This window comes from Bufo gargarizans, chromosome 11 (assembly GCF_014858855.1).
Source record: "Bufo gargarizans isolate SCDJY-AF-19 chromosome 11, ASM1485885v1, whole genome shotgun sequence".
Lineage (NCBI taxonomy): Eukaryota > Metazoa > Chordata > Amphibia > Anura > Bufonidae > Bufo > Bufo gargarizans.
Window position 1 is genome coordinate 75,285,118 of NC_058090.1, and position 144,179 is coordinate 75,429,296.

The 144,179-nt window shown below is 46.6% G+C and overlaps 3 protein-coding genes across 4 annotated transcripts; 1 reads left to right on the top strand and 2 right to left on the bottom strand.

Annotated features, from left to right (window-relative positions):
• Positions 1-7,470: 7,470 nt before the first annotated feature.
• On the bottom strand, positions 7,471-22,873 carry LOC122921667 (eukaryotic translation initiation factor 2 subunit 1). The gene is made up of 8 exons (XM_044271820.1): positions 22,730-22,873; positions 15,634-15,875; positions 13,401-13,480; positions 12,417-12,568; positions 11,914-12,020; positions 11,615-11,712; positions 11,369-11,512; positions 7,471-9,005 (listed from the first exon to the last, which is right to left on the bottom strand). The coding sequence occupies exons 2-8, from the start codon at positions 15,872-15,874 to the stop codon at positions 8,880-8,882; spliced, it is 948 nt and encodes a 315-aa protein (XP_044127755.1). The 5' UTR covers position 15,875; positions 22,730-22,873; the 3' UTR covers positions 7,471-8,879.
• A 369-nt stretch (positions 22,874-23,242) lies between these two features.
• LOC122922096 (V-type proton ATPase subunit D-like) lies at positions 23,243-46,652 on the top strand. Its single transcript, XM_044272568.1, has 9 exons — positions 23,243-23,384; positions 27,915-28,032; positions 29,648-29,727; positions 30,303-30,370; positions 31,303-31,347; positions 31,440-31,543; positions 34,820-34,886; positions 36,243-36,321; positions 46,265-46,652. The coding sequence occupies exons 1-9, from the start codon at positions 23,344-23,346 to the stop codon at positions 46,401-46,403; spliced, it is 741 nt and encodes a 246-aa protein (XP_044128503.1). The 5' UTR covers positions 23,243-23,343; the 3' UTR covers positions 46,404-46,652.
• Positions 46,653-53,472: 6,820 nt separating this feature from the next.
• LOC122921727 (protein PALS1) lies at positions 53,473-101,650 on the bottom strand. 2 transcript variants are annotated; one of them, XM_044271919.1, is made up of 14 exons: positions 101,451-101,650; positions 84,623-85,106; positions 74,824-75,032; positions 73,909-73,986; positions 71,948-72,094; positions 71,653-71,814; positions 69,853-69,930; positions 68,372-68,555; positions 67,284-67,355; positions 63,310-63,381; positions 62,152-62,319; positions 57,526-57,728; positions 55,244-55,354; positions 53,473-54,398 (listed from the first exon to the last, which is right to left on the bottom strand). In XM_044271919.1, exons 2-14 carry the CDS (start codon positions 84,984-84,986, stop codon positions 54,222-54,224), a joined length of 2,025 nt encoding a protein of 674 aa, XP_044127854.1. In that variant the 5' UTR covers positions 84,987-85,106; positions 101,451-101,650; the 3' UTR covers positions 53,473-54,221. The 2 variants fall into 2 exon arrangements, with proteins under 2 accessions (XP_044127854.1, XP_044127855.1); XM_044271920.1 differs by lacking the exon at positions 101,451-101,650 and adding an exon at positions 100,734-100,805.
• Positions 101,651-144,179: the final 42,529 nt, after the last annotated feature.

Sequence of the window (144,179 nt, forward strand, 5' to 3'; positions counted from 1 at the left end):
CATACACACCGCCACCTCCTGATACACCTGATACATACACACACCGCTACCTCCTGATACATACACACACCGCCACCTCCTGATACATACACACACCGCTACCTCCTGATACATACACACACCGCCACCTGATACATACACACCGCCACTCCTGATACATACATACACCGCCACCTCCTGATACACACACCGCTACCTCCTGATACATACACACACCGCCACCTCCTGATACATACACACACCGCCACCTCCTGATACATACACACACCGCCACCTCCTGATACATACACACACGCTACCTCCTGATACATACATACACCGCTACCTCCTGATACATACACACACGCTACCTCCTGATACATACATACACCGCTACCTCCTGATACATACACACACCGCTACCTCCTGATACATACACACACCGCCACCTCCTGATACATACACACACCGCCACCTCCTGATACATACACACACCGCCACCTCCTGATACATACACACACCGCCACCTCCTGATACACACACTGCTACCTCCTGATACATACATACACCGCTACCTCCTGATACATACACACACCGCCACCTCCTGATACATACATACACCGAGAGCAGGGCTTAAAGGGGTGACAGGGCGGAGCTTAGAGGGGTGACAGGGCGGAGCTTAGAGGGGTGACAGGGCGGAGCTTAGAGGGGTGACAGGGCGGAGCTTAGAGGGGTGACAGGGCAGAGCTTAGGGGGGGTGACAGGGCAGAGCTTAGAGGGGGTGACAGGGCAGAGCTTAGAGGGGTGACAGGGCAGAGCTTAGAGTGGGTGACAGGGCAGAGCTTAGAGGGTGACAGGGCAGAGCTTAGAGGGGTGATAGGGCAGAGCTTAGAGGGGTGACAGGGCAAGCTTGAGAGGGGTGACCAGGGTGGAGCTTAGAGGGGTGACAGGGGCAGAGCTTAGGGGGGTGACAGGGCAGAGCTTAGAGGGGTGACAGGGCAGAGCTTAGAGAGGTGACAGGGCGGAGCTTAGAGGGGTGACAGGGCAGAGCTTAGAGAGGTGACAGGGCGGAGCTTAGAGGGGTGACAGGGCAGAGCTTAGAGAGGTGACAGGGCGGAGCTTAGAGGGGTGACAGGGCAGAGCTTAGAGAGGTGACAGGGCGGAGCTTAGGGGAGGTGACAGGGCAGAGCTTAGGGGGGGTGACAGGGCAGAGCTTAGAGGGGTGACAGGGCGGAGCTTAGGGGGTGACAGGCAGAGCTTAGGGGGGGGTGACAGGGCAGAGCTTAGGGGGGGTGACAGGGCAGAGCTTAGGGGGGTGACAGGGCAGAGCTTAGGGGGGGTGACAGGGCAGAGCTTAGGGGGGGTGACAGGGCAGAGCTTAGGGGGGTGACAGGGCAGAGCTTAGGGGGGTGACAGGGCAGAGCTTGGGGGGCGACAGGGCAGAGCTTAGGGGGGGTGACAGGGCAGAGCTTGGGGGGCGACAGGGCAGAGCTTAGAGGGGTGACAGGGCGGAGCTTAAAGGGGTGACAGAGCAGGGCTTAAAGGGGTGACAGGGCGGAGCTTAGAGGGGTGACAGGGCAGAGCTTAGGGGGGTGACAGGGGCAGAGCTTAGGGTGGTGACAGGGCAGAGCTTAGGGGGGTGACAGGGCAGAGCTTAGAGGGGGTGACAGGGCAGACTTAGGGGGGTGACAGGGCAGAGCTTAGGGGGGGTGACAGGGCAGAGCTTAGGGGGGTGACAGGGCAGAGCTTAGAGGGTGACAGGGCGGAGCTAAGAGGGGTGACAGGGCGGAGCTTAGAGGGTGACAGGGCGGAGCTTAGAGGGGTGACAGGGCGGAGCTTAGGGGGTTGACAGGGCAGAGCTTAGAGGGGTGACAGGGCGGAGCTTAGAGGGGTGACAGGGCAGAGCTTAGAGGGGTGACAGGGCGGAGCTTAGAGGGGTGACAGGGCAGAGCTTAGAGGGGTGACCAGGGCGGAGCTTAGAGGGGTGACAGGGCGGAGCTTAGAGGGGTGACAGGGCGGAGCTTAGAGGGGTGACAGGGCGGAGCTTAGAGGGGGTGACAGGGCGGGGTGACAGGGCGGAGCTTAGAGGGGTGACAGGGCAGAGCTTAGGGGGGTGACAGGGCAGAGCTTAGGGGGGTGACAGGGCAGAGCTTAGGGGGGTGACAGGGCAGAGCTTAGAGGGGTGACAGGGCAGAGCTTAGGGGGGTGACAGGGCAGAGCTTAGGGGGTGACAGGGCAGAGCTTAGGGGGGTGACAGGGCAGAGCTTAGAGGGGTGACAGGGCGGAGCTAAGAGGGGTGACAGGGCGGAGCTTAGAGGGGTGACAGGGCGGAGCTTAGAGGGGTGACAGGGCGGAGCTTAGGGGGTTGACAGGGCAGAGCTTAGAGGGGTGACAGGGCGGAGCTTAGAGGGGTGACAGGGCAGAGCTTAGAGGGGTGACAGGGCGGAGCTTAGAGGGGTGACAGGGCAGAGCTTAGAGGGGTGACAGGGCGGAGCTTAGAGGGGTGACAGGGCGGAGCTTAGAGGGGTGACAGGGCGGAGCTTAGAGGGGTGACAGGGCGGAGCTTAGAGGGGTGACAGGGCGGAGCTTAGAGGGTGTGACAGGGCGGGGTGACAGGGCGGAGCTTGAGGGGTGACAGGGCGGAGCTGAGAGGGGTGACAGGGCGGAGCTGAGAGGGGTGACAGGGCGGAGCTGAGAGGGGTGACAGGGAGGAGCTGAGAGGGGTGACAGGGCGGAGCTGAGAGGGGTGACAGGGCGGAGCTTAGAGGGGAGACAGGGCGGAGCTGAGAGGGGTGACAGGGCAGAGCTTAGAGGGGTGACAGGGCGGAGCTTAGAGGGTGACAGGGCGGAGCTTAGAGGGGTGACAGGGCGGAGCTTAGAGGGGTGACAGGGCGGAGCTTAGAGGGGTGATAGGGCGTGGCTTAGAGGGGTGACAGGGCTGAGCTTAGAGGGGTGATAGGGAGGGGCTTAGAGGGGTGACAGGGCGGAGCTTAGAGGGGTGACAGGGCAGAGCTTAGAGGGGTGACAGGGTGGAGCTTAGCGGGGTGATAGGGAGGGGCTTAGAGGGGTGACAGGGCAGAGCTTAGAGGGGTGACAGGGCGGAGCTTAGAGGGGTGACAGGGCGTAGCTTAGAGGGGTGACAGGGCGGAGCTTAGAGGGTGACAGGGCGGAGCTTAGAGGGGTGATAGGGCGTAGCTTAGAGGGGTGACAGGGCAAAGCTTAGAGGGGTGACAGGGCGGAGCTTAGGGGGGTGACAGGGCGGAGCTTAGAGGGGTGACAGGGCGGAGCTTAGGGGGTGACAGGGCGGAGCTTAGGGGTATATGACTGCACATAACTATGTAACTTGCCATCAGCACATAGGAAAGCTGGGTAAGGAGGTAAGTTCACAGTAGATCACACACAGTGACGCTGTATAGAAGTCTGCTACTTCAGATGTGGGTCCCTCGGCCGCCGACCCCTCACCTCAGCAGCTCTACGGCGCGACAGCTTCCCTTCAGCGACCAGTGCGCTCCATCATGGAACTCGTTTGCTGCCTCCGCTGTTGCTAGGTTACCGTGCGCCGCTATGGAGATCATGTGATCAGAGACAGTGGCCGGCGAGGCTCAAGATTCCGAAGCGCGTTTCCATCTAACAGGGCTCGTAAATGGCGTTTCCCGTGTGTAATATGCACCGCTCTGGGGCTGGACGTGATCTCATGGGATGGGATAGGCTTACAGAATGTATTCTATTACTCTAAGCCCCTGTTCTGGGGGTATCCTTATATCTGACATGGCTGCCCACCAAATAATTAAGGGTTCATCTAAAATATGTTTAATATAAAATAATAAATAATAAAAAACCATTGACAAACTAATAAATGCCTCCCAATATGCTCCGTCCCCTCTCATAGAGGTGATGTCTTCTAAATATTGTAATATTAGGGTCTATGTCACTTAAAGGGGTTGTCCAGGATTTAAAAAAAATTACTTTATAGAGAAATACAGAGACGTCTCGTGCACTGAAGGCAATGAATGTCATAACTGTTCCACAGGAGGGCTGGATCCGCTGGGTCGCTGGGCCTACAGGTGTTATCGACCTCACCCTTTAAGGGTCCATGTGCATTCCGTATTTTGCGGAACGGAACAGCTGGCCCCTAATAAGAACAGTCCTAGCCTTGTCCGTAATGCGGACAATAATAGAACATGTTCTATTTTTTTGCAGAAAGGAAATAAGGAATGTACACGGAGTACCTTCCGTTTTTTTTGCGGACCTATTGAAAAGAATGGTTCCGCATATGGTATGCAAAAAAAAACTTAACGGACACAAAGAAAATACGTTTGTGTGCATGAGCCCTAAGGCCTAGTTCACACTTCAGTTATTGTGCGCCAGAGCCAGTAGTGAAGCCTCCACAGAGATGAGGGATAATGGGCAGACCTGCCCCTGTTCTGTTTTTGACCCGCACCTGGTTTTGGCTAACAATAATAAGTGTGACCTTGGCCTAACCCCTGTACAGGGATCTGGTCTCCGCTGCAGGGGAACCACCAGGCTGCTACCTCCTGGAGTAGTCTCTGTTCAGTGACCGCTGAGACACCAAGGGGACAGACAAGGACGAAGTCAGTGGACAGGCCAAGGTCAGGGCAGGCAGTAGGTGGTCAGAATGTTAAACAGGACTTAAAAGCAATATTTTGGTCGGAGGAAGGATGACTATTAGGCCGGGCGAGATTTCTGCGCGGGTTCAACACGTGAAGTGAACGCATTGCACCCGCACTGAATCCGGACCTATTTATTTCTATGGGGCTGTGCACATGAGCGGTGTTTTTCACGCGTCACTTGTGCGTTGCGTGAAAAATCGCAGCATGCTCTATATTGTGCGTTTTTCACGCAACGCAGGCCCCATAGAAGTGAATGGGGCTGCGCGAAAATCGCAAGCAAGTGCGGAAGCGGTGCGATTTTCACGCACGGTTGCTAGGAGACGATCAGGATGGGGACCCGATCTTTATTATTTTCCCTTATAACATGGTTATAAATGGAAAATAATCGCATTCTGAATACAGAATGCATAGTACAATAGGGCTGGAGGGGTTAAAAAATAAAAAACAATTAATAAACTCACCTTAATCCACTTGAACGCTCAGCCCGGCTTCTCTTCTGTCTTTTTTGAAGAAAAGGACCTGTGGTGACGTCAACGAGCTCATCACATGGTCCATCACCATGTGATGAGCGCAGTGATGTCATCAAAGGTCCTTTAGCCAGGTCCTGAAGAAAGTAGAAAGAAGAGGAGATCCGCTAGGCGACCAAGTGGATGAGGCGAGTTAAATTTGTTTATTATTTTTAACCCCTCAATGGACATTTTACTATGGATTCTGTCTTACAAGTGCTATTATTTTCCCTTATAACCATGTTTCTATGGGAATAGCGGAGGCAGCCGAGCGCTGTACTTGCCAATAGAAATTAATGCAGCGGCTAAGCGCGTGAGCAAGCAGCTGCTCTATTCTTTTCAGAGGGGTACAGGGACCCCGTTCTCGTGATCAGTGGGGGTCCCAGAGGTAGACCCGACCCACCACCAATCTGATAGTTAGCCCCCATCCTGTAGATAAGAGATAATTTTAACCAACCAAAATACCCTTTTAGTTTAGGCATACAGTGCACTAAAAACTTATTTAGTTATAAAAATAACTTTATAAGTTTAGACGTCTGTTCATTCACAACTGCCAATCAGAGGAGACAGCAGCCGTCTGAACCAATGAAGAGGCAGGGGGCGTGTCTCAGACTACCCCTGAGCCCTTGCAGGCACTGGGGGCGTGTCTCAGCCTACCCCTGACCCCTTGCAGGCACTGGGGGCGTGTCTCAGCCTACCCCTGACCCCTTGCAGGCACTGGGGGCGTGTCTCAGCCTACCCCTGACCCCTTGCAGGCACTGGGGGCGTGTCTCAGCCTACCCCTGACCCCTTGCAGGCACTGGGGGCGTGTCTCAGCCTACCCCTGACCCCTTGCAGGCACTGGGGGCGTGTCTCAGCCTACCCCTGACCCCTTCCAGGCACTGGGGGCGTGTCTCAGCCTACCCCTGACCCCTTGCAGGCACTGGGGGCGTGTCTCAGCCTACCCCTGACCCCTTGCAGGCACTGGGGGCGTGTCTCGGACTACCCCTGACCCCTTGCAGGGACTGGGGACGTGTCTCGGACTACCTCTGACCCCTTGCAGGCACTGGGGGGGGGCGTGTCTGACTACCCCTGACCCCTTGCAGGCACTGGGGGCGTGTCTGACTACCTCTGACCCCTTGCAGGCACTGGGGGGCGTGTCTGAGACTACCTCTGACCCCTTGCAGGCACTGGGGGGGCATGTCTCAGCCTACCCCTGACCCCTTGCAGGCACTGGGGGCGTCTCAGCCTACCCCTGACCCCTTGCAGGCACTGGGGGCGTGTCTCAGCCTACCCCTGACCCCTTGCAGGCACTGGGGGAGTGTCTCAGCCTACCCCTGACCCCTTGCAGGCACTGGGGGCGTGTCTCAGCCTACCCCTGACCCCTTGCAGGCACTGGGGGCGTGTCTCAGCCTACCCCCGACCCCTTGCAGGCACTGGGGGCGTGTCTCTGCCTACCCCTGACCCCTTGCAGGCACTGGGGGCGTGTCTATGCCTACCCCTGACCCCTTGCAGGCACTGGGGGCGTGTCTATGCCTACCCCTGACCCCTTGCAGGCACTGGGGGCGTGTCTCAGCCTACCTCTGACCCCTTGCAGGCACTGAAGCTACACTGTAGTCACAGATCACTGCTCAGGCCTAATGGAGCAATATCAGAGAAAATAAATGACCGGGGACGATCCCCGGTAGGTACGGACTGGCATATAAGTTTTGAGTTCTTTACTGAACAGCCCCTTCAAGGCAGTGACCTGACCGGTGGCTATCTGATATATCCCCCTTACGTTCCCTTTAACCAATCTCACCCGTGTGCACTAAAAAGACCAGGGAGACGACGGAAGTAAATATCAGACTTTATTTGTGTCACCAATGTAAGTGAATGAACTGACAGTCGTTCGGCATGGTAATAAAAATAAACTGGGTTTTCCATTGGGATATTGTGCGATGGTTCCTTCACGGACCCAACACCAGCAGTTACTCGGGTAACGAGAGAGAAGTAGTCACAAGTGTCGCGGCGACTCGCTTCTGTTCACACAAGGCATTTCCTGGATACAAACAGCTGATATTGGGTTTCTTGCTCAATGTCTCCCCCTGCTGGTCGTCTTCTATATTTTACTATTCTATGCAGTGTGCCATCAGATCATTGTGATCTCTAAAGGCCACACATCCAAGGCTACTTTCACACTAGCGTTTTAGTTTTCCGGTATTGAGATCCGTCATAGGGGCTCAATACCGGAAAAAACGCTTCCGTTTTCTCCCCATTTATTGTCAATGGGAACAAAACTGAACTGAACGCTCCAAAATGCATTCCGTTCTCAGACCGGAGAGCAAACCGCAGCATGTTGTAGTTTTCTTTCCGTCCTGGGATGCGGAGCAAGACGGATCCGGCGTGACCCCCAATGCAAGTCAATGGGGACGGATCCTTTTTCTCGGACACAATAGAAAACGGATCCGTCCCCTATTGACTTTCCATGGAGTTCATGACGGATCCGTCTTTCCTATATTTCAGATAATACACCCGGATCCGTTCATATCGGATGCAGACGGTTGTATTATCAGTAACGGAAGCGTTTTTTGCTGATCCCTGGTGGAGCCAGTAAGATCGCTGGTGTGAAAGTAGCCTAAAGGTATCATAGGCCGTCCACAGGTGTCCTGGAGAAGAAGAACTGTCCACATGGCATAATGAAAGGATTGTCCCATCACAGGAACTTATCTCCTCAGGTGCTAAGCTCAGCAGTCGGACCCCCGCCGACACATACGCTCCATCCAACTCTATGGGACTTCCGGAGGCAGCAGAGTACAAGAGCTCAGCTACGTCTGGAAGCCCCACAGCGTGCATGCATGTCAGAGGAGCACGGATGACCAATCTCAGGATCATTGTGGACCGCTGCCAATCACTTATCTCCTATCCAATGCTTTAAAGGGGTTGCTCACCCTTGGGGACCTTTTCGGCAGAGCCCTCAGGATGTCCGGACCCGCAGTGGGAATCATTTACATCTCTCCCCCTTAGGAGCCATATGTCTCGGGTCTACCCACATCAACATCCAGTTTGGCTGCTGCAGCGATGACACGTCACCACTGCAGCCAGTCACTGGAAGCAGAAGGCTCCATACGCTGTGTGGTTTACTGCACCGGCGTACTGAAACTCACCTCCCATTCATGTAACGGGCGGTGAGCTGCTGCACCCTGGCACGGTCACGGCAGTGTACAAAGCCATCTGCCTCCAGCTCCGTACACTGACTGGTTGGGTAGATGGTTTACAGATTGATATTGATGACCTAGCCTTAGCGAAGGTCAGCAATATCTGTAGCCCGGAGAACCCCTTTAAACAGGTTTTCCCACATGTCAAAAGAAAGGAACTGCACATGCAAGACCTCTCCAGTGGTCCCGGACACCAAGCCCCAACCAACTTCAGCTCTGACATGTGAAAACCCCAGGGCTTAACTGTGACCAACTGTATGCAAGAAACCCAAGATCAGATCTTACTAGTGACAACAATGGTGGCTTCTTGCCATTAACCCAAAGGAGAGGTGTCCTACATGAGTTTGGATTGAGAGCATATAAAACCATGCCCTGATGCCTCGGAGAAGCTCTGAGAGGCCATCACAAGTCCTGTAGAGGCAGATAGAAGGGACGCTGTGGTGGAACTACAGGTTTCATAGTCTTCGGTGTAGACTGGAATGAAGAGTTAGATCAGGGGCGACTGCATAAAATGTTAGATTTGGGGAAATATACGGATACGTTGCGGCCAGATTGTGGAGCTGGTGTTTGGAATTGTATCTGTTTTTTTAATCTTCTGCTTTTGCTTCCATTTCATCTGCGTCGTCGTCTCCGTCCACCTCTGCGTTCTCCTTCTCCAGTCGCTCCAGTTGTCTGGCCAGTTCTGTTTCGTCTGTCTCTGTGACCACCTTGGGCTAAACAGAAAAGGAGACGGTTAACAGACCTCATTTATCAGTGGGCAAACACAGACCCAACCCATGAACAGAGGCTTAAAGGGGTTGTCCAGGAACAGAACAACATGGTCGCTGCAACGCCACACCCCTACATAAGTTTCCTTTAATGGAGCCGAGCTGCAATGCCACACACAACCTATGGACAGACGTAGCATTGGCAGCCATATTTATCTCATCCTGGACCATAAATGTCCCACCTCTGGGACCTGCTCCTGGAACTAGGCCTTGCTGTGGATGGAGTGCAAGGTGCACATTGGGCAGTCTAGATGGTTCTTATCTACTGACACATTCTAACCTAACCTACACATGACCAGCTTTCTCCATTCACCGCTATGAGACATCCGAAATTAGTGAGCACTCGCTTGGCTATTTTCGGAAGCCCCAGTGCATTGAATAGACAGGTGACCATGGACTTGCAGCCTGTTCTGCCCCAGCACAGGGAGATTCATTTCAGATGACGTCTATTTCATTCTGCTGTAGTTATTAGTTCGGTAATAGCGCCATCTAGCGGTCTTAACGATGTACTACACTTTGTTTGTCTGTTAGTAAAGATTATTGTATAGTTGGGAGGTGCAAAGCATTGTGTGAGTGTAGTACATTCTGGGAAAGAGAAGCCCGGTCTCAGTCATCAAGGACACACCAGCTGAGATCTTCTTAAACTCGGCCATCCTTTTGCAAGCATATCTGGCGAGACTTCTACCTTTGTTTCAGGTTTCTGTTATGTAGAGCAGTCCAGCTAGTTCTAATCGGTACTCAGGAGGTTGTCTTAACTGTTAGATGCTAGACATGAAATCCATGTATAGGCAGCCATTTTGGACATGTGCCCAGTGTTCATGTAATGTTATAATACATGCTGTTCAATGCTTTATACTTATACATGTTATTTGTATTCTTACAGTTTTACCACACAATGGATTGATCACATCAAATTACTCGCCAATAAACGAGTTAGACCACAGAGAACAGTCCTCTTATTTGGAAGACGGGAATGGTTTATGCTGAATGTCAGACTGCACACTGTGTGAACGTGTAGGACAAGTCCCATTCTTGAGAGAGGAGCAGGACCTGCGCCCAGCGGACATTTATAGCCTATCCTATTGACATGCCATACATGACACACAGATGGGACATCCCCTTTAATTGCTTTAATGTAACACTATAAGGTCATGCTCATACATCTCAGATGGTTGTGTCCACGTCATGAACGTGTCAGCACACCTCAACGATATGTAATCCCAGCAGCAACCCCATGTGCCTTACATTAAGGGGACGAGCCCTCGTAGCACCCTCTGCAGGCCAATCCATTAAGAGTTTCCATGGCATGGAGCAAAAGCCACTCCTTTATTCCAGTGCATGTGAATGGGGTACATACTAGGCCATCCATGGAGGGCAAGGTCGTGTAGGGACAGACGCTGATTTCTTTAGTCACTTGAAGTCATTATTGAGGACTAAGTAATAAGGAGAAACCTATCACTCAGCATCTGGAGGGTGAGGGGCGCCTGCATATCATTGGATTCCTGGCCGGCCGCACTATTTAACATGTAAGTACTCTATAACGCCTTCATATTAACCTCATATATGACACACAACCGAAATCAGCATGTCAGTCTCTACACTATGCTGCCCGTAGATCGGAGACCTGAAAGGCTCCAGTTTGGTGTGGATCTACCACAATTCATAGTCCAATACACATGGAGGAGGTCTCAAAAACCCAATCTAAAAAATCGTGAAAAACTCAGGGCATGGTCAGGATTCTCTACTCCTCCATAGGAGTCACCCTTTGTAACTGAATTTGCAAGCAACACGTGGATTTAGAGGTGGGCCTGCGGCTGCACGTCACTGGAGTCATATTGATGACTTCTCCTCAGGGTAGGTCATCTCACCATCTGACTGGTGGGGGTCTGACCCGTTGGAAGGGGTTGCAGCCACTTCCGCAGCCTGCGAGGTCATGTCCATCAATCACGTGGTCTTTCTGTAGCTCAGTTCTATGCAAGTGAATGGGGATGAGCTCCGCCACCATACAACGTATGACGGTGTGCTATGGGAAGACAGATGCTGGGAGTCGGCCTTCAAGGATCAGGTATTGATGACCTCTCTCTCGAGTATCACATCCTAAAGTCTGTGCAGTTTTCTTATGAAATTCATCAGTTTTTTAACAGACACTAAAAACTGATACAAAATGCAAAACGGCCGTTAAAAAAAAAATGGTAGATGGAAAATGAACACAAACATGAATGCAAAAAAGCCAGGAAAAACTGACAGCGTATTCGTTTTTTATGTTTTTTTTTTTCCCCCTGTGTTGTTAGCGGATGATAAAGCCTCACCTCCATTTGGACATTAAAAACGCCTCTTTTCTCCTCAATCCTCTCTTTGATGACGGACATTGCTTGATTCAGCACGGACAGGCCTTCCGTCCTCTCCAGGGTGGTGGTGGTCATCACATACCGAGGCGGCGCAATCAGATTTATCTGCACAGATCACATATCATTAGGGTGGATTCGGATGGGGAGAGCGCTGCAATGTACTCCATGACAGTAACACATTTTACATCGTTACATGCCCTGCTTTACCTTGATTGGCATATTTTCCGTTGAGCAGCCAAGTCCTGCCCTCAGGGCATCTTTGACGGCATCGATGCCTTCATATCCGTAGCACGCAACTTCAATATCTTACGAGGAAAAGAAAAAAAACGGAGACCATAAGCCTGGTAAGCAGTACATTCATACATCAGAACAGACTCATCGACCACGTTCACTGACATGAATGAGAGTTATGGACACCAGCTACAGTTCACGTCAAGTCGTGGTTTAAAAGGGGGTTTCCACCGAGGACCACCCTCCTCCAGCAACCATAGGCGGAGGCGCTTTACCTGCTCTGATCTTTACAGCTTGTGGAGTGAGACGCCTGTTAATATTGTCAATGAGAACTCGCATCTCCTCTTCTGTTAAATCCAATCCATCCAGAACTGAAGGGTCCCTGAAGGAATAAAAAATGTTTTAATAAAAACCTCGTTTAGGGAGGTCGGTATACACTTACTACTCTGCTTATGTATTCACCCCCTTTAACAGATGAGCGCTGCCTTACAGCATTTAGAATTGTATTACATCTACCTTCAGATGCCCTCTGCTGGACGGGTGTGAAAGCACACCCTGATAATCTGTATTACTTCTTTTCTATCCCCGTACAGTCCTAGAATCCACAGTCAGAATAGGAAAAGGGACGGATAATCGGTGTATAACGACTTAAAGCGGTTGTCCAACTCTTTACAAGTGATGGCCACCACTATCTGATCGGCGGGGGTCCAGTGCCAGAACAAATAGGTTGGACAACTCCAATGAAAAAAAAAAAAAAAAAAGACGAGAAGCTACTTACGAAACGGCTTGCTTGAAGGCATCATAGGCTCCGTAGCCCGGCCTCTTGTATCGTTCATCAAATACCCAGGCGGTCCGCTGAAACAGGCTCTCCAGCTGGTCATCCTTCCTGTACTCCAGCACCTCCGCTACGTGACGCAAAATGCTGTAAACCTGGAATTACAGGAGCGCGGCGGAAAACACAAAATCAGAAAATATTTCTGCTGCCGACATGAAGTCACTAGATGTCCGCTCTAGCACCTCGCTGATCGCTGCAACAAATTGATAGTCCCCATACCTGCATCGGGACATAAGATGACAACTGTCACTGATGGCAGCTTACGGAAAGCTTAAAGGGCTTGTCCAAGTTATTAAACAGGCAGCCATGGCGGCCTATATTTACCAATTCCTGCCGTCTTCCAGCACTGTAATAAGCGGTGAAGTGCCCGTATGCTCCAGACCCTGCTGCAGCCAATCACTGGCCTCAGTAGCACAGGGCTGTTAAGTGTGAATGCAGCTCTGGAGTATAACGCAGACTGTAACTTGTGATCACTACAAAAATCAATAATGCCACGTGTATACAAAGTCAGTCAATGTACAAAGTGGGAATTCCGGACATGAACATAAGGTGGACGCATGCGCCGCTGTATAGCCACACAGTGGCATGCGTTGCCCGTGGGCTACCAGGTTAATAAAAGTAAACTGTACGTCATACCAGCATATACCTACACTCTTTTGGCCTCCACTGGGTGAACGGGGGCCCTAAGGATACGTTTTAAGTATACACTGGGTGCTTTCTACATACATAGGTCAAATGTATAGAAAGCAGCCGACTATGTGTTATTATAGATCAAATGGCGCTGAATCGTGATTCACGTACCGCAGGGTTATACCCTGTTCATGTGTAATACTACTACACGCCCCCGGCCGCCATGCTTACCGCCGGACCCCCAGCAATCAATTCATCGTCCCACTAACTATCCCGCCAGCACAGGATCTTACTCACAGTTTTGGACTTGGTGAACTTATCTTCACATTTCAGCGCTTCTTCCGGCGAAACTCTTCTTTTAGACAGATCTATGTATCCTGGAGGAGGAGGCAAAATCAAAGAGAAAATTAACAGCCGCGAGAGTTGCCCGACAGACCCGGGGGTCTACCGACGTGTGTCTAGAGAGGGGACGGGCTGAGGCGAGTCTTAACGGGAATCTGTCCCTATTAAACTGTTTGTGTAGTCACATAGCGGTGGTAAAACGCTGGTTTTCTCTAGTTCATCCGACGCGTCGTTCCTATGCAAATGGCAACAATCGCCATTGATCCAGTTGAAGCCGAGCCGTTCCCTCACTGCTTAGAGACCGCCTGGCCCTGTCAAAGCAGTGAGGAAGGGGCAGAGCCAAGAAAGACGCGGGGCTTTGGTGCAACAAGAGCAATGGTGACGCCCACATTGCACCAAGAGTCCTAATTACATATTTGGAAAAAGTATCATAACTCAGGAATGGAGGCTCCGATCAACTAAAGAAAAACAGCAATTTAATCAGGCGAAGCACAGCTATATGTCTATGCAGACGGCTGGTACCTGGTGATAGATTCCCTTCAAAATGTCCCAAATATTGGTGAAAACAGAGCCAGATTTATCACACTGCCGGCAACACTGGTGATTTTGCTTTTTCTGCGGCAAAAGGAGATGGCCATGCACAATAAAACGCGGCAGCTGGAATTGGCGAATGTGGATCCTGTGAGGTGGGACCTGCACTATATTTGTAAGAGAATGATACTCCCTTAACCCCCCCTTAAGGACCAGGCCATTTTTTTATTTTGCATTTTTGTTTTTTACTCCCCGCCTCCCCATGGTCCTAACTTTTTTATTTTTCCATTCACATAGCCTTATGAGGGCTTATTTTTTGCGGGACAATTTGTACTTTCTAATGGCGCTATTTGCAGTTGCATACCATGTAGTGAGAAGCGGAAAAAAAAAAAATTCCAAATGGGGTAGAATTGGGGGGGAAAAAACGCAATTCTGATAAAGGTTTTTTTTTTTTTTTATTACACTGTACACTATGCGCTAAAATAGACCTGTTAACTTCATTCTCCAGGTCAGTACGGTTCCAACGATACCAAACTTAAATAATTTTTCTTGCGTTTTAATACTGAAAATAAATTAAATCCTTTGAGGGAAAAATAAAAAAATGTATAAACCATATTCTGACCCCTATAACTTTATTATAGTTATGTGTACGGGGCTGTGTGGGGGCTCATTTTTTGCGGGACAATCTGTTCTTTTCAGTGATACCAACTTGAAGTGTGTACGACTTTTTGATCACTTTTTATAAAAAAAAATATTGGGTAGTTGAAGTGACAAAAAAATTGGCAAATTGGCAGTTTTTATTTTTGGCGATGCCCATGATGTTTATTTTTTTATTGCTTAAGTATTTTTATTTTAAGGAAAGGGGGGTGATTTTAAACTTATGTTTTTTCATTTTTTTATATTTGTAAAAACTTTCTTTTTACTTTTTGGGTGACAATAACTGGCAATCATTGGATTGCCCATTGTGTTCACCGATGGGTAAACAGCCATCATTGTAGACTTCATTTGGAATACAACAATACAATGCTGCCACCTAGTGGCCTGAATTGGTATATTCCTAAAATAGGCGAAGTAACACGTTCCCCGATCTCAGCCGGGGAACGCCGTTACCAGACCGGAAGCGCGCTACTTCCGCTTCCAGACTGATCAGATGCCATGGTCACATTTGACCACAGCATCTGAAGGGTAAAATGTGCCGTGGGTCTCTGCTATTTAAAATCGCAGAAACCCCGCAGCTATGGCGCTCGTGCCATGTTTAAAGACATGTACGTAAATCGGTCCTTAAGGGGTTAAAGGGGATGTCCCCCAGAAAATATTCTACAGTTTTTAAACCAGCACCTGGATCTGAATACTTTTATATTTGCATGTAATTAAAAATTTAGCATAGCCTCTGAGCTATCCAATAAAATGTATCTGTATAGCGCCACCTATTTGTTTTTTTTTCTCATTTCTTTGACCTGTTCACTGAGATGGCCGCACATGCTCAGTTCCATCCTTCAACTGCCTCCTGAGCTGTGATAGGTGGAGTATGGACACGCCCCCTTAGCTGCAGCAGAAAAGACACGCCCCCGAGCTTTTAGCTTGATATAAATCTAGCAGAGCAATGAATGTGGAGATCTCACATACATAAAAAATATAATAAAAAATAATCACATACCTTTATCTTTATCGACTCTTATGACCACCACGCACTCGTTTCTGCCAATGCGGATGAGCTTGTTGATGGATCGGATACGCCTTCGGGAGAGCTCGCTGAGGAGGATCATGCCCTCAATGTTGTTATACTCCAAGAGGCTGACGTAGGCGCCCATCTCCGCAATGGAGCGGACGTTGACCATGACCACATCGTCTACTTCTGGAAACTTGTGCTGGTAAAACCGACAACTCAACGCAGGCATCCTGAAAGGCAGGGACCGTCATCATTAGTCACCGTCACCCACTATACAGTACAGCACCATAATATAAAACCCACAGACGTATTGTATTCCCCTGCAAAGGATTTGGTCAGGATTTAGGCACAGAATCTGCAATGTGTGAACGCGGTCAAAAGCTGGCTGGCATCCAGGGTTCTCGCCAATCCCGCCAATAGTGGGGGAGGCTCCCGAGTCACGGATGATACCTCTGCAAAGGTATGCAAGTCCTCTTTTACAGGACCACAGGATAGGCTATCAATATGAGATGGTCAGCCTCCATCACCCCCGCCGATCAGCTGGATATCCAGAGGTGGACAGTGCCAGAACACCACAGCGCCGTACATTGTGTAGTGGTCACCCTCGGGTACTGCAGCTCTGTACACTATTTAGACAACCTGTGGCTGCAACTAACTGCTGGTCAGACCCCCACTGATCGCATCAGGGCATACTATGGCCCTGAAAAAAACCTTTTAAGCTGATTTTCAAACCCCCTACCAAAGGTCCAGGAAGCTGAGATAGGGGAAGCTGTTTGTTGAGTCATCCCTGATTTTCACAGATTTCCTTCCCTGCCTTACAAACTACAGGACACTGGGGAAACAGAGCTCCTACAGGAATGGCCACCGGGCTCCCCCCCTTGTCTGAACAAGGCTCAATTCACTTCTATGAGAGTTCTGAGATGTCCAGAGAAAAGTATGCATGCTGGGAGTTGTAGTTACACAATAGCTGGAGTGCCGGAGGCTGCCTACCCCTGCCCTAGACATTACACTGGGGGTGGATGGTGGACTACCATACATGATTATCAAGCCTCAGCCGTCAGCGCACGCTGGGAGTTGTAGTTTCCTAACAGCTGGTGGGAGACTACTGCTCCATGGTGAACTGCCTGTGGGTATAGTAGACTGACCTGCAGAAAGTACAGGCCCCTGAAGTACTATATGTGCAATGTTCGGACATCAGGTAGAGGGAAGGAGATGATGTTGTGATGTGTAGTAGTCCCAGCGTCTTGGTGTCTACGCACACCACCACTGCTTGTCCATTCTCGTATTGTGCCCTCTTCTAAACAAGCAGTGTATATAGACACATATTCGGGTCCCATATCTCTGATACATTACTATGCAGAACATATCCCTGTCCTGGTATTGGATGGAGGCATACATGGTCACCCATTCATTCCAACCTGTGACGTAAGAGATCATTCCCCCAGCAAACAATGGTGTGGCCGTCCTCTACTTCAGTCTCACACAGGCCGCCTTTTATCCAATGTGGACGGGAAGCCTAAAAACTTCAACCCAAGAGAGGATCTGCCCCCCTCTCATACCCCATTATTGCTAATGTTCATCTCTGTGAGGGAGACCTAACAGGCTTCATAAATGGAACTAAAGGTGGCCAGCGCCTCTAGACAGGCATCTGCTGACAACTGTTCCACCCAACTTTCCCATACACTCTTGGCTTGACCGAGTGTTCATGTGTTCCCGAGAAGCCCCTACTAGACGCCTCTAGCGGTGCTTTATCTGCCCGAGGGACAGTTGGGTGTTTCAAGATCCAACAATCCTCCTTCTCCATGAAGGCAGACAGAAGGTTGGCTCCCACACACAAGACGAAAGGTGGGTCTGGTCAACTCACATCTATCCAAATATTAGATCGGTGGGGGTCTCAGCAGAAGACAAGAGTGGGGACCCTGTACCACCCCGGTGGAGTGGACATCTGCGCAGCCTCTCCATTTATTTCTACAGGAGCACCGGAGATATCAGAGAGCTCTACATGCCCGTCTCTAGAAAGGCAGTGCATACACATGCTCGACCCACAAACCCGATCCATTTGGGGAGGGGGGGGGGGGTTCTGAAGGGTATGGGGTGCCTGTTCTCACTGTGGGTTGTGCTCTGGGGGGTATGAAAATTTCTTAAAATCGCCTCGACGTGGCTAGTACCGCGCAAATCCCCAGCATCCCATGTGAATATGCGCTACACGGGATGTCTGACCAGAACATCTCATCACAGATCCACAGGGGAGGTGGTAAGGGTCTGATCGCTGGAGGGGTCCAGTGGTTTTATGAGAAGGATGGGGGTTCACGAGTCCCCCCCCCTCTACTGCTCTATTCACCGGGGACTGCAGAGTACAGTGCTCGGCTATCTCCAAATGACCACAACGATAAAACACTACCCTGTGGATGGGCGATGTTAAATACATAATATAAAGGAAAGACGGAACAGGCTCTGTAACATCCGGAATAGTAGAGAAGAAAGTGATTTATTCAAATGACACGATCACTATGGACCTATGCAATTAAAATGTACAAAATCATTATACGATTTAAAATCTAAAATGTAATACTGCAAAATATAACTATAAAAATAACTCAATAAAAACCAATAGATAAAGAAGAAAAATAGACTAAGCTGGCTGTGTTCTCGCACACGTCTCAGGAATGGTTGTTCATGCGGGATACCGCCGGATTGTGCTGGTAGAAGGACAATGGTGGTGGCATCCAATGCGGCAAAGTCCCTCAAAACCATATCACATTGAGCAGATATACAGGGTGGGCCATTTATATGGATACACCTTAATAAAATGGGAATGGTTGGTGATATTAACTTCCTGTTTGTGGCACATTAGTATATGTGAGAGGGGAAACTTTTCAAGATGGGTGGTGACCATGGCGGCCATTTTGAATCCAATTTTTGTTTTTTCAATAGGAAGAGGGTCATGTGACACATCAAACTTATTGGGAATTTCACAAGAAAAACAATGGTGTGCTTGGTTTTAACGTAACTTTATTCTTCCATTAGTTATTTACAGGCGTCCCACGTGATCGGATTAGAGGCCGGGTTTCAAAGGTTTTCCAGCGCGCTGGCGAGCAACCCAGGAGCTATAGAAACCTGAGGATCTCAAATTCTGCATTTAAGCCTTTTGGAATGAGGGTCTCGAATTAATAAATTCTTCTGGATTCAAGTCTAGACATTGCCGCTATATGGTCATCGTCGTCCCCTCCCCACTTCAGAGTCTCTCTACTTTTTCGATGGCTGTGACAATGAGTGATGTAGGATCTTGATTGTCTAAACATTACACAAATGTTCACAGAGTGTTGATCGAAGCCTTCCTTGATTTTATTAATATGTTCGGAGATCCTTTTTGCGACCGATATACTGGGCGTTTCAACATGTATATGACGTCTGTTGAATTGCACGTCAAATGATCCTTTATTTCTAAATTGAAGTAGTTTTTGGTAGTTCTTTTCGGAAATCTCGTTATTTTGCAATTATTGCAAGCGCCACATCGGAAGAATCCTTTTAAATGTAGCCAATCATTTGTCTCCTTTGTTTTCTATCACTGGTGTTCATTTCTTGTATAAAGCTATTGAGCCTCTTCAGATGGTTTCCAAATGAAAATGATATCATCAGTATTCCTTCGCCATGGCACCAGGCTCACCCCCAGTATGATCTCTTCCTCCCAATGTGCCATGAATAGGTTTGCATAACCGGGGGCGAACCTGGTGCCCATGGCAGTCCCTCTGATCTGTAAATAAAAATTAGAACTATAGTAAAAAAAAAAGTTGGGGTGAGCCTGGTGCCATGGCGAAGGAATACTGATGATATCATTTTCATTTGGAAACCATCTGAAGAGGCTCTCAATAGCTTTATACAAGAAACTAACACCAATGATCGGAACCTGCAATTTACTACCAATATCAGTAGGGAAACGGGCAATTTCCTGGACATAACAGTTACAAGACTTGTAACACTTACCAGAAGCCAACCACTAGAAATAGCCATGTACTCTTCTCGAGTTGCCACCTACCTAGGTGGCTAACAAATATACCGACTAGTCAATTTAGGCGGCTCAAAAGGAATTGTGCACACAATGATCAGTTCTAGATAGGGGCACAAAAAGTAAGCGATCAATTACAAAATAAACAATACTCGATTCATCACTTCAAAAAGTTAGATTACTGGAAAGGGCATCTTCCTATCTCGAACAAAATGCTAATACAGATGCCGACGAGACCCTACGGATTATTCTGCCTCAGTGGTGATTTCAGGAAAGTAGAAAAAAATAATAGGAAAATATTGGTACCGCTTACTGGAAGCCAAAATTATAGGTTCACAAGTGAGCAAGACCCCAAGAATTACATACACTAAAGCGCCAAATTCGGGCCTACAAATTGCACCTTCGTACAAAAGGAGACAAATGATTGGCTAAATTTAAAAAGGATTCTTCCGATGTGGCGCTTGCAATAATTGCAAAATAACGAAATTTCCGAAAAGAACTACCAATGTACGATCTACCAAAAACTCCTTCAATTTAGAAATAAAGGATCATTTGACGTGCAATTCAACAGACGTCATAGACATGTTGAAACGCCCATGTAATAGACAGTATATCGGTCGCAAAAAGGATCTCCGAACATACTAATAAAATCAAGGAAGGCTTCGATCAACTCTGTCTAAACATTACAAAGAATTTCACAATCAAGATCCTACACCACTCATTGTCACAGCCATCGGAAAAGTAAAGAGACCCTGGAAGGGAAGGGGGGACCATATAGCGGCAATGTCTAGACTCAAATCCAGAAGAATTCATGAATTCAAGACCCTTATTCCGAAGGCCTTAAATGAAGAATTGGAGATCTTCGGGTTTCTATAGCTCCTGGGTTGGTCACCCCCCCCCTTATGCGACAGTGTCTAGCTGTCAGCACCTCTACGTCTCCTCCAGGGTGGGCGCCCACCCCTAACCACCCGATCATCTCCTCTAATGGGCGCCCACCCCTAACCACCCGATCATCTCCTCTGATGAATCATTGCCAATCAGAAGGCCCACCAAGTGAAAGACTTATAAAAATGCAACGATGGCAAATGAAAACCACCAATGTGTTTTTTTGCCGACGATACCTATTGAACCCTTACTTAAGTAATAGGATATACATCAGAGTAGAATTACTGTTATATACATCTGGTATATAGGTACATGATGGGCCCGTCTTTATAATATTGTTGCACATTTGAACTGTGACGCGAACCCCTTTTGATAAACTGTGGACTCTTCATCAAGACCCCCTATGTTCACTACATGTGTAATTAAGGACCTTCGATAATCACAAATCCGGTCCGTCCCCCCTTTTCTACCCAGTCAGAACCACAGCCCCAGTGGGGATACATAAGGATATGACTATAGGGTTGAACACTGATGGCCACTGAAGAAGAAACTTCTTGTTTTGAAACGCGTTTGGCAGGCAATAGTGTTACCCTGAGGGAAATGTAACGCAACCATCGGATATGGAGTAAATACCAGCGCGCCGGAAGACCTTTGAAACCCGGCCTCTAATCCGATCACGTGGGACGCCAGGAAACCTGTACTGGGAGAGTCGAGTCTCCGGCTATACCGCGGTCTGCACCTGTTCGAGCGGGGAAATACATACCAGGAGGCGGTACATACTGCCGGCGAGGAGACGGTAACAACTATTTCCAATTGTTATCCCATCACCGCTGATTTGCCATTGGTTCGGCGGTGAATGAATAGGTCCTATAGACCCGTCACCGCTGATCCGCCAGTGAGGGACAGACAACGGCATCGCTTTTGAGACCAACCCCAGAGCACATCGACCAACTGACCTGGGCTCAGACAGTTCTATCACTGGAGCATCATCCATCAGAGGAGTCTATGCAGCTACAGCGTCACTGGGACACGTCTGGTAAAGGGATCCTTATGCAACTGTAGTTCTATCGACTGGTTTGAATACATGGAACTAGATCTGCTCAATGTGATATGGTTTTGAGGGACTTTGCCACATTGGATGCCACCACCGCTGTCCTTCTCCCGGCACAATCTGGCGGTATACCGTATGTACAACCATTCCTGAGAACACGGCCAGCTTACAGTCTGCGCTCACTTCTTTATCGGTTAGTTTTTATTGAGTTATTTTTATAGTTATATTTTGCAGTATTACATTTTAGATTTTAAATTGTATAGTGATTTTGTACATTTGAATTGCATAGGTCCATAGTGATCGTGTCATCTGAATAACTCAGTCTTCTCTACTATTCAAGAGCACCTTAGTCCACGACTCGATTGGGGTGGGTCGCTACACGGCTGCGCTGGGACGCTACACGGCTGCGCTGGGACGCTACACGGCTGCGCTGGGACGCTACACGGCTGCGCCGGGACGCTACACGGCTGCGCCGGGACGCTACACGGCTGCGCCGGGACGCTACATGGTTAGGCTGAGCCCACGTTGACTGTGTGATCTGACAACTGACGGAGATGCAGAACAGCAATCCTTATGATCACGCGAAACTGCGCCCACATTTCCCCCCGACACGCTGCACTATCCGGCACTTAGGGGGGGGGGGGGGGGACTGACTGCAATATTTACTAGTATCGCAGAAGCATGACATCACAGGTTACTCACGTGATGTCATCCGGTCCCACAGACTAACGCTACACGTAAGCGCGGCCCCCCAGTCTGACACCTCCTCTCGTTCCTATGGCCTCCATCGCTCTGTCCACAAATAGGCACTTGGGGCTCGTTGCCGTACCACCAAAGGAGTTCCTTCAGCTACGCGGGGGGAGGGGTGTCCCATTTTCTGGGTCATTTTAGCCCCCATTCACTTTGAGTATATGGGGGGGGGGGGGGGGATGAGGATAAAAAAGCCGCAAATAGACGCCTGTGTGAATTACGTCCGATGATACGTCTGCATATACAGTGCACAGCTGGAGGACACACCCCATAACTTATGTACAATTTATAGGGCAAGCAGGCCGGTGCCACCCTTGTAATACCAGCTTCAGGGAGGGTCAACTCCAAACCTGCAGCTACACAGGACGCCATGCCCTTGCCAGCCTACGTACTTGTCGTATCGGCCGTCTCCGTTGCTCCGCGATCAGATCGGTGACTGGGCCCCGGGTGCTTTCCTGTAGCACACGCCGCACTATTTCATCAGCATGCGTCCCGGCAAGACTTCCAAGCGCATGCGTCAACCACAAAGCGGAACCATCGAGACGGGGAAAGCGCCTAGAACGTACGTGCCGCGGCGCGTCAGTGTGACCGAGGCGGCCATCTTGCTTGTGGTAAACCGTTGCCCAAACGTTTGCGGCGTCAAAAAAAAGAGAATTTTTAACCCATTAGGACTGATAGTATCGACGCTGAGTTTGGGGGGGTGGCAAGAAAGCGGATAATGAGCATGAAGCAAGAGTTACGTTCTAAAGCCCAAAATTTAATACGGCGATAAAATGACGTCTTGAATAAAATATTTCAAAGCGGAACAATTTCGTCGTAATTTGAATTTTTTTTGTTATCGGGACTGAGGAGAAGTCACGTGATTATGCAGCGTCTGCGCTGAGGCGAAGTCAGGTGACTGGCTGGGGTTCCCGCCCCCTGGCACACCGCATCACGTGACCCTGCGCTAAAGCCCTGTGACTGCTCCAGTGACAACAGAGGCGGCTGAGGCTGAGCTGAAGACAAGATGTCGGGCAAGGACAGGATCGAGGTGTTCCCCTCCCGGATGTACGTATACATGGCTGCTGTGTGTACGGTGTGCTAGTCTGCCTGCGTCATGGTCACTGCTGGTGAATGAGGCTTAAAGGGGGGCTCCATGTTTCTTACTTATAATCACTTATATGGCGCTGACATCATTATCTGTCTCCACTGGAGCTTGCAATCTAAATTCCCTTGGTCAGATTCGAACGTAGGACCCCAGCGCTGCAAGGCGCCAGTGCTAACCACCGAGCTGCCCGTGTTAAAGGGGTTCTCCGGGCTTTAAATATTGATGACCTATCCTCAGGGTATCGGATCGGTGGAGGCCCGACGCCCAGCACCCTCACCGATATGACGGGAAGGTGCGCGCCGTGTGCTTGTGCCGTCTCTCTGCTGCTACGGTGAGAAGGGAGACAGCACACGGCGCGCACCTTCCCGTCATATAGCTGATTGGTGAGGGTGCGATACCCGATCCTGAATGTAGGGCGTCAATCTTAAAAGCCCGGAGAACCCCTTTAAGGAATGTAGGTATCCTGCCCATCATGTGACAGCCCTTTAAGGGCTCATCCAAGAAAAAAAAGATGGCTATGTTTTTTTCCCCACCACAATTCAAATGTCTACAGTGTGGGTCATCAACCTCGGACGTCCAGCTGTGGTGAAACTACAACTCCCAGCATGCACATGTCCTTGGAACTCCCACTGGGTGTTGTAGTTTCACCCCAGCTGGAGCGCCAGAGGTTGCTGACCCCCCGGTGTACAAGTTGTGTGCGGTATTGCAGCTCAGCCCCATTCTCTTCAGTGGATCCTGAGCTGCAGTACCAGGCACAACCTGCGGACAGGTGTGGCGCTGTTTTTCGAATCCTGGAGAATCCCTTTAATTGTAGACACGAGTTGGGTGCCCTGACCCTGGATCCTCCACCGGCTGTACATAACCCAGCCAATCAGATGTGGGGGCCTTCAAGAAACGAACCCCCACTGGCATTTCTTTTATTTGCTATATAGAATAGTGTGGGCCCCTCTTTAAGGAGTTCTCCGGGATTCTAATATTGGATAAGATATACATTTTTGGTGGGGGTCTGACCCCGGACCCCACTGATCAGCACAGTTGAAGGGCATTGTCCATATGATGATGCCTAAGGGCTTTGGTCCCTGCAGAACCCCTTTAATCCGGCTCTGGTTTCTGCTTCTCGAGTGCAGGTAAGATTACGCCTACAACCCCCTCGATATGGGTACGTTCTGGTTTTATAAGTAAATGGCATGCCACCCACCCTGTATATAGCGCCCTCACGTCATCCAGTTGTGTTATTTTACTGTATACAGTAGTTGTGTCCAGTGTCAACATCCTCCATTGTGGAGTTTGCTAAACTTTGGGGCGAGGTTGTTTCTCCAGACCTCATCCACCTTCAGGCCCCGGACCACCACCCTCTTAGCCAAAGCAGAGGGCTTTATGCTAGTAAGCTTTCTCACAGTGGACATCCAGCAGATTGTGGGGGTTCCTGGGGACCCACAATATATATTAGTAGAGATTTCATATACTACAGGTAGAGTCGGTAAAAGTCTCTTCAAACCTTTCTATTAAAGGGGTAAGCCCATGAAAATCGTGATCACTGGGGGTCCGACAACTCCTTCGTTGTTCCAATTTTGAAGCCCAAAACCTTCGGGGGAAAAAAATTCCTACCTCAGTGCAGCACTATATTTGTCATCTGTTACGTCTCCCACCTTAAAGGGGTCTTCTGACTATATATCTTGCTATGAGCCTTCATGCTCCATCATCTCTGCCCTGAACATAGAGTCTTGAACTGGAGGAAGTCTTTACCACCTCAATCCTGCGTCTTAGGGTCCATTCACACGTCCGTTTTTTCTTTCCTGATCTGTTCCGTCTTTTGCGGAACAGATCTGGACCAGTTCTGTACCCATTCATTTTCAATGGGTCCTGAAAAAAAATCAGACATTGAGCTGTCCGATTATTATTTTTTTTTTTCAGGACCCATTGAAAATGAATGGGTACAGAACTGGTCCAGATCTGTTCCGCAAAAGACGGAACAGATCAGGAAAGAAAAAACGGACGTGTGAATGGACCCTTAATGTTATGTCTCGTGATAACGTATTGCTTCGTGCGAATATTCAGTTTGGAGACTCCGCACATTAGGAAATTGTAATATAAGCGATTGCCTGCAAAAGTGTTCTTAAGGGATTTGCTCATTTTACAATTGTTGTCGGGTGGTGCTATGGACCCCTCATAAAGGCTGGCATGATATACATCAGTGGTCTGTTCACCGAATACAGACTACTGGAACCATCTGGGCCTGGAGATTTCCTCCAGCATGTATAGGAAGCAGTCCTAATCATGGCTTTATACTAGGGAATGTGCACCAAACCATGGGGGTCTTGGTACAAATAGACCCCCACCCCATGCCAGGAAGTTAAAAGGGTTGTCCAGTTACCTCCTGAAACCCCCTTTAAGTGGCACTGTGCCCTAATTTTGTCTGCCCCTTTATTTTTGCCGCGTTCACTTTGATTTTGACGTATATTATCCCGTGGACTCGGATTTCGCTCTATCCGTTAAAACAGCGGCCAGCAACCTCCAACGCTCCGGCTGTTGGGAAACTACAACTCCCAGCATGATCCATTCACTTTTATGGGAGCTTTAACAACAGCCAAACAAGTGCGTATGCTGGGAGTCGTATTTTTCCCACAGCTGATCCCAGCATTAAAAGGTTAAAATGTGTCTGTGTCTTTTCCGCAAGGTAATGATTCGGAAATAGTCTGTCTGTCAGCTCAGTACGGTTCTGTACGTTGTTGCAGATTCTGCCGTGGCTGAACGTGGCCTAATAATGTAGTGATCTGATTATGTCCCATCTGTATCTGCATTTAGCAGACATGGCCTCCTTGAAGGTGTGGCTGGAGCGAAGCATTGCTTCAGGGTAAACATAGGATGTGTTTAGAGTAAACGGACCTTCTAGATCCAGCCGGGCGCGGGGTGACGTTCTGGCCAGACCACGACAGTACAAGCCGGCGGAAAGCGGATATTCACGTTCTTATGTATCGCAGAGGAAAGCTGCGCACGGGACAGTGTGCCTCTGGGAGGGGGCGACTGAGGGCTGTGCAGGGGGATTAATGGAGCCCAGAAAAATCCCTGCCCCCTTGATCAGGATCTCAAGGTGACTGATATGAGAAGGACGACTCCTTAAAGGGCTTCTGTCATCAGGAACATGGTGATTGTCGCAAATGATGTCCCAATCTCAGCTGAAGGTCTCTGTCCCTTCTCTCTGTGGCTCCCCCTGCCTTCCGAGCGGGGCCCCCGCAGTGAAATCGCGGGGCTACGATCTGTTGCCATGGCAGAAGCACTCCGTGGAAATCTCCATACTGAGCTGCGCACGAGGCACAGCTCACCAAGGAGAGTGTAAAAATCCTATTCCCGAAAAAAATCTGAACTATTAAAATATTTTTTGAAAAATTCCTGCCGTAACGGAAAAAGAATGAAAAACATGCGATTCGCCATTTTTTGATCACTGTTTTTTGTATAAGCCATACGTACCACAAAAATGGTACCAATAAAAACTACAGTTCGTTACGCCAAAAACAAGCCCTCATACAGCTCTGTAGACCGAAATATAAAAAAAAACAGCGATGGCTGTCAAAAAATGGCAATGCATAGAAAAGTTAGATTTTTGCAAAGGTTTTTATTTTTTTTAAAGTAACATAGTTTATATAAGTAGTAAAACAAAATAAAAACCTATACAGGTTTGGTATCGCCGCATTCCTATTGAGCCGTTAGGTCATTTTTAGCGCCGTGATGTCAAACCCCCAAAAACCTAGAATTATGTTTTTTTTTCAATTTAACAACACACAGAATTTTTTTCTTGTTTTCTAATAAAAGACATGTTAAGGCTACATGCACACGAATGTTGTTTGTTTTACGTGTCCGTTCCGTTTTCTTTGTGGATAGGATGCGGATCCATTCATTTTAACGGATCCGCTGTCCGCATCCGTATGTCCGTTCCGTATCCCCGCAAAAAAAAAAATAGAACATGTCCTATTCTTGTCCGTTTTAGGCATTGTTACAATGGATCCGCAAAAAAAAACGGATGGCATATGTTTTCTTTTTTTTTTTGCGGATCCTCGGGTCGTGTGCATGTAGCCTAAGTTAAATGGTACCATTAAAAAAAAAATACATCTTGTCCCGCAAAAAATAAGCCCACATAAGGCTATGTGAACTGAAAAATAAAAAAGTTATGGCTATTAGAACGTGAGGACGAAAAAACTAAAATGCTAAACCAAAAATGGGCCCAGGACTTAAGGGGTTAAAGGTCCGACAGAGGGCCGGGGAGGGGGTTGTAGGTAAATCCACACAGGATGGGAATGGCAGTGGATTTGCACAGGTAAAATCTGTGACGGATTAGGGTTTGATCGCAGTCTGAAAATCGGAAGTGTATATTTTCGGTGCCGTCAAAGCCGGACCCTTGGTGGTGGTCGGCATGATCACATCCGGGATCCATGTTTTGCTGATTTATATTGTGCTCTGTAACCATTTCCGTTTTTTTTTTATTTCCCCCTAAGGGCTCAGACCATCATGAAAGCTCGTTTGAAAGGCGCCCAAACGGGACGCAACCTGCTGAAGAAAAAGTCTGATGCCTTAACCATGCGCTTCCGACAGATCCTCAAGAAAATTATAGAGGTGAGACCCGCCGTGTATTGGCCAGTCCACTTTTGAAAAGTGGGCGAGCTTAGCCCGTCACGCTGATGTAAGCTAAATTTACCAACTGCGACGTTTAAAAAAAAAAACGCAAAAAACGCCGCAATCCGACTCCAGGAAAAGGCAACGTAGACACAGACAGAAGTGCTAAACTTGAAGATGCACCAAATTTATCAAACATCATATGACATTTGATAAATTTGGTGCAAATTACATCAAAGCAGACGCCTGCAGAATTGACTTTCCAAAGTCCCCTCATGATAAATCCTCCCCGTTGAGTCACCGCCTGGTAAAGACTGTCTGAGCGCCAAATTCTTGAGTGGAAAATTTCAGCAGTGATGCATCATACCTATTTCCACTACCATTTTATATCTGGGCAAATACGGGCATGTGTGAGACATGGCCGTCATATCCTTCTTAGACCTCATGCACATGGCCCTATTTTCGGTCCGCATTTTTTACGGACCCGTTCATTTCAATGGGCCCGCAAAAGATGCAGACTGTACAACTTGTGCTGTCCTCCGTACGTCTGTGCCACTGCCCAGCCCCCAAAAAATTCCACATATCCTATTCTTGGCCGTTTTTGCGAGTTTAAAAAATAAATAAAAATGGCGGCAAGATCCACAATTTGTGGACCACAAAACCCATACGGTGGTGTGCATGAGGCCTAAGCTGAGAGCGGAGGGCTGTAATCCCTTTGCTGATCAAGATGTATGTGAGCGCCCTCTGGTGGCTACTAACGTGCAGCTTCCTTGTCAGAGAGATTGCATACAACACTGGCGCAGGGTCAGATACCATCAATAATGGGGGACTGTGCCTAGCTGGCAGCACTGGGAGACACTGAGGTTGGAACTGGTGTAGGGGGCAATGCATGACTAATATTCTGGTGTTCTTGAATCCCTGTGTCCTTCATGACCATCTCAGGCCTTGCATTTGTCACAAAAACCCTAAAAGCATCTGTTTCTAGCCAGACTATTCCTTTAACTTCTTAGGGTAGTCTCAGATGAGAGTGTTCCCTGTGGGAAACGCGCCCCAGGGGCATTGCTCATCTGGAGTGGAGGCCGGCACATAAGAAAAACAGACCAGCAGCTGAAAAGCTGTGGCCTCCAACTCCAACCACCATGACCACACTTTCTCAAATACAGCGTCTTATAGAGAGGGATGTACTTGTTCACCCAATGTACTAGAGCAGGAAAAGTCCTCTTTTGGGACTTAATTTGATCAGAAGAATGAGGTTCCCCAGACACTGCTCAGTACTCCAGAGGAGACAAGATGGAAAGGTGGTCATTTATGTGGACAACTGTAGTTTCTGCAGCACCCACAAACTACAACGGTGATAGCTGTGTGGACACCTTATCTTCTCCTCTCCGGTGTGCTGAACAGGGAACCCCCATTCTCTCACTAGGTGAGTGTTGCAACCCCCTCCATCACACATTTTATGGCATAGATGAGGATACCCTTTTAAGACTTACTGTGGCCTCCAAGCCAGGAAAGCTGTGCTCCTCTGGTGTAATGTTGTCTCTAGGAGGGTAAGTACAGATGATATGATTTCTGTCTTCAGAGGTAACTACGTTTCTCATTGACCTTTGTGTTGTAGACCAAGATGCTTATGGGGGAGGTGATGAGGGAAGCTGCCTTCTCGCTCGCTGAAGCCAAATTCACTGCAGGAGATTTCAGGTGAGCAGAACCTGTTCTAGATACACCTTGATCCCTCACGTCCTACTGTCCAAATATTAATGTCCCTGGATGTAGCAGGTACAGAGACGACCAGAATTCCTTATGTCATAGGAGTTTGTAAGTTTGATCTACTGTGTGACTGAAGCTGTCTCGCATGTATGGGGGTGTCCCCGCTCCCTCTGCTGATGGCAAATTTCGGGGGAAAAGGATTGGGGCGTTCAGCTAAAAGCTGTGTTAGGCTCAGTTCACACTATGTGTACGTTGGAGCAATATGTCTAGAGACTTGCCTGACACACATCTTTGACATATGGCAAGGTATAGCCATACAATGGTGTGTGTGTGTGTGTGTGTGTGTGTGTGTGTGTATATATATGTATATATATCACCCCTAGGTAGTTTAAAATTAAAAAAATAACAGCCTCTGTTGGGTGAATGGTGGTTGTATAGACACTGCGCATTTTCCTAGCACATACGGCGAGCAGAATGTGAATGTAGTGATACCCGGGCACCCTCCCTCTTATAATTCATGTTAGGTTCCATTGATCTCGGCCTAATGTAGTATTTTTCCTCAACAGTACAACGATTATCCAGAATGTGAATAAAGCCCAAGTTAAAGTGAGAGCCAAGAAGGACAACGTGGCAGGTAATGGACAGGGTGTAATGAGGGGTTCAGGTGCACCTCCCTCCCGTGATGTCTTCTCGTCACACCGGAGACGGTATCACAGGAGGCCTGGCTGTACAGAGACTGGCAAGGAAACCAACTCATATATAAAAAAAATATATATATATTTTGCAGGTAACTTTTAGGCTCCTGCCACGCTACATCTTTTCCTTGGCAAGTGGTTTTTCAGGTGGTGTTTACTAGGCTTGCAATTATTTTTTTTTCCAAGCTGGTTTTAACTATAGACAAGTCTGTGGGAAAACATCTGAAAAAAAACGCAGACTACAGTCAAAAAGGAATCTTTTTGAAAACACCACTAAACCAGTGCTTATAGAGCATTTTATCAGTTCCTTTTAGCCAGCATGTAACAACTGGCCATAGCTGTCAATAAGGGGTTGTCCAGGATTAGAAGAACATGGCTATGTCCACAGGTTGTGTGGTATTGCCCCTTGCCCCATTCACTTCAGTGGAGCTGACCGCAGTTGATGCTCCACAGCATCCACATGTAGTACTTCACAGTGATGAGTGGAGCTGCAATCTCTGACATAACCCATGTCTAGGTGTGCTGTGTTTTTAGAAGAAAGCAGCCATGGTCTTCTAATCATGGACAGGCCTTGAAATTTGCACTTATACTAATGAAGGTAGCTCAGCTGCTTCGAGTGTGTAGACCACACCTTGAAAAATACATCTACAATGTCCTTCATCTGTCTGCTGTTCATATTGACAGGTGGTTTCTGGGTTACTTTAGTCTTCTACATTGGTATAAGGTCATATATGGTGACCACTATGGCGGTGGCTACAGCACTGCTGTGGATTGAATGGTATAGAAATGTAGAGGGGAAGTTCTTGTCAGACATTCATGGACGCAAGATATGAAGGACGTGCCATACACTGACTGTTCTTCCTTCTCCCAGGTGTGACCTTACCTGTGTTTGAGCATTACCAAGAAGGAGGAGATAGTGAGTATGAGTGATTCTCTCCTATACCCTCCCAAGTCTCTCCTTGTACACATGCATCCTCTCTCCAACCTCCACTGTATTCGTACCCTCAGGTTATGAATTAACGGGTCTTGCGAGAGGTGGAGAACAGCTCGCTAAACTGAAGAGGAACTATGCAAAGGCTGTGGAGCTGCTGGTAGAACTGGCCTCCTTGCAGGTATAGCCTGATCTGTGTCCTTAGTCTTTATGTACATACAGTGGGGGAAATAATTATTTGACCCCTCACTGATTTTGTAAGTTTGTCCAATGACAAAGAAATGAAAAGTCTCAGAACAGTATCATTTCAATGGTAGGTTTATTGTAACAGTGGCAGATAGCACATCAAAAGGAAAATCGAAAAAATAACTTTAAATAAAAGATAGCAACTGATTTGCATTTCATTGAGTGAAATAAGTATTTGAACCCTCTAACAAAAAAAGACTTAATACTTGGTGGAAAAACCCTTGTTTGCAAGCACAGAGGTCAAACGTTTCTTGTAATTGATGACCAAGTTTGCGCACATTTTAGGAGGAATGTTGGTCCACTCCTCTTTGCAGATCATCTCTAAATCCCTAAGGTTTCGAGGCTGTCTCTGTGCAACTCTGAGCTTGAGCTCCCTCCATAGGTTTTCGATTGGATTAAGGTCCGGAGACTGACTAGGCCACTCCATGACCTTAATGTGCTTCTTCTTGAGCCACTCCTTTGTTGCCTTTGCTGTATGTTTTGGGTCATTGTCGTGCTGGAACACCCATCCACGACCCATTTTCAGTTTCCTGGCAGAGGGAAGGAGGTTGTCGCTCAGGATTTCACGATACATGGCTCCGTCCATTTTCCCGTTTATGCGAATAAGTTGTCCTGTGCCCTTAGCAGAAAAACACCCCCAAAGCAAAATGTTTCCACCCCCATGCTTGACGGTGGGGACGGTGTTTTGGGGGTCATAGGCAGCATTTTTCTTCCTCCAAACACAGCGAGTTGAGTTAATGCCAAAGAGCTCTATTTTGGTCTCATCAGACCACAGCACCTTCTCCCAGTCACTCTCTGAATCATTCAGGTGTTCATTGGCAAACTTCAGACGGGCCTGCACATGTGCCTTCCTGAGCAGGGGGACCTTGCGAGCCCTGCAGGATTTTAATCCATTGCGGTGTAATGTGTTTCCAATGGTTTTCTTGGTGACTGTGGTCCCTGCTAATTTGAGGTCATTAACTAACTCCTCCCGTGTAGTTCTAGGATGCTTTTTCACCTTTCTCAGAACCATTGACACCCCACGAGGTGAGATCTTGCGTGGAGCCCCAGAGCGAGGTCGATTGATGGTCATTTTGTGCTCCTTCCATTTTCGAACAATCGCACCAACAGTTGTCACCTTCTCTCCCAGCTTCTTGCTAATGGTTTTGTAGCCCATTCCAGCCTTGTGCAGGTCTACAATTTTGTCTCTGACATCCTTGGACAGCTCTTTGGTCTTTCCCATGTTGGAGAGTTTGGAGTCTGCTTGATTGATTGATTCTGTGGACAGGTGTCTTTTATACAGGTGACTAGTTAAGACAGGTGTCCTTAATGAGGGTGACTAATTGAGTAGAAGTGTCTAACCACTCTGTGGGAGCCAGAACTCTTAATGGTTGGTAGGGGTTCAAATACTTATTTCACTCAATGAAATGCAAATCAGTTGCTATCTTTTAAGTTATTTTTTCGATTTTCCTTTTGATGTGCTATCTGCCACTGTTACAATAAACCTACCATTGAAATGATACTGTTCTGAGACTTTTCATTTCTTTGTCATTGGACAAACTTACAAAATCAGTGAGGGGTCAAATAATTATTTCCTCCACTGTATATCTACATTCAGAGGTATACGGGACATTTACCAAACTGGAATTTCTGATATCGCTTCCATCGTAAAGTGGTGGAACACTTCTAGGTTATACCATTGCTGTACGTCTTGGAGTTTGAATCTCCCTGAGAAATAAGGGACCGCAGTGCTACCCAACCACTGATGTGCAGCAGTACTCATTTAGGTTAATGGGGCAATTGGATGGCTGGGGCGCCACTGGGCATGGATAACTTGGAAGAGGATGCAGCCCCATACTTCTTGATGACACCCACACTGATCATAAAGTGATGGCATAACCTAGGCCTTACTTTATAAGATAGGAATAGCCCTTTAACTTGGCAGATGTATTAAATATAACGTAACTTGTTCCCATTCAATACACTAGAAACCACAGCAACGCAATAATATTACAGCCATTTGACGTGATGTATAGTCCTTGTCAGGTACATTTTAAGTCTATATTCTATAAATAGTGGTTTATTAGCTATAATCACTGCCATGCTAAACCTTCATTTCAATATAAGCCATAGTAGGAGGAGACTTGAATTACTGCAGCCCTTTACTTCCTCCCTGCCAGTGTCAGCTGCACAAGCAGATATAGAGAGAGGTTAAGAAATGCAAGTTATTTCAGCCATAACAGGAAATTACAAGCCGTCCCTTGCATGCCTGGATAGAAAAGTAGCTAGTTAATAAAAACTTGTGTTTACAGCAGGCTCTGTGCGAGCCGTGTAGACAGTGCTTTGAGAGTAAAAAATTGACAAGGAGCATGGGGTTGTAGAAAAACGAAGAAAAAAAATTACTTTTTAAAATGTCCCGCAGCTCTGATCCTTGCTGGGCCTGCAGTTGTTCACATGTGCATGAACTTCATGTGACCGCTGAGGCCATTGATTGGCTACAGCGGTCATATGAAGTATAAACTGCATTTGACCACTGCAGTCCCAGTGAGGATCGGATGGACATTTTAAAAGGTAAGTTTTTATTTTTTATTTTACAGTCCCCGGTCTTCGCCGTTTAAAAAAAAAAAAACTTTGGAAAACCCCTTTAAGTACATTATCGGTAGCTTCACCCATCTGTCTGCTAGTCTGGAACAGGACATGTACACAGCTTCTGAATGCAAACCTGAGTGTTCTCATTCACTGACAGCAAACTAAGAGCTTGATAACGGCAAGAAAGTAAAACTGTAGAAAGTTGTAGAACTTTTAATTTATTCAGCAAATAATTTTTTTATATACTCTGAAACCGGTCACCTGCTAAAACTTTTACATCACTGAACCTCCCTTATTCGGCACAGCTCCACCGAGTCTTCCTCCCGTGGTTCCTGAAATGTGGTTTTGCATAGCCAAGGGGGTGGTCACCATTGCTCAAGGGGGAGTCCAATCAGCATGAACTGTCTGAACACTAAATTCACTCCCCCTTGGCTATACACGGCCACTTTTACTTATTGGCCACAGAAACTAATGGTCCCAGGTATTTTGGGAATGGGACGGGGGGAACGGCACAGAAGAATAAATTCCACCACAATATTCACTGGAGCCAAGTGAGGGAGGCACGAGGATTTAAAATTTCCAGCGGGTGACCGGTCCTCTTCAAGGCAACTAACCAACTCTTTTCTCTTGTACATTACTGCAGACTTCATTTGTCACTTTAGATGAAGCCATTAAAATCACAAACCGACGTGTTAACGCCATAGAACATGGTAAGGAAATTAAAAACTTATTTTTTTTCCTACCCCCTTTTTGCTTTTGTGTATATTGTATTACTCATTATTGAATATCTAGGAGGTTGCCGTAGAGCAGGGACACCCAGCTGGCATCGTACTGAGGCTGCCAATTGTCCAGACCTCTGCATATCCTGATTTCTACTGTATTTGTATCCTCAGGATGCAGATACAGTTGAGTCAAATGGTGAAGCAGGAAGCGGTTAGCTTCACCGATTCTCTGCCATTGGTGGTTAAAGGGTTTATCCAAAGTATAAAACATGACCCCCCCCAATGCCCGGGCCCCCTCATATACATTATACTTATCCCGCTCCCTGGCACTCGCATCGCTTCTGAACCGTGCGACGGAGGGGGGGGAGCCTCCCTAGCGTCACCCGCAATGCTAGGGAGGCTCGTCCCTGTTGTGGCCTGCTATTGGCTGTTCCCCCTGTCGTTAGATGTTTTGATCCACATGACGGGGAGATGCAGCGGCACCCGTGTGGGGATCGGGAGCGAGGTATGTATAATCTATATGGGGGGGCATGTTTTATACTTTTGATAACCCCCTTTAAACGCAGGAAGTCACAGACCTGCTCCACTCTGTTCATCAGAGGGAATGTGGGCTAGGTGAATATTCAAATAAATTGGATGCAGTAAGAAGTATCGCCCTGTGGTGGCTATTTTACCCTAAGTTCACACCTGAGCGTTTTACAGCGCGTTCAAACGCGCTGTAAAACGCTCAACACATGAAAACCAATGCTTCCCTATGGAAATGGTTCTCACCTGGGCGTTTTACAGCCCGACGCATAATCAAGTTCTTGAGCTTCTTTGGGGCGTTTTGACGCGCGTTTGTGGCCATAGGACACTGCAGTCAATCACACTAGCGCGTAAAACGCGCGTTTGAGAAACGCTCAGGTGTGAAAGCAGGGTCAGGGGACATCCTATTGGGAGGGAGGTGGCACTTAGAGGCATTATACTGTGTCGAGGGCACTAAGTATTGTTATTGTGAGGTGGCGCTAAGGGAGCATCCTCACTCTATAGGTGGTGTAAAGGGGATTAGGTGTGGCTTATTGTAAGAAAAATAAAATTGCTGCAGAGTGCCACCCGCCTTGCATTTTCTCCACTCATACCCTTGCCCAGCAGCAGACTCGGGTATGTAGACCTTTTAGTAGTATAGGATCTTTCACCATACCATGTGGGTGGATTATAAATGACCCCATTACTTGCATCGTCAGTGAATTTTGTTCTTGAGCTCAAAATATATGGACATGCCCTAGGAGAACATTCATAAAGTCAAAATCTTTGTTGACCAGGAAGCAAAGTCAATGACATTCTTTCTTTGTCTTCTCTCCCCAGTCATTATACCTAGGATTGAGCGTACCTTGTCCTATATCATTACTGAGCTCGATGAGCGTGAAAGAGAAGAGTTCTACAGGTAACCATGACTTCTTCTGCACATTATTGCTATCGATCTCACATGAAGACCCCTCTTAGGTCACAAGATGATGAATTTTGGACGACCATGTTAGGCTACTTTCACACTCGCGTTTTGGGCGGATCTGTTAGAATAATACAACCGCATGCATCCGTCATGAACTGATCCAATTGTATTATCTGCATCATAGTCAAGACGGATCCGTCATGAACTCCATTGAAAGTCAATGGGAGACGGATCAGTTTTCTACTGTGCCATTATCCGTCGCCATTGACTTACATTGTGTGCCAGGACGGATCTGTCTTACTCCGCACCACATGGCAGACAGCAAAACACTTCAGGCAGTGTTTTGGTGTCCACCTCCAGAGCGCAATGGTGACTGATCGGAGGTAAACTGATGCATTCTGAGCGGATCCTTTTCCATTCAGAATGCATTAGGGCAAAACTGATCCGTTTTGGACCGCGTGTGAGAGCCCTGAACGGATCTCACAAACGGAAAGCCAAAACGCCAGGCTTAGGCCCCTTTCACACGGGCGAGTTTTCCGTGCGGGTGCGATGCGTGCGGTGAACGTATTGCACCCGCACTGAATCCTGACTCATTCATTTCTATAGGGCTGTGCACATGAGCGGTGATTTTCACGCATCACTTGTACGTTGAGTGAAAATCGCAGCATGCTCTATATTGTCCGATTTTCACGTGACGCAGGCCCCATAGAAGTGAATGGGAAGCGTGAAAATCGCAAGCAAGTACGGATGCGGTGCGATTTTCCCTTTCGCCCATGACAGCACCCTTGAGAGACCGCCTCCATCCAGGACAGGAAACAGGAACTTTCGTGGAGAGCTCATAAGGAGGAGCATGGCCCCGAGACCACCAGTTCCTGTTTCCTGTCCTAGACAGAGGACGGTTCGTGGAGAGAAGAAAAGAAAAAGCTAGGCTGCAGGGCCCCGGAGGAATTGTGTTAAGAGTGGGGTTACCTGTTCCGGCATAAGTCTCCTCTTGGAGCCGCCGGCCGGAGTCTGGTGCTGCTGCTGGGGTCTGGCTTACGCTCCGCTGGCGATACTCTGCAGTCCCGGGCTCACCGAGAGGTGCGTTCGGCACGCCGGTCCTGCCCGACAGTGCTCAGGCGGGCCGGGGCCTTCTCCTTTGCCGCGCGCAGGGGGAACTAAAAATCTCGCGATGCGGCGAGATCCGGGTCTCGGTAGAGACTTCCGGTTTTTGGAACGCACGCAGCGTGCGTTCCGGAAGTAGGAAGAGCCTTCTCCTACTTAGGCCGCAGAAAGTTTCCAGCAGGACCCGACCGAGGACTTCGGACCCACAGGCGCACGGTCAGCAGCAGCCCAGCCAGCCAGCCTTACAGGAAGCCACATTTCCTTGGATCCGGGGAGTCACTCTCTATCCCACAGCAGTATGGAGGAGGAGAGTGCCTTACGCGCCGATCAACAGGAGGGTCATGAGATCAGACCGGTACTCCTGGTGGGGTAAGGGGGATCATTCCCCACCATTTATTTCATTTTTTTAAGCTAAATCTCCTTTCCCTCTTGTCTCTTCCTGCATTTAGACTACAAAAGAGGGCCCTAGAAAGGCAATTTCAAAGACCAGAGGGAAGGAGTGTGCCATCTGTAAAAAGAAACTGGCCCCCTCTTGGTTGAAAAAGTTATGCCAAAGTTGTATTGAGAAACTAGTGGAGGAGGAGTCCCCATCCCTTTTACACAGTATTAGGGAGATGGTAAAGACGGAGGTCTCGGACTCCCTGAAGGATTTCAAAAAGAGCTTTCCCGCTGTAGCCTCTACCTCCCTGGGAACCAGACCAAGCACGGCTAATAGATCTGACTCAGATCCCTTAGAGGAAAGCGATACGGGAGAAATCCTAGATAGCCCAGATTCGTCCCAGGATGAAGAATCCACGGGCAGGCCACTCTTTTCCCCCGATGATACGGAAGCTTTATTAAAAGCAGTTCGTGCGACTATGAAAGTAGACGAACCCAAAGACCCAAAATCCGTTCAGGATATTATGTTTGGTGATCTCGGGCAGAAAAAATCTAGGGTATTTCCCGTTAACGAGCCAGGACAAGATTCAGAGATTAATACAACAGGTTCAGTCCCTGATATCGGCAGAGAACCCTACTATCAGACAAGCAATGGCGGTCTTGGGCAGAATGACCTCAACTATACCAGCGGTCAGTTGGAGCCATCTTCACTCCAGACCCCTACAGTGGCAAATTCTGAAGGAGTGGCAGGGTTCCTTCCGCCCATTAGATACACCTTTCACACTCACCCCCCAAGTGATCCAGTCCCTTCACTGGTGGCTGAACCCCGTAAACCTGTCCCAGGGGCTCCCTTGGTTCCAACAAGACTTTGTTACCCTTACCACCGACGCAAGTCCTTCCGGGTGGGGGGCCTGTTGCCAAGGGGACTTAAGACAAGGTGTTTGGGAAAGAGAGCAGAGTCTAGACTCCCAAAACATGAGGGAACTGAGGGCGGTCTTTTTCGCCTTAAAAGAGTTCCTTCCTTTACTACAGGGAAAGTCTATAAAAGTTTTTTCAGACAACGCCACAGTGGTCTCCTATCTGAACAAACAAGGAGGAACCAGATCAGAAAATCTGATGCGGTTAACAACGGATATCTTTTCCCTTATAATTCCTTCTGTGCCGTCCCTTATGGCAATACATCTAAAAGGTTCAGAAAACAAAGTGGCAGATTTCTTAAGTCGAAATACACTAGACCAGGGGGAATGGTGTCTGAACCAAAGGGTGTTCGATCAAATAATTCGACTTTGGGGTCGTCCTCATCTGGACTTGTTCGCCACCAGAGAAAACAGAAAGTGTCATCGTTTCTTTTCCCTCAGCACGAGAGATTCACCAACAGGGATAGATGCCTTCTCCCTTCCCTGGCCGAACCAGCTCCTCTACGCCTTTCCTCCGTTAAGGCTTCTTCCAAGATGTTTACAGAAGCTGAGACAGGAAAGAACAACAGTGATCTTAATTGCTCCTTTCTGGCCCAGAAGAACCTGGTTCACCTGGTTGAGGAAGCTATCCTTGACGGACCCTTGGATTCTCCCGGAGTGGCAAGATCTTCTATCCCAAGGACCAGTCAATCATCCGAGTGTGAAGCAGCTACACCTAACAGCATGGCTCTTGAGGGGGAAATCCTAGAAAGTAGAGGACTCTCCAAGAGCGTAGTTTCCACTTTACTATCTTGCAGAAAGGATGTCACCTCCTCTATTTATCTCAGGATTTGGAACACCTTCCAGAAGTTTGCCAAGGATCCAGTGAATCCTTTGAATCCCCCACCTATGTGTAGGATTTTAGATTTTTTGCAAGCTGGACATGAAAAAAATTTGAGGCCAAGTACTCTGAAAGTACAGGTATCCGCTTTGAGTGCGTTCTTTGATTCTTCCATCGCTAGCCACCCGTGGGTCCGAAGATTCTTTAAAGCCATCAGCAGGCTTAGGCCTATACCTGGACCTTCAATTCCCCCCTGGGACCTCAACTTGGTCCTTACTAGCCTCACAGAACCTCCCTTTGAGCCACTTAAACAGTTACCTATAAAGATCTTGTCTTTCAAAATAGCGTTTCTTGTCGCAATTACCTCAGCAAGGAGGGTTGGTGAGATTTCGGCCTTCTCTACCTCGCCTCCGTACACTAACATCTTAGATGATAGGGTTCTCATTAAACCAGACCCTTCCTTCTTACCGAAAGTGGTTTCTATGTTTCATAGAACGCAGGACATTATCCTTCCTTCCCTGTGCCAAGATCCGAGAAATGAAAAAGAGGAAAAACTGCACTGTTTAGATGTAAAAAGATGCCTATCTCATTATCTGGAGGTTACTAGTCAGTGGAGGAAAACCTCAAAACTCTTCATTCAGTTTAGTGGGAAAAATAAGGGCCTCCCAGCCTCTTCTAAAACCCTTTCCAGATGGATCGTAAGAGCCATTAATTTGGCCTATTCTTCAGCTGGAAAGGCGCCCCCGGGGGGCTTTGGTGCTCATTCTACAAGATCAGTCTCCACCACTTGGGCAGAAAGGGCTGACGCTACCCTAGAACAAATTTGTAGAGCAGCCACATGGCAGTCGCCTAGCACCTTCTTCCGTCACTACAGATTGGACCTAGGCAATAGAGAACAGCTAGCCTTCGGTAGGAAAGTCCTCCAGGCGGTAGTCCCACCCTAAGAAATAAAGGGATTTCTATTCTAATCGTCTCTCAAGGGTGCTGTCATGGGCGAAAGGGAAATTTAAGATTACACTTACCGGTAATCACTTTTCCATAAGCCCATGACAGCACCCGGGTTTATTCCCACCCTGATATTCATATAAAAAAAAAAAAAAAAAAAGATATACAAAAAAAAAAAAAAAAAAAAAAATATATAAAAATATATATATACATATACAAAAAAAAAAAAAAAAAAAAAAAAAAAGGAGAAGAGTGTGGTCTAGGACAAGTTCTTGCGATTAACTGGTGGTCTCGGGGCCATGCTCCTCCTTATGAGCTCTCCACGAAAGTTCCTGTTTCCTGTCCTGGATGGAGGCGGTCTCTCAAGGGTGCTGTCATGGGCTTATGGAAAAGTGATTACCGGTAAGTGTAATCTTAAATTTCACGCACGGTTGCTAGGAGACAATCGGGATGGAGACCCGATCATTATTATTTTCCCTTATAACATGGTTATAAGGGAAAATAATAGCATTCTGAATACAGAATGCATAGTACAATAGCGCTGGAGTGGTTAAAAAATAATAATAATTTAACTCACCTTAGTCCACTTGATCGCGAAGCCGGCATCTTCTTGTGTCTCCTCTGCGCTGAACAGGACCTGGGGTGAGCTGCTCCATTAAATACCGGTTAAGGACCTTTGATGACGTCACTCCGGTCATCACATGGTCTTTTACCATGGTGAATCACCATGGTAAAAGATCATGTGACGTACCATGTGATGACCGGAGTGACGTCATCGAAGGTCCTTTACTGGTATTTAATGCAGCAGCTCACCCCAGGTCCTGTTCAGCGCAGAGGAGATGCCGGGTTTCGTGATCAAGTGGACTAAGGTGAGTTAAATTATTATTTATTTATTTTTTAACCCCTCCAGCACTATTGTACTATGCATTTTGTATTCAGAATGCTATTATTTTCCCTTATAACCATGTTACAAGTGAAAATAATACAATCTTCAGAACATCAAGCCCAAACTTCTGTGAAGAAGTTCGGGTTTGGGTACCAAACATGCGCGATTTTTCTCACGCGAGTGCAACGCATGACAATGTTTTGCACTCGCGCGGGAAAATCGCGCATTTTCCCGCAACGCACCCGGCTCTTATCCGGGCAAAAAAACTGACGCCCGTGTGAAAGAGGCCTTAGAGTGGTTGACAGCTAAACTAATCTGCCAAGATGGAAAATATTGTCTGAAACTACACGTGTAGTCGCTATCGTCGGTGGAATCATTCACTAATGACCCCACCGTGAACTGAAAGGCTACATTGCACCCTAGTTCTGCTTCTGTTTTCGCCTCTTAAAGGGTCTTTCTGTAATGAGAATAGCCCCTCATGTGGCAGTGTCTGTACCTGGTGATTCAGCTCTCTGCCACTCAAGTGAATCAGACAAAGCTACAATACCGGGCACAGCCAAGCAATGAAGGGGATGCACCATGGTCCGTTCAGCTAGCTAATCCATCTCATATTGATGGGCAATCAATTGCAACATCCCAGAAATCCACTTTAAAGACGCCTACAAAAAGTTACCTTGAGTGCGCTGGATAGAAAATGTACACCTTTTTTTCTGCATGTTAAATGGGGGCTTAAGGACTTAGCCATTTTTTTAAAATCTGACCAGTGTCACTTTAAAACGCTTTGACTTATCCAGGCCGTTCTGAGAAAGTTTTTTCATCACATATTGTACTTCATGACACTGGTAAAATGGAGTAAAAAGAAAATACCAATTTTGCCAAAAATTAGCAAAATTCAAAGTTTTAATTTCTCTACTTCTATAATACATAGTAATACCTACAAAATAGTTATTACTTTACATTCCCCATATGTCTACTTCATGTTTGGATCATTTTGGGACTGACATTTTATTTTTTTGGGGCTGTTACAAGGCTTAGAAGTTTAGAAGCAAATCTTAAAATTTTTCAAAAACCCACTTTTCAAGGATCAGTTCAGGTCTGAAGTCCCTTTGTAAGGCTTACATAATAGAAACCACCCATAAATGACCCCATTCTAGAAATTACACCCCCAAGGTATTCAAAACTGATTTACAAACTTTGTTAACCCTTTAGGTGTTCCACAAGAATTAATGGAAAATAGAGATACAATTTCAAAATTTCACTTTTTTGGCAGATTTTCCATTTTGATAATTTTTCGAGTTACAAAGCAAGGGTTAACAGCCAAACAAAACTCAATGTTTATGGCCCTGATTCTGTAGTTTACAGAAACACCCCATATGTGGTCCTAAACTGCTGTACGGGCACACGGCAGGGCGCAGAAGGAAAGGAATGCCATACGGTTTTTGGAAGGCAGATTTTGCTGGACTGGTTTTTTTGACACCATGTCCCATTTGAAGCCCCCCTGATGCACCCCTAGAGTAGAAACTCCATAAAAGTGACCCCATTTTAGAAACTACGGGATAGGGTGGAAGTTTTGTTGGTACACCTGTACCAACGTGTCAATTCAAACCTGGGGCTTTTCATGTTGCGGGCGGCGGTGCCATCGGGTCCCCGTTGGGCTGTAGGGGGGACCCGATGGCATGGAAGGCAGCACAATGCCTAAGGAAGGCATCGCGCTGCCTTCCGGTGACAAGCATGTGAGATCCAGCCCCCTGGATCTCACAAGCCGGAAGCTGTATAAGTAATACACACAGTATTACTCATACAGCCAATGCATTCCAATACAGAAGTATTGGAAAGTATTGTAAAGGATTAGACCCCCAAAAGTTGAAGTCCCAAAGTGGGACAAAAAATAAAGTTAAAAAAATACTTTCCCCAAAAAAAATTTAGTTTCAAGTAAAAATAAACAAAAACGTAATTTTCCCCAAATAAAGTTAAAGAAAAATTGGCAAAAAATAGGGGGGAGTATACATATTAGGTATTGCCGCGTCCGTATCGACCGGCTCTATAAACATATCACATGACCTAACCCCTCAGATAAACACCGTAAAAAATAAAAACTGCTAAATAAACTATTTTTTTTGTCGCCTTACATCACAAAAAAGAACAGCAAGCAATCAAAAAGGCGTACGCCCACCAAAATAGTACCAATCTAGCAGTCATCTCATCCCACAAAAAATGAGACCCTACCTAAGATAATTGCCCCAAAACTGAAAAAATTATGGCTCTCAGAATATGGAGACACTAAAACAAGATATTTTATTTTTGTTTCAAAAATGATAGTGTAAAACTTACATAATAAAATAAATAAAGTATACATATTAGGTATCGCCGCGTCCGTGATAAGTTGCTCTATAAAAATACAACATGATCTAACATGTCAGATGAATGTTGTAAATAACAAACAAAAAAAAAAACTGTGCCAACACAGCTATTTTTTGTTACCTTGCAACCAAAAATAATATGTACCCTAAAATAGTATCAACAATACTGCCACCCTATCCCGCAGTTTCTAAAATGGGGTCACTTTTTTGGAGTTTCTACTCTAGGGGTGCATCAGGGGGGCTTCAAATGGGACATGGTGTCAAAAAACCAGTCCAGCAAAATCTGCCTTCCAAAAACCGTATGGCATTCCTTTCCTTCTGCGCCCTGCCGTGCGCCTGTACAGCAGTTTATGACCACATATGGGGTGTTTCTGTAAACTACAGAATCAGGGCCATAAATATTGAGTTTTGTTTGGCTGTTAACCCTTGGTTTGTAACTGGGAAAAAAAAAAATATTAAAATGGAAAATCTGCTGAAAAAAAAAAAAAGTGGCATTTTGAAATTGTATCTTTTTCATTCATTCTTCTGGAACACCTAAAGGGTTAACTAAGTTTGTAAAACCAGTTGAATAGCTTGAGGGGTGTAGTTTCTAGAATGGGGTCATTTTTGGGTGGTTTCTATTATGTACGATAAGCCTCACAAAGTGACTTCAGACCTGAACTGGAAAGTTGGTTTTAGAAAATTTCTGAGAAATTTCAATATTTACTTCTAAGCCTTGAAATATCCCCAAAAAATAAAATATCATTCCCAAAATAATCTTAACATGAAGTAGACATATGGGGAATGTAAAGTAATAACTAATTTTGTAGGTATTACTATGTATTATAGAAGTAGAGAAATTGAAATTTGGTATTTTTTTGGTAAATTAAAGTGAATTTTTTTGACTATTTTACCAGTGTCATGAAGTACAATATGTGACGAAAAAACTGTCTCAGAATGGCCTAGATAAGTCAAAGCGTTTTAAAGTTACCACTTAAAGTGACGCTGGTCAGATTTGCAAAATAGGTGAAATATGTCCTAAAGGGGTTGTCAACTTTTTTTTTTTATACTGATTACCTATCCTCAGAATAGGTCATCAATATCAAAAATCGACAGGGGGCTGACTCCCAGCAATCAGCTGTTTGAAGAGAAGGCAGCACTCTCTTCACAGTTTACCTGCTCGCCATTGCAACTGCAGTGCTGAGCAGGTGTAATTAGATCTTAGGCTACTTTCACACTGGCGTTCGGTGCGGATCCGTCTTGTATCTGCACAGACGGATCCGCACTGATAATGCAAACACTTGTTCTTAAAGGGATTCTGTCACCAAGTTTTGGGCTATAGAGATACGGACATGCACGGCTAGATCGCCGCAATATATCTGTCCTATAGGGCTGTGTGATTTTCTTTAAAAAAGGATTTTAGAGATATGTAAATTATTCTTGTAGGTGCCCAAGGGGCTGTACGAACCTTCCTGGTGCCCAGCCACGCCTGCCTGTGAAGGAGCCCAGCACCGCCCATGTCCTCCGAATCTCCTCCTTTCATCAACGATAGATTGCCGCGAGCTCGCGCATGCACAGTTCCTTCCCTGAGGCTGATGCCAGCACAGAGAAGGAACACTGTACCGACACTGCGCATGCGCGAGCTCACGGCAATCTATCGTTGATGAAAGGAGGAGATTCGGAGGACATAGGCGGTGCTGGGCTCCTTCACAGGCGGGCACGGCTGGGCACCAGGAAGGTTCGTATAGCCCCTTCGGCACCTACAAGACTAATTTACATATCTCTAAAATCCTTTTTTAAAGAAAATAAAATCACACAGCCCTATAGGACAGATATATAGCGGCGATCTAGTCGTGCATGTCCGCATCGCTATAGCCCAAAACTTAGTGACAGACTTTTTTTTATTTTTTTATTAAGGGATTCTAAGTCAAAACGGAACCGTCCTGACCTACATTGAAAGTCAATTGCACCATATTGTGTCAGTGAAAACTGATCCGTCCCCACTGACTTACATTGTGTGTCAGGACGGCTCCGCATCGTCAGGCGGACACCAAAATGCTGCAAGCTGTGTTTTAGTGACCGCGTAAAAAACGCAACGGAGACCAAACGCAGCCAAATTGATCCATTCAGAATGCATTGGGGCTGAACTGATCCATTTTGGGACCCAGAAACACCAGTTTGAAAGTAAGTAACCTTAGCCGTCCCGTTCACTTCAATGGGACTGCTCCTTCTTATTAACTTGAACACGAAGTAGCCGTCCCATAGAAGTGAATGGGATGGCTGAGATGTAGTTGCGATGGTAAACGGTAGGAGCGCTGCAGTCTCTTTAGACAGCTGGTCGGCGAGGGAGCTGGGAGTCAGACCCCCACCGATCTAATGAAGAAAAAGCAGGCAACCCCTTTAAGAGGAAACGCCAGAAACGTCAAGTCTGGGAGCTAGTAACGGAACTGCCCGACATAGGAAGGCACACTGCGAGACGAGAATTGTATGTTCGTTAGGCAAAGTAATGTTCACATGAAATAATTAGAGATTTTCTATTTTGTTGTAGATTGAAAAAGATTCAAGAGAAGAAGAAAATTATCAAAGAAAAGGCAGAGAAGGAGCGTGCGAAGTGGGAGGACTCCAGGACCTCGGAGCCGGCCAACCTCCTGGCTGAAGATCGAGATGAAGACCTGCTGTTCGACTAGTGCGCTTGGAGCAGAACACACTGTATAATATGAATGACCTCAATCCCAGGGGTTGTAACCGTAAGAACATGCTTGGTGCCACCTTCATCCATGGCACTGGGAGCAGCCATGCCCTTCAGTACAATGTTAGTTAACCCAAGACACCATTCTCTCAGCCGTCCCTAAAACGTGGTGAAGCCTGCATGACCGTTAAGTTATTGTGCGTGATTGTCCCTGCGATGACAGTAAAAGAGCAGTCGTGTCCAGTAACCTGGTCTTATTGTATTCATTGCCTGGCAGATTCACTATACGGTCTCCATGATGGGACAAGGGACACAACCATGCAGTCTCCAGCAACCAGAGATTGGGTTATGCTCTGTGTGTAATGTTTTCCAAGTATTTCTTTAACAGTAGAGCTGGAGGAAGGCTACGTGCACCCCTGTGCCCACCTAACGCAGGCGTATGGCACGTTGTAAAAGAAATCTAACACTAACAAACCAGGCAGGAAGGACAAGAAGTTTTCAGCCCCAGCCCAGTGTCCAGAGCTGACTTCGGGTCTACTGGCCTGTACTCCGCCATCATAAATTCTTAGGATGCTGCGAGTTCGGATCAGTCCGCCTACACACTTGTTCGTAAAGTAAAATTTCTACTACAGAGATCTTGAAAATGGTAAAAAAATTTAAAACACAATGGTGGTCATTTATCAAACTAGCCAAAAGATATCCCCTGCGCTGAGAGTGCGCAGGACTCATCACAAATTAGATGCATCCTCCTCCGGCAGTCCGTGCGTCTAGATTGAAATCTATTTAGGGTCTTGCGACTTCTTCAGACAAAAAAAAATATGACATAAGCAATCCTGGTAAATGACCCCCAATGTAGATCAGAACTCTTGGTATACAATGATAATAATGTCTGAACTACAGATATTGATGACCTGTCCTCAGAATAGGGATGAGCGAATCGACTTCGGAGCTCTGTACAGTATTAGAATGTATTGGCTCCGATGAGCCGAAGTTATTCCTTTGCGAAGTCTTGTGAGACTTCGGGTAATAACTTCATAAATTAATTTGTACTGTAAAAAACCATTTCCTGAACCCAGATTCGGTTCCAAGTGGTAAAAGTTTTTTTTACAGTACAAATTAATTTATGAAGTTATTACCCAAAGCCTCGCAACACTTCTCCAAGCAATAACTTCGGCTCGTCTGAGCCAATACATTCTAATACTGTACGGAGCTCCTGCTCCGTACAGTATCAGAACGAAGTTTTATTTGAGTCGACTTTGGATGTTTCATCCGAAGTCGATTCGCTCTTCCCTAGTCATGAATAACAGATCAGCGGTGGTCTGACTTCCCTTTAATCCCATCACCGGGGTTCCTCTGACTATACCCATACCTTGAGTGGGTAAGCAGCACAGTATCCTCTGGAGCATAGTTCGGTATAACTAGTCCCACGAGGAAGTCCTTATTAACACAAACCTACAAGTAGAAAAGTCATCAGAATGCCTGGACAGAATTATGAAACAGGACTCTTGGTCCTTAGGGGGGCAAAAACGGATAAGGCGACTTTGCCAGGAATCCATCTTACATTTCTGGTTACGCCACTGGGTTCCACACAATCAGCGTTGCTCATTTCCGTTGAAATCAAGATTCAAAATTAGCTCACCTTTTATCAGAACTCTGCCTTGTGCTGTTCCTCTCTTACACCTCCTGGAAATGTATGAATACATTGCAACAGCAATCGGGCAGTATCAGGAGGCTAAGTGCTGTGCCCCACGTGAAAGAAGAACTCAGACGTACAACCATGATTTTATTCAGAATCTTACATTTATACAGAGCTGTGACATCTCATCCATACACAGTGCAGATACATGAGGGTTAGAAAATGGAGGATAAAATCGTTAAGGCATCACATTCTCCATCTTGTACCTGTTTACTTTCGAACGTATGACAAGGATCCAATGGGCCGTCCAGTCATTGAATATTACATCACGTGAAACGGAACAGTTCCTCAATGGGAATCGCTTATAAAACGCTTCCACACCATTGTTATGGCGCCCCCTGGTGTTCTTTTAATTCCCTCTTAGAACATCCTGCTTTTAGGGGCTTTTCTTATTGCTGCCCTATCCTCAGGATAGGTCATCAATACCGGACTCCCAGCACCCCGCTGATCAGCTGTTTTGAGGCCGCTACAGCCTCCTCCAAGGCCAGTGACATCACATTCATCAGTCACATGGTCTAGGCGCAGCTCACTTCTATTCAAGTGAATGGGCCTAGGCTGCAACATCAAGCACAGCGTATGTACAACGTATGGCATTGTATACGGTAAGCTGTGAGGAGGCCGCAGCACTCGCCAAAGCCTCTTCAAACTACTGATCCTCAGGATACGTCATCATTATCAGATCGGCGGGACCCCCGCGATTAGTGCAGGCAGTCTCACTTCTCACCACTGCTGTCTATGACAGAGACAGGACCCCCCGCCAATCTGATAGTGATGACCTACTCTAAAGATAGGCCATCAATAGTAAAAAGCCCGGACGACCCCTTTAAGAGGCACACGCCTCAATCTGAAATCCATGCCAGCTAGGAGCTAAGCCAGGGCTTGCACAAAATTTCCAACGATTTGTGCACCTATATCCTGGCACCGAGGGGTACATAAATCTTCCCTATTTTGAATAAAAAAAGTTTTTTGCCATTTTCACAGCGGGTTTTTAAAGTAAAATCTATACAGAAAAAAAAAAATAAGTCTTTAGCACACGAAATACACTACAGACAAAACGTTATTTTATTCTGCCATTTTTGGCATGCTGTAAGTTTTTCAGGGTTTTTTTTTTTTTTCCCATAGGTTCCTCTATACCAGTTGAAATGAACGCAATAATGAAAAAAAATAAGTTTAAGACTAAAATTTTTTAAAAAAAAAAACAGTTTTTCACCTTTAAAGAACAAGAGGAACTGAGAAGTTGGACTGAGCTACCAGACACCAGGGGGCGCCACAAGATGTAAAAGTAATACACGGGAGCTTTTTTTCAAATATAATATGTAATTTAGGAGTGCGCCTTTTTAACAAATATTCCCGGATAAACCCGACAATCGTGCTCAGCATAAAAAGAAACTCATTTTCTACATAAAAAAAAAAAAAAGAAGATTAATGTTCTCTAAGGAACTGGTTTTCATAACCCCCCCCCCCCCCCACTGTCTTCAGAGTCAATCGGTTGATAAATGACCCCCACAACTAGTATTCAGTGTAAGTACAAATTCTCAGTATCCAGTGTCTCCCTGCCCCAGAAAGCAGAAACAAGTAGGTTTGCAAAGAATACGACCCAGGAATTGTCCTAGGCATGGGAAGGTAATAGAGAGACTTCGGGGGTCATTCACTAAATGATATGCGCCAGTTTTCTGGCATATAACTGCCGCAAATTGTTGAGCAAAGGTTATTTGCGCTGCATTCTGTGACTTTTCCTCACTCATGCCAGGTCTAAAAAAAAGGGGTTGTAGCGTGGGCGGCAAGGTCTGTAGCGTAGGCTTAAACAATGGTCTAAATTTAAGCCAGCAAGGAAGCTGTATTACATATAGACTGGCGTTGGAATGCGCCAAAGTTATATAGAGGCGCCAGGCAGATCCACCACTAGTGTCTAAACTGCTGGTCTTAAAGGGGTATTCCCATCACATACAATGGGGGCATATCGCTAGGATATGCCCCCATTGTCTGATAGGTGCGGGTCCCACATCTGGGACCCGCACCTACAACCAGAACGGATCGGGGAGAGCTGTGGCTGGAGGACCCCAGGGTCTGTCCACCACCAAGCGCTGCTCCCATACAAGTGAATGGGAGCGCACCGCGCACGAGCGGCCCCTGCTCCCATTTCATTTCTATGGGGCAGACGGAAATAGCCAACCCAGCGCTCGGCTACCCCATTGAAATGAATAGAGGGCGCAGTGCACCCTCCATTCAATTTTTCCACCACTCATTTGCTATACGTTAATATGTCCACAATGCATATATACGGTTCTGCTCCAGTAAAAGGTTTTGTCCCACGAAACATAGTCAACATTTTTCAAACCAGCACCCGGAGCTGAACACTTTTGTAATTGCAAGTAGTTAAAATTCAAGTATAGCCAGCGAGTTATTCAATAAAATCTGTCTTGATAGCGCCACCTGCTGTTTGCTTCTTTTTTTATTTCTCCATCCACCTCACTGAGGAGGTCGCACATGCTCAGTATAAATTTTCAACTGCAACCAGCCATATCTCCTGCTAGAAGCTGTGACCGTTAAAGGAGAGAGCTGCAGAAGAAAGGATACCCCCCTCCCTGAGAAAGGGCACGTCCACTGAGCTGCCAGCTTGATATAAATCTAGCAGAGCAATGAATGGGGAGATCTCTGGATCCATGTGAGGTACAGGGCTGGTTCTAGCTCTGTTAGAAAGAGGTTGTCATGTCCTATATGATGTCTGGTTTTTATTAAAGAGGACCTTTCACTAGTTTAAAAACTAACTATATCTGTGGGCAGAGCGGCGCCCAGGGGTCCCCCTGCACTTACTAGTATGTCTGGGCGCCACTCCGTTCGCCTGGTATAGGCACCGGTGTCTGCAGCTCCCTCTGTTGTACTGGGCAGAGTTTTTGTATTAGGGTTGTCCCTTGCTGCAGCGCTGGCCAATCGCAGCGCACAGCTCATAGCCTGGGACTCCCAGGCTATGAGCTGTGCACTGCGATTGGCCAGCGCTGCAGCAAGGGACAACCCTAATACAAAAACTCCGCCCAGTACAATAGAAGGAGCTGCAGACACCGGTGCTTATACCAGGCGAACGGAGCGGCGCCCAGACATACTAGTAAGTGCAGGGGGACCCCTGGGCGCCGCTCTGCCCACAGATATAGTTAGTTTTTAAACTAGTGAAAGGTCCTCTTTAAATACCCCTTTAAATGATCACCACTGAATGCCATTTTAGAATGCACATATTTAACTGGTCTAAGCAGAGTAATTCTAGTGTTCTTTGTTGTGATCCTGATTTACAGTACGTATTATGCTCCAGAGCTGCATTCACAATTCAGCTGGTTAATTAGAAGCAATTTATGAGCTTGCGCCGAGCTCCCAAGATGCATGTTAAATCATTGTACAGTGCCTGGGGTATAGACTGCAAATGACCAGACATTGCTCTGTACAAAAACTGCTCCAGCAAGAATCCTGGGAGATTTCAGCTCTGCAGAATAGTGAATGCAACCTTGGAGTGTAATACAGTCTGTAACGTTATGTATTCAAGTAATCAAGCAGTCCAAGCCACCCCCTCCCCTAAATAATAAGATAAGTGATGACCTCCATATACACGTGCACACATATCCTTCATTATAATCTGCGCCTACCTAAGTCTATCAATGTATCCTACAGTAGCACAAACATATACAGTAGAGTCCACATCTTCTCCACAGTCCTCACCTTATAACTAGCTATTATATATATCTGTACAGTTAAAGGTGACTTCCAGGACTTAGATATCAGACCGGTAGGGGAGAGACTCACTGCATGCCCCCCAATGTGCTGGTCCGGCAACTATACAGTGGACAGAGCCAGAGGCATAAGGCGCCATCCACTGTGTAGTGGCCATACAGAGGTACTGCAGCGCAGCTCCCAGTGGATGGAGCTTTCTGGCATCTGCCGAAAACAGCAGATAGGTGGGGGTGCAGGGTGTCAGCCCCCCCACCGATCTGATATTAACTACCTAAATCCATTTACGTAACGACCAATTAGTTTAATACTGAACAATTTATAATACATACAGTCCGTCGGCGTCCATCCATTCATCATATCCCGAGTCTGAAGCGTAGATACACATTAGTAAATGTATTGACGAAAGAAAGGTCCCTCCCCCACATATAAACAGCGCCACTTTTGTCCATGGGCATGTCTGGTACTGCAGCTCTTCATACCTGTTTAAATGCACAGGTCTGAAGCAAGAATCCAGAAGAAAGCAGACCTTTTATGTCATATGACCCCTTTAATCCTCATCACCTACATGATAACAGCAATGTATTGTCCCCTTTAAGACTGGCTGATGCCGAGCGTTACACTCGTCAATCTGATTGGTGACCAGAAGTATGTCCCAATGATCATTTTTCCAAAAAATCTCAGATTTCTCTGGTTCTGGGAGCCTAATAGTCCATGAACTGGACACCATATTCAGTAAATGCCTTAAAGGGGTTGTCCTATCTCGCCGTTTCCATAGGCTCACGGAAACCGCTGAGAGGCCCAGTGATCCACCGTTTCCGTAACTCCTATTGTCGTGGATGGCAGCTATGCAAATAGAGTATCGGCACAAGCTACGCTGCTTCCGTCCTTTAAAAGGGGAGCCACGGAAACAGCGGAGCGTCGGTCAGCCTGGCTGTGTCCTTAAGCCCACCCAATTGGGATGAGACATCCCCTTTAACATCTACCATTCATAATTAACACGGCAGTCCCATCTTATGACGTGATGTCACTTTATGATCATGATCAGCACTGCAGCCCCATAACAGTTTTTCCCCGCACAGCAGGGCTCCTTTCAAGCGAATGGGGTGGGCCATTGTCCTGCTAAATCCTAAGGTACCCTTCCCAGGAGGTCGGACCCCCAGGTGACTAAAGTGATGGGAAACCCCTTTAAAACACATCTCTACAACTCCCCCTCCCCGATGATCAGTTCTCCAAAGAGAATCTTATCATCTAAGCAAAGCTGGAGTGTAAAGCATGGAACATGGCTTGGTGTGAACTGCTCAGACTACCTTAGGCTCCTATCAGAGAATGTCTAAGCTGGAGTCATGCCCTCAAAGCTGCCAAGGCTAAAGAGGAGAACTCGTTATTAAAAAGTCAAGCTCAGGATTTACGCTCGGAGGTGGACATTCCAATCATAGGAACTAGAAGTGGAGCAAACATGAAACTTCTCCAAAAACCCAAATTCACCCAGAGGGTTGGTATGTACGGCCAACGCAAAACCTAAAAAAAAATTGGATAAGTATGGGTGAAGTATGGCGTACCTCAGGCCGGATGGGGAGGACATGCAGTCCAGAGGCTACTGAACGGATGAACGCCTTCTGGATGAGAGGACAACATGGAAGGAGGAGGTCACTGGTGAAACTGTAGCCCAAGTTTATTTAGAGAAACGAACAGCTTTACATTCATTGCAACTTGTGAAACAGGAATCGCTGCTGGCAACGGGTGCGACTATAAAATGGAATGTGGCAAAGTCCTTGACCGTTAAAAACTAACTTCTCTTGGTTAAAAAAAACCAGCGCCGCAATCTGCGCCCTCCGGTGTGTGATGTGTGCTGGGGGGGGGGGAGGGTGTATGAAAGTATATTGCTAAAACACAATCTCTTATCTGTACATCCAGTTACGTAGGAGACTTTCTCAGTGATTCTTCTCTCTCTCGAGCATCCTTTATATATATAAGTGCCGCAGTGCTGCCACGCGTTACAGGAGCCACCGCCGACGGCTAATCTGTGGGTGGTAGGACAGCTGCCTAATGGTGAGAACGGAAAAGATTCCTGGTTAATTAAAAGGTTAACTCCGTCACTCTCTACCACAAGAAGGTTAATGAGGGTCTGTAAACATGTCCTCCTTTCCCGGGAGGGGTCAGGCCTACAAGGTTGCGCTCCATGCTGACATCACGCACTGTCCCGCATTACCCTGGCATGGACCGCCGAGCTGGTATGTCAGTCGGCGCGGTTTGCTCGGTCTAGACTAAACCTGAATGGGTGCTTCTACATTGGGCCACATCTTCTGGCCATCTTCTAGAATAACTCAAACATACGTTGCAAAAACAGAACTAAACTGGTTCTCCAACCATGACTGTCCGGGGCTGGTTGCTGTGCGCCTCCGTTCACCGCAACCAGGAGGAAGGGACCCACTGAGGCTCCGTGTCCAGCTTGTTGATTAGTCGGAGGAGTTCCTGATAGGCCTTGTCCAGGTCAGTGTTCACTATGGCCATATCAAAGTAGTGCCCGTTGTTTTGCTCCATTTCTCTGGCTTTCTCTATGATGTCTCGGAGCTCCTCAGGCTGCAAGGGAAACCAGAAAACATGTCACAGACCATAATCGTCAGGTCACACGCATCGGCTGACCGCAAGAACATATGTAGGTCCCTTTTCAGGCCAACATTATGGGACTATCGTCATTGTGGGAGTCGTAAAGTAGTGGTCGTTTCAGCAACTCAAAGTACAATGGAATAAATTACACTTGCTGGAGTGTGAACAGGGGAGAAGGAGACAGGAGTCCTGGAGGTGGAACTGAAACCTATCAGACATTTATGACCTATACTTTCATCATAAATGTATCAGATGATGATCTCCCTTAAAGGGGTTGTCTAGATTCTAAGTACAGAAGAACTATCCTTAGGATGGGCACCCCCTACCGATCAGCTCTTCTCAGCGGGCACCAGAAATAACACAGAATGGAGCGGGAAGCAGAAGGCTCTGTCCACTGTGTGGTGGTCGCGCTGGCGTACTGCAGCTCATCAACCGTTGACTTGAGTGCGGACTCCTCACTGACCTAATATAGATTACCTATCCTAAGGATACATCGATATCTAGAACCTTGACCTTAAATGCCATGTATGTCTGAGAAGTGTGGTTCCCAACCTACGGGACCTCGCTCTAAAACGAGGATCCCCCCCAATCGTGTCCTGCTGGATGTGGTGGCTAGAGAGGGTCAGGGCTATGGAAATATGCCATTTCCATAACTCCCAATCACTTCCAGTACATATTGAATGTACAGAGAGCCAGAAGACATCAGAATCTCTGCAAGGAACTTACCAGTAGTTCTTGGTAAAACACACACATGTGCGGTTTCCTTGTCACCATGCGGTCACTACACACAGTCATACATACCACGGACGACTACTTACCTTTGGATTTCTACCTTCTTTTGCCAGCAGTGCACGCAGCCTCTCTTGAGAAGGTGGAGCGATGAATATAATGTACGGCTTTAAATCTGAGTTGCGCAGCGTTTTAAGAGCCTGAAATGGGGAGAACAAGAAAAATCACATATGTTAGAACATACTGCCAACAAGTCACGTGTGGTGGTCTTCACTATACTATACATATAAAACAGGCAACCCCCAAATAAGTTAAAGGAGCTTACTCTAGAAACAGCACCACTCATGTCCCTAGGCGCAGTGAGGTATTGCAGCTTGGTTTTATTCAAGTTAACCGCTGAGCTGCAATACCAGACACAGCCTGTGGAGAAGAGTGGCGCTGTTTTTAGAGTAAGTGTAGACCCCTAGATCTGCTCATCGAGACATTATTATAGTCATTTTTAAGACAACCAGAGGGGACAGACTGAATCAACGTGGGAATTTACAAAGAAATTAATCTACGGCTAAGGACGAATGTAAGGGGCAAGTGGTTTCTGCTATCACACAGCATTACTCATCTGTATATCCCCCCACACGTAGAGCAGGACCCGGCCGCAGTCTCTGGCGGCAGCTCCCACTCATTCCACCACAGCCTTCAGGTCGGCTGTTTATATCTGGGGCGGCCGCAGCTGTTCTACTAGAAGCACAGGAGTCTTCAAGAATTTCACAAGAAACACATTGCTGGTGGTATTACTGTCCCTGAACCTCCGTGTGGGCTGACAAAGCGCAGTGATAATGACTGCACTGCACATACCGGCAACGTGACATTTAACCTCTTATGTTTATGGTAGAAAACTACAAGAGTCACCATCCTAGCCCCTGCGTCATCATCCGCCTGCCGCCCCTGCGTCATCATCCGCCTGCCGCCCCTGCGTCAGTGTCTTTTTTAGATTGTTTTCCATTGTTAATGTCTCTACCTACTAGAGTAAGGCTACATGCACGAGACCGTATGTGTTCTGCGGTCCACAATTTGCTAAGCCACAAAATAAAACTAATGCCATCTGTTTTATTTCTTTTGCGGATCCATTGTAACAATGCCTAAAACGGAAAATAGGACATGTTCTATTTTTTTGTGGGGCTACGGAACGGACATACTGATACGGACAGCACACGGAGTGCTGTCCTCATTTTATGCAGACCCATTGAAATGAATGGGTCTGCATCCTATCCGCAAAAAAAAAACAAAAAAAAAAACAACTGAACGGACACGGAAACCAACAACGTTCGTGTGCATGTAGCCTAAGGCCTCATGCACACGACCGTTATTTTGGTTCGCAATTTCGGCTGCAGACCCATTCACTTCAATGGGGCTGCAAAAGATGCGGCCAGCACTCCGTGTGCTGTCCGCATCTGTTGCTCCGTTCCGTGGCCCCACAAAAAAAACATGTCCTATTCTTGTCCACGCTTTGCGGACAAGAATAGGCAGTTATATTAAAGGCCATCCATGTTTTGCGGATCCGCGATTTGCGGACCGCAAAACACACCACGGTCGTGTGCATGTAGCCCAAGTCAAACATTATTAACACACTGGCTGTAGAGTTAAACTTTGAGAAAAGACAATCTCCCTAGTCACTGATGTGCAGGTTTGAACGTGTTATGTCAATTTATTTGGGACTGCGATGTGAAAAAAATGGATGCCCCACTTGTGATTTGCACTAAAGAAGAGTAGCGGGTCTAAGGCTGTGTCTGGTGCCGGTATTCATCAAAGAATTTGTGCACAGTATTCAGAAAGCGTGAAAGCAGCATATCGCTAGTGGCTTTGGATCCTGAGATATGAGGGGTTAAACCAGCCTTCCCGCTTACCCTGCTCGGGCTGAACTGCGAATTTGTTTTCTCAAAGCTCGAGCAAATCTGTTAGGGGGTTAAATTAGTACAAAACATAGAGGATACATTCCCTTTAAGCTTTGTATCACCCTTCTGCCTTCCTATCTGCTCCTGCACTAACCACAGCAGGGAGGAAGTAAAGTGCTGCAGTGATTCAAGCTTGCCATGCAGGTGAATCCAATCTATTGTTTCCAGCCCTTCTTCAATGTGATTATTCTCATGAAGTCCTGACGAATCCCTATCCCCCATGAGCACGGCCACCATATATCTCCATGTTTGAAAAACTCCTGAAAAATGTACATTCTTAAGGGTGGATGATCTCAGCAGAGATAGGCTTCGGACTCCACATACGAAATATAACAATAAAGCCTTAATATTATAGGATTTGCCTGTCCAGAATGTAAAGGCAGTGTAGTGGTTCTGATCCAGAGACGTGACGGCGACCTCACCTGCGTGTGCAGCGTTAAAAGGCAAATCTTGCCAGAATTAATGACTTGTCGCACGGAGTCCACGCTGGTGCCGTAGAGGTTCTTCTCGTGCTCCCCGTATTCAATGAACTTGCCAGAAGCGATGTCTGCTTCAAACGTCTGTCTGGAGACAAAGTGATAGTCTCGGCCCGCCACTTCATTGTCTCGCCTATTCCGAGTCGTATCTGGACAGAAAAGGACAAAACGGATATCAGAGTCTGGCTCCAACCGTACAGGAACCATGAATGGTTTCATCTCTAATAAATCATACAGTCATTTGCTTTTTAGGATTATAAATCCTGGTAGGTTAAGGCGAGGGCAGAAAAGAAAAATCACCAAATGTTGCTTCTCGAGGACACGGACGCTTTTACAAGGCAGACTGGGAAAGCCGACTACCATTAGACAAATCCCACTATGTCTGGAATTACAAATCACGTCCATTCAGAGACAGGAGGCTGAATGACCCCCTGCCCCACTCATCGTCACTCCCACCAGCTCTATCATTTACTGTCCTGGGACCCCCTACAAACCCACGCCTGCACTCATACAGGGAGGTATATATGAGGGCGTCATGGTGGGAGAGCGTCCTCCTGACTGATAAATGCAGAGCCAGTGGGAGTTTGAATCCAGTATGCCCAGCTCCTCCTGCGCTATACACAACAGTAACCACATTCCAGCTGCACAGAATACTGCAAGAAGGAGCCAAGACACCTCCTCAAGGAGGCAATACCCTTAGGCCTCATGCACACCACCGTTGTGTGTTTTGCGGTCCGCAAATCGCGGATCGCGTCCGTTGCGCAATTTTCAGAACGGCACGGACAACCATTGATATAAACTGCCTATTCTTGTACACTAAATGCAGACAAGAATAGGTCAGGTTATATATATATTCTTTTGCAGACCACGGAACGGAGCAACGGATGCGGACAGTACACCTCTTGCGGCCCCATTGAAGTGAATGGGTCCGCATCCGAGCCGCCAAAACTGCGGCTCGGATGCGGACCAAAAAAACGGCCATGTGTATGAGGCCTTACAGGGGATGTTCAGTTTCAACGTGACATCACCGCTACAGCCGGGAAAACAGAGCCCTGCTGAAGAACCAGAGCGGGTAAATAATCATTATTCTTCATTACTGGTCAATCCCTTAAGTTGTTCTCTTGAAACTGGACAACCCCTTTAAAATCCCCACCATTGCTGCAACCTTCAGACTACTAGACTCAAGCATATTGGGGGTCATTTATCAAACTGGTGTAACGTAGACTTGGCTTAGTTGCCCATAGCAACCAGATTCCAACTTTAACAGCTCCGTTGGCAAATGAAAGGTGGAATCTGATTGGTTGCTATGGGCAACTAAGCCAGTTGATAAATGACCCCCATTGTTTTCAGAACATGGGCAGAAAACACTACATAGTTTACCTTCGTGAAAGTGACATTTATCATGTAGAGAAAGTTACTACAAGGCACTTCTTGTATTGTTATTACCCATATTGCTGGCTTGAGTCATTTTTCCATCACACTATACACTGCTTGTATCCAGGGGTTACGACTAGGGATCGACCGATTATCGGATTTACCGATATTATCGGCCGATATTCAGGATTTTGAACACTATCGGTATCGGCATCTATTTTGCCGATATTCTGATAGCGTATAGGGAACACAGATCGCGCTGCTGACAGTGCTCTCCGTGTTCCCCTTAGCAGCACAGGGGAGAAGGAGCAGTGTCTCCCTCCCCCTGTGCTGCTGCTGCTGCAGCCAATGTAAGGACAGGGGACAGGAGGAGGGGAGGAGCTATGGCCACTGCTCCACCAATGAAGATTAATCTATCATTCATTCATATACAGGAGGCGGGAGCTGCAGGATCACATAGCCGGCTCCCGGCCTCTATGAGCTGTAGCTGCGATCTGCGGTAGTTAACTCCTCAGGTGCCGCGGATCGCAGCTACTGCTCATAGAGGTCGGGAGCCGGCTATGTGATCCTGCAGCCAGCTCCCGCCTCCTGTATATGAATAAATGTGAGATTAAGCTTCATTGGTGGCGCAGTGCGCCCCCCCCCCAAGCCCCCCAGTATCAGACATTGGTGGCACAGTGCGCCCCCCCTCCCCCCCAGTATTAAGCAGTGGTGGCGCATAGGGCCCCCCCCCCACCCCAGTCGCAGTGCGCCCCTCCACAGGATCCCCTCTCCCCTGCTCCTCCGATCGGAGCCCCAGCAGTGTAATGCTGGGGCTCCGATCGGTTACCATGGCAGCCAGGACGCTATTGAAGCCCTGGCTGCCATGATAAGCTCCATGCTGCTGTGTGCACAAAGCACACAGCAGCAGGGACAGTGTGAGCTCCTATTCACCCTGATAGATCTCTATCAGGGTGAATAGGACAAGGGTTCTAGTCCCTAAGGGGGCTAAAAGTTAGTTAAAAAAAAAAAAGTTACAAAAAAATTATAAAAACACCAAAATATTAAATATAAATGAAAAAGAAAGATTTACAAAAAAAAAAATAATACACATTAACAATAAACATTAATTTTCAGCAGATTTGTGGGAATTTTTTATTTTTTTATCAAAAATGAAAATTCCCAGAATATCGGTATAAATTATCGGCTATCGGCCTGAAAGTTCACAAATTATCGGTATCGGCTCTAAAAAATCAATATCGGTCGATCCCTAGTTACGACCACCCTGCAATCCAGCAGTTATGGTCGTGCTTGCACTCTATAGGACAAGGAGCTGGCTTCTGCGTACTCCTAAGTTCTCGGCCACCAGAGAGGCCTGCGCTTTATCCTATAGTGTGCTAGCACGGCCACCACTGCTGGATTGCAGGGCGGTCGTAACCATGGAAAGGAGCAGAGTATAGTAGGAGGTAAAACCGCGGCGGATCAGTGGCAAAGTCTGCATTTTGCCGTGGATCTATCAGGTTTCACCCTCTGCGCTGCAATAGAAATTGACACACTGGAGTTTCCAAAATCTCACCCCATTTTCTGCTACTGTAAACAACGTGGATTTTCAGCATGCAATCCCACTGCAGAAAATCCACACATATAGTGGTACCACAAGGGTCAACTGGCATTGTCCTGACAACTCCCATCAAACTGCAGGAGCAAAGTCAGATAAGCTGTGGGCTGACAAAATGTGTGAAGGGGGAGCGTCGCCCTTCAGGAACCACCATCATGTAATCAGTCATCAATGTCGTAATAGAAACTGGGATAACGAGTTCACAAATCAGCACTCATCACTGAAATGCAGCCATACCATCAGGAACTCCGTGAACCTTCTACCACGAGTGCCTTATGTAACGGCATAACAGCTCATTAACCCCTGACAAGGCCTCAAAGACCAGAAACTTTTCACGTTTTCGCCTGCCTTTCTGCATTACAGACGCAGTACGTTTTTTAAATTTTTCCACTCTGGCGGCTGGCTGAGGCCTTGTTTTATAAGAGAGAAATGTGATTATTTGGAGTTGTTCAGGAATACATACAATTTACAGTCTCGTTTGTCGAATTTTTTCTCGATTTTTTGAGTCTTTTTACGCCACATTTCACACTACATAACCCGTTAATCAAATTCAGGTTATCACAGTTACGTGGGTACATAACAGGTTTAAATTTGTATTTAATGTGTGCACAATAAAATGTATTTTACAGTGAATAAAGGCAATATTTTTAGGGAGGGTTGTGATTTTTATTTTATTTTTACTTTTTAAACCCCATTATGGGATTCCTGTTTTAGAACTTTATGTCACATTTATAATGTGTTAGCATACTTCTGTATGCTAATATATTATGTTCTGTGTCTGTATTACTGGGTAACACTAGTGCGCCCCAACAGCAGGCTTAAGTCTCCTGCACACAAACGTGTGCGCTCCATGGCCGTATTGCGGACCGCATTTGCCACAGCACGACCACTGGGCGCACACGTTCATGTGCAGGAGGTATTACAGCAAGGACAGCCCGAGGGTCCTTCATAGGTCCCCAGGGCTGACTGAGTATCACTACTCCAGCTACAATCGATCTTAGGAAGAAGTCCCCATTAAATATGCTGCAGTAAGGATTACGCCATGATCAAAGGGTTAACAGATGGTGTCGTCCAACTCCTGCTGTTAAAGGGGTTATCCGTGAAATGATAATGAAGACCTGCCCTCATTATCAGATTGGCGGGGATCCGATTCCCGACATCCCAGCAATCAGCTATTCCAAGGAGCCGCCGCACTCCCCGGAGCTCTGGGGAGTGCAGTCGGCTGTGCTTGGTATTGCAGCTCAGCCCCATTCACTTCAATGGGGCTGAGCTGTATCTAGGTCATGTGACTGATGTACAGTGATGTCATATGGCCTAGAAAGAGGCCGCGACACTCACTGAGCGCCCAACTTCTTCTAACAGCTGATCGGTGAGGGTCCCGGGTGTCGGACTGCCGCCGATGAGCTACCGATGACTTATCCGAAAGGATACATCATCAATATACATTACTGGATAACCTGGATAACACAGGTAACGCCCGATTCTTAGTGCTAGAGCGCTCTGGCGGCAGAGTAACTCCCTCATCAGCAGAAACAACAGGACAGCGGGCGGTCATTAAAAGGCACCTCTTCTGTGTCTGCAGTTTGGAGCAGAATACTCACGAGGCACGGCGGCAGCAAATCTATCAGCCTCGCTGTTCATTAGGCGCAGCCGCAGCTCGTTCTGCCCGCAGTTCTGTGGCCCTATTAGTACTATAGGCCGCTTCCTGTTTGCAGGTTGGTGGTAGAGAGACATTTCTTCGTAGGTCAGGATCTCTTCATTATCGTAATCTAGAGGAATCAAGGGATAAGTGAATTGACAAATCCATCATATAGAGACACATATATGACAAAACTGTTACTATTTCATACGCAATGTTCTGCAGACTTATTAAACCTTTTACAAAACTTTTGTGGCAGAAAAAAAATTTCAACTCGCAAATTATGGAGCACATCACATTTTACACTTCTTGCGACTTTTGAAAAGTGGTGAGAAACGGGGCCAGGGCTTAGCGGGAAAGGGGCGTGGCCTCCTAATACTATTTCTTCTAAAATTTACCCCAGTTCATAGCACAAGAAGGTGGGGAAAAAATATATAGATTGTCACAGCTTCTGCACATGCGCAGTCACCGAATGCTCAGAGCTGTGCTCGGCTAAGCGCTCTACTCTACACAAGACGATTATCGTCCTGCGTGACTGTGGCAGATTTGCTTGGCCTGTCATGCAATGTCTCTGCTAGCGTTAAACAAGTTACACAGACATTTTGGGCATGCAGCAGGCATCTGTGTGCTGGTCGGCAACCATGAGATGCCCCAAGCAAGTTGCAATCATAGTCCCATTAATAAGACTAGTACCCACGCAGGATACCCTAGGGCAGTGATGGCTAACCTTGGCACTCCAGCTGTGGTGAAACTACGACTCCCAGCATGCTCCATTTATTTCTATAGAGTTCTTAGAGCAGCCAAGCAAGGGGGGCATGTTGAGAGTTGTAGTTTTACCACAGCAGGAGTGCCAAGGTTAGCCATCACTGCCCTAGGGGCCTGACAGAGATAGCTGCTGGTTGACTCGGCTATCTAGGGTAGTGCACGCTCAAACCCAACTCTATTCAAATGGGGCACACATATCCCTTGTGCTTCTGAATGATGGGGGTCCCAGCACTCTGCCCCCCAGCGTTCAGACGCATCAGTTTTGAGATAATCCCTTTAACGGGGCCCTTGAGTGAAGGACCCTTCCATGGATTACTGTTATATCAGTAACGCCCCCTTCTTCCTGGATACATACCATCATTTTTATTGGCATTATATAATATTTTTTTCCTCTTTTTCTTGTTTTTCTTCGCACACCACAATTTGCCTGTAAAGGAAGAGAGAGGTTTTAGGCGGATGACTATAATCATGGCAGGCAGTAATTTACCCACTACTAGAAAGAACTTAGTGCTAAGACGCCCCTTTATTAAGAGAGAAATATCTTGAGGCTACTTTCACACTTGCGGCAGTGTGATCCGGCGGGCAGTTCCGTCGTCGGAACTGCCCGCCGGATCAGCCGATCTGCCGCTGACTGAAAGCATTTGTGAGACTGATCCAAATGCTTTCAGGCAGCGGCTGGATCCGTCTCACAAATGCATTGCGAGGATGGATCCGTCTCTCCGCTTGTCATGCGGACCGACGGATCCGTCTTGTACATTTTTACCTATCTGCGCATGCGCATGCCGAAACGACGCATCCGGCATTCTGAATGCCGGATCCGGCACTAATACATTCCTATGGGAAAAAATGCCGGATCCGGTGTTCAGGCAAATCTTCGGGTTTTTTCGCCGGAGAGAGAAAACCGTTGCATGCTGCGGTTTTCTCTTTTGCCTGATCAGTCAAAACGACTGAACTGAAGACGTCCTGATGCATCCTGAACGGATTACTCTCCATTCAGAATGCATGGGGATATGCCTGATCAGTTCTTTTCCGGTATAGAGCCCCTGTGACGGAACTCAGCGCCGGAAAAGAAAACGACTTGTGTGAAAGTGCCCTTAACTGGACAGTCCTGTCTCTTAGGCTTCATCCACACAACCGTATGTATTTTGCGGACTGCAAACCGCGGATCCGCAAAATATGGATACTGGCCGTGTGCATCCCTTACGTTCATCGGCCCCTATTATAGAAATGGATATTAGTGTTTGCAAAACAGACAAGAATGGGAGGTGTTCTACAATTTGCGGAACTGCCACATGGATGACATCCACGTGCTGCCTGCATTTTTTGCAGCCCCATAGAAATTAATGAGGTCATGTGCGATCCGCAAAAAAAAAAAAAAATGCAGATCAGACACGGTCCAAAAATACGGTCGTGTGCATGAGGCCTTAACACAACATGTACACCATCCTAGGTATCCTTATATATATATATATATATATATAGCAAGTGTCCAGGTGGCATATGTTAATCCAGGAATGTAGCTGAGATTCCTAGCACAAAACTGACAAGATCCAGAAGAGCAGAGAGACCCAATTATCTGACATTGGTGTATGTAGGCCAAACTGTAGAGACAAAGCCCTGGGTGGCACATCCACACGCCACTCACTGATCTACTGCAGCTAGGCACAGGGCACTTTGTAAGTGTTTTGATCAAAATGCATAAATGGCCTCTTTCAGGTGGGTCCCTACACTAATTTGGTGCAGTGCCACAATACAGCACCTACAGGCAGCCAGACCCCATCTGCTGTCGGGCTAAGCCCCCTTGGCACTGGGCCCCACCAACCCACAGACACAGCACCACACTAACAGCAGCCACACGCAGCACTGCCCCAACAGATCTCAAATGTTCATCTCATGTGGTCTCAGAAACCAGACTGTTTGGGGTATTACAGATGTGGCTATACCAATTATGTGTACTTTTTTCTGTATTTTATTTTTTTACACATTTTTCATTTATTAGCATTTTTCATTGGGAGAGAGGTTTGCGTTTTTTTATTTTTTTATTATTATTTTAAATATTTCGAAACATTTTATTTAACTTTCTTTTTTAGTCTTATTAAGGGGTTGCTAAAATACACTGCAATACCTCTACAGCGTAAGGGTTCATGCACACAACCGTATGTATTTTACGGTCCGCAAAAAACGGATCTGCCCCCCAAAAATACGGATGACTACCGTGTGCATTCCGTATTTTGAGGAACGGAACAGCTGGCCCCTGATAGAACAGTCCTATCCTTGTCCGTAATGCGAACAATAAAAGGACATGTTCTATTTTTTTGCGGAACGGAAATACGGACATACGGAAACGTAATGCACATGGAATAACGTCCGTTTTTTTGCAGACCCATTGAAATGAATGGTTCTGCATAAGGTCGGCCAAAAACCCCAGAATGGACACGGAAAGAAAATACGTTTGTGTGCATGAGCACCAACACTGACAGGCATCCTACTATACTGCCTCTGGCGTACTAAGGTGACAGACCTGAGAGCCACCGTTAGCTTCCTGGCTGCCATGACAACCCACTGACACCCGGCAATTGTGTGACGTGGGGTGAGAGGGCAAAAGAAAAAAAGTACCATGATTTTCTCTTTATAAGAAAATGTGCAGGAAATGGCAGAGCGTTTTGAATACTAATGAGTGCTTCCATTATGGAAGCGCGTGGCTAGCCCTGACTGTACTCACCCTCCTTGGTCTTTGCTGGGCACCACGTTGCACTGTCCTGACTGTTTACAGCGTCACGACATAGTGCAAACACTAAGATCAGATGACCGGTGACATCAGTTCACAGTGCAGCGCAAGCCAGAAAATGCAGGAAGAGCAGCTGGTTGTGCAGAGTGGCAGCAGTCTGATAAGTGGGGGCTCTGATAAGTGGGGGCTCTGATAAGTGGGGGCTCTGATAAGTGGGGGCTCTGATAAGTGGGGGCTCTGATAAGTGGGGGCTCTGATAAGTGGGGGCTCTGATAAGTGGGGGCTCTGATAAGTGGGGGCTCTGATAAGTGGGGGCTCTGATAAGTGGGGGCTCTGATAAGTGGGGGCTCTGATAAGTGGGGGCTCTGATAAGTGGGGGCTCTGATAAGTGGGGGCTCTGATAAGTGGGGGCTCTGATAAGTGGGGGCTCTGATAAGTGGGGGCTCTGATAAGTGGGGGCTCTGATAAGTGGGGGCTCTGATAAGTGGGGGCTCTGATAAGTGGGGGCTCTGATAAGTGGGGGCTCTGATAAGTGGGGGCTCTGATAAGTGGGGGCTCTGATAAGTGGGGGCTCTGATAAGTGGGGGCTCTGATAAGTGGGGGCTCTGATAAGTGGGGGCTCTGATAAGTGGGGGCTCTGATAAGTGGGGGCTCTGATAAGTGGGGGCTCTGATAAGTGGGGGCTCTGATAAGTGGGGGCTCTGATAAGTGGGGGCTCTGATAAGTGGGGGCTCTGATAAGTGGGGGCTCTGATAAGTGGGGGCTCTGATAAGTGGGGGCTCTGATAAGTGGGGGCTCTGATAAGTGGGGGCTCTGATAAGTGGGGGCTCTGATAAGTGGGGGCTCTGATAAGTGGGGCTCTGATAAGGAAACCTGATCCGAGGTCTGACATGGGGGTGTGATGTGGGAGTCTGATGAAAAATATTATTTTTATTTTCCTCTCCTAAAACCTAGGTACATCTTATAATCTGGTGCGTCTTATAAAGTGAAAAATATAGTAAAAGTGCGTCACATTAAAACTCATGTACATTTTTGGTGCAGGACACGGTTGCTTGATCTAGGTAACTGAATTCCATATGCTTCCTTTCAGAGGTGGGTCCTCTGCTCTGCTATGAGCGGTGACAAGACGTTGAATTATGTAGGCCACTCATTTCAATGGCTGCTGTGTAATGCTATACGTCTCCTACAGGGGACACCTGGATCTAAAACGTTACTATAGCAAAATAATTAGCACAGCCACCTACCCACCCCGCCACAAATAAGAAACTGAAAGACTCTGAAAACAATGTTCAAGGATTTACAAGTCCTAAAAGATAATGCGTATTAATAATAAATGAATAAAGAGGCCACAGGGCAGCGTTCACACAATTTTTGTGGTTTTGCAGGAAACTGCAGTCAGCCCATTACCCTTGAATGTAGCTGTAATGTAGTTTCTAGGGAAGTGGATGCAGCGCTAAACTGGCCCCTTTATCATTTTTCAGGCCAATGGGGATCCTGGAGGTCAGAATACCACAGATTATAAAGTGATGGTATTGCGCAGGTATGACAGGCACGTTACAGTAGTAGCAGAGTCACCTTTCGACAGATGTGGTAAGGCCTACCTGACTTTTCCGGCTCCTTATCCTCTTCTATTGTCTGCTTCATTGCCTCCCGTTGCTGCTGAAAACTTTTTCCTTTGGAGAAAAAAAATAAATAAAAAAATAACATTCACACTAATTTAGAAATTAGTAATATGAAATTGATAAAAAAAAAAAAAAACCAGAAATCAAATTTGTTTTCTACATGCCAGAGTTAGTATCAGAAAACTGCACCTTATAATCTGCTTAGATCAGCAGCTTGAGAAGGCAGAGGCGGTCCTGTGAGCAGCTCACCAAGCACAGCGCCGTACATTGTATAGTGGTTGTACTTGGTATTGCGCTCAGCCCCACACTTCTATGGGGCTGAGCTGCTCCTAGGCTACGTGACCAATAAACGTGTCTTCACTGGCCTAGTAAAAGCTGTGAGAAGGCCGCAGCGCTACTGTGAGCAATGGTGCCTTCCTAAACAGCTGACCGGCGGGGGTCCTGGGTGTCAGACCCCATTGATCATATACTACTAGATCGGTCATCAGTTATAAAGTCTCAGAAAACCCCTTTAAGGGCAATCTCACACAAGCATGCTCATTGTGGGAAATACTCTCCGTCTTACTGTATTGCCTGTGACACAAACTCACAGCATTACAATGATTTATAATGCTGTGTGTTCCTGTACTGACGGCATTACGTGAGCACAATTCAGTACAGCCGCATTCAGGCAGGAACACACCGCATCATAAATCAGTCTAATGCTGCGAACTTGAGCCATAGGAGCAGAGTTCAGTCCGGGAAACCCTGCTGTCGTGAGGAGTGTATTTCCCACACTGATTACGCCTGTATGAAATTTACCCAAAAAAGACCAAGCATATTGACAAACTTTTAACGTGTCATTGAGACATGTGAAAAGCTTTGACAGGTGGGGGTCCAGGTGCTGAGACCACCACTGATGGGTAAAACAAGAGGTCAGACTTTCTATGAATCTGTACACCACTTGCAGAAACAAGGGGCACAGCTGAGCGCTTCTGCCCCCTGTATTTTACCCATTAGTGGGCGTCGCAGCACCCAGACCCCTATTATTCAAAACGTTAATAGCACGTTAAAAAGAGGAACATTACCTGGCACGAGGCCTGCAAGAGGCTGATTATCTTCATCGCCGTCTCTATACGCCTGCCACCAGTTGGGGTCATCTTGGCTGATGATATGAAGGATGTCTCCCTTCTGGAAGGAAAGGCCCAGCTCTCTACACGGGACATAAGGGTCATCTGTGGGGTCATAATCAAAGTGCGCTTTGACATGTACCTGGAAAGAAATAAGACATGTGCGATAGGACCGTGATGTGACCAGGGGAGAGGAGAAGTCAGCCGTGGTCAACAGCACATTAGGAGTTAAGAGGATCAGTGAACTATTTTGAGGCCAAGAGTGATGAGCAGTAAAGAAGGGACCTGGAAAGTCAAACGCCTCTCAGGATTGTGCTGACCCAGTAATACAGCACGTGATATTGGGGGCTTTGCCACGGCTACAGTAGGTGATGGTGTATAGTCAACCCCGCGATTCTCAAAACATGGCAGCAGCGCTTTCTTTCTAAGTGCTGCACCTTCGGCACAGATTTCCCTGCCTGCCGCTGTGAAAGGAAATGCATCCCGTCCTCATTAACCTGAATGGACCTGCTGATGGCAGGGGGTCTCCGAGTACGACACCCACACATCATAATGGTTTGACATATCATATTATTACATGAAAAGACTCCATTTTCCAAAGCTATACTCGCACACGGCAGTTGCAAAAATATTTGGGACTGTCCCATTCACATGAATCCATGTGCATGCTGCAGGAACAACTCCATTGTGCAAAGATAGACTGATGCAGGAATTATCTGAATAATCCCACAGATTATAATATGACAGAAAACTGACAAGCTACGGTAAGCTTTCTCCCTAAATGTAAAATGAAGAAGCTTTATAAATAGTCTTCATTAAAGAGTTCCTACCATTTTGCTACTGTACAACATGTGCAAGTCCTTCACCTAGCTGGTGGTGCTGCTGAATCTGACAAATCACAACAGTTTCTGGCAGCGCTTTCAACTCTCCCCCTCCCCTCTCTCAGTGTACAGATAGCAGTAAGAGGTGGAAGAGGTCCTACATAGTACATCAGAGTGTGGAGAGGAGGTAAAGCATGCAAGGAGGGAAGCTTACACAGGCTGTAGATACGGGAGGAAAGCACACATATAGAATGTGTATAAGAGGAGAGAACCTACAGGAGAGGGCAATCACTAATTACACACGTCCCAGCATCAGCGTCTGTCAGTACAAGTAAGGGTTCATTTAGACGGGCCGAGAATCAGGCAGATTATCACGACACTGCCCATGTAAATGTGCCACCGATCAACCGATGAACGAGCAAAACAAAAAGATTATATACAAAAACTTGGTGCAAACTTTTAAACTCAAGGTAACCACTATCATTAAAGGAGTCCACCGCATTTAATGATGACCCTTTGCAATATATATACTTTTTCATATTCAACACATACTTGTACGTATATATGAATGTGAATGACACAATGACATGATGCAACCGTAGAAATACTGCTTCTTACCACAGTCTCCCTGGCCGGCGGTGGTCTGGTCTGCTGACTAGGGATAAGTACAAAAGTGAGCGCCCCGTGCATTTCAGCCTAGTAAAGAGAAACTACATTTTACTCTAAAATATGACAATCACTTTAACATGAAACTACAGTAAATACAAAATTCCTTCCAAAAATGATGATGCCCCACATTCACTCATTACCAATCCAATTCAAGGTACCCCAGGAGGTACATCCATCTTGTACCTTTCTCCACTCCTCTATCTGTTATGGAGCCACAGAAGCTGAAATCTGACAGTTTAACTAAACCCTTCAACCCACATTCTAAAAGGGGCTGTCTCCAATGAATCACTTCCGGACCTCCAGACTTTAAAGATAGCGTCCTCAGTGGAGAGGGAGCCACAGCCACCACCAAGTTTCTGCTGTTTGACACAGTAGACACCAGAGGCTAATGTCTGCGATCGGTGATCACGCTGATCGCAGACATTTAACACCTCAGATCCCATGGTCAATTGTGACCATGGCATTTGAGGAAGCCTTCCCTGGGAGAGCTGCGCTGCCCGAGGCCTAAACGGCTCCTCCGTGTGGCGATCAGGGAAGCCATTTGTTCCTTGTCCCTCTGAAGGATCCGACGGTATCATAGCAGTAGTTCCTAAGGATGCCTGAAGAAGGCAGCGTTCCACAGAAATATTGCGCAACTCCCATAGGCTGCAATGGTAATTTATTGCAGTATATGGGACAAGCAATCACAACTGCTAAGGGACTTAAAACGTGTAAAAAATACCACCACCCCCTTGCCCATAACAGAAATAAATGAATACAGATCATATGCACCACCGTGTCCCAAAACGCCCAAACTATAAGAATATAAATGCATTTATCGCCTATGATGGAATAATGAAATATATAAAAGTTATTGGGGTCAGAATTTGGCAAAAATCAGGTTTCAGTTTTTATCCTTTTTCAGTATTAAAAACACAAAGAAAAACTATATAAATTTGGTATCACTGTAAATGTTTTAACTAGAGTGGAGCGAATTCCAGGTTTACTGGTAAAAGGTGAATTGCGTTATGGATTCCGTTAGCACGGACCAAAACGCAATTCTACGACGAAAGGCATAACAGAATGCCTTTAGAGCAGGCATGCTCAACCTGCAGCCCTCCAAGCTGTAGCAAAACTACAACTCCCAGCATGCCCAAACAGCCTACAGTAGGGCATTGTGGGAGTTGTAGTTTTACAACAGCTGGAGGGCCGCAGGTTGAGCATTCCTGCTTTAGAGGCATTCCGTTATTCATTCCGTCATAATAGAAGTCTATGGGCTGCATAACGGATCCGTCCCTTTTCCGTTATACTCGGGTCCTCTCCTGCATGATGGAAACCGGACGGATCCGTTTGGAAGGCCATAGACTTCTATTATGACGGAATGAATAATGGAATGCCTCTAAAGGCATTTCGCTATGCATTCCGTCATAGAATTGGTTACCAGTAAACGAAGCGTGAATGAATTTCGAATTTCAAAATATGAAATTCGCTCATCTCTAGTACTGACCTAGAGAATAAAGGGAACAGGTCAGTTTCACCACATAGAGAATGTCGTAAAAATAAACCTATTGTGGAATTGCTTTTTTTTTGGTCCAATTTCAGACATCATGTGGCCATTGGAACAGAAAAAAAAAAAGTAATGGCTCCGGGAAGGAAGAGAGTAGAAAGCTACTCGAGAAAACCAGAAAATCACAGTGTGCTGACGGGGCTGAAGGAGTCTTTGCCCCATACAGTAACCTGGCGACTAGTGACAGATCTGGATCCACTTACAAGCAGCTCAAAGACATCATTGACATCTTTCCCCCGAATCTCGATGCCATTTATTTCCAGGATTTCATCTCCTTCGTGCAGTAAGCCGCTCTTCTCTGCTGCGCCCCCCTTCACGATGCGGCTGATGATTACAGAGTCCAGTTCATTTCTCACCGTGGCACCCTGATCCGTGCAAAAAATAAAAAATAAACGCCATAAGACCACGGAACCCACTACATGTATTATCACATGATCAAGTGACTGGACCATCACACACAGCAGACTGAGCCGATCTGCTGACACGTCGGATACTTACCAGTGGAATATCTCTTGCCTTCTCTATTCTTACTATTTTAACTGTTTCATCACCATACTGGGCAATGTTTTCATGAAAGTGGTCTTCAGAAACAGATTCGGGCATCATTTCCTGCTCCGCCACCTTGTCATGAGCCAAGAAGAGAGCCTGTGTGTCAGAGAGAAGACATTAGTGGCACATCGGCTTCATCCCCCTGTATGATGATATAAATTAAAAGGGGGTTGTCCCACGAAAAATATTCTACAGTTTTCAAACCAGCCCCTGGATCTGAATACTTTTGTAATTGCATCTAATTAAAAAATTTGCATAGCCACTGAGCTATCCAATAAAATGTATCTGTACAGCGCCACCTGCGGTTTGCTCTTTTTCTTATTGTTTTGTCCTGCTCACTGAGATGGCCGCACATGCTCAGTTTCATTCTTCAACTGCCTCCTGAGCTGTGATAGGGAGAGCATGGACACGCCCCCTGAGCTGTGATAGGGAGAACATGGACACACCCCCTTAACTGCAGCAGGAAAGACACTCCCCTTGAGCTGCCATCTGGATATAAATCTAGCAGAGGAATGAATGAGGAGATCTCTCGATCCATGTGAGGTGCAGGGCTGGTTCTAGCTTTGTTAGAAAGATATTGTCATGTACTGTATTATGTCTGATTTTCATTTTTTACAGTAATCACTGGATAACCCCTTTAACAGGGGAGCGCTGACTTTACCATCATTTGTCTGCTGGGTCCCCTATAATGATCAGAAGAGTGGTCACACTGTGTGGTCAGGGGTGTGGATACGTATGGGGGGTCATAATATAGGGATTCTGGGGTCCTAGTGTTCAGACTGCCACAGACCACATTTCATCAGAAGCATAAAAGAGTATATTGTACCACAAAATAAGAAGGTTTTTTTCTGGCCTTAAAAGAGTTTTCCAGGATTTTATTTTATTGATGACCTATTCTCAGGATAAAGAGATAAAGAGCTGCCTCCTCCTCTCTACTTGTCAGGGATTATGATCCTGAATAGAGATAAGAACTTTAGCTGAATCTCTGGGGAATTTAGTTCATGAGGAGACATGAAGTACAGAGAGGACGGACTGTGGTAATGGAGACTGTAAACAAGTGCTGCTGCTCATTATCTACACCTCACCCTCCTCTCATGTCTCCTCATCCTCTCCATTCCCACAGAGATTCACCTGTATTCAGGATCATGATTCCTGACAAGTAGAGAAGAGAGAAGGATGAAGCAGCACTATGGCTCATTGTGGTGAAGTAACTTGTCCTCCTGTGTGATTAGGACAGGTTCTGTGTGTACTGATAGGACGGCGGCCATTTTATTTCTCCTGATTGCTCCCTAGACATAACAAGCCATTCTAAGTAATGAAAGGTATTTGTGAATATATTTATGGTAAAATAATATTTAAATATTTTTATTTTTTTTATTTCCTGGAGAACCCTTTTAATCAATAAATTACAGTATGTGGAGCCCAAAATGATGCCGATAAAATCTACACAAAAAAACAACTCAAAATGGTTTGTCTCAGTTAATAATGGGCTAACACAGTTACACAAAACGGGAGCAGATAAAGGAAACTTGAGGTCCTGACCATGAAGTTGTGCGTCCCTTAGGTTTAAAACAGGCAATGAGGACACCTTTTTTTTAAGAGAACATAGATGTAAAAGAGTGGGACCTCCCTTTAATAGGAGATGCTATGAGAAGCTCTCCTTCCTAATGACAGGGATTTCAGCGGCTGCATGCAAACTCAATTTCCCACTGTAGAGGGGTCCCCGCCAGTAAAAGCTGAAGAATGCCCCGTCAGTGGAATCCCCTTGCAACCAAGTTCCTCTCCGAGGACCCTTCATTGAAACCAGGGTTGTCCAAAGTGAGCAATATGGTGAAGAGAATCTAATTTGTAATTTAAAAAAAAAAAGGTTTTCCTTCTCTTGAAGTTTCGGTTTAAGCAGAGCGTTCTACCTGAATGTCGGGCGTGTTCAGAAGGTCGGTAAGTTCTTGGCTTTCTTTGTGATGACTTGCTTTCAGTACGTGCTGCACCTACAAGGAAAACGCATAAAGCAGTGAGCCAAGCATTTGGTTAGCCAAAGCAGGCAATCGTCCATTCCTGTATAACTGTCTGCATTTACATGCAGCGATCCCCTCCACTGTATAGGGGCGAGTGATGGCTACTGCAATTCAGCCTTCACAGAAGAGCCCATTCCTTCCTAAGAGTAGGAGGATACATCTAGAAGTCTAGATACATCTACTAGAAGTGAGAAGTATGGACTTCAGGCCAGACAGTTTCCTAAAGACAGCAATACAAACCCAACGTATAATAGTGCCACGTACTGCTACAGCCCCAACGCTCCATATCCTCAGCTAACACAGCTATATTATTTCCAAGGTTATCAAAGGACTGGACTGGTCAGAAACCAACTAGTCCGTCACTTGTTCCTCCGCTGGCCCTATAGAAAAAAATAATCTATGCTCCGATGACCATGTTTGTGCTATATAGTTCACAAAAAATCCCATGTATGTAGTATTTCACTCTATGGCGTCCATAGGTCACTCTGCCCAGGAGCCGTGGACACACAATTTAGACATAATGGAGCAGTCAAAGTAATCCATGTACCTACAACTAGTAAGATTTATGAAAGCAATGCCTCCAGGCTTGTCTGTCCCATCACCTTGAGCCAACAAATGGAGGTGCAGCTATAGTTCTTGGACTAAAAATGTCCTGCAGACTTCATCATAGTCTTCGTTTGACCCTTTGGGAGTTGAAGACGGCATACCTCACGGTAAACCAGGCTTCGTAAAACCGCCCCGAAAGGCACTTGAGGAGAAACACACGCCAGGCTATTTTTGTTAAGGAAAGAAAACAAGGTGGTCACCTACCTCCTGGACCAGCTCCTGCCCATTAGGGGTGAGGGGGTATGGGGGGCTGGCTTTGTTCATGTGCACAGCTACAGCATTGTGGATTCTGAATGCATTCTGAAAGTCTACATTTTGCACTAGATGGAGGAGTACACCGAGGTCTTCCTGGCTCTGAGAGTCTACCAGGGTGTGCTGGATGTCCTTCAAAGAACTCAATAAATCTTCCAAGTCTGCAAAAGATGGAGAAACGACATCTTTATTACCACGTGTCCGGTGGAAGACGACGACAGATCAAAGTGATAAAAATCTGAGAACAATACGGGTCATTAGAAACAAGTCCGCTCACTCTTGGTCGGCAGCTCGGACCATGAGAAGTGAGCAGGACGGCAGAGCGGACCCTCCCTGCAGCCACCAGCTGTCTCCGCGGCTCACAGGTTTCATAGAAACTGGTCAGCAATAAAGACTGAAGGAGGCAATGTCGACGAGGAGGAGGCAGTGCATCCCAAGAAAGCAAACAGGCAGGAAGCAGCACAATGCGGCTTTGAGTGGCAGGAATAATAGGCAGCAGTGTCCTGTAGGCCCTGCTATGTGGGCAATAATCAGATGCAACTCAACACCGCTGCCAATGCAGACCCTACTGTCTACACATGTGGCCACACACAAAGCCGGGAGAGGTCCTACACACTCCGGGAAAGGGACCTACAACAAGTTCTTTATGGAAATGTCACATTTCGAGGCGGCCGACGACATGGGAATGCGTCACTCCTTCTGGGAAGATTACAATAGTATTCAGAACAGCTCGGCCTCGTGATGAGCGACCACGCTGACCGGACAGGACACCTTGTGCTCTGATGACCACAACTGACAGCAGAGCCAACCATCTACATATACAGTGCCTTGAAAAAGTATTCATACTCCTTGATCTTTTCCACATTTTTTTCACGTTACACCCACAAACTTACATGCATTTTATTGGGATTTTATATAAAAAGAGCAACACAAAATGGCTTGTATGTGTGAGGTGAGAAGATGATGATGATACTTGGTGTTCAAAATGTTTAATAAATAAAAATCTGGAAAGTATGGCGTGCATTTGTATTCAGCCTCGAGTCCGTACTTTGTAGGACTACCTTTCACTGCAGTTACAGCTGCAAGTCTTTGGGGGCATGTCTCTACCAGCTTTGCACATCTAGAGGCTGACATTTTTGCCCATTCTTCTTTGCAAAATAGATCCAGCTCAGTCAGATTGGATGAAGAACGTCTGTGAACAGCAATTTTCAAGTCTTACCACAGATTCTCAACAGCATTTAGGTCTGGACTGTGACTGGGCCATCCTAACACATGAATAGGCTTTGATGTAAACCATTCCATTGTAGCTCTGGCTGTATGTTTAGGGTGAACCTCCGCCCCAGTATGATGTCTTCTGTAGCCACTACCAGGTTCTCCTCCAGGATTCTCTCCATATATTTCGCTCCATCCATCTGCCCATCAACTCTGACCAGCTTCCCTGTCCTGCTGAAGAAAAGCCTCCACGCAGCATGATGCTGCCCCCACCATGGTTCACGGTGGGGATGGTGTGTTCAGGGGCATGTGCAGTGTTCATTTTCCACCACACAACATTTTGCATTTAGGCCAAAAAGTTCAACTTTGGTCTTATCTGACCAGAGGGCCTTCTCCCACGTTTTCTGTGTCCTCTACATGGCTTGGGGCAAACTACAACCCTGCTTTACACTTATCCACACCTTTATCCCTGACCTGTCTGGCGTGTTCCTTGGTTTTCATGATGCTGTTTGATCACTAATGTTCTCGAACAAAACTCTGAGGCTCACAGACCAGCTGTAGTTATATTGAGAATAAATTACACACAGTTGATAATTAGGTGACTTCTGAAGGTAATTGGTCATACAGGATTTTATTTAGGTGTATCAAAGTACAGGGGGCTGAATACAATTACGCCACACATCAGATTATTTATTTATTAATACTTTTGAAAACCATGTATCATTTTCCTTCCACCTCACACATACTTGCTACTTTGTGTTGGTCTTTAACATAAAATTCCAATAAAATACTTTTAAGTTGGAGGGTGCAACGTGACAAAATGTGGAAAAGTTCAAGGGGTATGAATACTTTTTCAAGACACTGTATATGGCGGTGTCCAGAAGAACTGGACATGCTGGATTTCAGCTTGCCTAAACCTTCTGTCCTGAATGCAGATAATTCACTAGTACCGGCGTCTGGCAGCGGCTTTCACCCCCAGCTAATCATGTATGGGGGGCCAGGAGGAACAGCTGCCACCTAAAAGTTGTCAAAGGCTTGTGGCCACCTTAAGACAACTAAATGCCTACATGGAGGCAGATGCAGGTAAGGTATGGGCCTACAATATATTGTTTGCAGAGTATACTAAAATCACCGCTGTGTACAGAACATACCAAGGATCCTTGCAGCCACTGAGCGCTTCATTTCAAGAGCTTCACAAGGGGCCCTTGACCCCAGGGCTGGAGCACAGACCCGATCTTGGCAAAGATAATCACTTCTGATCTATTTCATGTTTGTAAGAAGTCCACTACCCAGCAGTGGAGCAGGAGGCGAAAAGGTAAAGTACTCTGCATCTAGTGCTATGAACTTGCTTCATCAGACACGCGATGTCAGGGCACATTAAAGGGAACCTGTCACCAGTTCATGTTGCCCATCATAAACTGGGCACAAGAGACTTGGATTACACCACAGGGTCACTTACTGTCTTCTGGCCAGTGGTTTTCTTTTAATCAGTGGTGAGCAGCTCCAGCTGGAGCCCCGATACTCATGAGCCGCAGCTCCTCCTGCAGATGATTGACAGCTTTCTTCCCATACTATGAGAGGGGGAAGAAGCTGTCAATCAGCAACTTGGGGCAGCCCGTATATAGGGTAGCGTAAAAACCAGCGACGGATGCCCTGCTGTAATCCGAGACATACTGAACGCAAACAGTGGAGCAGAGGACAAACCAAAGAGCTCTACAGATGATGATGGACTGAGGCCGAGAAGTTAAGAACCAGCACCAGATCTCTAGGTGGCCCAGGCTTTGCCCAGTCATGGTCTAGGTAGGATGTCCATAAAATGGAGAAATCTCCTGCTCCAGGGAGTTACTGACATTATCAACCTTCCCACCATTAGCAGTGTGACATCATACTATCTCTCACTAACTGGTATTAGTACGTTCAGAGCTTTAAAAAAAAATCGCCATCGGGTCGACAGTAATGCCACCACACGGCTGTGATGCACACTAGGATATTGTGCATGCATGGCGGCAGTGCAGCTAATAGACTGCAATACTAGACACAGCCAATAGACTAGAGTGGCACTGTTCAGGAGGGGAGGAAGACTAGCGGCTCTAATGCTGGGACTACTTCCCAACCTGTGGACCTCCAAAACTTCAACCCTCAGCTTTGTAGTTTTGATAAGCTCCAGGCTGAGGAACACTCAGAGGATCAAAATGCCTGAGGAACGCCCTATGTAGGCCTTGTGCTCCTAACAGGCCAGAGATCCCCCGCAACTTTTTTACCTAAAAATAATCATTTCATATATTCAAATTAAGAGGGGTTTAGCAGGAAATAAATAACTGATGACCTATCGTCAGGATAGGTCATCAATAACTGATCGGTGGGGGTCTGACTCCTGCTAATCAGCTGTTCAGAGGGGTCTTTTCATAGTACACCAAGCACAGTGCCGTACATTGTATAGTGGTTATTCTTTGTATTGCGGGTCAAACCATTCACTTGAATGGAACCGAGTTGAATAAAGACCATGTGACCAATGGAGGTGATGTCACAGGACTGACTGTTGGGGGTGTCAGGAGTCCCCCACCAATCAGATATTGATGACATGATATCCTAAGGTTAGGGGTCAGCAAGACTTCAAGGGGCCAAAACCCCCACTGATCGGCTGTTTGGGAGTAGCACTAGCCAGCTCCACCCATTGGCACTGGCTACTGCAGAACAGCTGATTGGCGGGGTCTTGGGTGTCGGACCCCCACTGATGGCCTGTCCCGAGGATCGGAAGCGGGTGTGAATACTGCTCAGCCAATCGCTGGCTGAGGCTGGCCACTGCTGCCGGGATTGGCTGATGATCGGGAACAGGAGCGGGAAAGTGGCGAGCAGTAAGGACCCTGCCATGGTGCCACCATCAAAACAGCGCCAACGGGAGAGGAGAGTATAAGCTGGGGTATTTCTTAATTTTTTGCATGCTATGGGGCTGCTGGAATACCCCCTTAACCCGAGAAGCAGACATATCACGTGCACATCCGTTCTGGTAATGAGGACGATAATGACCACGGCCCAGGAAACGGTCAGGTTTGATGGATCGGCGGCATAGTAAATAACTTGTGTGAGAAAGTCTGATAATGTAACAGTGAAGGCCAAGCTCCGGGCTGAATGAATGACTTTATAATGTGGCGCGCGTCCGGGGAGGACCAGACGTTGTGCAGATATGGAGCTTGGCAGGAAACCATCTAGTAGGTTTCTTCTGGGAACCTCAACTGCGAGGAAATGAACTGGCGTCTGTCACCACATGCCGTGGCCAATGGCCGCACAATTTACCTACATATTGTCGGTGGCCCTGATGCAGCTCTGGGCACCCAGGGGTAATGTAGTATAACATGGCGGCATGTCATACATGGACAGCTCAAGGATAGGGACGTTTCTCCATTCTGGGTCACAGAGGAGGTCTGCGAGCATCCATCCTATGACATCCATATGGCCAAGAGTTGTCCCTAATCTACCGCCACATAACACTATTATATTTACATCTTATTTAAAACCAACGTGGTGGCCGGGGGAACCTGGTAACCCCCATTACGTACTGTAGTTGTATTGTAAGATTGGAAAGCAAAACCCGGCAATCATAATAACGTAATTATAATGTAACGTGATGCCACCACACCTAGACCGGTGCGCCATGGAGGTCACTGTGCACCCTGGGTAATACATGACGCAGTAATTAGCACCCTGTTAGACCGGCCACTCGTACACACTGTAATCACTGCTGGGGACCGCCACACACCTAACCCTTATTAGACATCTATCCAGCACCAGGCCTGGTTCTTATGGCCACGTCCGGGACACGATGCAGATTCGCCACAGGACACTATAAAGGGTGCATCATAAACGGTTACAATATTTGGATGTGTGTAGATTACTGACTACATTACTTGCAGCATTCGCTGGGTAACACAGGTGACCCCCACAGCTGTAGCCCTGCTCCCGATCCCATGGGATCTGTACTGGGGTCTGTCAGTAAGTCCGTCATTTTACTAACAGTTCTGTATTTTTGATGGAAATCTATGCACATGGCCGCTAACAAACCCTGCGAAGTATAGGAAATGTTTTAGTTGTGGGGCCACATCCGTGTGGTGTCCCCATCTTTTGGGGGCCCCATAGAAGTGAATGGGTCCCCATCTAATCAGATGCGGAAAGCAACATATGGCCGTCTGAATGAGCCCTTAGTAACACGCAATTCTTTTTTGCAGGAGAATCACGTGTGTTGTCCGGTTTCTGGACGAACCCCTTTAATGGCTTTATATTTTGATATTATTAAACACTTAAAGGGGTTGTCCCACAAATAATATTTGGAATTGAATACTTTTGTAATTGCACGTAATTAAAAATGTATTTTTATTCAATTAAGTCTAGCTGTAGAGCGCCACCTGCTGTCTGCTCTTTTTCAAATTTTCCTGCTCACCGAGGTGGCCGCACATGCTCAGTGCCATCCTTCAATTGCCACCAGCTGCAGCAGACAGGACACGCCCCTGAGCTGTCAGCTTGGTATAAATCTAGCAGAGCAATGAATGGGGAGATCTCAGGATCCATGTGAGGTACAGGGCTGGTTCTAGCTTCGTTAGAAAGAGGTTATGTCCTATATGATGTCAGATTTTCATGGGAGAACCCCTTTGATGGGATTCCTTGACTTCAATAAATTACTCATAAAAAGCGTAAATGCCTATGAAACTAAAAAAATCCTTGAGATGACAATGTGGCGCCCCATAGAGAAACCCGTCTCCAGGCTCGCAGCATGCCGGGTGTCAGCCTATGCGGGCGCTATATCTAGGAAAGGAACCAAAGCAGAACTGATGGAAGAGAAATGTGAGTTTCTGGTATTTAGAAGGAAATTACTTTCTGTCACGAGGAGATTGATGGATGAGCCTCTCCACAAAGTGCCGCACCCTCACTATCTCCTCTCTCAACCCACTCCGGCTATGACCTACAACTCTCATCCTCCCTCCAGGACCGCTCTTGTACTGAACCCCTTGACCCGGTCACACCGATCTCCATTCCATCCTCCCCTCGTTAGATCTGTACCGGCTTAGGGAGGGGTGATACAGTGTCATTTATATTTACATGACTGGTGACAAAATTCCTGCTATGTGCCTACTGAGTGACTGCCTCCATCGCGGTTAGATTGTAAGCTCTTGTGGGCAGGGACTCCTCAACACCGCAGTAAAAGTTCTCCGGGGGTTATAACGTGCCATTAGATATATTTAATAAAAACCTATTTCAGAATTTTTGGATCTTTTTTTATTTTTCATGTCACTATATACTGTATATATTTTTTTTTTAAATCCTGCAGGCCACTAAGCCTCACAACAGGCTGATACTTCCTGTTCTGTACAGCAGTCATCTCATTATCATCACAGGCAGGATTACAATAAAAGGCTTCATTTCTACATAGATAACACTGGATTACTTCCCCTCCCCGCACAATGACCTCTGTACAGGTCACAGAGCATGCCTAGAAGATTCCATGGAGATTTTTCTAACTGGTGTAAAGAAGAACTGGCTTAGTTGCCCATAGCAACCAGATTCCACCTTTCATTTTCCAAACGAGCTGGAATCTGACTGGTTGCTATGGGCAACTAAGCCAGATTTTCTTTCTACCAGTTGTGACAAATCTCCCCTCCTCCAGTCTATTGTGTCTATGGCCCACGTGGCTGCTGTAAAGTAAAGCCCCATATGCACGTGACCGCATATTTTGTCCACATCCGATCTGCGTTTTTTGCGTATTAGATGCGGTCCCACTCCGTGTACTGTCTGTATCCGTATGTCCGTTTCACAGTCCCGTAAAGCAGACGGAACAGGTCCTATTCTTGCCCGGACAAGGACAGGACCTTTCTACAATGGTGGCATGCACACAGTGGTATTGGTGTCTTGCAGATCGGAAACCCATACGGTCGTGTGCACGAGGCCTAAATGTGGTTAACACCACTTCAGGAAAGATGGCTGCCTCTGTAACAGTGCGTAGAACGTAGGACTGTGGGCGGGCATCCAGATAGCAGTATTTCCCGTGCTTGCATGCGTTATATAAAGTAATGTGACCTCGTCAGTTTTTTGTTTTGTTTTTAACAGCAAGAAAAAAAAAAAAAAAAAAAAAGCAGATCAGAAAAACTGAAAATGGATTTTGTGCTGCAATTACTGTGCTCTTTTTATAGGCGAAAATCACTTATTTAACCTAAAAAAGCGAGGGCAATTACAAAGACCTAAGCGATCGTTACGAACAACGGAGCAAAAAAAAACGCACCGTGTCAACCCAGTCCTAATCGTAAACTAGAAATCCCTTGTTATGTCCATTTTTACTTTTTAGCTCCTGGCAGCCATGACAATGCTCTGGGTATTGTGGGGGGGAGGGGGTGACAATCCTGTTTTTTCAGCACACACAAACAAAAAAAAAAAAGAATTTAAAAAAGGGCTAAATAAAAAAAAAACTAAACAAAAAAAAACGGACAACGGCACAGATGAGGACAAAACTTCCTGTCACACACACTGCTCTGCCAGCTTCCACCAGTGATGACCAGGTTTACTGGCATGCATTATGGTTTCGGCGCAGCACAACGTACCCAATTACTTAATGGCAGCAGTGACCGGAGAGGCCTGTGCGCCACTCAACTACTATTAACACATAACGCTCCCGATAATTGCCCGGGGTAAAGATGCTGCCAATGTGGTCACCTAAATCATCTTGTCCTTGAAACAATGAATGTGTACAGGGATGAGGACCGCAGCAGCGATCACTGATCCCCATACACAGAAGAGGATTGCGGCATGTAAAAGGCACCTCTCACCTCCGATGACCGCCTGCTGTAGTAGAGTCTGACCGCTGAGACCCAAAGTGCCCATCGAATCTCTGCTGAAGCGCCATTCATTCTCTATGGGACTGCTGGAACTCGGCACAACCCCTTTAAAGGGAACCCGTCATCAACGTTATGTTACCCATACTAACGGCAGAATAAAGTAGAGGCAGGCGAGTTGATTTCAGCGGTCTGTCATTTATAAGTTAAAAGTAAGTGGTTGCCGAGAACCAACATCACAATCATTGCAGACTGGGCCTGGAAAAGAGTCACGGCCACCTGAGAAGAGTCATGGTTATTCATGAATTCCTGCTCTCCTGCTGATTGACAGTCTTCTACCTAGTTTTCTCCCTAGGACAGAACTGCCAATCATCAGCAGATGGACGGGAGAGCAGGAGATTATGAATAACCATGACTCTTCTCAGGTAGATTTGACTCTTTTCAAGGCCTGTGCTGCAATAATTATGATGCTGGTTCTCAGCCACCACTTACTTTTAGCTCATGAGTGACACACCGCTGAGATCAGCATTTATGTCAGTATTGCTGCCTTCAGTGGAGGTCAGCATAACGTTGATGACAGGTTCCCTTTAATGATCATCAACGCAAAAAAATAATATAGTGATCATTCATTCCCATAAGCTCCTTCACTATTTTCACCACATAGTTTCCTAATATACTGCGGATGAAGAGGTGTTCTGATCTCCCGGATAAAGGTGAAACCCCTGCACAGATAGGGTGAATTCCTGCAGCCACCACTAGAGGCGCTCAGGAGCTCACTGCATACTGCTGGACTTTGAATAAGGGCTCATGCACACGACTGTATGTATTTTGCAATCCTAGACGTCCGTGTGCATTCCGTATTTTGTGGCCCCTAATAGAACAGTCGCATCCTTGTCCGTAATGTGGGCAATAATAGGACATGTTCTAACTTTTGGCGGAACAGACATACGAAAACGGAATGTACGGAGTAACTCCCGTTTTTTTGGGCGGATCTATTGAAATGTATAGTTTCGCATATGGTCCGCAAAAAAAATAATAAAAAATAATATGTTCTTGTGCATGAGCCCCGAGTGGAGGGAATCTATCAAGGGCTTGGCCCCCATTTTTTACCTAAGGTGGTTGAGTGTTTTGGTGCAAATTTCACACAAAAATTTGTGACTCTGCCCCTTTTTTACGACGAGACGAAAAGTGGGCGGGGTTTAGCAGGAGGGACCTCCCACCGCCTGATAGGTTTACTGACTGTAGTTTACACCAGAATAGGCAAAAGCTATAGCAAAATATCTATCTGTCCACAGCTCGAAGGACAGCCAATGATGGGCCAAATGAATGACTTGTCATGAGTCTGCCATTAAGCTCCAGATGGGGGTTACCAGTCGGGAGTGTGTCCCTCGTACAGTCTGAAACTATCCAATCAGTGCTGCCAGCGTCAGACTGTGCAGGGACACACGCCAGGTGGTAACACCCAGTTTCACCTTCATTGACAATCCATTCATAACTTCTAGCAGGAATAATAGAGGACTGGCACAACACATTATTACATGGGGATACAAGTAGTTACTAAAACGGACATGTCAGGAGAGGGGACAGGTCCTCTTTCACATTATCTGGTAATATGAAGCTACTGCTGTTTTGGCCCATAACAGGGGGGCCCCTGTGCCGCGGTACAGGGTCCGCACACTGGCACTGCCATGTGTACACTATAGAAGAGACAATCGCATCCTTACCTAATACTTTTACAGCTCGGCTGGGGCTTTCCAGAACCGGTCCTTCATCCGTATCAAAAATTGGGTTATCAATTCCAGTTTTAGGAAAGGTCTGTGCCAACTTCTTCAGTCTCATAGAGGAATTGACATCCAGATCCTGTTTCTTGCCCTCCTCTTCCCGTCGACGCCTCATATCCTCCTGCTGCTGCCGGATCCGTTCCAGCTGAGCGCTCCTTCGTATGGGCATGGCCCTCGTGCCCAGGTCCGGCGGGCAGTCCACTGCCATTTCTCTGTGTTTCTGCGGCTCGTCTGGAGAGAGATCTGCACTTTGCTTCTCGCTATCCGAGTCTTCTGTTACATGACCATTCACATGGGAGGTGGTCATGGCTGCTGAGAGAGCCCTGCGCCGGCTTTATACGAGGAGCAGGGTCGGACCATCTAGATCCTGGCCCGTGGTAGCCATCCGGGGACGAAGGGAACCGGACTCTTCTGAATGTGAAGTTACCTAAGTATAGAAAGGGCAAACATGTATTAGATGTGTTGTACAAGTAATCTGCCGTCTACCAAAAAACAACCAACTTTTCTTAGAACTCTGGAGTGATTCCTCTATTATTCCTCCAGGAAATATATGAATAAACTGACAGCTGGGTGCTACTATTTCCCTTGACAATACTGGGTGTCCTTACACACATAGTGCCGGCGGTAACGGGCCACACCCACTGACAAGGGGAAGGGTACCACCCAATTGTCAATACATTTCCAGAAGGAATAAAAGAGGAACGGTACCAGATACTGCCAGAATACCTTTAAGGCAGTATGTAGAACTGAACTCAATATGGGCAGATCTTCTCAAGTGTCGTGCATGGTCAAACTCCCTAATGAATCATTACAATAGAAAACGGCACTTTCCCTTTAAATTAGACTGGTACGCCTATACATAATACAGCTGTACGGTGAATAATGGACCAGTCGGACCCCACCGGGTGTTATTTTATTGGTCGCCTGCCAAGAAGAACTTAGAGGCACAGACGGACCCCAGCAGTGAACTTCCCATCACACCGACGAGCTGACTCGTGTGTCCCAAGAGACGAGCGTCTCAAGAACCGGCACAAACTGAGCAAAGTCCTGAAGGAATACAATAAAAGCCAGTGTGTGGCGGCTAATTAAGGAGCACGCTGCCACCCTGACGGGGCGGCCACGCTGTATAATGAGCTTACAGAGGGCTAAGCGGATAATCACCCAGACACACGAAGAGTGGGGAGCCTGGTCCTACCTGCCACCTCAGTGATTACTCCCCCCAGTAGTCAGAGCGCCCCTCGCTAGTCGCACAAATGCACTTTGCTCAAACGGCTAAGGGGTCATCAACCTTCAGCCCTCCGGAGGCGGTGAAACTACCACTCCCAGCATCACTTCTACGGGAGTTCTGAAAACAGTTAAGCAAGTATGCATGCTGGGAGTCGTAGTTTCACCACAGCTGGAGTGCCTGGGCTAGCTTCATATACGCAGTGGCAGGTTTCCGGCAGAGAGGATCAAATATGACTAGGTTCTGCGGCTAGAATACTGAAACCTGCCGGATCTGGCACATGTTGGACGCCGACGGATCCCATTAACTATATCGTCTATTTGCTGGAATAGGCAACGAACCTCCTCCGCAGAGGAGAGCCTAGCCTACCAGCGCATGCACAATATTCATGCTGCAAACCCGGTAGACCCAATTATAGTGAAGGCGATCTGTTGCGGGCAAGTGGCGTCTGGCGATATTCAGGCAGTGCAAGCGCCGATGGTTGGTAACACAGGCTGATGCAAACTGAATGCGGGAGGAATGATCGCTTCTGCGGTCGTTCTTTCCTCATTCAGGTCTATTGATTACACAAGGATGTGCTGCCGATAACCGAGCATCTCTCAACCCAATCAGCCGACAGACAAGCATTTTCTCGATCATCGGGGACGACGAAAGTCATGCAGTCTAATAGGCCGCAGGCAACGTGGCTGATTTCATAGCACAGAATCGAGCGTTGTAATTGCTAGATTAGGGCACAGCGGAGATAATCCGCTATAATCTCAGCGTACACAGGTACCGCCAAAGCACTGAGGTCCGGCACATAAGGTACGGGCTCCTGGGAATGAGGAGGAATGTGTGAAGTATGCGGAGAATGCTGCTGCCCATCTGCAGGCCGGGGAGAGCCTGACACGGTGCAGACCACGTGTAGGAGCCCTGCTAAGGAGCATATTAGGGCATTCTCCGTCTGGATCTGCGAGTAGGGCTGCAGGAAACCATTATTTCAGTAATAGAGTATTCTATCAATTATTTTTTACGATTAATCGAGTAATCTAATAAGAAAAAATAAATTAATAGACTGTTTTCCTTTATAAAAACTCAGACCCCCTGCCATCAGTCCCCAACACCCATCAGTCCCCCAAAATCCACGTTAAGCTGCATCTGCACTGATCCGGAGGATAGGCCATCAGTATCAGAATCCCGGAGGACCCCTTTAATGGGCCCGATCCTCCGATATCATATTCAAAACCAAGAATAAATAAAATGACCAGCCTTTATAATGATTGATAAAATATACGTGAAAGCGAGCTTTCTGACCGCACAGCATCCGGACTGAACCCTGCCCCATCCACTCCAATGGGTGTGCGCACACGAGCATCGTTTTTCACTGACCATCTGTCCGTTCAGGAAACATCGCTGCATGTTTTATCTTCATCCGTTTTTCAGGCAGGACTGGTCCATTCCAGTCAATGGGTGAGAAAAAAAAAAATCGATAGCACGCCCATGGCATCCGGATGCAGTGCATTTTCCACTGACTCAGGCCTCCTGCATGTGACCGTACCCGTTTTAGTGGTCCGCAAATTGTAGATACCAACCGTGTGCATCCCACATCTTTCCTTCCACAGGTCCCGCAGTATGTTTCAAATTCCTATAGAATGTTCGATATTATTGCGGGGCTATGGAACGGACATACGGATACGGAAGCACACGGCGTGCTGTCCGCATCTTTTGCGAGCCCATTGAAATGAATAGGTGCTCAAAAAATGCAGATCGGACGCGGACCAAAACTACAGTCATGGGTATGAGGCCTTACTCTTCCAGCATGTGGAAAACGGATGCAATCCTGATGGAAAAACTGAAACACTGAATGCAATCGCAGACAAAACTCCTTCAACTTGCAAAACTATCGCCGAACGGACGCGCTCCGTCTTGCTTAATGTGAACTAGGCCTTACCTGCTTTTTATTTTATTTGGTGCTGGCTGCTTGTTAGGGCTCATGCATATAACCGTATTTATTTTGCGGCCCACAAAACACATATCTCCCCCCCCCTCCCCCCCAAAAAAACTAAAAACGGATGACATCCGTTTTTTGGCGGATCCATTATAATAATGCCTGTCCTTGCCTGTAAAATGGACTAGAATTGGACATGTTCTAATTTTTTGCGGAACAGACTTGCAGACATACGGAATGCTCACGAAGTAATTTCCGTTTTTTGGGGGGGTTTTTGCGGCCCCATTGTAATGAATGATTCCGCATACAGGCAGCAAAAAAAAATTTAAAAAAAATTGACAAAAAAAAAATCTGTTTGTGTGCATGAGCCCTTGAGCACACACCTATGATTATTGACTGTAGCAAAGAAGCAAAAATAAGGTACTACCCATCTCCTACCTTCTCAGAGACTCTGGATGTGACTTTGACCCCCATACTTTACACTGCAGCTCCACTTGTATGCACACACTGCTGCTACTACTAGTTTAACAAGTCACAAAATATCATGGAACTGCCCGGAGGACGGCTTAAAGGCGCTGACCATTTATCATCTCCCACATGGAGGGAGTATCCGCACGTCACTCAGATCGTATCTAGACGTTATCTGTGAGGTGGCGTCACAGGTGACTTACCCCCAACATGAAGTGCTCTCGGCAGGTGAAATATTCCCAAAAGCAAATGGAGACTTTCCATTTCAATCTAAATCTAGTCATAGTCTAGTCTGTGACAAACTTAAGCGGGTGCGTCAGGAGATCAGAGAGAAGGTTTCACATGAGCCGTCAGCTGATGGAACTCAGGAATGACAGACTGTTTGCAAACAGATTTTTTATTTATTTATTATAAAGATATATGTGTCTGTGTGAACTGCGGTGAAGTGGGTACCGCCCGTTTTATGCACCAAAATGCTGCCTATTCTGCCATAGGGCACGGTCACACGTACAGACTGCTGATAAAGCGCAGCAGCAAAACGGTGTGGATTGCGACGTGCAGAAACGCTGCGGATTTGCCACCGATTTTAACCTCTGCATTGCCAAGGGTGAAACTAGGAGCAGATATCTAAAAAACACAAAAACAGAGATTTAAAATCTGCTCCGCATTTTTAACCGTTTTCTTTTTTTTTTAAATCTCATCCACCTCTCTGCTACCGTTAAACGCTGCAGATTTGCCGTACGTAATTCCACTACAAAAAAAATAAAACTACAAAACTACAACTCCCAGCATGCCCTCATGGTTGCAGGCTGGCCAGGCATGATGGAACTTGTAGTTTTGAAACAGCTGGCCGCCGCAGGTGGGGGGCTCTGCCCTAAAGGTGGGTGCTGTGGGCGTCGCTAGGCATAGTCTCCCCTCAGAGGTCAATGACGGCCCCTGCTGGAGCACCGCTGCTCCCAGGCCTCTCCACCCAGACCCTACACATAGGACCCGTCCGACACCACCGCGCAGGCCTTCTACTACACGGCCTGGGTTTCTCTTCCCCGGGCTGACACTTTCACATGGCCAGCTGGGAGTTCTCCTCCTTACCAGAGAGATTAGCATTCCAGCAGCATTCCTTAGGTCAAGACCATTAGTTCCTATAGCAACCGGTGGGCAAGCCTGGGAAAGCGGTACAAAGGCCGAGGCCAGACACCGTGCGGAAATAATAGGTGATCTCACATCGCTGCTGCTGTCACCGGACGTGATCCGATTCCCAAAGGGCCGAGGACGGAGGTGATGACTACTGGTGGCACTGGTTTCCAGTAGATGCTCCATTTCTTGTAGATCCCACCATCACCGATCGCTTTTCCATTATTTAACGGACCTGTATTCAGAGACGCCAAGGCAATTTACTGATATTCTTCCCTCCCCACTACTCCCCCCATCATCCTACACCCTAGTTTTAGACCAGTTCCTTCAGTTGTCCAAAAAGTCATCATTATACTACTACTTCTTAAGACTACTTTTTTTTTTTTTGGTGTGTTAAAAGCAGGATAAGCAGCTGCCAGACAGACCTGGCTCCGCTTGTCAGCATCGGACAGAATGAAATACAACGCGTGCGAAACCAATTTTCCTGGCCGCTAGTCGCCACAGACATAAGACCGTACCGTCAGGTGTCACCCGTCTGACCCTAAACCCCCTAACGAAACTGTAGGGGGGATTAAGACGGATGTTTCTGACTATATACTTTTTTTTTTTATGCATAAGCTGCGCAATTTCAGGAGGCGAGTGCGGCAGTAAGAGAGATCTACGACAGTGCGGTAGGTGCCATGTAGGCTTTGCACATCTTTTAGAAAAGAGCAGCCCCATGTAAAATTGGGGGGGGGGGGGGAATAGCTCAAAATAAGGCTTCTATGTCATTTCTGGCATAGAGGCCATGATAAATTCTCCCCCTGGAGCGTGGCTTCCCTCCAGTCCTGCATCGCTGCACATTTAGGGCTCATTCACATGAACGTGTGCTGACCGTTGCAGTGTTAAGGACCGCATTTGCGGATCCACAATACACGGGCACCGTTCCGTGTGCATTCCGCATCACGGATGCGGACCCATTCACTTCAATGGGTCTGCCAAGCCGGAGATGCAGCACGGAACGGAACCCTACGGAGTGCTTCCTGGGGTTCCGTTCCGTGGCTCCACAAAAAGATAGAACATGCGCTATCTTATTGCGGAACGGAGGGATCGCGGACCCATTCAAGCGAATGGGTCCGCGATCCCTATGCGGCTGCCCCACAGACAGTGCCCATGCATTGCAGACCGCAATTTGCGCTCCACAGCACGGGCGTGTGAACAAGCCCTTACCCTAAAATCCAAGGATCTTGGCATGCTATAGCTGTACAGGAGTCGCCATCAGAAAATCCATCATGTCTGACGCCATGCCTCCTTATTCTTCCCGTCAATGATGGGCACCATGACGCAGACCGTACAATTGGGGGCCACTTTGGCATCCATCACAGGACACATCCAGGCAATCTGTTATTTTAATCTTTCCACACCAGTGGAAGTGTGAACAGAGCCAAAGACTTGATGTCTACAAGTAACCTAAACCCAACCACAGTGGCACGCTGATGGCAGCGGGTACATCACTGCACTGGTGAGTACCGCCTATTGGTAATCAAATACATCTGACATATCGGCAGAAACGTGGCCTGGCAGGTAGGTACGTAGGATAGCTGTCAGACATGGTGAGCGTCACCACCATATGGGGTAATCTTAAAGGGGTTTAATACTGATGACCTCTCCTGATCGGTAGGGGTCAGAAACCCGGGCCCCCCTACGATCAGCTGTTTCAGAAGGCACCGGAGCTCCAATGAGTGTCCCAGTATTTTCCACGCTCACTAAGCACAGCGCCACACACTGTATAGTGGTCGTGCTTGGTATTACACTCAGCCCTATTCACTTCTATGGGGCTGACCAATGAAGGTGCCGTCACTGGCATAAGAGAAGCTGTGATAAGGCCGAGGCGCTACTGCTACGGCTAATTGGCAGTGGTCCCAGGTGTCGGATACTACCGATCAGATACTGACAACCTAGGATAGGTGTGCGCCCCTGGCTGGCACTTCTTATAGAGAGAACCAATGTCATAGCGCCAGCCACAGACATCCAAAACGCATTTCTCTCAATTCTACCATAAACCTGTATGACTGGACAATCAGGAATAAGCCAGTGCCCTCTGCCGGCTGCTTATCTTACTTTGGATAGATCCTCATTATCAGATGGGTGGGGGTCTGACACCCAGTACCAGTGGACTGAGCCGGAAGCAAAATGCCATGTAGTGGACGCGCAAGCCTCCTGCGGCTCCTGGCACAGCTACTACACAATGGACGGGGCAATTGTTTAGCTTCTGGTGCGGATCAGTGGGGGCGCCAAGTGACGGACCTTCACGCATACAATATCTAAAGCCTGGAAAACCCCTTTAGTGGTAATGGTGGGAAAGAAAGTCGTATCACTACGGCAACAACGACTCATCCTCCCATTCAAGTCAATGGGAAGGACTGCAAATCAAACGAACACTTTTTTCCCCCAAGACACGTAACAAATGGGCGAGATATAGAAACCTCTTCTCGTGGAATAAATGAGTCATCACTAAACTTTATCAAGCCCTAGAAACACAACAGGAACAACGCACCTCCCAGGGAAAGATGTCTGAAGACTTGTATGACAAGACGTCCTCTTATGTAATCATCTCGCTGGTACGTGCCCCAGCATGCTCGTGGGTGCTACCCTGCCGTCCACTATGGAGACTGACAGCACCGACGTCTCCGGTGACTTTAGACCTTGGCAGGGGACGGCGGTCGCTGGCACAGAGCCCCAGATCGTAAGATTTATAGTCAAGATAGGAACTGGCAAGAGCTGAGGAAGGAATCCTAAATATGCCATATACACAATACCTTGACAAACAGCTTTTGTCGGTGGAGGGCGTCATCTCCAGACGGTTCATACAATAGACTGGCTTTACACGAAGCCGATGCAGAGGTGTTGGACTCTTACATGACACCAGGTCCATGTGATACAAGGATGGCTCCAAGTCTGAAGGATCGGAAGCAGCTCTCTATTCTGGCTCTCTGGGTAGGGCCCTCCTCTATCAAGACCATATGTCCCCACAGAGCACGCTGTGGGCTGTCCACATTATGGTGGCCCCGTAGAAATGAATGGGTCCGCAACATGGTTGTGTGAATGCACCCTTATACAGGTAGCAGTGCCGGGATATAGCAGATCTGTCGCTCACACAGCCCTATAACCTAGGAGATTACAGGAGAGACATCTCCTCCCTCCGCTGTACCCTGCACAGCTCACTCCCTGCCCCCTACCAGGCATAGATCTTAGGACTTGCTCAGCACTGCAGCATTTCCAGCAGTACCCCAGCGAGGCGTCCTGAGTCACCAACAGGTCAGAGATTAGGCTTTCAACAGCCGGCCAAACGCACCATCATCTAGACCTCCCAGCAATCAGCACCACCATAGGGAAAACGAGGCATTCCACAGGTCCCATAGAGATCACTGAGCTGTCCATGGAGGTGTGGGGTCCTTTAGAAGAACAGACGTTCTTTGTACTGTCCCTTAACATGTGAAGGTCCTGGACAGTAGGAGATCCATCAAGTATCTGCAGATACTACTCTGAGGGCTCCAGCGGTCCTTGTGTTACATGGATATCCATTACTGCAGGGGAAACGTATAGCTAAAAGGGGTGGTCATGGTCAGACAAACCCTTGTCTGAAAGTCAATGGTGACGGATCCATCCCCCATTGACTTTCAATGTAAAGTCTGGACGGATCCGTCTGACTAACTTTTAGACTTAGATTTTTTATGAAATATAATGCAGACGGATCCGTTCTGAACGGATACCATCGTTTGCATTATAGGAGCGGATCCGTCTGCGCAGACACCAGACGGATCCGCTCCGAACGCAAGTGTGAAAGTAGCCTAAGCCTCTGTTCACATCTATTCCCGGACCCATACCTCCAGGGAAGCCTCAGGCATCTACCATCACAGGCATATATCATACATGTATAATACACAGGGGTCCTCCTGTCACAGACCGTCTCCATTAACCACTTATCAGACCATTGGGACCCCCAAGTGATCCGGAAAACGAGGGGCTCATCTCTGAATGGAGTGGTATGGCGCAGGCTAGTCCAGGGCTCCATTCACTTCATAGACAGCACCCAGTCAGTCCTATAGAAGGGAATGGAGTGAGGGACTGACACGCGCTATACTGCTCCTACCCCCAGAGATCTCACAGCCTGTGAATAGGTGATCAGTACCCAAAACTTGTCCCTCTGCATAGGAAAGTGCAGCGGAGAAGGCTTTCCTGCAGTGTAAAAAAAGAAAAAGTTGCACTGGCCACTGGCACCCACCAGGACGATGTGAAGGCGCACGCGCAGTATTGCATTTGCTTTATGCAGAATACTGTTACTGCAAGACACGAGGCACACGGACAGATTAATCAGGAGATGCCCTCCGAAAGTGTGATGCCGCCTGGTCAAGGGGAAATCTGATTGTTTACAGCAAATAGAGAACAGGAACCCCGTCAAAAGAGAGCTAGAAGACATACAGGTATTTAGGCTACTTTCACACTAGCGGCACGGACCTCCGGCAGGCTGTTCCGTCGGGTGAACAACCTGTCGGATCCATCCTGCCGCTAGTGAACGTGTGCTCCCGGACTGCGGCTCCGTCCCCATTGACTATAATGGGGGGCGGGGGCAGAGTCCCGGCAGCGCACGGCAAGAGGGTCGGAGCGGCAGTCCGGGGGGCACACGTTCACTAGCGTCAGGACGGATCCGACGGAACAGCCTGCCGGAGGTCCGTGCCGCTAGTATGAAAGTAGCCCTACACTGCTACTTAAAGGAGAGCCGTCAACCCCTTTAAGGGGAGCACACATCCTGTACATGAAACAGTGCCTACATACAGATAGTAGTCCGTGTACAGCTTGTATAACAGTGTATATATGGTGTGCCCTCAGAATAACTCAACGCACAGCCATTAATGTCTAAACCGCTGGCAACAAAAGTGAGCACACCCCTAAGTGAAAATGGCCAAATTGTGCCCAATTAGCCCTTTTCCCTCCCCGGTGTCATGTGACTCGTTGGTGTTACAAGGTCTCAGCTGTGAATGGGGATCAGGTGTGGTACATTTGGTGTTCTCGCTCTCACACTCTCTCATACTGGTCACTGGAAGTACAACATAGCCCCTCATGGCAAAGAACTCTCTGAGGATCTGAAACAAAGAATTGGTGCCCTACATAAAGTTATCCTGGGCTATAAGAAGATTGTCACCACCCTGACACTGAGCTGCAGAAAGGGGGCCAAGACCATACAGGCAGGTTCCACTAAGAGCAGGCCTCGCCATGGTCAACCCAAGAAGTGCACGTGCTCAACGTCATATCCAAATATAGGCGGCACACTGCATCAAATTGGTCTGCGTGGCTGTAGTCCGAGGAGGAAGACTCTTCTAAAAGATGATGCACAGGAAAGCCCGCAAACAGTTTGCTGAAGACAAGCAGACTAAGGACAAGGATTACTGGAGCCATGTCCTGTGGTCTGATGAGACCAAGATAAACTTATTTGGTTCAGATGGTGTCAAGCGTGTGTGGTGACAATCAGGTGAGGAGTACAAAGATAAGCGTGTCTTGCCTACAGTCAAGCATGGTGGTGGGGGTGTCAAGGTTTGGGGCTGCATGAGTGCTGCCGGCTGTGGGGGAGCTACAGTTTGTTGAGGGAACCATGAATGCCACACAGAGCATGATCCCCTCCCTTCAGAAACAGGGCTGCAGTGCAGTATTCCAACATGACATACTGTAGATCCCAAACACACCTCCAAGATGACCACTGCCTCCTGAGGATAAAGGTGCTGGACTGGCCAAGCATGTCTCCAGACCTAAACCCTATTCAGCATCTGTGGGGCCTCCTCAAACGGAAGGTGGAGGAGCACAAGGTCTCCAACATCCACCAGCTTCGTGATGTCATCATGGAGGAGTGGAAGAGGATTCCAGTGGCAACATGTGAAGCTCTAGTGACCTTCATGCCCAAGAGAGTTAAGGCTGTACTGGAAAATAATGGAGGCCACACAAAATATTGACACTTTGGGTACAATTTGTCCATTTTCACTTAGGAGTGTACTCTACTGAAAAGATATAATAAAATATTTACAAAAATGTGAGGGGTGTACTCTGAGATACTGTATATGCATAAACACACTACACACATACAGATACAGATTTACATGCTGTATACATAGACACATATAGATAGCTATACACAGACTGATTGAGGGCCGGTCTGAATCTCTCTGCGATGCCAGTGGATAAGCCAAAGTTATGTAGAGGTGCCGGCCTCTACATCAATTTGGCGCTTGCTGCCGCCAGCCGCGTGACATGCTTTAATCTACGCTAGCTCCCTTGCTGGCGTAGTTTAAAATGGACCTTTATAAACTAAGTATCAGGGTATGTAGGGCCGACAGCGGGGATCTAATAGCGCTTAATATTTTCTCTTTCACCTATGACCGCACTCTTGGAGAGACAGCCTCCTCCTCTGGACAGGAAATAGGAACCAGAACAGCCTTTTAAAAGTGGGATCCTCCCCTCCACCTCCGGTTCTGTATTCTGTCCCAAGAGGCAGGAGGGAATTGGATCCGCCGAATACAGTTCTAGAGCTGCGGGGGCCTCGACAATTGATGCGGTGAGGAGGGTTACCCCGAGTGGCGTAAGTCTCCACTGCTAAAGTCTGGGCTCCAGTCTTTCCCTCACCTTCCCCGGGCCTGGAGGGGGGGGGGGGGGTTGTACCACTCTGGGACTCCTGCAAACTTCTGCGGCCGTGTTTGCATGTTCGGCCGCCGGTCCGCATGTGTCTGCATCTACTTCCAGGTTCAGCGGTGGGAGGAAGCAGATGCTGCGGACCGGAAGGGGAGGGAGCCGGCAGCGCGCGCAGAGGAGAAAAAGCCTAGCCAGCCCACTGCCATGCCGACTGAGGAGCTGGCAGTTTCACCATTCCAGCTGGCTGTGCTGTGTGAAGGAATGGAACAGGTTCAGCGCACTGAGACCACCAATGATACATCGATACCAGGATAGGGAAAGAGGGGTCATTCCCTGGCAGAATTTATTTTTTAGTATTGCTCATGGGGTCATGTTTGTTTGTGCCCAGGAAGACCTCAAGAGCTAAAGAAAGGGGGTGTGCTGTATGTAAAAAGAAGCTACCCTCTGCGTGGGCTAAACCCAAGGATGTGTCAGCAAGTTAATGGAGGAGGAAGCTCCATCTTTGATGACCAGCATTAAGCAGATGATCCGGGAGGAGATCAGAGAGTCTGTTAGCGGATTGATTAAATACCGCCCCGATACTTCTGCTGCTGCATCTAAAGATTCCCCCTCCAGTGACAGCGATATACTATCTGGTTTGGAGGAAGAAGGAAAGTGTTTGTCATCTGACGATTCTTCTGAGGACACGGTCGCAGGGAAATCGCTGAGAACACCAACTCCCTAGTCAAGGTGGTTACATCTACTATGGGGTTGGATGATCAAACACCTCAGCAATCAGTGCAAGACTCTACGTTTAAGGGCCTAGGTCCTAACAAGAGAGAGGTGTTTGATGTACATTCAGGCGGTAATCGTCAGGGAATGGAAGAGACCAGATAGGACGTTTTTTGTTCCTTCCTCGGTTAAACAGAAATATCCGCTTGATGAAGAAGTCTCGGCCCCATGGGATAGGGCCCCAAAGCTAGATGATCCTGTGGCTAAGATGTCCAGAAAAAATGCACTCCCCTTTGGAAATATGGGTTCCCCTAAGGACCCAATAGACAGAGGTTTATTTAAAGAAAAACTGTGAGGCCTCTGCTACGTCTGTGGCAAGGTGTGGACTTGCTTACCTCCTTCCCCATTATAAACAATGCCCTAGATTTCTTGTCCCATGCCTCTGCGGATTCCTTAAGATTCTCCGCTAGGGCTTCTGCCTTATCTAACTCTGCCCGTAGGGCTATTTAGTTAAAGGGCTGGAATGGGGACGCTTCCTCTAAGGCAAAGCTTTGCTTTATCCTGTGTCAGGGTGAGTTTTTGTTTGGCCCAGTCCATGGCGACCTTCTAGAAAAGGCCTCCGACAAGAAAAAAAAAAGGCTTTCCCTCCGCTAGTCAACCCCCCAGGAGGTAAAAAAGGATTTAAGGGAAAGGAGAGAGCAAAGCAGTTTTCTGGTGTCACTAGAAAAAAAGTAAGTGGTTTCTTTTTTTCAAGTCAGAAGCCTCAAAAGAAACAGTCCCAATGACGCCAGGCCCCCTGTCGGAGGTCGTCTGTCTCTCTTTGCTCATCGGTGGCAGGAGATCTGACAGCAGTTGGATAAACTCGGTAATAAGGGAAGGCCTAAGGTTAAACTTTCAAAGCATTCCAGAGGAGAGGTTTGTGGTCACAGATTACCGGTCAGATCACACAAAGCAGTCAGCTATCATTACAGCAGTCTTTTCCCTAATAGAGAAGAGTGTTGATAAAGGTCCCAGAGCAGGAGGTGACAAGGATTTTACTCTCCCCTGTTTCTCAGTCAACAAACCAAATGGTTTGTTTCGGACCATAATAAACCTAAAATGCTTAAATCAGTATCTGGTGTACGAGAGGTTTCATATGGAGTCCATCAGGTCCGCAATAAGCAATCTTTCCTCGGACTGCTTTATGGACCTGAGGGATGCATATTACCATGTCCCTATCCATCCAAGGGAAGGAAGTTCTACATCTTTCGCAGGCTCTGAGGGTGTTCACGAAGATTGTTTCAGAAATAATGGCCCACGTGAGGGAGAAAGATAGTCATTATACCTTACCTGGACAACTTTCTTCTGGTGTCTAGGTCAGATCAGGCTCTTCAAAGAAAGATTGCCTGGTTGGGGAAAGTTCTAGAGAAGCTAGGATGGGAGATGAATCTAGAAAAGTCCAGTTTACATCCAGGCCAGAGGTGCAGCTTCCTAGGGATGATTCAAGACTCCAGATCCCAGAAGTGTCTGTTGCCCTTTCAAAAGGCCTTACTAATCAAGTCCAGGGTCGAACGGATCTACTCGCACCCGTCGGCCATCCTAAGAGAGGCCATGACTGTGTTGGGTCTCATGACGGCTGCGAATTCCCGGGGTAGAATGGGCCCAATATTATTCAAGAATTCTCCAGCTTCAGATTCTACAGGAATGGGACAGATGTATACTCTCTGGACTCTGAGATCTCTCTATCACCTCGGACTCTGAGCTCCTTGAGGTGGTGGATGGATTTGGAGAATCTGCAAAATGGAGTCCCGTGGATCAGAAGCGGTTCTTTCTTTGACTACGGATGAGAGTCCATCCGGTTGGGGAGCCCCTTCTGTTACAGTGGAGCTGGGACAGCATAGCTTTATCCCAGTCTCACAATTTTAGGGAGTTGAATGCGATCAGGCTAGCCCTGGTACATAGTCTTCCCGTTATCAGGGGCAGAAACGTAAAGATCTACTCGGACAACACGACAGCTGTAGCCTATATCAATCGGCAGGGAGGTACAAGGGCTCAGGGCCTCATGTCTCTCACCCATCAGATATTCAATCTGGCAGAAGCTTCTCTATCTTCTATTTTAGCGGTGCATCTAAAGGGCTCGGACAATGCGGACTTCCTCAGTTGTCATCATCTAAGCCAGGGAGAGTGGTCCATAGATCAGACGGTTTTCAACCAGGTCACAGCATTGTGGGGGATTCCAGAGATAGATCTCTTTGCCACCAGATTGAACAGAAAGGTAGAGGTTTTCTATTCCCTACTTACGGGGGAGTATCCAAGAGCAGTGGACACATTGGCTCAATCTCGGAGGCAGGGCCTTCTATATGCCTCCCCCAAAAAAAATAAAAAATATGTTACCAAGAGTTCTCAAAAAGATCAGAGAAGAGGAAGCCACTGTAATAGTTATAGCCCCCTTCTGGCCGAGAAGAGTTTGGTTCTCCTGGCTCAGCAGGGTGTCAATACAAACCCCATGGGTGTACAAACCCCATGGGTGCTTCCGGAGTCTCAGGAGTCTCTGTCCCAGGGTCCAGTCTTTCACCCAGAAGTAAGAAATCTACATCTGACTGCTTGGCTCTTGAGAGGGAGATTTTAAAAAGAAGAGGTCTTTCTGAAGAGGTAGTTAACACTCTGTTGGCCAGTCGAAAGAGGGTTACTTCTGAGATCTTAGAGTTTGGAAGGCCTTTTTCAGATTCGCCAATAGACCTGTGGATGTGAGGTAGGAATCGACCAATATAGGTTTTTTAGAGCCGATAGCGATAACCTGTGAACTTTTAGGCCGATAGCCGATAAGGCTCCTTTCACATCACCGTTTCTCCTTTCCGTTCTCTGGCTTCGCTGAGGAGCAGGAGAATGGAAAGGACGGATTCTGCAGATAACTGAGACCTAACTGAGCGTAACGGAGCCTAAAGACCCCATAGACTATAATGGGGTCCGTTCGGTGTCCGCTCAGAACATGATTTTTGAGCGGAGACGAAAGTCCTGCATACAACCTGACAGTTCTCTTACAAAGTTTGGACCCATGAAAGGTCTTCTTTAAGGCTCTAAACTGGCGTGGAAACTGATGAATGAAATGGTCCGGCCCGCCGTCTCCCCCACCACTTCACAAAAGTAGCGCGAGCGGGGAAAAAAATCACAGATTTTGTCACCAAACATCTTTGCAACAAGATCTGCAACCTAAATACGCCAAAAAGTGGCGTACAACAAATAATAAACGACCGCCATACTACGTACATAGATATCTATAGACACAAAGATTGATCAGAGAGACTGACAGAACCATATGTATATAGACAAATACAGGTTTATATGCTGTATACACATATGACGTACATAGATACATATATAGATACACACCATGTACTGATACATACTATGTACATATCCGTATTTACATATTGGATACATACACACTACATACACTATATACATAGACAGATTAACACACACATATATATATATATATATATATATATATATACACACACACAATTACATACTGATATATATATATATATGCACACTAGATATACACACTGATACATGTACATATATAGACACTACATACATGTACACATACAGACAACATACTGATACATGTACCTAGACACACACTACATACGTGTACACATACTAACGACATACTGATACATGTACATGTTTAGACACACGCTACATACATGTACACAGATGACATACTGATACATGTACATATAGACACACGCTACATACATGTACACTACAAGACGGACAACTGATACATGTACATATAGACACACGCTACATACATGTACACATACAGACGACATACTGATACATGTACATATAGACACACACTACATACATGTACACATACAGATGACATACTGATACATGTACATATTGACACACGCTACATACATGTACACATACAGATGACATACTTGCTCAGCCCGGCGGTCACGCTCTCAGTAAATGGCATTCACTACAGCTCATCCAGATCCAGGGCTCAGGGAGTGGCGCTATATGTAAACTTATGGGTGCAACCGGGTGCTGCCTCTGCACATGACAGGAGGACACAATTACCAGACTTAACCCTTTACTGCACAACCACCAGGCCAGCTGACGTACCGGATGACACAGGGGACCTCCCCCACAGACAAGCACTGTCCATACGTCCCTGGAGGCCGATTACTCCAGGGGTACAGCCTTAAAGGGGTACTCCAACCACTGGATCAAGGATGAGGGTCAACTCTCCACCGAGAACAGCGGCGCCGCTCATTCTTGGGATCAGCGGTGCGGACCGTCAGCCGTCTGTCATGACTGTGTGTATAATGGGGGTCAATGGAGTTATGGCACAGATGGCAGGGTTCGGTATGGCGGTTAGGGCACCGTTCAGACAGTGCAGGATGCGGTATATATATATATATATATATATATACACACACATACATACACACACACACAGCCCACATTACACCACATGTCACTCCACCTGCCAGGCCTCACCAGTAGTGCCCAGCAACAGGTTACACACCGCACTGCCTGAAGCCGACCACTGAGGTACTACAAGTCTCAGCAAGCCCTGCTATACCACCCTCAGGAAGGACGTGCTGCCACTTGTAGTTGTCCCTGGCTGGGGAAGTCCTGCTGCCACTCACCTCGGCGCTATGTCCGCCCCCACCGAGACCTCCAGCTCTCCTTCCAGCTGAGGAGCGGCTGTCCTCCTCCTCCTCCTCCTCCTCCTCCCTCCAGACTCCAGTATTACAACTGTGACGCCGTCTCTCCGCGCAAAAAGGGGGGCGTCAGGACCGCGACGCGGGAGTCTCCCAGACTTCAGACACCTGCACTGCGCACGCGCAACGAGTTGGGGGAAAGCCGGGGGCAAGGGGACGCGGCGCATGCGCCGTGGTCCGAAAGCTGGAATTCCGTGCATGCGTAGCAACAGGTGCCTGACGCATGCGCGGTGAGCGGCGTCCGTCAAGCTCTGCCGTCCTGACAAACATTCGCAGTGTTTGACAAACAACGCTTTTTACTAGTTCATTATACTATCATTTTCCTGCCCGTGGTTATTGATATTATTGCATTATTTAACTCTTTACCACCCACAATGGTGCTGTAGAGAGTGGCCAGTGTACATGAGGGAGAAGCTGGAACGTCAAAGCTCTCCGGCGCCCCCTGCTGCTCAGTGTTAGTATAGACATGAAATAGAATTGGGAAATTGGATGGCTGTAGGGGGTGCAGAGGTAGCAGTCGCTACCGGGCCCAGGAGCCTGAGGGGGCCCAAAGACCCTTGTGCTGCATAAGAAGACACACAAAGCACTGAGGGAAGGGGGACCCAAGCTGAACTCTTGCACCAGGGCCCATGAGCCGTTAGCTACGCCCCTGCGTCATCCATGGGCCCCGGACACCCGGTTCAACCAAACAAGGGGGGTCTCCAAATTCCTAGGTCCCTCCAGGAGCCCAGGTCACGGTGGGTTCCGTGACAATCCCTTCCTTATGTGATAATTCTTTTTTCTCTATCACCACAGTGACCATGTTCCGGATCCAGCGGGCATCACGCCGGTGCCAGCGACACCCTGGATGCAGTAGCACCAGTTGGTTCTTTTGTTTATTGCAAGGTGTATTGGTACTGTATGATAGTTATGTCCACCTTGTGCCCCCTCACAATAATTATGCCCACCTTTCTGCCCCTTCACAATCGTTATGTCCTCCTTGTGGCCCCTCATTGTAGTTTTACCCACCTTTGTAACTCTTCACAGTAGTTCTGACCAATTTGTACCCCCTCGTTGTAATTATGCTCACTTTTGTGTCCACTAACTGTAGTTATGGCCGGATATGTGCCCCTCAGTGTAGTTATGTCCACTTTTGTGACCCCTCAAAAAGTTATGTCCTCATTGTGGCCCCCCCAGTGCCCTCTCCAGCAATATAAAAAAAAAACACTTACCTGCTTCCCTGATGATGCGCCCCCACAGACATGGCGCTGCTGGCTGTGTAGAAGGCCGATTCCCGTGCTTTCAGCGCTCCTCCCACAGCCATCAGCGCGATCTGCGGCCTGAGGGGGGAGCGCCAGACAGCTTCATGCCTCACAATGGAAAAGAACCGCCTGGTGGTGAAAGGAGCTGCCGGGCAGGTGCAGCCGCCCCCCCCCCCCCCAGCCTCAGCCCCCTTAAGGGGTGCAGTATAATATACAGGACTGTATATGGGGCTGACTTGCAATATACAGGACTATACGTGGAGTGTGGTGTAATATACAGGACTATACATGGGATGCAGTGTAATACACAGGACTATACATGGGGTGCAGTGTAATATACAGGACTATATATGGGGTGCAGTGTAATATACAGGACTATACATGGGGTGTAGTGTAATATACAGGACTATACGTGGAGTGTGGTGTAATATACAGGACTATACATGGGATGCAGTGTAATACACAGGACTATACATGGGGTGCAGTGTAATATACAGGACTATATATGGGGTGCAGTGTAATATACAGGACTATACATGGGGGGCAGTGTAATATACAGGATTATACATGGGATGCAGTGTAATACACAGGACTATACATGGGGTGCAGTGTAATATACAGGACTATATATGGGGTGCAGTGTAATATACAGGACTATACATGGGGTGCAGTGTAATATACAGGACTATATATGGGGTGCAGTGTAATATACAGGACTATACATGGGGTGCAGTGTAATATACAGGACTATATATGGGGTGCAGTGTAATATACAGGACTATACATGGGGTGCAGTGTAATATACAGGACTATACATGGGGTGCAGTGTAATATACAGGACTATACATGGGATGCAGTGTAATATACAGGACTATACATGGGGTGCAGTGTAATATACAGGACTATACATGAGGTGCAGTGTAATATACAGGACTATACATGGGGTGCAGTGTAATATACAGGACTATACATGGGGTGCAGTGTAATATACAGGACTATACATGGGGTGCAGTGTAATATACAGGACTGTACATGGGGTGCAGTGTAATATACAGGACTATACATGGGGTGCAGTGTAATATACAGGACTATACATGGGGTGCAGTGTAATATACAGGACTGTACATGGGGTGCAGTGTAATATACAGGACTATACATGGGGTGCAATGTAATATACAGGACTATACATGGGGTGCAATGTAATATACAGGACTATACATGGGGTGCAATGTAATATACAGGACTATACATGGGGTGCAGTGAAATATACAGGACTATACACGGGGTGCAGTGTAATATACAGGACTATACACGGGGTGCAGTGTAATATACAGGACTATACATGGGGTGCAGTGTAATATACAGGACTATACATGGGGTGCAGTGTAATATACAGGACTGTACATGGGGTGCAGTGTAATATACAGGACTGTACATGGGGGGTAGTGTAATACACAGGACTATACATGGGGTGCAGTATAATATACAGGATTATACATGGGGTGCAGTATAATATACAGGACTATACATGGGGTGCAGTGTAATATACAGGACTATACATGGGGTGCAGTGTAATATACAGGACTATACATGAGGTGCAGTGTAATATACAGGACTATACATGGGGTGCAGTGTAATATACAGGACTATACATGGGGTGCAGTGTAATATACAGGACTATACATGGGGTGCAGTGTAATATACAGGACTGTACATGGGGTGCAGTGTAATATACAGGACTATACATGGGGTGCAGTGTAATATACAGGACTATACATGGGGTGTAGTGTAATATACAGGACTATACATGGGGTGCAGTGTAATATACAGGACTGTACATGGGGTGCAGTGTAATATACAGGACTATACATGGGGTGCAATGTAATATACAGGACTATACATGGGGTGCAATGTAATATACAGGACTATACATGGGGTGCAGTGAAATATACAGGACTATACATGGGGTGCAGTGTAATATACAGGACTATACACGGGGTGCAGTGTAATATACAGGACTATACATGGGGTGCAGTGTAATATACAGGACTATACATGGGGTGCAGTGTAATATACAGGACTGTACATGGGGTGCAGTGTAATATACAGGACTATACATGGGGGGTAGTGTAATACACAGGACTATACATGGGGTGCAGTATAATATACAGGATTATACATGGGGTGCAGTATAATATACAGGACTATACATGGGGTGCAGTGTAATATACAGGACTATACATGGGGTGCAGTGTAATATACAGGACTATACATGGGGTGCAGTGTAATATACAGGACTATACATGGGGTGTAGTGTAACATACAGGACTATACATGGGGTGCAGTGTAATATACAGGACTGTACATGGGGTGCAGTGTAATATACAGGACTATACATGGGGTGCAGTGTAATATACAGGACTATACACGGGGTGCAGTGTAATATACAGGACTATACATGGGGTGCAGTGTAATATACAGGACTATACTTGGGGTGCAGTGTAATATACAGGACTATACATGGGGTGCAGTATAATATACATGACTATACATGGGGTGCAGTGTAATATACAGGACTATACATGGGGTGTAGTGTAATATACAGGACTATACATGGGGTGCAGAGTAATATACAGGACTATACTTGGGGGGCAGTTGTTCGCCCTGTCTCTATGCAGGGGTGGGCATTACTACCACACAAGCAGATGCTTGGTGCCCCAGATATCAGGGGCCCTCTGTGGCAACAAAACAGTTGGCTGAAAAAAGCGGTAGACTTACCACCTATGATACCAGTTCAGCAGCACAGCGGCCTAGGGAGTATGGAGGGACCCCTCCTAGCTATAGAGCAGTAGTGCACAGTGGGGCTTAGCGGAAGGATGTGTAAGAGCAGGGGTCCCCAGACATAACTCTGCTAGGGGCACCAGAAATGTCAAATCCGCCCCTGCCTCATTGTTAGGTATGTTACTAAGGAAATGTCACTGAAATTGTGGCATAAAGTATTATTAAGCCCTCGAGTCCTGAGGATTTTCTATTTTTGCGTTTTCATTTTTCCTCCCTGCTCGCCCAGAGACATTTTTTTTATTGTTCCATTCACATAGCCATATGAGAGCTTGTTTTTTGTGCAATTTTTAATGGCACCATTTAATATTGCATACACAGGGATTTTACATTTATGTAATGTGTGTCTTGGTATTTTATATGTATTCTGACGTCAGATGTCTTTCCACCTGGACAATCCCTTTAATGATTGATGCCAGCGATCTTGTGGATGTACAGTACTTGGGGTTTGACAGACATATCAGTGCTGTTCTGTGTCCTACATATAAGTAACGTGCACGTGTTCTATGTATAAATGACATGTATGTGCCATGTGTCCTACATATAAGTAATGTGCATTTGTCCTATGTATAAATGACGTGTGTCCTATATGTAGGCGACAAGCACTGCAGAGCTCCTGCTCCTGGTAAAGACTCTTCAGAGAGGCAACCTCATGGTAAACCGGTCACAGAGGACTTCCATGTTTCTTTGAGAACCCCTAAACCGATCGGGGTGAAATTTGAATATGTTGATCACCCAGATCGGGGGATTTGTGGGGATACCTCATGTATAAAGGGGTGTTCCAGATATTGGGGAAAACTGTGACTTTTCTGCCTAGAGATAATCAAGTTGTTACTTTATCAGGCTTGATTATCTCCAGGACTAGGGGAGGTCATTGTATGTTTATGCTGGAAGGGTGGTATGTTTCCATTGTACTTGATTGGCTATACTGTGTCCCTCCCTGTGGGATGTCCCCTTGTATGGGGACTTGCATAAAAGCCTGTGTGTGTTAATTAAAGCGTGTTCTATTTGTACCTTTCTTCTGGACTTCGGCTGATGTTTGGGGATTCGCATGCTTTATTAAGGAAATCATCTTAAAAAGTTATTGGAATTTCGTATAGAATTCGTCTACTTCAACTGCCGAACGGAGCGCTATATTCACCAGGCTCGGGTGGTTCGGGAGGAAACTACCGAATGTGGTTTAAATATACTTGGTTTCCTTACAGGCATTACAGACACTGCTGTAAGGTGAGGGACTACTGCTGAGACACCCATCAAACAAACAAACTACCACTAGGCCAGATTGAGTTCAAGTCTGAACCTGACAGTGGACACTTATACCTACAGCCATCAAACCTGCCCCCATACCTTCTTATTTGGTGCCAGAAACTGCACTTTGAATCTGCTGCCATTGAATGTACCAGAAGTTATACAGTCCTGATCAAAAGTTTAAGACCACTTGAAAAATGGCAAAAAATCATATTTTGCATTGTTGGATCTTAACAAGGTTCCAAGTAGAGCTCCAACATGCAACAAGAAGAAATGAGAGTGAGACAAAACATTTTTTGAGAATCCACTAATTGAAAATAACGATTAAACTGAAACAGGCTGTTTTTCAGCTGATCAAAAGTTTAGGACCACATGCCTTTAAAAGGCCAAATCTGTGCAAAGATGTGGATTCATTGTCATTCTCTGTCAGGTAGTCACACGTTGTGATGGCAAAGGCAAAAAAACTCTCCCTTTTTGAATGTGGTCGGGTTGTTGAACTGCATAAGCAGGGTCTCTCACAGCGCGCCATCGCTGCTGAGGTGGGACGCAGTAAGACAGTCATTTGGAATTTCTTAAATGATCCTGAGGGTTATGGAACAAAAAAGTCAAGTGGAAGACCCCAAAAAATTTCATCAGCACTGAGCCGGAGGATCCAATTGGCTGTCCGTCAAGACATTGGACGATCCTCGACCCAAATTAAGGACCTTACTGGTGCTGACTGCAGCCCCATAACCATCAGACGGCATCTGAGACTGAAGGGCTTCAAAAACAAAAAACGTCTTCAAAGACCTCGTCTCCTTGAACGCCACAGAACTGCTCGTTTGGACTTTGCAAGAGAGCACCAAACATGGGACATTCAAAGGTGGAAGAAAGTTTTATTCTCTGATGAGAAAAACTTTAACCTTGATGGTCCTGATGGTTTCCAACGTTACTGGCATGACAAGCAGATCCCACCTGAGATGTTTTCTACGCGCCACAGTGGAGGGGGCGCCATAATGGTCTGGCGTGCTTTTTCCTTCAGTGGAACAATGGAGCTTCAGGAAGTGCAGGGGTGTCAAACGGCCGCTGGCTATGTCCAGATGTTGCAGAGAGCATTCCTCATGACTGAGGGCCCTCGTCTGTGTGGTAACGACTGGGTTTTTCAACAGGACAACGCTACAGTACACAATGCCCGCAGGACAAGGGACTTCTTCCAGGAGAATAACATCACTCTTTTGGCCCATCCTGCGTGTTCCCCTGATCTAAATCCAATTGAGAACCTTTGGGGATGGACGGCAAGGGAAGTTTACAAAAATGGACAACAGTTCCAGACAGTAGATGGCCTTCGTGCGGCCGTTTTCACCACTTGAAGAAATGTTCCCACTCCCCTCATGGAAACGCTTGCATCAAGCATGCCGAAACAAATTTTTGAAGTGATCAACAATAACGGCGGAGCTACTCATTACTGAGTTCATGTTTCGAAGTTAGATTTCTGTTTTGGGGGGGTTTCGTTTGTTTTTTTTGGAGGTTTGGTCCTAAACTTTTAATCAGCTGAAAAACAGCCTGTTTCAGTTTATTTGTTGTTTTCATTAAATTGAATGCCCAATAAATGTTTTGTCTCACTCCCATCTCTTCTTGTTGCATGGTGAAGCTCTACTTGGAACCTTGCTAAGATCCAGCCATGCTAAATAGGATTTTTTGCCATTTTTCAAGTGGTCTTAAACTTTTGATCAGGACTGTATTTGTGTGTATACATGTAGTATGGATCTATCTTTCTCCAGCTTTTTTGCCATTTCTGAAGACATGGGGGCCCCTGTCCCAGACGCACAGGGACCCTCTGCGGTCACACTTGTGTACATTTTGCACCATACCGTGTAAGCGCTGGATCCATGATGGTCTAGCTTTTGGCTTTTCATCCCTACCTCTCCACACCCATCACCTGATCATTTCCCCATTGACTTTGCAGAATGAGGTTTGGTTTTTTGCAGGACGGGATATATTTTTTATGCCATTTTGAGGTACACTCCATTTATTGAAAAACTTATATTTTTTCCTGGTGGGGGGGTATGTGGAAAGGAACAACAATTCTGCAAGTTTTGTGTGTGGTGGTCGGGGGGGGGGACTGGGTTTTGTTTTTATGATGGTCCACGTACTGCAGTGTAAATGACATATTACCTTTATTCTGTGGGGCGGTACAATGGCAGCAATACCAACGTGAAATAGATCTTTTTTTATATCGATTTTACTACTTTTACACAGAAAAAATGAATTTTTTTATTGCCATATTCTTAGAGCCATAACTTTTTTAATTTTGAAAAGATTTACTTTGAGGACAGATATTTTTTAGGGACCCCGGCTGCCATGATAACCCATCTGCACCCGGCGATCGTATCACTGGGACAGAATGAGGAGACAGAAGGAGCCCCCTCTCTACTCACTTAGAAGCCATGGTCGCTAAGGGGTTAAAGGATAGGTCATCATTATCAGATCAGCGGCGGTTTGAGTCCCGGCACCCCTACCGATCAGATGTTTCAGGAGCCGCTCCCAGCAGCTCTCCAATCAGAGCGCCAACTAGGCCGTGTGACCGATGTATGGTGACGTCACATGGCCTAGGAAGAGGCCGCGGCGCCTCTTCTAACAGCTGATCGGTGAGGGTCCTAGGTGTCGGACCACCGCCGATCTGATATTGATGCCTTAGGCTACATGCACACCAACGTATTTTGTTTCCGCGTCCGTTTTTTTGCGGATAGGATGCGGACCCATTCATTTCTATGGAGCTGTTAAAAAATGTGGATAGTCAACCATTTGTTTTCCGCGTCCGTTGTCCATGGTTCGACTCCGCATAAAAAAATAGAGCATGTCCTATTCTTGTCCGTTTTGCGGACAAGGATAGGCATATACAATGGATCCGCATAGGGACGCTATCCGTTTTTTTTTGCGGATTCGCAATTTGCGGACCGCAAATGAGAAAACATTATGAGTGGCACTGCTATCTTTCCCCTTTTCTATACCGGTAAATGATACTATTAATGCACGGGGTGTACAAGTGTGCTACCCGATGGTGCTCTGCCCTTCAGTGATATAATGCCAACAAATAAGAAGAAAGTGTTCAGGCGGCACTCACCAATCAGTGCAACAGGCTTTTCTAATCCTCAGGTGGATCGCTGGGTACATCAGAGGCTGGATACATCAGAACGCTGAGTACATGTATGTAGCTGAGTACATGTATGTAGCTGAGTACACATATAGCTGGATTCAAAAGCTGAGTGCATATATAGTATGGCATGGGACGGACTTACATATGCAACACGCCAGACCTGCAGGGTATAGACGAAGTGAGGTCACAGTTATGGGCAATCGAGGGTACTCACTATATTTGAAGAACCCTGGGCAGGCGCGTGGCAGTGAAGGAGAGGTAGACACAGTTCCTCTGGGGCACGCTCTGTAGATAGGGACCAGGCCTGATGGTAGTTGAGGTGCCCTGGATGTTATAGGTATTTTGTGTGCCTGGGGCAAGGTCCCTGTGGTATTCGTGACGCCAGTGCCTTTGGACGGTGGCACGCCGGTTGGTGGTTGGAAAGATGAAGGTACACAAGTATGCAGTGAACCAAACGTAAACTTTACTGGACAATCCAACTTTGTACAGCAGGGAGTAGTACAGTCTTTAGATTATTACAGTTCCACAAGAAGGGGCTTATTCACAAGTATGGCAGGCAATAGTCATGCAAGTTACACTGAGGGTAAATTCCACAAGCACTCAGCAGCAGGTTGTACTTTGACACTGTCCTTTATAGAACTCCTACTCTGGCTTTATAACTCCCAAGGCCCGGATGCCTAAAAGGGTGGCTTATATCCTTGGTCACTTCCTTCCTCAGGTAATATACCACTTGCTATGGTTTCTAAGTTCCTCTGCCTATCAGGGGCACTTGGCTTACCCTGGGACGCCTCCTCCCATCAGGTGGATACTGTCGGTTTCTCCCAGGAGGTTGAATCCTGCAACTGGGGTATCTCTTCAGAGCTAACTTAGGCTCTCTTGTTCTTCAGGCAAGCTGGAGCTTCTCAACAGCCTCCTGGACATCACTAGCAGCCTGGGCTATCCAGCTGCATGTCAGGAGCAGGCTTCTTAACCTGTGTCTTCTCAGACTCCTGACTCTGCACTAACTCTCCCTGTCTGGGCCTGGACATTTATACTAGGGGCTCCCTATCTCCCTCTAGTGTCTGGGATGTCTAACTACACCCAACTAGGCCTGCTGCTGCATTAGACAGGGGAACATTGCATATAACAACACATTAAAACATACATTAAATGCAGAATTAAATATGACATTTCTGTTCCTTGTGAGTAGGAGTAACGCGCACACCAATTGACCCTTGTGTAGTGCCCACCCATACCTAGTGGGACACTACACATACAGACATGCAGGGAGTAAGGTTCGGCGACGGCCGTTTCGCGCGTCAGCGCTTCATCTGGCCCGTGGTATAACTGCCCGTCCGCGCCAGTTATTTAAGCATCGGCTTCAGCGTCTCACAACTATGACGTCATCTTTTTTATTTGTTGACACAGTGTGCTGTCGGCATCTGCATTTCCGGAGCGCAGCCCCAATCTTCTGGTCCGCGGCTCCCGAAAAAAAATAGAACATGTTCTATTCTTGTCCGCAATTGCAGACAAGAATAGGCAGTTCTATAGGGGTGCCAGCCGGGGGTATTGCGGATCCGCAATTCACTACGGACATGTGAATGAACCCTTATACTGCAACCTCTCACCTATGACCAGTACATATGGCAGCGAGGAAACGCTGTTGGGGGCGCCATCACTTCTCTCTCATCCCTCTCAGCAATAAACATCATTTTTTTCGAATTGCACAGGAAAGGCCATGTGCACTGCAACTCCCAGCATACTCTTTTATTGTCAGAGGGACTCAAAACATGTATAGATTGAGACTTTCATACTAAGCCCCACTCCCCAGGAACACACTAAATCCATCTGTAAACACCCCGGGGGGGGGGGGCTTCTCATGTCACAGAGAAAATGGAAGAACACACATTGGGTTCAGTACTAAAATCTGCCCCTTATGTCTGTTTCCTGCACTACACAGCTAGGATGGGTTTGGTTGCCATGGGCGACACCGTTGTTTACCTGCATTAGCAACCTGTTGCCGAGCGCGGCTTTTATGACATCACAGAAGCGTTGCCCTTGAGCCCTGGAACACTGGGTGAGATCGGCGAGTGTGAGGCGAGGATTGCGGAGAGAGGAGGCTGACCACTTTTAGCGAGCGTTTTCTTGTATTTCTTACCTTTATCCTGGTTTTTTTTCCCTTCATCCCCCCCGCCCCTTCCCCACATACACTTTTATTGGTGTGTGGCGGAAGAGGCAGCCACATGGCTGCTACGGGGGCTGGAGGAAAACTCCAGCCCCGGAGACATATCTATCGTCCCCGGAGGCCCCCGTACGGCCAGAAGCCAACAACATCTGGCTTCAACACGCGCCATCTGACAGCAGGATTGGAAGGTATCGTGCCGTTTATAACATCACCGTCTGAAACACCTAGACAGGAAACTGGCCGATACCTTCGACTGCAGGGAGGAGCACCACTACCGCCGGCAACACCACCGCCGGCACCACTACCACCGGCAACACCACCTGCCGAGACCATCATAGCAGCACAGGAAGAGAAAGGACATCAGGTACCGAAGCCCACCAGAACACCAGGTGAGGTAGAGACCCATTCCCACATGCCCAGGTTACCATTTATCTGGAGGTTTCTGAGACTGTTATCAGGGAAAGTAACATCTACAGTCCGCAGTGCGCCTTACGCCCTACCACCGCGCGTTCGTGTCACTGCGAGACCGCGCTTTGACACCAGACCAGGCGCCCCTATCAGTTACGAGGCTCGGGAGATCATGAAAGCCATGCCATCCAGAAACTTTGTGGAGGAAGGGGGAGTAAACAGCACATCTATGGTCCGAGTCTGAGTACCTTTAATCAAGGTAATATATCCTGCTGCTGCGTAGTAATGTAGTGGTGAAGCTCCCTGCAGCGTGCGAGTACCATCTTAGCACACTGCTGCTATTCGGATTGATTTTTTTGGTTTTGACCTCGGCTTGACTAACGGACTATGTTTTTTGACTGCTGCCTGCCCTGACCCCGGACTGTTTTTGGACTACGTTTATTTGCTGCCTGCCCTGATCCCGGCCTGTATTTTGACTACGATCGTTTGCTGCCTGCCCTGACTTCGGCCTGTATTTTGACTACGATCGTTTGCTGCCTGCCCTGACTTCGGCCTGTATTTTGACTACGATCGTTTGCTGCCTGCCCTGACCCTGCCTGTTTTTAGACTTTAAATGTTTGCTGCCTGCCCTGACCTTTGCTTGCTTGACTACTCTTCTGCCCACCAATTGGGTACCTTATTGTAAATGACTGGAGCATGGACAGTCCTCTCTCCAGCCTCACCTCTGGACAAATCCCGTTTATTCTCCCACAAATAATCATCGGGAAATTTGTGCGTCTACCGTCTTATGGAGATTCACAGATTACATGTTTTGCATCAGACATCAAGACTGCCATCTTTTTTGGTCTCCCCGTAACTTATTCATTTGCTTCCTGACTACATGGGTGTTGGGACCATTATTTTTGCTTTGGGCAACAGGCATGCAAACACACTGAAGGAGGAATAGTGGTGTGGATCTAGTATTACCTCCTCAGCCAGTAACCCGCTAACAGCTAATGTCCCCCAAAAAACAGAATCCCGGTGGGCTGTCAGTCAGGGGGACAAACGTCATGGAGCTGCACTGATAATGCCAGTACTGCCTTATCAGTGCAGTTTCCATGGCCAGAAGGCGTGAAGAACCTGTGGTGACAACATCAAAAATACTTGACCATAGGTCCTGCACCCAGTAGTTCAGGGGAGTCAGGAGACATGAAATGACCTTCAGAGAGGTGCTTGGATAGCTCTCCTGACACTTTCTCTTCCACTTCCAGCAACACTTTTGCAGGTGGGGATGAGGAAGTGTTGCAGAAAGTAGGCGGATGCAAACGGAGATATTCTATTGTCAGTGGAGGAGGGTAGAAAGAAGGACAGTGCTGCTGTCAGTAGGGGAGAGATGGGAAGGGGGACAATGCTGCAATCAGTGGGAGAAAGATGGGAAGGGGGAAATGTTCTGTTAGTGGGTGAAGGGTGGAACAAGGAAAATGCTCTGTTAGTGGGAGAGGGATGTAAAGGTGGAAATGCTCTGTCAGTGGGGGAAGGAAGCAAGAAGGACAATGCTGCTGTCAGTGGGGGAGAGATGGGAAGGGGGACGATGCTGTGATCAGTGGGAGAAAGATGGGAAGGGGGAAATGTTCTTTCAGTGGGGGAAGGAAGCAAGAAGGACAATGCTGCTGTCAGTAGGGGAGAGATGGGAAGGGGGACAATGCTGCAATCAGTGGGAGAAAGATGGGAAGGGGGAAATGCTCTGTTAGTGGGTGAAGGGTGGAACGGGGAAAATGCTCTGTTACTGGGAGAGGGATGTAAAGGTGGAAATGCTCTGTCAGTGGGGGAAGGAAGCAAGAAGGACAATGCTGCTGTCAGTGGGGGAGAGATGGGAAGGGGGATGATGCTGCGATCAGTGGGAGAAAGATGAGAAGGGGGAAATGCTCTGTTAGTGGGTGAAGGGTGGAACGGGGAAAATGCTCTGTTACTGGGAGAGGGATGTAAAGGTGGAAATGCTCTGTCAGTGGGGGAAGGAAGCAAGAAGGACAATGCTGCTGTCAGTGGGGGAGAGATGGGAAGGGGGATGATGCTGCGATCAGTGGGAGAAAGATGAGAAGGGGGAAATGCTCTGTTAGTGGGTGAAGGAGGGAACAGGGAAAATGCTCTGTTAGTGGGAGAGGGATGTAAAGGTGGAAATGCTCTGTCAGTGGGGGAAGGCAGCAAGAAGGACAATGCTGCTGTCAGTGGGGGAGAGATGGGAAGGGGGACGATGCTGCGATCAGAGGGGGAGAAATGGGAAGGGGGATGCTCAGTAGTGGGGGAGAAATGGGAGTAGTGTGAAAGGGGAAATGATCTACAGCTGCCAATAAAGGAGGGGTGGGAAGGGGTACAATGTTGCTGCCTTGTGGCATTTGGGGTTGTACATTGGGCCACAATGTGCTGCTTGTCTGGCACTGCTGGGAAGGCATGTTGGGTTGCACTGGCTGCATGTGAATCCCAGTCCGGTCCTTGCTGTAAAGTGTGCGCAATGCAAGTGTCAAGCAGGGTTCCCATCCAAATTTTTTTTTCTGTGCAATTTATACAAAAACCAGGGACAGCCAATATTTTTTATGGAAAATTGGAAAACTGCAAAGAACTATAAAGATACATGTCTATAGGTCATATACTTATGGTGAAAATATTACCAGCATTTACTGTGACCTCTAAAATGCTGAGAATTACAGCGATCTGCTCAACTATTAACAGCCTCAAAAATAATAATGGACACTTGAAAAAGTCCTCTATTTTTATGAACTGTCCAGGAATTTCTGGATGGTTGACAACCGTGGTGTCAGGACGACCACATGGTTGCTCCATCTGGACCGGCCCTTATCTCCTGCTCCCTCCTCGGCTTTTTGGAAACATCCAGAATAAGAACTTGGTGGTCGACCTGAGCGGTGGTGTCATCTCCTCCATGCAACTACTACACCCACTGGACCTGATCAAGATCCGCTCTGCAGGTAAAACCACAGTGCTTATATCATCTATCATGGACGTGAAGGACATCTAGCACATCACCACTGCTTCTATGTAATGTTTTGTATAAATCTATGCTGGGCATCCTGGGATTTGTAGTCCCAACTAATAGTTTAATGATAACTTAGGTCACTTTAAAATACGCACTGAAGAAATCTCTGCAGAAAATCTGCTGTGTGTGAATACCCCCCAGGAGAACAGATCACGTGGGGGCAGGTATAGGCCTGGTCCAGCTTTATCCTACGGCCAGAGGGCAGCAAGGTAGAAGTGTTAACCATTGCACCGCCATATTTAGACTCTTTATCAGGTAATGGTTGCCCTTGTGAGCATCATTTCTTTAATGCAGGTGCCTTAACCCTTCCCTGTACTAACCCAATATGGGTTACAGACTCGTCTTGCTCTTCAGTACGATGCTGACGAAGACTCTTCAGGACGACAATCCAAAGACACGTTCCCGGCTCTGGCTGCAATCTATAGGAGGAAGGAATTCCCTACTGGACAAGGTAATCGGTGTCTATAATGTCCTACCATCATCGCAGACGTCAGGCTTTTCCATCCGTCTCCATCATGTCCTGTATTTGTAGGGGTTTGTACCAGGCCTGCTGGCGACATCACACTGGGTCCTCCAGGTTATGTCCTACAGGGAACTGAAGATACAATATAAGAAGAATTACATCCAACCAGTGACCCAAACTGGTAATAACCCATCTCATTATCTACAGTCATGTGAAAAAATTAGGACACCCTTTGAAAGCATGTGGTTTTTTGTAACATTTTTAATAAAAGGTTATTTCATCTCCGTTTCAACAATACAGAGAGATTAAAGTAATCCAACTAAACAAAGAAAACTGAAGAAAAGTCTTTTCAAGATCTTCTGTAAATGTCATTCTACAAAAATGCCTATTCTAACTGAGGAAAAAGATAGGACACCCTCACATGTATTCCCTCTTAAATTGGCTCAGATCTCACACAGGTATATCACACCAGGTGCACATAATTAGTAGATCGTTACTCTGCATGTTGAATGAGGCTTGCCCTATTTAAACCTCAGACATTTAGTTTGGTGTGCTCCTGACTGTTGAAGTGAGAGTGAGCACCATGGTGAGAGCAAAAGAGCTGTCAGAGGACTTCAGAAAAAAGATTGTAGCAGCCTATGAGTCTGGGAAGGGATTTAAAAAGATCTCAAAAGATTTTGAAATCAGCCATTCCACTGTCCGGAAGATAGTCTACAAGTGGAGGGCTTTCAAAACAACTGCCAACATGCCCAGGACTGGTCGCCCCAGCAAGTTCACCCCAAGAGCAGACCGCAAGATGCTAAAAGAGGTCTCCAAAAACCCTAAAGTGTCATCTCGAGAACTACAGCAGGCTCTGGCTACTGTTGATGTAGAAGTACATGCCTCTACAATCAGAAAGAGACTGTACAAGTTTAAAGAGGACCTTTCACCTAAAAAAAAAATGTAAACTAAGACCATAGCTTTACTTACATGCCCCCATGAAGTGTTGATCGTTTTTTCTTTTTTCAAACTGTGCCCCCGTTTGTCCGCTATGCCCCCCCGGAATAATTCCCGCCGTCTATGCTAATGAGCCAGCCTCAAATGGGCTGGCTTTAAAAGTTCTCCTCGGCGTGCCTTCTCTCTTCTCCCTGGCACGGAGCGCATCCAATCAGCGCGCTCCGCTCTTAGCCAGGGAGAAGACGCTCCAGTTCTCGCGAGACTTCAGAGAACTGGAGCGATTTCGTCTATCCGGCTAAGAGCGGAGCGCGCTGATTGGATGCGCTCCGTGCCAGGGAGAAGAGAGAAGGCACGCCGAGGAGAACTTTTAAAGCCAGCCCATTTAAGGCTGGCTCATTAGCATAGACGGCGGGAATTATTACGGGGGGGCATAGCGGACAAACGGGGGCACAGTTTGAAAAAAGAAAAAACGATCAACACTTCATGGGGGCATGTAAGTAAAGCTATGGTCTTAGTTTACATTTTTTTTTTAGGTGAAAGGTCCTCTTTAACTTGCATGGGAGGTGTGCAAGGAGGAAACCTTTGCTTTCCAAGAGAAACATCGAGGCCAGACTGACATTTGCCAGAGATAAAGTTGACAAAGACCAGGACTTCTGGAATAATGTTCTTTGGACAGATGAGTCCAAAATTGAATTATTTGGACACAACAGCAGAGGACATGTTTGGCGTAAACCAAACACAGCATTCCAAGAAAAGAACCTCATACCAACTGTGAAGCATGGAGGTGGAAGTGTCATGGTTTGGGGCTGCTTTGCTGCAGCAGGACCTGGTCAGCTCACCATCATAGAATCCACGATGAATTCTACTGTGTATCAGAAGGTGCTTGAAGAACATGTGAGACCATCAGTTAGAAAATTAAAGCTGAAGCGGAACTGGACCATGCAACATGACAATGACCCAAAACATACTAGTAAATCAACCAAAGATTGGCTGAAAAAGAAGAAATGGAGAGTCCTGGAATGGCCAAGTCAAAGTCCAGATTTGAATCCCATTGAGATGCTGTGGGGTGACTTGAAAAGGGCTGTACGTGCAAGAAACCCCTCAAACATCTCACAGCTGAAAAAGTTCTGCATTGAGGAGTGGGGTAAAATTTCCTCAGACCGATGTCGAAGACTGGTAGATGGCTACAAGAACCGTCTCACTGCAGTTATTTCAGCCAAAGGAGGTAACACTCGCTATTAGGGGCAAGGGTGTCCTATCTTTTTCCTCAGTTAGAATAGGCATTTTTGTAGAATGACATTTACAGAAGATCTTGAAAAGACTTTTCTTCAGTTTTCTTTGTTTAGTCGGATTACTTTAATCTCTCTGTATTGTTGAAACGGAGATGAAATAACCTTTTATTAAAAATGTTACAAAAAACCACATGCTTTCAAAGGGTGTCCTAATTTTTTCACATGACTGTATATATTGTTCTGAGTGGTAGGTCTCCTGGGCAGTGGTGTAACCATCACTGGGGTGCGACCAGACCAGGAGGGGTAGGGGGCCCGTCCAGATCCATAGTGCCAGTTTTAAATGTAACCGCCTCCTCAGGAGGCATGAAGGGGATAATAGTAATGTAGGGGGACATTATCATATAGAGGCACATATGAGGATAGTATTATTGGCACAGTGGGGGCCACTAGTACTCTGTGGGGAGGACTATTACTGTATAGAGCTACAAAAGGTGCACTGCCACTGTGTGGGGCATGAAATAGGGTATTATTACTGTGTAGGGCACAATACTGGGCATTTTTACCATCTAGGGCACTATGGATAGTCAGCATTGAGGTGGGAAAAGGTACAGAGGACGCTAGAAAGCAATAGATTTAACTATGTCTGTGCTTTATACTCTGCAGACACAAGTGGTGGCTGGAAGAAGTCTTCATGGCAGTCTGGGCCGCAAGGAGAAGAAAATGGAAAGTGAATGACTCCAATCAGAGATATGACCTGTAAGTCACTGGATATAACTGTACTGTTCCCCTCTCACACATTTATGGCATGTCTTATCGATTTGTCGTAAATGTCCAGATCACAATACCCCCTTAGGTACATCATTGTCAGTAAAATCCTCTACATGACTCTGTAAGGGAAGGCCTGCCTGATCCTCTCACCCTGTGACTGTTAGGGCTCATGCACATTTGTGGCCCACAAATAGCAGGTCCGCAATACACGGGCACTGGCTGTGTGTACTATGTGGTGCAGATGTGTCCATGATCTGCAGCATACGACCAAAGATAGGACTTTGTCTATGTTTTGTTTAGAAGAATATGGAAGCACTTCGAAGCGCCTCCAATCCGTGCCTCTGCACCACAAAAAGATAGGACATGTGATATCTTTGGCCATATGTTGCAGATTGTGGACCCATTCAAGTCAATAGGTCCGCATCCGCAAAAACGGAGTGCACAGACCCGCTGCCCGTGCAAATTGAGGTTCGCAGCACAGGAACTGAGCCAGTACGGCAGTGTGACACCAGTGGTTAATGAGACCTCCGTCCATCCTCAGAGCCCCATCTATAGACTGATCTCTCTATTCCTATGACAGGTCGGGTTTAGTGGCTTAGTGTCATGGACCCCAGTACTGCTCAGCGTTATCATTCATCCATCACTCTGATGCCTTGGAATACTTCACAATGGTTGCCTCGTCGAGGACATTTGCTGTGACGCTACTTACCCCATAATGAATGCTGGAGGGTCATAGATGTTATCAGATAGACATGGAGGTAAGTCGATGTGAGCTGTGCTCTAGGATGGTAAAGGCTCTGGTCTGGAACTAATTCTGATGCCATTTAGGGGACCATGTGTTAGAAGCGGTGTTTTATACACTGGTCCTAATCTCTGTCCCGCTAGCATCAGACACACCACAATTACGGAGATCTTCATGCCTCCTAATGATTGTGACACTGCCTGGCAGGTCCGTGGGACAGAAGTGAAATCTACACCAGCTTACAATGGTAAAATGTTGGGGGTGGCCCCCTGTATGGAAAAGTGCAGTCTGCTGTGGTCAGGCCTCAGGCAGGTGAATGGGGGTCTATGGCTATGTCGCCTTTGTCTCATACGTAATCTAAGATACAATGAAGTATGAAATCTGAAGCGTATGGAGATGTAGGAGGCCCCATAGACTCCTTTAGGGGCCACATGATGTAACTGGGAGGTTGTAGGGAGCTGGAATACCGTTGTGTACATGAGGACATAATCCACATCTCGGGGATACTGGGATTTCTCCAGAGGATTCCCCTAGTATTAATGTAATGGGAGAAATCTGCAGTCTCTACAAGAACACGGCACTCTGCCCATGTAGTCTGGAGCGCCCCCTAACTGCCCAATAACAAATGACTGGGGGCGGGCCAGACTACACAGACTGATGTGCAGCCGCTAACAGAGAGGACGGGGCGCTACCTTACAACATGAGGTCCTATTCCTGTCTCCTCTGTCTTATAGGAAAGGTGTCCACCACTTCTACCAGGACACAGCCCCCAACGTGCTGGGAGTGCCCCCCGCCTGCCGCATCTCCTCACTGCTCTATGAGAACGTCTCTCACCTCCTGCTGGAAACCAATAAAGAGAGAAATTCTACTATTTCACACAATCCCATTCTACGACCACCGTCCAGATGTTCTGTAATAAAGATGAATGTAAAAACCAGAGACAAGCCTGACTCCGATAATCATTTATTACATGGACGCTGACTTACCTATTACAGTGACATTTCTGTAATCCGGCATCTAATAATCCAGAAGGTCTGATTATCCGCCACTTGTTTCCAGGCGAGATCTGAAGTGGAACAGGCCTGTGATAGAGAGTTTGGTTTAGTATTTGTATGTTTTATCTCTTAAATTCAGCCAATAATCTAGAATATTTGTTAATCTGGCATCTGATTATCCGTGTTTCACTTGTTGGTCAGAGGTTTGTCAGGAACCATCACAGGCCAATTATAGAGAACTGACCTTTATTCTCAGTAACTGGCCTAATCCCCGGCCAGTAAAATGGGCCCTGCTAGCTACAGGCCAGCTTTCTAATGGGAGCACTGCTGCTGCAGGACTATACATGGGCTGCAGTGTAATATACAGGACTATACATGGGGTGCAGTGTAATATACAGGACTATACATGGGGTGTAGTGTAATATACAGGACTATACATGGGGTGTAGTGTAATATACAGGACTATGCATGGGGTGTAGTGTAATATACAGGACTATACATGGGGTGCAGTGTAATATACAGGACTATACATGGGGTGCAGTGTAATATACAGGACTATACATGGGGTGTAGTGTAATATACAGGACTATACATGGGCTGCAGTGTAATATACAGGACTATACACGAGGTGCGGTGTAATATACAGGACTATACATGGGGTGCAGTGTAATATACAGGACTATGCATGGGGTGTAGTGTAATATACAGGACTATACATGGGCTGCAGTGTAATATACAGGACTATACATGGGGTGCAGTGTAATATACAGGACTATACATGGGGTGCAGTGTAATATACAGGACTGTACATGGGGTGCAGTGTAATATACAGGACTATACATGGGGGTGCAGTGTAATATACAGGACTGTACATGGGGTGCAGTGTAATATACAGGACTGTACATGGGGTGCAGTGTAATATACAGGACTATACATGGGGGTGCAGTGTAATATACAGGACTGTACATGGGGTGCAGTGTAATATACAGGACTATACATGGGGTGCAGTGTAATATACAGGACTGTACATGGGGTGCAGTGTAATATACAGGACTATACATGGGGGTGCAGTGTAATATACAGGACTGTACATGGGGTGCAGTGTAATATACAGGACTGTACATGGGGTGCAGTGTAATATACAGGACTATACATGGGGTGCGGTGTAATATACAGGACTATACATGGGGTTGCGGTGTAATATACAGGACTATACATGGGGTGCAGTGTAATATACAGGACTATACATGGGGTGCAGCGTAATATAGAGGACTATACAAGGGATGCAGCGTAATATACAGGACTATACATGGCGTGCAGTGTAATATACAGGACTGTACATGGGGTGCAGTGTAATATACAGGACTATACATGGGGTGCGGTGTAATATACAGGACTATACATGGGGGTGCAGTGTAATATACAGGACTGTACATGGGGTGCAGTGTAATATACAGGACTGTACATGGGGTGCAGTGTAATATACAGGACTATACATGGGGTGCGGTGTAATATACAGGACTATACATGGGGTGCGGTGTAATATACAGGACTATACATGGGGTGCAGTGTAATATACAGGACTATACATGGGGTGCAGCGTAATATAGAGGACTATACAAGGGATGCAGCGTAATATACAGGACTATACATGGCGTGCAGTGTAATATACAGGACTGTACATGGGGTGCAGTGTAATATACAGGACTATACATGGGGTGCAGTGTAATATACAGGACTATACATGGGGTGCAGTGTAATATACAGGACTATACATGGGGTGCGGTGTAATATACAGGACTATACATGGGGTGCGGTGTAATATACAGGACTACACATGGGGTGCGGTGTAATATACAGGACTATACATGGGGTGCAGTGTAATATACAGGACTATACATGGGGTGCAGCGTAATATAGAGGACTATACAAGGGATGCAGCGTAATATACAGGACTATACATGGCGTGCAGTGTAATATACAGGACTATACATGGGGTGCAGTGTAATATACAGGACTATACATGGGGTGCAGTGTAATATACAGGACTATACATGGGGTGCGGTGTAATATACAGGACTATACATGGGGTGCGGTGTAATATACAGGACTATACATGGGGTGCAGTGTAATATACAGGACTATACATGGGGTGTAGTGTAATATACAGGACTATACATGGGGCGCAGTGTAATATACAGGACTATACATGGAGTGCAGTGTAATATACAGGACTATACACGGGGTGCAGTGTAATATACAGGACTATACATGGGGTGCAGTGTAATATACAGGACTATACATGGGGTGCAGTGTAATATACAGGACTATACATGGGGTGCAGTGTAATATACAGGACTATACATGGGGGGCAGTGTAATATACAGGACTATACATGGGGTGCAGTGTAATATACAGGACTATACATGGGGAGCAGTGTAATATACAGGACTATACATGGGGTGCAGTGTAATATACAGGACTATACATGGGGTGCAGTGTAAAATACAGGACTATACACGGGGTGCAGTGTAATATACAGGACTATACATGGGGTGTAGTGTAATATACCGGACTATACATGGGGTGCAGTGTAATATACAGGACTATACATGGGGTGTAGTGTAATATACAGGACTATACATGGGGTGCAGTGTAATATACAGGACTATACATGGGGTGTAGTGTAATATACCGGACTATACGTGGAGTGTGGTGTAATATACAGGACTATACATGGGGTGTATTATAATATACAGGACTGTACATGGGGTGCAGTGTAATATACAGGACTGTACATGGGGCGCAGTGTAATATACAGGACTGTACATGGGGGCAGTGTAATATACAGGACTGTACATGGGGTGCAGTGTAATATACAGGACTATACATGGGGTGCAGTGTAATATACAGGACTATACATGGGGTGCAGTGTAATATACAGGACTGTACATGGGGGCAGTGTAATATACAGGACTGTACATGGGGTGCAGTGTAATATACAGGACTATACATGGGGTGCAGTGTAATATACAGGACTATACATGGGGTGTAGTGTAATATACAGGACTATACATGGGGTGTAGTGTAATATACAGTACTATACACGGGGTGCAGTGTAATATACAGGACTATACATGGGGTGCAGTGTAATATACAGGACTATACATGGGGTGCAGTGTAATATACAGTACTATACACGGGGTGCAGTGTAATATACAGGACTATACATGGGGTGCAGTGTAATATACAGTACTATACACGGGGTGCAGTATAATATACAGGACTATACATGGGGTGTAGTGTAATATACAGGACTATACGTGGGGTGCAGTGTAATATACAGGACTGTACATGGGGCGCAGTGTAATATACAGGACTATACATGGGGTGCAGTGTAATATACAGGACTGTACATGGGGCGCAGTGTAATATACAGGACTATACATGGGGTGCAGTGTAATATACAGGACTGTACATGGGGCGCAGTGTAATATACAGAACTATACATGGGGTGCAGTGTAATATACAGGACTATACATGGGGTGCAGTGTAATATACAGGACTGTACATGGGGCGCAGTGTAATATACAGGACTATACATGGGGTGCAGTGTAATATACAGGACTATACATGGGGTGCAGTGTAATATACAGGACTATACATGGGGTGCAGTGTAATATACAGGACTGTACATGGGGTGCAGTGTAATATACAGGACTGTACATGGGGTGCAGTGTAATATACAGGACTGTACATGGGGCGCAGTGTAATATACAGGACTGTACATGGGGCGCAGTGTAATATACAGGACTATACATGGGGTGCAGTGTAATATACAGGACTGTACATGGGGTGCAGTGTAATATACAGGACTGTACATGGGGTGCAGTGTAATATACAGGACTGTACATGGGGCGCAGTGTAATATACAGGACTGTACATGGGGCGCAGTGTAATATACAGGACTATACATGGGGTGCAGTGTAATATACAGGACTATACATGGGGTGCAGTGTAATATACAGGACAATACATGGGGTGCAGTATAATATACAGGACTATACATGGGGTGCAGTGTAATATACAGGACTGTACATGGGGTGCAGTGTAATATACAGGACTATACATGGGGTGCAGTGTAATAAACAGGACTGTACATGGGGTGCCGTGTAATATACAGGACTATACATGGGGTGCAGTGTAATATACAGGACTATGCATGGGGTGCAGTGTAATATACAGGACTATACATGGGGTGCAGTGTAATATACAGGACTATACATGGGGCGCAGTGTAATATACAGGACTATACATGGGGCGCGGTGTAATATACAGGACTATACATGAGGTGTAGTGTAATATACAGGACTATACATGGGGTGCAGTGTAATATACAGGACTATACATGGGGTGCAGTGTAATATACAGGACTGTGGCAAAAAAAATTTCGCCACTGGGTTTTCGAGGGGCCTGTTTGCCAGCTTTTTTACCTCAGGATTATGGCCCATATACTAACTTTGAAGGAGAAGATAGACCGGCCGCACAGCCTAAATCTGTGGAACTGTTTTGGGCAGGAAAGCCATGCTTGCGGTCGGTCGAATGTGACTTCCATGGAATTCGGGAACCCCTGCTCGGATCTGGGTGAATTTTGGATAAGTTGTTCGCCCAGTTCAGAGCTATCCATGGATGTGTAATTTATGGGGATATGTGGGGTTTTCTGTGTGTTAGTGATTAATTTAATTGTATCACAGGCAGAGCCCATTGTATTTTGTTAATTGTATCTCAGGCAGAGGAGGGGGGGTGTACATTAGCTGGGGGTGTCTAACTGTACAATACTGTACACACCCCCTGAGAAAGCGGAGGAGCGAAACGTGCGTCGGGGTGCGCTCTCTGCCAGACCTGGGTTTGTTCCATCTGTGCCTCCTATCAACTCTAGGTAATATGTTATAGTATATTTTTTTCATATTCAACGTTTATTACTACTATTTTTGTCCCTCCATACTGCTTATGGGCGAGCTATAGGTGCTGTCATTTCACCCTTTTTTCTGGCTCCTATTTTGCAGTTGTTGTATGTTTATCTGTGGGGGTTGGAGGCTTGGCCGTGTATTGGGGGTAGGGTTTATATTGCCTGCTATTCCTCTTTTGGATTCATTTACTCAGAGTCAGGCGGCTGAGCTGCTTATCGCAGCGCTTGTCTGCACTGCTTCTACTCATTTTAGCATTGTCTATGGTCTGTTGTTATATTTATTATGTAATAATATATTTGTGTTATAATTGTACATGTGTGTCTTTTGTTTCAATTGGTTGTGCTGTGTTGATTGGCTGTTGTGACTTTGTGTCCTGTGCTCCACAAGGTCCATGTGGGTGGTAAACTTGTTGTCACCACCAGACATCTGAGAAGCTCTGTCAGACGTTCTTCAGAACCTCCTGCTTGAGGTTCCTTTTGTTTTGCTTTCGTTTTCTCATCTCGTTAGCCTCTCTCAGCTGTCATGTAGGTGCACTGATTGCATCCCTTTAAACCCCTTCCCATACTACATCACTTTGCGGTTTATACAACTTCCTGGAGTGTGTGCATGCTGGATGCTACTACTGAGTCTTCTACAGATAAGTTTTGTTCATTCATTTGTGTTTTCCTGTTTGCTGGATCCCAGGTGACCCTGACTCCCTCCGTATCAAGTGTAGGGAGCTGGTCACGGTGCGCGGCGGGATGACGTGAGTACGTCGCGTCTCGATCCTCCCCAGTGCTGGTCTCTCCCCTCCAGGCTGATGCCAAACAGCTGAAGCCAAACAGCTGATGCCCCGACTTGTGCTCCGAGACGCCGCACCTCATCTGGTCTGACCGCCGGATCGCTTTTGCTCCTGCTGTTGTTGGTTGCTGCCGTTCCGCTCTTTTTGCTGTGGGTGTCGCTCTCAGGTTCTGCCCCTGGACCGGGCTCCCTCGCTTCCTCGCTGCCCCGCTCCTCCGTCTGCCGTCTGCCGTTCCTCGTCTGCTGTCCTCGCTGCGGTTGCTTTACTTGCTTTACTTGCTGGGTCCCTCTACTGGCTCCGATTGACTGGCTCTGCTGGTTCTGCCCTGCCTGCTGTCTTCCTCTTCTCGTTGCCGGACCGCTTCCTTTGCCTGATTCCACCCTGCTGCTCTCTCCTGTTACTGGACTGCTACTCTGCTGGATATCTTGCTGCCACTTTACCCGATACTGCTGTCGCCCCCTTTCCTCCGCTAGTTACGGCGTGCACTGGGACTAAGGCTCTGGACATCATATTCTGGGCACGTGAGAATAGAAAACTCTACCTTATTTATTCTACATTTGCCGTACTGTTGGTCTTTCCGCTATTGGTGCAGAGAAGGGTTAGTAGTGTATACGGCAGCAAAGAGGGCATAGTTTTTTGTTGAAACTTTGCGTCACGCAAAAAAAAAAAAAAGGGGGGGGGGAAAGGAAAGGAAAGGAGAGGATAGAAAAAAGGGGACAGGAAAAGGGTTAAAAGGTGAAAGAACATTAGGAGAGAAAAGAAATAGAAGAAATATAAAGGAGAGTATAAAGCAAAAGAAAAGATAAAGGCGAGGACATAGGGGAGGCAGGGGGAAAAAAAAAAAGGGGGAAAAAGCTGTGGAAAACAAAAAAAATAAAATAATAATAATAATAAAATAAAAATAAAAACCTAGCAGGGGAAAAAGGGAAAGGAAAACTCAAGAAGAAACCCAAGTAGAAGGGAAAAAAAAAAGGGGAAGAGGAAAGGGAAAGAAAACGGGAAATTTGGGGAGAATGGCCCCAAAACGACGCTCAGTTGATTCTTCTGCAATTAAGCCTGGGGCTAAGACCCCAGAGAACAAAATCGATAAGTTTCTGAAATCGCCCTTTTTAAATGATAAGAACCCAGCTAAAACCAAACCCCCTGCTAAGGTGAAAAAACTCGCTAAAATTTCCCAAAATGACGAACTTTCTCAGGATGGACTAGAGGACGCGGATCAGGAGGTAGGCGAGGAAAGCCTCTCTGCACAAACGCGAACTGAATACGACCCATCCGTCTTGGACAAAATCCTATGCGCTGTGGAAAACAATGGCACTTTAGTGCAAGGAATGTCCACTCAATTGGGATCAGTGCAGAGTGATATCTCATTAATAAGAGAAGATCTAGTAAAGATTCGGGATCGGGTCCATAGTGTGGAAAAAACTGTTGACTCTCTGCAAACTGACATGGGCATGTTAAAATCCAAAACTTTGCTACTTGCTTCAGAAAATCAAGCACTTCAAAACAAGGTAGAGGACTTAGAAAATAGATCAAGGCGCAACAACGTTCGTATAATCGGTTTCCCAGAAGGAGTTGAAGGCCGACATCTAGAGAAACAACTTAAAGATGTGGTTATGAATAGTTTTGGCAGCGATAACTTTTCCTCTATGTTTCGAATAGAAAGAGCCCACCGAATTCCGGGAGGGAAACCTATCCCAGGGAGACCGCCGCGTGCAGTCTTAATTAAATTATTACTGTCCGCGGATAGAGATAGGATCTTGAGAAGAGCAAGAGAATGTACACCTACTGAATATCAGGGCACTAAACTGCTCTTCTTTCCTGATTTTGCGCGGCAGACCCAGGAAAGAAGAAGAAACTTTATAGAGATAAAGAAACGCTTGGCGGCCAAGGAGATTAAATGCTCCTTACAGTACCCAGCGAAATTAAGAGTAATTCATAACGGGACTTCCCTTTTCTTTGAGACACCACAACAAGCATCAGACTGGATGGATCAAATGGGCATCTGAAACTGTGCATCATTATGATTGAAGGGATAGGAGGGGGGGGGCCAGGCTGGGGGAGAACGGCCGGAGGTTAGAGGTTCGCTGACTAGTTCGGGCGGATCAAGGGAAAGAGGGGGGGGAGGGAACCCACCTTGCAGGAATGGCTTTTTTTTTTTTTTTTGTGAGGGATGTCCACTAGAATTGTAGCTTGGACTGTCAGAGGACTTGGGGAAAGAGTTAAAAGGCAAGCGATTATGGATGCATTAAAAAGATATCTTCCAGCAATTATCTGTTTAGTAGAAACTCACCTAACTAGGGAAACCCTGTTCCGCCTGATAACGGGATGGCAGTCCCAATCGTATCATTCCACCTTTAGTGGCTCTTCCAGGGGTATTTCGGTTCTTATTCATAACTCCATAGATTTCACCCTTATAAAATCTTATATAGATGCCCAGGGTAGATTTATATTTTTGCATGGCAAGCTGAATGGCGACAGTTATATCCTAGCCTTTTTCTATATACCTCCGCCATTCTCAATGTACCCACTGCTTCAGTTAATGCTTTTTTTTGAAAAGAGACCAGAATGCCGCTTAATCCTGATGGGGGATTTTAATGCGGTCATTGATCCTAACAAAGACAGATTTTCACTAGATGCGGAAAGGGGGAGGTATCCTTGTATTTCCCCGCTGCCTCAATTCTGTTCTGAGGTGGGAGTGGTGGATATATGGGAATACCTTGGTGGAGGAAAGAGAGTATATTCCTGTGTTAGTAGGGGGGGCAGAGCAATGTCTAGGATCGATCTAGCATTTACTAATGAGAGCAACCTGAGTAATATCTGTAAGATGCGATACGGAGTAAGAACAGTTTCGGACCTATCACCCCTACTGGTTGAGGTTCGCAGCGGGAAGAATAAGGATATTAGGGGGCTAGGATTTAAGCTGAATCCATATTGGCTCACTATTTTGGACAATCTGCAGTCGATGAAACTACTGATGTCCTCCTTTTGGGAGGTGAATCTTCCCTCTGCCAATATCAATACAGTATGGGATGCCTTGAAAGCATACTTGAGGGGGGTCTTCATAAGTGAGATCGCCGCAGCAAAGAGAACATTTAGGAAGAAAGAGGAGGAATTGGCTAATATTGCTGCACTCACAGCTGAGCGATATGCTAGCCACCCTACTGAGCATAACAGGGAAGAGATGCAGAAGGCTAGCTGCTCCTTGGAGAAATACGTGACAGAGAAAGCAAATCACAGGGTATTCTTCAAGGGGCTCAATTATTTTATCGAGTCTGGACGTCCGGGCAAGCTTTTAGCTAGAATAATTACACAACAAGATAAGAAAAAACAATCTATTATTTCGATCCGTAATGCAGAGGGCGAAACCATAACAGATCCAGAGGGAATTGGGAATATTTTTCTACAATATTTTGCTCAGATATATAGATCCTCCCCTGGACTGTCGTCTGAACTGGCGATGCGGTTCCTGGAGAAAATTCCACTTTCTACGTTAAATGAAGCTCAAAAAGAATATCTGGAGGAGGAGCTCTCTCTTGCTGAGCTGCAGGAGGCCCTCGAGTCTGTTTCGGGGAACTCATCGCCAGGAGCAGATGGCCTTCCATATGAGGTCTAACGCAAGTATAGTGATGTGATCCTCCCCCAGCTGTTGGAGGTTTTCTCCCAAGCAGCACAGGGAGGGAGATTACCACACTCTATGATGGAGGCCCTCATTGTTTTAATTCTAAAAAAGGATAAAGACCCGGCAGAATTGAGCTCCTATAGACCAATCTCCTTATTAAATACAGACGCTAAGTTACTATCAAAAGTCCTGGCTAGGAGGCTCTCGCGGGTTATCCCCACGATTATTCACCCGGATCAAAACGGCTTTATGCCAAACAGGGGCACCCATCACAATTTGCACAGGCTATTTATGAATATTCAATCCCCGGGGCGTGGCGCCCGCTCCATCCTGTTGTTGGATGCCACTAAAGCCTTCGACAGGGTGGAGTGGATTTTTCTTTGGGAGGTAATGAAAAAAATGGGCTTTGGCCCAAGATTTATGGCGATGGTCCGGCTACTCTACAACTCCCCAGTTGCCAGGATTAGGATCAATGATTCGACGACAGAGAGCTTCATTCTGGGAAGAGGCACCCGCCAAGGCTGTCCCCTTTCCCCCCTTTTATTCAATATTTATATCGAACCTTTAGCGGCCATGATACGACATGATCCGGAGGTGGCTGGCTTTGGCATAATGGGGAAGCATGACCGTGTATCCCTTTACGCAGATGATATTCTGGTTTTTATTCATCAAACAGATACCACCCTCCCTCGCATAATGGACCTGGTCGGTCACTTTTCTGACTTATCTGGACTTGAGATCAACTGGGAGAAGACCGTCCTTCTCCCTATAGACGAGTTGCGAGGTGAATCTAATAATCAGTTAACGATCTCTGACTCAATAAAGTACCTGGGGATAACAGTTTCTGCCAAACCTCAGGAATATTTACAACTTAACCTGATTCCTTTGTTGATGAAGTTAAGAGCAAAAATTAAGATATGCCACTGAAGAAGGAGTCGCAGTTAACTCCGAAACGCGTTTGGTAACTATCCTATGGAACAGAACACAATACCGGAGGACTGGAAGCGCTAAAGGAAAGTAAAGACGCAAGGGATCGGTGACTTCCTCTATCTTAAAAAAGTAAAGATAAGCAGGAAATTGGCGTATTGGGAGAGTCAACTTTGTGGTCAAATCCACTCTTGGAAAAAGATTTGCTTAAATGCTCATCGACTGATCTCCGAGACAGCACGTCCATATAAAAACATTGAAGATCCCGAAGCCCCGTCAGTTTTATTTGCTGTAACCTGTATCATCACTGCTGACCACACGTGGGACGCCACCTGTGACGCAGCAAGCCGACATTATTTCACTACAAACTGTGAGTACGACAGCTTCGGCTCTCTTTATTAGCAGGCAGCAACAGTGTAGCGCTCACATAGGCGCAGCGACTATTGAGTCGCAATATCTGTTACAAGTGACTAAATAAGAAAAGACTTTATCCAAACAGAGGATTTACTCCCCACTTCATCTATTGGGGCACTGATTGGGTTAAATAACCCACCTGGAAGGATAACAACCACTATTTAAATTGACTTTAGGGCAAATATCAGCATATTTATATATATAAGATTATTGATTTGTATACATATTGTTTTATTATTTTATTGTATTTAATAGTTTTATAATTTTTACGTGTGCTATTCAACAGTGTATGTCACTTACTAATAAAATATTGCTATCCTTGTAATTCCGAATATTGGTGTGCCCTACCATTCTTTCTTCAAAAATTAAGATATGGCAAAAAATCCTGCTAGCAAGAGCGGATAGAATTTCATTAATAAAAATGGTAGTGCTGCCCCAGGTTCTTTATGTCCTGCGCAACTCGCCTATATGGATTACAGACAAGCATTTTAGATTGATAGAGCGGATGCTCAATGACTTACTATGGGGGAGGAAGCACGTGAGACTGAAGGCACTTTATTTCTCCATGCCTTATAGGCGGGGAGGTCTTAATCTTCCATACTTTAGGGGTTATTTTGTGGCCTCCCAACTCTGCCTTTTTAATGATTGGGAAAATAGTCCTTTCTGCAGTAAAGTGGTGAAGGAGGCAGGTTTTTCTGATTTTTTCACTGTATTGGAATCTGATTACTTATTAAACACACTGAGCGGGTATACACTTTTCTGCAGAATGGCTACAAAGACTTGGTCGGTCATAAGGTGTTGGTGCGGAGTTAAGGCATCGCTTATCTGCACCACACTATGGCACAACCCGAAACTTCTTAATCTAAATGACTTAAGTTGCCGCCAGTATTGGAGGACTAAAACTGTGCAGTACTTACATCAAGTAGTCAGTGGTGGACAAATTTTGCCCCTTATGGAACTAAGGGCAAATTTAGGTGAGGTGGCCTGGTTTGCATATCTTCAATTGAGGTCAGCATTTTTCAGCCCTTTGAATAGCCACCTCTTTATTATAGACACTCCTGTATTTCTACAGGATTTAATTTGTAAGAAAACTGTCACGAGAATTAAACTATCTCACTGTTATAGACACTTAATGGATAATTTTTTTTTGGATGTTCTTTCTCCAGGACAGAGAGCCTGGTCTTCTCTTCTTTCAGAGGTGGGTCCCCCAAACTGGGAGAATATAGGGGAAAGTTTAAAATTGGTTTCACACAATTCTAACCACATTGTTGTACAATTTAATATTCTGCACAAAATTTATGCGACACCTATATGGTTATATAGAAGAGGACTCAGGGCCTCCTCTGACTGCCCCCGCTGTGGCGATTCCGGGGCAGATCATCTACATCTGTTCTGGGACTGCCCAATGGTGAGTAGGTACTGGAGCCTGGTCCAAAAGAATCTGGCGCGTAAACTTAAAATTGTTGTTCCTTTGTCCCCCAGGATCTGGGTCCTGGGAGATTTATCTGAGGTTAATTATCAACCCATAAAAAGTCATTTGTTGATCAAGGTGATGTTCTTGGCTAGGCTCCTGATTTCTAGATCTTGGTTTTGCTCTTCTGCCCCAGATTGTAATAACTGGCTGGGCCTGGTGGAGAAAGTGAAAAGCTACGAGAAGATCCTGTACAAACAAAGAGGATCCTACTTAAAGTGGAATAGTTTATGGAAAGATTGGGATATGGCCAATTAATTAGGATTCTTCTTTCCTTTTTTTTTTTTTTCTCTTTTTCTTCTCCCTGCAAGGTGAGGGGGGCGGGTTGGTGGGGTGAGCTGGGGAAAATTCTATTTGTCCGGTTTTTCTGCATGTATTCTATAGATGTAGAATGTGAAGGTATATCTGAGCACAGGAGGGTCTCTAGGACTGGTGGAGGGGGGGCTTCACGGCACTAAATAATGGTGGGAATTCGCATTTACTTACAATACCGAGCGGTATATGGGCAGGGGACTGTGGCTTGGAACACGGGGGCGTCCGGGTACCGGGCGCGGCTCGGGGTACAGCTCTTCCCGTCAGACACGGGGTTCGATTGCGGGTAGGGAAGTGTCACTCGTGATGGCTCGCTATTATGTGCTCCTTTAAGGAGACAGAGCGGGTCTCTGGCTCTGCTTTCCGTTTACATTCTTCTCAACTGCCGGTGACTGCCGAGTGATACTCGATTTGAGTTTGCTGCTGCACGAAATATCCACGTGAATAAACGCGAGGCACGGCGAATCATGGTCCGGATATTCAATTAAATCATATGGGGATGAGGCAGTAAAATATGCGAGTGGGTTTTCCACCACTGTGGTAAAAGACTGCTGGACCCCCCTTTCCGGTATTTGCTGTATCAAATGCCCACGATTAAAGATTGCTGTAAGATCACCTCTTAGGCAGTATGGGAATATCAAGCGATCGGCCACATGGGTGCCAACCTTCCCGCTCGTACTTACCCGTGTCTGGGGGAGGGCGTGTGCGAGCGGCGCTCGCTGCTTGGCGGCTGACTGGACTTCAGGCCTTTTATCCCTGTAGTCTATATAGAATCCGGGCTAAAAGGGACTTTTTGTCCATCTGCTTTATTAAGCTTTTGATGTCGGGTGAGTCCTGTCACCCTCCCCAGTAGGAGACCTCCATTTGATTTTTAAATGTTGACACTATTATGTATACTTGTATGAAATTATTGTCAATTATGTTCACAGATTAGAATTGGCGGACTTATGGACTTTATAATATTAACTATGTAATATGGATTTAAATTTTTGTATTATAATAAAAAAAAAAAAAATAAAAATAAAAAAATAAAAAGTGTAGGGAGCTGGTGGTCGTTTCCCCTCACTATTATAGGATGCTCAGGTGTCATACAGTCGAGGAACGAGGATATGCAATCATCTACCATAGAGATTTTTGCATAGGCTGAGCAGTAAGGGAGAGAGCCAGGTCTGTTACAGGGCTTACCCTCTGGTTCCTTAGTTTTGGATCCAGTCAGTCGGATCTTCTGTCACGGCTGAGGATGGGGGAGAATCCTCAGCCGTGCGATGCCAGATGATGTAGTGGCTACTCGGCCATGAGAACAGGATAGGGAGCAGGTCACCTCCTACAGCGTCCCTACCCTGACCCTAACTCCTAACCTGCATGGGCCGACCTTGATGGTAGGAGGACCCATGCGCAGGAACCTCGGAGCCCTGACTTACCCTCCGCAGGTCCCTGAGCTAGGAGCTGGGTAAGACGACCTACTCCTCCTAGGCACGGAGGAGCAGGAGTCTCAATAGCCAAGCTGTTGGGAAAAGGGGGACATAAACAGCCTTACGGGAATGGCAGGCGAACACCAAGTTCCACCAACCTGCCACAGCCTTGCTGACTGGATCCCTGAGCAGACAGGAATCCAGAACCGTAAGCTGCAGTAAAACATAGGAAGGTCCCAACAGAACAACATACAACATCACACACATAAAGACATCAACAACACGACAATACTTTATGACCACAGGGGTGGCTCTCACTGGCAGGTCATATGCACAGGAGGCTGCTCCAGCCAAGGATGACTGAAGCAACCTACTGAGCCATGCCAAACACTCAGGCTATATAGGCCAAGAAGCCACACCCCACAGTCGGACACACCCAGTGACATCACACACACACTGGGAAGGGAGTTAACCCTTCCAGCACCACAGAAGGAAAACTCACAACTTAAAGGGGAAGTGCACACAATACATAAACACAAGTGCACACATACACACACAACTCCCAGGGAACCGCACACATCACTGTTGTCCGCGGCAACCGCACCTGAGGCAAACAACAACATGCCTCAAGCTGCGGTTGAAACAACTACCCAAACCGCGGGCAACTGTATGCGGCTCCCAAGGAGTCACGGCCATAACCGTGGCCGTGACATCTTCATTTTGTGTCTTCTAGTTTCTGTACACCATTCCGTGACACTTGTGGGGAAAACTGTATATAAGAAATGCCTTTGTGCTTATTAAAGAGACCTGCTTTACCCCTCATGAAGTCTTGGCTCATGTTTGGGGATGGGATAACTACACTCTTGGTGACTGCTATATCATAATACTCCCCTGAGTATAAGCTCTTGTAAGAGCTTGTTCCTGGTTCCTGCTCTCTGGATTTAGGAGAGGTTCACCCACTGGAAGCTGAAGCCCGGTCTTGGGTCCAGCGTGGGTGGAGGACAGCGAGACCCCAACAAAGCTGCGGCGGTTTGTGTGGTCTGTGGTGGTTACAGTGTCGAGCGGAGTGCTTGGAGACCTCGGGAAGCACTAGGAGCATCCATCAACGGAGGTAACCAGTTACAATCTTACGTCATAGTCCCGCGATATTAGGGCTAATAGAGCAAGCGGCTATTGGGCCAGTCTCGCAATATTTAGGCCGTCTCAATGATTGGGTATGGGACGGCTATCTCATGCCTATGCATGGTAAGCGGGTGATCCCCTATTGGCGGATTATCACAGGGTACGTCCGTTGAGCAATCTATGTTAATTACATGGAGTATATGTAGGTGGGGTTGGGGCGCAGTAAGGCACGCCCTTTGGAAGAAGCGCACAGCGCGAAATGTACGTCAGGCTTCCGGTCCTCCCCTGAGTGGTCAGTTACCAATATTTAACAGGTTCTGATTTGTATGCAGCATATAGCTTTAATCATTAATTATGTGGGGTTTGGTTTAGGTTAATATTGTTTTCAACTATACCTTTACCATCATAATTACCCCTTGTGGGTTTGCAGATTATCATCTCATTTGGCCTAATTATTTTGACTCTCATCCATTCCTGACAATCTTATCCCCTTGGCTTTCTCTATATTCCACATTGCGGCTCACAGGAGTTCTGGTATCGGTAGGACTTTTTTTGCACAGGTTTTATTAATACATACAGGTGGGTGCACGATTTTGGTTGTTTCACCCATTCTTGGTATGTTTTCCTGTGCAATCCCCTTATTGCTACTACACCACCTGTGATTGTATATGGAATGGATATTTGATGGGATTTTATGAGTCATTGATGGGCCTTATATGAATGTATATGGTTTGCTATCAAAAATGGTCGTATTTTTATGTATTGAACCCTAACCACTGTATCCTCTTTCTTGGGGGGGGGGGGGGGGGACCTGTATTGTTCTACATCTCAACATCTCCTGCGGACTTTTATGTATTTGTGTCTAATATTTAATTACAAAAATAAAGATGTAATGTTTGTACCTTTTATGTGTGGCTCTGTGTATACAATTATTTGGTTTGATCCCACACATGTAGTATTGTTTATTATATTTGTGGCTATTCTCATGTGTATTGGGCAAGATTTTATAACATTTATGGAGTAAATATATACCATATAAATATATACCTATATATACCATATTCAATAAATAATAAACAAAAAAAATGGACACACAAAAACACATAACTAAAACCATAACCATATAAATAAATAGCATTGTGTTATAATAAACCTAAGAAAGGGGGCTATATATACTACCTATTCTATGCCAGACTTGCAATAAAAGTCCTGTAGTACTAGAGAATGGCCACAAGGGGTCAGCTGAGTCCTGTGGGGAAGAAAGGATCTGTTGTAAAGTACAATACTCATTATCATCCCCAAAAATTTTTTATAAAAAAACTTCCATAAAATAATATCATAGGCAATCTCACTGAGTCCAACAAGACAGATGGACTCCAGATTATGCATCCAACAAACCTAAGTTCGCCAATGGACTTCAAAGCGGTTGTGGGTGTCTCAATGTACGTGGTGGTAAGGGGTAACAGAAATGCAATGGGGTCCGTCTTTACGTTTTGAGGAACAATGCCTAGATAGGCCATGTTTCACAAAACCTTTCTTCATCAGTGGATATTTACTTACCACACTTGTGGCTCTGCTGTTCCCGTCTTCTTCGGATCACTGGTCCGGCGTCCTGTGTTATTCGGAGGGAAGGTTTGCCTGCACCATGGCTTGGATTGTCACAATGTCTAAAGGTGAGAACCTCCGCTGTAAATGTCTGTCTGTGCATAAGATGGTCTTCTCTACGAACTGTTCTCCTTTTCTTCTAGTTGTCTGCTTTTCAGCTTCAAAAGTAGACAGGGGTTATCTGTACAATTGCTATCAATGACTGGCTGCATCAGTGACACAACCCCTGACTGGCACACGACCAAGTGACGTGGCTCTTGGGGGATGTCATCATTGTGGTTAGGGATGAGTGAATCGAATTCGGATTAAACATCCAAAGTCGATTTGCATAAAATGTTGTTTCAATACTGTATGGAGCGAGCGCGCTGTACAGTATTAGAATGTATTTGCTGGGTAGAGCCGAAGTTATTACTTCGCCAAATCTCGCAAGACTTCGCATAATAACTTCAGAAATTAATTTGTACTGTAAAAAACATTTCCAAAACTCTGCATCGGTTCCAAGTGGTACCTTGTTTCATCCAAAGTCGATTCCCCCATCCCTAGTTGTGGTCAGTAATTTAGTTTTTTTGCCCTTTTCCACTCTAATTGAGTAGACGATCCCTAAAGAGTTGAAATCAGTTTTCTGCAGTGGTATCTTACACCAGAAGAGCTGATCTGGTTCTACTACAACCCTGCAGTTCTGCTGTGCCCACAGACACCCAACAATCACACGATCGCTAGGTCTAATACAGAAACGGGCACTGCCGCTTCTCCTGCTCTCTAGCGTCAGAAGCAGATACACTGTAACCTCTTCTGCCTTCTCTAGACTGCAGGAACAATACACGTAGGTCAGATGTAGCAGCTGCAACGTGTCCAAGAACTGCACTGACCTGCAGTTCTGGCAAAAAAATAGGTATGGTTTTCTATTTTAATTGTTAAGGCTGGATTTGGGGGTGTACTATCTCTCCTTGGGGTTGAGAGCGCCTTAATTGGTGTGAGGAAAATTATAGGCCAGGCAATTCTCCTCTAGAATTCTGAGAAGAAAGGGATGCAAATGAGCTCCTAACAAGCTCTGCCTCTAATGCCACCAGATGTAAGGCAGCTGTCCTATAAGTCTTGTTTGACCCTTTAAATAGTCCTTGAGACATGACTCGGATATTAAATAAGCCAGCATCACATCCGCAGTAACAGAACCAACCTGCGTGTATAGATACAGTAACAGAACCAACCTGCGTGTATAGATACAGTAACAGAACCAACCTGCGTGTATAGATACAGTAACAGAACCAAGCTGCATGTATAGATACAGTACCAGAACCAAGCTGCGTGTATGGATACAGTAACAGAACCAACCTGCGTGTATAGATACAGTAACAGAACCAACCTGCGTGTATAGATAATGTAACAGAACCAACCTGCGTGTATAGATACAGTACCAGAACCAAGCTGCGTGTATAGATACAGTAACAGAACCAACCTGCGTGTATAGATACAGTAACAGAACCAACCTGCGTGTATAGATACAGTAACAGAACCAACCTGCGTGTATAGATACAGTAACAGAACCAACCTGCGTGTATAGATAATGTAACAGAACCAACCTGCGTGTATAGATACAGTACCAGAACCAAGCTGCGTGTATAGATACAGTAACAGAACCAACCTGCGTGTATAGATACAGTACCAGAACCAAGCTGCATGTATAGATACAGTAACAGAACCAACCTGCGTGTATAGATACAGTAACAGAACCAAGCTGTGTGTATAGATACAGTAACAGAACCAAGCTGCGTGTATAGATACAGTACCAGAACTAAGCTGTGTGTTTAGATCCAGTAACAGAACCGAGCTGTGTGTATAGATACAGTAACAGAACCAAGCTGCATGTATAGATACAGTAACAGAACCAAGCTGTGTGTATAGATACAGTAACAGAACCAAGCTGCGTGTATAGATACAGTAACAGAACTAAGCTGTGTATAGATACAGTAACAGAACCAAGCTGTGTGTATAGATACAGTAACACAACCAAGCTGTGTATAGATACAGTAACAGAACCAAGCTGCGTGTATAGATACAGTAACAGAACCAAGCTGCGTGTATAGATACAGTAACACAACCAAGCTGTGTGTATAGATACGGTAACAGAACCGAGCTGCGTGTATAGATACAGTACCAGAACCGAGCTGCGTGTATAGATACAGTAACAGAACCGAGCTGCGTGTATAGATACAGTAACACAACCAAGCTGCGTGTATAGATACAGTAACAGAACCGAGCTGCGTGTATAGATACAGTACCAGAACCGAGCTGCGTGTATAGATACAGTAACACAACCAAGCTGCGTGTATAGATACAGTAACAGAACCAAGCCACGTGTATAGATACAGTAACAGAACCAAGCTGTGTGTATAGATACAGTAACAGAACCAAGCTGTGTGTATAGATACAGTAACAGAACTACGTTGCGTGTATAGATACAGTAACAGAACCAAGCTGCGTGTATAGATACAGTAACAGAACCAAGCTGCGTGTATAGATACAGTAACAGAACCAAGCTGCGTGTATAGATACAGTAACACAACCAACCTGCGTGTATAGATACAGTAACAGAACTACGTTGCGTGTATAGATACAGTAACAGAACCAAGCTGCGTGTATAGATACAGTGACACAACCAAGCTGTGTATAGATACAGTGACAGAACCAAGCTGTGTGTATAGATCCAGTAACAGAACCGAGCTGTGTGTATAGATCCAGTAACAGAACCGAGCTGTGTGTATAGATACAGTAACAGAACCAAGCTGTGTGTATAGATCCAGTAACAGAACCAAGCTGTGTGTATAGATCCAGTAACAGAACCGAGCTGTGTGTATAGATACAGTAACAGAACCGAGCTGTGTGTATAGATACAGTAACAGAACCAAGCTGTGTGTATAGATACAGTAACAGAACCAACCTGCGTGTATAGATACAGTAACAGAACCAATCTGTGTGTATAGATACAGTAACAGAACCAACCTGCGTGTATAGATACAGTAACAGAACCAAGCTGTGTGTATAGATACAGTAACAGAACCAAGCTGTGTGTATAGATACAGTAACAGAACTGAGCTGCGTGTATAGATACAGTAACAGAACCAAGCTGCGTGTATAGATACAGTAACAGAACCAAGCTGCGTGTATAGATACAGTACCAGAACCAAGCTGCGTGTATAGATACAGTACCAGAACCAAGCTGCGTGTATAGATACAGTAACAGAACCAAGCTGCGTGTATACATACAGTAACACAACCAAGCTGTGTGTATAGATACAGTAATAGAACCAAGCTGCGTGTATAGATACAGTAACAGAACCAAGCTGCGTGTATAGATACAGTACCAGAACCAAGCTGTGTGTATAGATACAGTACCAGAACCAGCCTGTGTGTATAGATACAGTAACAGAACCGAGCTGCGTGTATAGATACAGTAACAGAACCGAGCTGCGTGTATAGCTACAGTAACAGAACCAACCTGCGTGTATAGATACAGTAACAGAACTAAGCTGTGTGTATAGATACAGTAACAGAACCAAGCTGTGTGTATAGATACAGTAACAGAACTAAGCTCTGTGTATAGATACAGTAACAGAACCAAGCTCTGTGTATAGATACAGTAACAGAACCAAGCTGCGTGTATAGATACAGTAACAGAACCAAGCTGCGTGTATAGATACAGTAACAGAACCAAGCTGCGTGTATAGATACAGTAACAGAACCAAGCTGCGTGTATAGATACAGTACCAGAACCAAGCTGTGTGTATAGATACAGTACCAGAACCAGCCTGTGTGTATAGATACAGTAACAGAACCGAGCTGCGTGTATAGCTACAGTAACAGAACCAACCTGCGTGTATAGATACAGTAACAGAACTAAGCTGTGTGTATAGATACAGTAACAGAACCAACCTGCGTGTATAGATACAGTAACAGAACCAAGCTCTGTGTATAGATACAGTAACAGAACCAAGCTGCGTGTATAGATACAGTAACAGAACCAAGATGCGTGTATAGATACAGTAACAGAACCAAGCTGCGTGTATAGATACAGTAACAGAACCAAGCTGCGTGTATAGATACAGTACCAGAACCAAGCTGCGTGTATAGATACAGTAATAGAACCAAGCTGTGTGTATAGATACAGTAACAGAACCAAGCTGCGTGTATAGATACAGTACCAGAACCGAGCTGCGTGTATAGATACAGTAACAGAACCAACCTGCCTGTATAGATACAGTAATAGAACCAATCTGTGTGTATAGATACAGTACCAGAACCAAGCTGTGTGTATAGATACAGTACCAAAACCAGCCTGTGTGTATAGATACAGTAACAGAACTTAGTTGTGTGTATAGATACAGTAACAGAACCAAGCTGCGTGTATAGATACAGTAACAGAACCAACCTGCGTGTATAGATACAGTAACAGAACTAAGTTGTGTGTATAGATACAGTACCAGAACCAAGCTGCGTGTATAGATACAGTACCAGAACCAAGCTGCGTGTATAGATACAGTAACAGAACCAAGCTGCGTGTATAGATACAGTAACAGAACCAAGCTGCGTGTATAGATACAGTACCAGAACCAACCTGCGTGTATAGATACAGTAACAGAACCAAGCTGCGTGTATAGATACAGTAACAGAACTAAGTTGTGTGTATAGATACAGTAACAGAACCAAGCTGCGTGTATAGATACAGTACCAGAACCAAGCTGCGTGTATAGATACAGTAACAGAACCAACCTGCGTGTATAGATACAGTAACAGAACCAACCTGCGTGTATAGATACAGTAACAGAACTAAGTTGTGTGTATAGATACAGTACCAGAACCAAGCTGTGTGTATAGATACAGTAACAGAACCAACCTGCGTGTATAGATACAGTAATAGAACCAACCTGCGTGTATAGATACAGTAATAGAACCAAGCTGCGTGTATAGATACAGTAACAGAACTAAGTTGTGTGTATAGATACAGTACCAGAACCAAGCTGCGTGTATAGATACAGTACCAGAACCAGCCTGTGTGTATAGATACAGTAACAGAACCAAGCTGCGTGTATAGATACAGTACCAGAACCAAGCTGCGTGTATAGATACAGTAACAGAACCAACCTGCGTGTATAGATACAGTAACAGAACCAATCTGTGTGTATAGATACAGTACCAGAACCAAGCTGCGTGTATAGATACAGTACCAGAACCAGCCTGTGTGTATAGATACAGTAACAGAACCAAGCTGCGTGTATAGATACAGTACCAGAACCAAGCTGCGTGTATAGATACAGTAACAGAACCAACCTGCGTGTATAGATACAGTACCAGAACCAGCCTGTGTGTATAGATACAGTAACAGAACCAAGCTGCGTGTATAGATACAGTACCAGAACCAACCTGCGTGTATAGATACAGTAACAGAACCAACCTGCGTGTATAGATACAGTAACAGAACCAGCTGTGTGTATAGATACAGTAACAGAACTAAGTTGTGTGTATAGATACAGTACCAGAACCAAGCTGCGTGTATAGATTGTGAGGATTTGCTCTGGCAGGGTAAGCGGACGCAGTACAGAGGCAAAGTTCAGTGTTTATTCACACATAAGAAAAAAACAAGCAAAAAGTAACAGTGTTCAGTGCAAAAAGCCTTCACCTGGTCAGCAGTTTTCCACCCGCAGTCCACAGCAGGCTTTAGAGGCCTGTTTCCCCAGCATGTGGCTGTCACAAATAGATGGCCTCAGTGTCTCAGACTCCACAGCTTCTCTGTCATGGAGGATAATCCACCCCAGCTGAACGTGCTGGCTGGGTTTTTATATCTCAGCCCAAAACCCGGCCTGTAACCGTGGGGGAACAGCCACCCACCCTGCTCTTTGGCTGCTCCCAATAAGAACCGGCCCGGATCAGACTGCAACTGCAAAACTGACACTTCAGGGAAAAACCCGGTTCTTACCTCACTGAGGCCAGGAACCTCGGTGACACGTATCTTCCATCAATGACGGCCCCTCGTTACTTCCTACATACCTCCCCCCCCTTTGTTCAACCCTGAGGGGGTGAACACTTGCCAGATAGTGGACCTGGGACAGGGCATCCGCGTTTCCCTGTAATCAGCCTGCCCTGTGTTCCACGGAAAACTTAAAGTTTTGCAAAGATATGAACCATCTGGTGACCCGAGCATGCTTCTCTTTGGCCTGGCTCATCCACTTGAGAGGGGACTGTTCGGTCACCAGACGGAACTTTCTCCCCAAAAGATAATAGCGGAGAGACTTGAGTGCCCACTTGATGGCCAGGCACTCTCTCTCCACTATACTGTACCTAGTCTCGGCTGGGGTGAGCTTCCGGCTGAGGAAGACAACGGAATGCTCCTCCCCGTTAACATCTTGAGACAGTACAGCCCCGAGACCTACCTCGGAGGCATCAGTCTGCACTATAAACTCCCTTTTTAAGTCGGGCGTCACCAAAACCGGGGACCCACACAGAGCCGACTTCAAAGCGGAGAAAGCCTTTTCCGCCTGCTCATTCCAGTGGACCGACACTGACTTGCATCCCTTCAAAAGGCCTGTCAATAGTGCGACGACTGTAGCAAAATTGGGGACAAACCTCATATAGTATCCCACCATTCCCAGGAACGACTTTACTTGCCGAGTAGTGTCAGGTCGGGGCCAATTCCTAATTGCCTCAATTTTGTTCACCTGAGGTTTGATCATTCTGCACCCAATTACATACCCCAGGTACTTGGTCTCTTCTAACCCTTTCGCGCACTTTTTTGGGTTAGCGGTTAATCCAGTCTTCCTAAGGGAGTCC

Bases quoted from the DNA above. Each gene is read 5' to 3' on its own strand.
- LOC122921667 (XM_044271820.1), bottom strand. From the start codon at position 15,874: ATGCCTGCGTTGAGTTGTCGGTTTTACCAGCACAAGTTTCCAGAAGTA. The intron at 12,569-13,400 runs GTGAGTAAGATC...CTGTAATTCCAG, and splicing joins AGTTCACCAAGTCCAAAACT to GTTTACAGCATTTTGCGTCA. The intron at 9,006-11,368 runs GTGAGGCTTTAT...TTTTCTGTTTAG, and splicing joins TTTTTAATGTCCAAATGGAG to CCCAAGGTGGTCACAGAGAC.
- LOC122922096 (XM_044272568.1), top strand. From the start codon at position 23,344: ATGTCGGGCAAGGACAGGATCGAGGTGTTCCCCTCCCGGAT. The intron at 23,385-27,914 runs GTACGTATACAT...TTTCCCCCTAAG, and splicing joins GAGGTGTTCCCCTCCCGGAT to GGCTCAGACCATCATGAAAG. The intron at 29,728-30,302 runs GTGAGCAGAACC...TTTCCTCAACAG, and splicing joins TTCACTGCAGGAGATTTCAG to TACAACGATTATCCAGAATG.
- LOC122921727 (XM_044271919.1), bottom strand. From the start codon at position 84,986: ATGACCACCTCCCATGTGAATGGTCATGTAACAGAAGACTCGGATAGC. The intron at 72,095-73,908 runs GTAGAACGCTCT...TCTGACACACAG, and splicing joins TGAACACGCCCGACATTCAG to GCTCTCTTCTTGGCTCATGA. The intron at 68,556-69,852 runs GTAAGAAGCAGT...ATTTCTTTCCAG, and splicing joins CGCCGGCCAGGGAGACTGTG to GTACATGTCAAAGCGCACTT.